The 128,255-nt window shown below is 44.2% G+C and overlaps 3 protein-coding genes and 1 long non-coding RNA gene across 6 annotated transcripts; 2 read left to right on the forward strand and 2 right to left on the reverse strand.

The window, feature by feature from the left end:
• Positions 1-5,450: 5,450 nt before the first annotated feature.
• On the reverse strand, positions 5,451-10,326 carry LOC129327429 (uncharacterized). The gene is made up of 3 exons (XR_008596824.1): positions 10,212-10,326; positions 6,047-6,163; positions 5,451-5,742 (listed from the first exon to the last, which is right to left on the reverse strand). It is a non-coding gene; the product is annotated as an uncharacterized LOC129327429 (long non-coding RNA).
• A 28,498-nt stretch (positions 10,327-38,824) lies between these two features.
• LOC129324746 (gallinacin-13-like) lies at positions 38,825-40,162 on the forward strand. The gene is made up of 2 exons (XM_054972169.1): positions 38,825-38,946; positions 39,903-40,162. Exons 1-2 carry the CDS (start codon positions 38,889-38,891, stop codon positions 40,025-40,027), a joined length of 183 nt encoding a protein of 60 aa, XP_054828144.1. The 5' UTR covers positions 38,825-38,888; the 3' UTR covers positions 40,028-40,162.
• Positions 40,163-60,377: 20,215 nt separating this feature from the next.
• On the forward strand, positions 60,378-98,426 carry CTSB (cathepsin B). 3 transcript variants are annotated; one of them, XM_054987804.1, is made up of 10 exons: positions 60,378-60,430; positions 85,443-85,596; positions 86,988-87,073; positions 88,443-88,557; positions 90,457-90,575; positions 90,963-91,048; positions 92,269-92,415; positions 93,087-93,203; positions 93,924-94,052; positions 96,862-98,426. In XM_054987804.1, the coding sequence occupies exons 2-10, from the start codon at positions 85,471-85,473 to the stop codon at positions 96,957-96,959; spliced, it is 1,023 nt and encodes a 340-aa protein (XP_054843779.1). In that variant the 5' UTR covers positions 60,378-60,430; positions 85,443-85,470; the 3' UTR covers positions 96,960-98,426. The 3 variants fall into 3 exon arrangements, with proteins under 3 accessions (XP_054843779.1, XP_054843766.1, XP_054843771.1); XM_054987791.1 differs by lacking the exon at positions 60,378-60,430 and adding an exon at positions 75,989-76,121; XM_054987796.1 differs by lacking the exon at positions 60,378-60,430 and adding an exon at positions 80,976-80,997.
• Positions 98,427-101,684: 3,258 nt separating this feature from the next.
• On the reverse strand, positions 101,685-121,245 carry LOC129329927 (squalene synthase-like). Its single transcript, XM_054979682.1, has 8 exons — positions 121,073-121,245; positions 115,643-115,740; positions 111,889-112,072; positions 109,235-109,363; positions 107,069-107,260; positions 105,438-105,614; positions 104,270-104,422; positions 101,685-103,527 (listed from the first exon to the last, which is right to left on the reverse strand). The coding sequence occupies exons 1-8, from the start codon at positions 121,172-121,174 to the stop codon at positions 103,411-103,413; spliced, it is 1,152 nt and encodes a 383-aa protein (XP_054835657.1). The 5' UTR covers positions 121,175-121,245; the 3' UTR covers positions 101,685-103,410.
• Between the last annotated feature and the right edge of the window lie 7,010 nt (positions 121,246-128,255).

The following is a 128,255-nucleotide window of genomic DNA, read 5'->3' on the forward strand; positions in this document are numbered from 1 at the left end:
AACCTAGCCTCAATGAATTCATGATGTGCAGCACAAGACAAAGGACACCTTTCCCAAGAAAAGTCCTCTAGAGGAAATATAAAATTATCTAAAGATGTCATGTGGCTTCATAGAATTCCATCTTTCATTATCTTTTATATCATTTCAATTTATCATTTCTTATCATTTCAATAAAGGCAGTTAGCTTTCAGAAGATCAAAATCTTCTGGAGTTTTTTAATTCATATGTCTAGGGCTTTTTTCCTAGGAAAAGAGGTGGTGGAACTCAGTGGGTTGCCAGCATAGGGGGCAACTCTTGGCGGGAGGTGGTGTTCCTGGTACCACATGTGTGCGCGCAAAGTGCACACACACTCCCAGGACCAATGACATCACTTTGGGTCAGCTGGAACAAGGGGAGAGTTTTTAAAAGTTTAAAACACCCTCCGCGAAAATGGTCACATGGCTGGTGGCCCCGCCCCCTGATCTCCAGACAGAAGGGAGTTTAGATTGCCCTCCTCACCGATGGAATGGCGCGGAGGGCGATCTAAACTCTCCTCTGTCTGGAGATCAGGGGGCAGGGCCACCAGCCATATGACCATTTTCAAGAGGTTCTGGAACTCCATTCCACCGTGTTCCAGCTGAAAAAAAGCCCTGTGTACATCTCATCTAAAGCTTTGTCAGGGATTTGATTTACAATGAAGCTGTTGAATGGGTACCAAACTAGATGGGACTCTTGGGTCTGAGTTTCCCTAACTCTGAATCCCTTCAATCAGATTGAAGGTGCTGGTGGAGCCAAAGTCACAAGTACCACAGAGGCCAAATTCAGATTAGGTCTGTGTCTTCTCTTCTTGCTCTGCTTTCCAGGCCTGAAAGAAGCCAAATGTGTTATTCGCCTCACTGGGGGCTGTATGTGCAACCCATCATTGGATGGGCAGCTCCTCAGTGGGGCAAATAATACTCCCAGGAGTTGTTTCTAGTTGAGAAGGGAATGCTGAAGCCCCCGTTCCTCCATGCTGTGGTCCCAGTCCAAATCAGGCCCCAGTAAATTAGCTCCCAGTAGTTGATGTCTGACTGTTGAGTATTAGAACTGGGGTGGGGAAAACCAGACCCACCTCAGGAGAAAACTCACATCTAGTTTGGCCACACTAGATGGGTAGATTAGGCAGGTTCAACAGGGACCAGTTTCTTGAAAAAGTATCAGTCTTGTTTGGGAGTCCAGGGTTAAGAAAGAGTACCTGTGATCTGTAAATGGTGATTATGGAATATCCTTTTCATGTACTGGGAATTAGGGATTCAATAGATCTAATGAACTTCCTGCTGCCTAACTGACTTGAAGATTTCTTCCAAAGTTGTTAATGAGAACTGCTGGGTCGATTGTACTTGAGGATTCTAAACATCCATTCCTAGGGGGCAGGTTTGGAAATGATTGGTGCAATGCCAGCACTGGGCCGTCACAGTGAATTCTCCATCCTTCCAAAAGGAGTGGAGGGAATTGTACTGGACTGAAAAAAGACAGTAATTAGGGAGAGAACAATGCTTCAGTTAAGAATGGTTTCACCGACGCTGCTGCTGGTGTAAGAGATTGTTGTGACACACTTATTTGGGTAGTTGTGACATATCTATACCATCAGTTGCTTTCTTGCAAGCTCCACTACATTCTTAACTGACAGTCAAATTGGGTTGCCAAACTCTAAGAAGTGTCTGAAGCAATCCTGGAATTACAACTGATCTCTAAACTACAGAGATCTGTTCCTCTGGAGAAAATGGTTGCTTCGGAGGGTGGATTCTACGGCATTATACTCTGCTGAGGTCCCTTCTCTCCCAAAGCCCTGCTTTTCCCAGGCTCCACCCCCAAATATAAAAATTTCCTAACCCAGAGTTGGCAACCCTACATTAAAAAACAAAATATGAAATTATTAGTCCCTTAACAGTCAGTTTCTTCTTCTATAGAGGAGGGTTGTAGATTGATTCCATGCTTGGAATATTTTTAAGTTTTATTCTAGTTCCAGAGTACCTGAATATGGAGTAGTTCCCAACAGACATGGGCATGTACCAGAAAAAAACCGAACCATGTGGTTTGTGGGGTTTCCACGAACCATGAACCATGAATTGGCACGGAACTGGCCCAGTTATGAACCAGTTTATGGTTCATGGGGTTTAAATGCCCCTTTCCAGCATTTAAAGGGCCCTTTCCTGTCACTTGCAAGGGGCAGGACACTTTAAACTATCAGCTGGCAGACGGGGGAATCCCCCCGCCTGCTGCCTGCCAACTGATAGTTTAAAGGGACCTGCCGCTTGCAACGCAGGGCCTTATAAACATCCCAAACCTGACAGGGCAGTGGAGGAGGCCAAAAAGGGCCCTCTCACCCCTCAAATGGCAGCCACGGCTACCATTTGAGGGGCAGAAGGGCCCTTTTCCACCTCCTCCGCTGCTGCGCGGGCCTGCAGACTAACTAACTGACCACTCAGAAAGGCTGTGCTGATGATTATAAGACCTGAGCAGACAAAACTGATCAGAGACAGAAACTGTAGTAAGGAGGGACACTGGGCAAGAGTGAGTGGAAAAGCTGGTTGGATCCACCAGCCCCAGGGAGTCCTTATGACTCACTAGGCAAGCAGCTATAAAGGTGACCTCCTTTCTTAGTTTCATAGTGTTTGGTCTGAAAAAAGCTATACTTCATTTACCTAAGAAGACTGTGATATTTTCCTAAGAGACAGTATCTTACATTACTGTTCTTGATTTTTTAAATTGCACATAGATTGCTCTTCTCTTAAATAATGATGACGATGATGATGATGATGATAACAACTGTGCTTATATACCGCTCTTCTAGACAGATTAGTGACTCACCCAGAGTGGTGAACAAGTTAGTGTTATTATTATCCCCACAATATAGCTGGGGAGCTGGGGCTGAGAGGAGTGGCTTACCCAAGGCCACCTACTGAGCTCATGGCAGTAGTGGGATTCGAGCCAGTAGAGCACTGATTTGCAGCCAAACCACTTATCCACTGTGCTACAGCAGCTCAGAGGAGTTCTATGAAGAGGTAGCTAAGAAACCATATAAATAAAATAAACAAAAGTTCAGCTCATCTTTCAAAAGACTATCAATGTTCTGGCAAGAGGAGGGAAGTGAAGAGAAACATTACAAATAGCTGGGTTACAGCCAGAGCTGCCGTCTACTTGAACAGTAACATAGCTAGAGTGGTGTAATCAGGGCAGGCGCACCCATTGAGGCAGGTCCGGCCCCCGCCTTGAGCGCTGGGGTGCCGGAGGGGGCGCCGGAGGCAGGGGGTGCGCCGTGGAGCTGGCGTGCCTGGCCTGCAGCTGCTGCAGCCTGCCAGCCCTCCTGTCCTGCGCTGCTGCCACCAACACACGCCCCTGGCCGGGCGCAGCAGCCATTGGCCAGGTGTGGCAGGTATTCGGGGCGGCATGCAGAACCTCCCCAGCCACCTGCCACGCCCAACTGGGAGCGCGGGCAGCCTCCACGCACCATCCCAGCCGCCTACCAGCCAATGGGGCCAGCTTGCTGCATGATGATGTCATATGCAGTGATGTCATCACACAGTCCAGAGGCGCACACGCATGCACAGAGCAGCCTCGGGCGCCAGAAACCCTGGTGCCGCCCCTGGCTGTAATGTGTAGAATATTGATATCCAAGCTCAAATCCCCATTCTGGTGACCTTGGACCAATCACTCTCTCTCGGCCTAGCCTACCTTACAGGGTTGTTATTATAAGAAAATAGGGAAGAAAAGATTGGTGTTGTAAGCTCCACTGGGGAGAAAGGCAGGATGTAATACCTAAAGAAATTATCTCTGATCTGCAAATATCGATATAGAAATAATATCCCCTCTCCCAATTTGGGGGGATATTAAACCAACCAGAAAGTGTTGCATCCCCTTTCCCAATCTGTAGTGATGAAATACATAATTAGAAACATTCTCTCATATTTCTCAGTGTTAAAGAACAAGGGATAGAGACTGCAGTGCAAGATGTTTTAGTTGTTCTTCATATTCAAAGTTGTTTTAATCCATTCCTCATTCTGGACCCAGAAATATTACACATCTAAAATTACTGCTACCTGCTAAACCCTGAGAAAGTCAGCTTTGCCTGCAGTGGGATACAAACCCTTCCCATCTCGTTTTCCATCCCACTCTTTCCCCCTCACTGGATTGCTTCCTGTAAGCTTACCGTTGCTAATTCCATTTTCCCAGGCAATTTTTCCAGGCTAATTCCAGGCAAGTGGCTCCCTTCCCATTACCTTTCAAAATTCTTTTCTACACAACAGCTTGAACATTAGCAACACCAAGTATTTCTATAGTCTGACAGTCTTTACTGGAACAACAGCCCTTCCTTCTCTGTGTAGCTCTGGCTTCCTGCATTGCTGCTGGAACTCCATCTGGCAGCACTTGGAGTTATAAAAATTAATTTCTGCTACCCACCTGGTTATGGTGTTAGCTGACTGCATGTGACACTGTTGAACGTTTCAGTCAGCATGCTTATGTGTGGTAAAACAGGAAAGTGGTGTTGCCATGAGTCTGGATTCCATGGAGTTTGGATTCTACTTCAACAGAAGTAGAGGGTGATTTTTACCAATTCCCCCTCCCACTGCAGCCCTCCAATTTGCCCCTTATGCTGTCCCTAGAGGTCCACTATCCCCCAAGAACAGTATTTTAGGAAATATTCAGGGATGCAGCAGGCAGGAAAAGGTGAAGAAGTCCCATTCCACTGATAGAATTAGCAGAGGTTTGCCGCAGAAGCCAACACATGGTTTCCCTTGCATTGTTGCACGTTAACGTGCCTTCCATATACAGAGAATTGGAGTGTATCATTTGGAACGACATGTCTTTCATCTTGATTCTGTACCAGAAGGAACCACCTTGGCTGGTTTTACAAGAAGGCCATCTCTCTTCAGCAGTTTCTCAAAACATCTCCATTCTCTTTCTTCTCCTATGGACAAAATATGTCCTCCTTTTTCAGCATAATTCAAAATGGGAATGAGAATGAAGGCGTGTGATGCATCATAGCTAGCCTGGAAAAGCACAAGTTGTACACTGGAACCTTCCAGCATCCTCCTTTCACCTGCCACTCAAGTGCTTGAGTTACATGTCAACCATCTGGAGTATTCAGTGATTTCCTGATATATCCACACTCACGTACCCATGTTTGAGTAACAATGAAGACTGGCTTTTACTATTATAGTTTTGTTGACTAGTGGTGTAACATGTCTGTTTTATGTTGCTGTATTACATCCCTATTAGTTATTTTTAACACCACCTAAGTTTTCTTCTGGATCAGAGTTTCTCACTTCTCTATGCCTCTGATATCCCCAGTTGATCTCAAAACATGATCCCCTACCCACCCACAATGAGTTCTCAGGGTCATATGAAATAGAATTTTATCTAAGTAGAATATCATAAAACTTTGAATCATACTTTGCACCAAACAATAAGATTTTGAGTCTATACTTTAATCCACATTAAACAAAGCTGATCAGGTAGTTATACCAATTTATCACCCTTCCCTAACATAACTGCTGCCATGCTTCTCTTCCTCAAGGATCTGTCTTTGTTATCAGGAAATCAGGATTAAGGAGGGGACGTGCACATTGCACATGTAGCTCTGGGCTACTCTTCAGTCTCTCTTAACGCTGCAGCATCTCTCTTTAAATCCACATCTGACTGGAAGGTCTTCACCATAGGGGCAGCCTCCATTTACTGCGACCAGGCATTCACCGCCCAATGCTTTGCAAGTTGTAGGTATCACTACACAAAAGAAAAACATAATTCATCTTCATTTGGGGGAAAAACTTAAATTAATAAACTGGACCTCATCTGTACCACCTTGAAGATCAATTAGATTTCCAAGGTGGCAGGATAGGAGTCCAGTGGCACCCTAGAGACCAACAAGATTTTCAGAGCGTGAGCTTTCCAGAGTCAGCACTTGCTTTTTCAGACGCCAGTCTGTTTCAACCGGAATTACCAGAGATTGAATCTGAAACTTCCTGCGGACAAAGCAAATGCTCTGCCACTGAGCCACAGCCCCTCCCTCTTCATCAGCATCACTTACGCCAGCAGCATCTCCCATTGTTTTCACAGTAGCCACGAAGTGGAGGACCAAAGGGACATCTTTCATTTGCTGGAACCCGGCAGTAGCCTCCAAGTGATTCACAGGATTTCTGTTTTTCTGCACAAAAGAAACAGATCGTACTTCTGGTATTTGGGACGGAGTTTGTTCTGAAAAAGATGAGCTTTGCAGCCACCCTTGGGGGAGGGGGTCAAAGCGCAGTTACCGGGACAGTCCAGCATCATTGCCCTCTAACCCTGGAGGACGGCTTAGATCTTTACCTATAGCTATGTGAGGAGGCACAGAAGAGAGAAAGCCCTATCTCCCTCAATGGCCCCATTTTATCCTACAATGCCAACTCCCCCATAGCCAGCTGATAAGTGACACCACCACCACCTTCCCTTTTTAGCTACTGTTTGCTTTTTGCTGCCTACTTCCCTCCACACCAATGACCATAATGGCAATCAAGCAGTAATGCCCAGAGCAGGTGGCAGACCATGACTCTCTTTGTCCATGATGACCTGCATGCAGAGGTATCGGCAGCGGTGTAGCCTGCCTCTAGAGAGCCCGGGGCAAGGGAAGCCCTTGTACGCATGCAAAAAGCACGTGCTCCCAGGCCTGCACGACGACATCACTTCCAGTGGCCGCCCCCGTCTGCTGCAGCTGCCCACACCCTTTGGGAGGCTGCTTTCACTGCTTGCGGCTGCCGGGGCTGCTGGCTTGCTAGGTGCTTTCTGGGCACTGAGAGCCGGCTGTCCCATCAGCTGCAAGCGGCAAAAGCAGTCTCCCAAAGGGTGTGGTGGCACAGGTGGCTGCGGCAGAGCGGAGACTGCACCATGCCCTTGGGAAGGCTGTCAGCACTGCGCTGGTGGGGCGGCTGGCTCACTGGGCGCCGAGCTGGCCTTCCTGCAGCGTGCTGAGATTGCTGCAGTGATGCAGGTGGCTGCTGCGGAGGGGGGCAGCTGCATCCTGTGCAGCCCACTGCAGGAAGGCCAGCTCGACACCCAGCGATCTGGCTGCCCCATCAGCACGCAAGCAGCGCAGACAGCCTCCCCAAGTGCATGGCACAGTCTCTTGACACCCCCCTCCAATTTTGTGCCTGGGGTGACCGCCCCTCTTGCCCCCACCTTGCTACGCCACTGGGTATCAGGTCATATAAGCTTGGGGGAGGTTTCATCCACAAATTCGTTTTTTATCTTAACCTCAAAATATTTTGCAGACCATGGGGTTTCCCTACATCATCACTGAGACTGAATTTACTGAGCAGATTTGGCTATCTTTGCCAGTGCCAGCCCTTTGCTATCAGATATATCATGACATGGCAGGGAAATGCATGTTTGTCTCTGTTACATATGCTGTTTTTTTTTAAAGGTCTTTTTATTTCTCTCTGTCATTTTTCTCCTTTTTTCCTGAATGGGCTTTCTATTTTATCTGAAATATCATCTCTTTATTAAAAATAAATAAATAAAAACCTGCTATTTTACAATGCTGATCAAAAATCTGTTAAGACTATGGTATCTAAATAAAGACAGGGCTCATTCTTCCAAATTACCAATGGAGGTTCTAGTATTTATTTTATTTTATTTATTTTATTTCATTAAATTTATAACCTGCTTTCCCCGCATGCAGGCTCAGAGTGGGTAACAACAGTCAAAAACACATTAAAATCCATTAAATAAATTAATTACATTAAAAACATACATTACACTAGAATCATAAAAATCAGTACAAGAGGCAGCAACTTTCAACAGCAACGCATATGCTGAAACCTGATTTAATACATCCCATTGTATGGGTGATGGCAGGCCTGTTTGGTAGGTTGGCAGACAACTGGGAGGAGGGGGCTGCATACTCCACTGAACAGGAGACCAGCTGAAAAGGAGCCTACCCAGCCCCAGCCTCAGCCATATGACTGGCAGAACATGTCTGTCTTACAGGCCTGATGGAAAGATAGTGGGCCCTGGTTTCCACCAACAGAGAGTTCCACCAGGTGGGTGCCAGGACCAAAAAGGCCCTGGCCCTGGTTGAGGAAAGGCGAGCATCCTTGGGGCCAAGGACCACCAATAGCTGTTTATTACTCAAAATAAATATCCTCTGGGGAACAAATGGTGAGAGGCAATCCCACAGATATGGTGGCCCCAATCCGTTAAGGGCTTTATAGGTTAAAACCAACACCTTGAACCTGATCCAGAACTCTACAGGGAGCCAGTGCAGCTGGTGCAGCACAAGTGCCATATGCACCCTGTATGGTGTCCTCATAAGGATGTGCACAGCCACATTCTGGACCCATTGCAATGTCTGGACGAGACCCAAGGGAAGCCCTGCATAGAGCGAGTTGCAGTAATCTCATCTGGAGGTGATCGTTGCTTGGATCACTGTCATTAGGTCCTGGATTGAAAGGTAAGGAACAAGCTGCCTAACCAGTCACAGATGGAAAAAAGATCTGTCAACCACAGTGATCTGGGCCTCCATTGATAAGGCAGCATGCAAGACTCCTAACTGTCGAAACAGGAGCCAGTGGGATCCCATCAAGGGCTGGGAGCTGGATTCCTGACCCTGACAACCCATGACCCAAGTACAGGACCTCCATCTTCATAGGATTCAATTTCAGCCAACTCTGTTTCAACCATCCAATTACAGCCTTCAGGGTTCCAGCCAGGGCATTTGGGGCAGAGCCAGACTGGCCATCCATCAGCAGATACAACTGGGTGTCATCTGCATAATCATGATATTACTTCATTTATTTGTTTGTTTGTTTACTACATTTATAACCCAAGGAGGATTATGCCAAGTAAATTAATGCAATCAACAGGATAAGACATCTAATAAGGAATATAATAGGACTAGGGTTACAGAAAACTGAAACAAAACATAGAGCATGAGACATAATATGTTAAAGCAGAAAGCAGTACCAAACAAGTAGAAAACTATACAGTGAGAGCAGGATAATAAATAATATATTCAGTGGTATAGTATACAGTCCCCTTCCCTTTATTAAAGTGCCTTCCATTACAACAGAGCCCTATTACCTTTATAAAAATGCCCTTCTGAACAATTCTGTTTTACATAGTTTGCAGAGAAGCATAGGAGCCTTCCCGAGCAGCTCAGGCAGGCCATTCCAAAAGGTGGGGGCCACAACAGAGAAGGCACACGGACAGGCAGTTGTTCATCATGCCCATTTGCAAGGCAGCATCCTCAGAAGGCCCTACTTGGGCTGTTGTGGCAGAGCACAGGAGGAGAAGTTGTATTAGCTGAACTACATAGAGGACAATAAAGTTAGATCCCACTTTTCTCCCCATTGGGAAATTAGAGTTTTTCCCTCAAGGTCCCCATGTTCCTGAGCGGGGAATAGGGGCCAGAAGGTCCCATGCAAGGTTGCTGTGGATGGTCCATGAAGTCACTGATAGAGGTGGGAGAGGAGCATGTCTGAACAGGATTGCCAGTGCCTGTAGAAAAAATGTTCTATCCCTTTAACAGAGGCTTAATGGGATGTTATTTACCAGGTGAGGTTATTTACTTCTGGGCCTTGAAAAGCTGTAGCTGCCCATTTCCATGCAGTAAGACGTGTAAAACAGACAGGACATTTTTTTTTCAGGCCTTTTGTCACTCTAAGTGTGATCCCACCATGACTGATGGGAGAAATGTAGCTGCCATGCTTAAATATTTGGATATCCCTGTCCAGAGATATGAAAGGAAGGAGAGAGAAATAAGAGGTGGAAAACCATGAGACAGAATGTGCAGAGAGCAAAAGGGGTGTACATGGCCCGGCGAGGGTTCACAATATTGATTTGAGGTGAGAACCCAGATAGTTTGGTGCAAACTAATAGTCATTTTGGAAAGCACCGAACATCTACCCTCACCACAGGAAGAGCCACCAGTCAGCTGCTTCAAACCAACATTTATCACACAGGCAGTGTTATCATTTTTGCTTTAATTCCTACACACGTTGCTTAAATCCTAGACACAAACTCATCAGTAAAAACCATTGAAAACCCTTGAGTCTGTTTAGGAATCAGCATACTTTGAATGACAATCCAAATTTTACATGCAGATACAAAATGAGCCTGACGTGCAAGCAAAAAAATCTGAATCATTAACATCCTTCATTATTATTTTTTAAAAATGGATCTTTCAGTTAACAACTGACTCCTCTGAGCAACTCTCTTACCTGCCCCAGTGTGGGAAAGAAGGACCCCCAAAGCAAAGAGAAGGCAAACAAATCTCATGGCTGAAGGTTTCACAAAGATCTCTCAAGCAGCTTCAAGACAGAACAAGAATGACTCTCGATAAAACTAGGAAGCCTCTCTATTTATAGAGGCATGGAAATAACGAACTGTTGAAATATTATGGGTCTGTGCTTCAGAATAGCCCTTGTGCAAATTGTAGGCAGACATTTCAAGGAACCATCCTTTAAAAATGTTCACAGAACTTTAGTGCTGTTTATTTTTTTTAATATCTTGAAATCTAATAAATTTTAATCCTGGCATACATTAACTTTTTTTTTAAGTAATCAGCATGCTCAAATAACCATGAAATGCAGAAATTAGAGGGTGAAGTGTAATTATGTAACATTCGAATAAAATCAAGAAAAGTATAGAGAATATTCACAACAGCAGTAACTGGCAATCTCCCTCGTTTTGCTAAACTACTTAAGGCTTGTGATAACTGAGGAATCCCAAGGCCCTCTTAAGTCCTTGAGAAACGGTACTGTGAAGACAGCATCAAGATGTTAGCTGGTGAGGTGATAGCTGCAAAAAGCTGTTTGCATGTTTGGGTCAGCAGCAATGTACGTGAGGTTGAAACCTGCCTCTAGTTTCCATAGCATGTGGAAATTGCTCACAGAAAGCCATTCCAAAACATCCTTCCAGATTATGGAGAACTACAACAAACAATACTAGTCTGATTTTAAGTTGCTATCCAGCTCCAAAAGCCTTTCTCTGAAATGCTGCTGGAAACTCGGCATTTCCTTTGGAGAGATGTTCCTCAAATGTTAATAATAACAACATTCAGTTTATATACTGCCCTTCAGGACAACTTAATGCCCACTCAGAGCAGTTTACAAAGCATGTTATTATCCCTAGAAGAATCACCCTGTGAGGTGGGTGGGGCTGAGAGAGCTCCAAGAAGCTGTGATTGACTTAAAGTCACCCAGCTGGCTTCAAGTGGAGGAGTGGGGAATCAAACCCAGTTCTCCAGATTAGAGTCCCATGCACTTATCCACCACACCAAACTGGCTCTCGAGTTCAGTTCACTTCAATTAGTTGACTTAACCTTAGCTCTGTGAGTGAATATCTTAATGGACCCTGCCTCAGTGGCTTTATGATGTACTACATATCAGGGAATTCCTTGACCTGTATAAGTCCACTAGAAGAAACATGAAATTCAAGATATTTTTGCCATAAAGGTACCTAGCCTTAGCTCTCTTGCCTCTTTTTAAATAATATGTCTTATCTGATCACCAAAACTTTAATTTAAAATGAAGTGTTCGAATTGAATGATGGGATTAGACAGAAAGGTCTAATTTGACTCAACAGTGCCCATATTTCTTGGTAAAGCAGCATCCAGGTTTAGAAGTAAGGTGTCAGACCTGCAGAGTACCTATGCTCTATAAATAATAAAGTATCAGTTTGACGAGATGTTCAGCATGCAATAAAGTGGAACGAGGGTATATGTTAAGAACCATTAGGAACTAGGGACAGGTTAGGGATTCAAAACAGCTTCTCTACTGCCTGCTTCATAAATTCTTTCAGACCTGGTCACGAAGACCTCTGTACCTATTGTACTGGGGGCTTTTAAATCTAGGGTGCAGTGCAGCTCTGCAGTTAAAGTATCCACCTTGTGGCCACCGCAGCCCCCAAAGTGGAGAGCATTGTATTCAACCTGAAAAAAGACCAGAGCTGGGGAGAGGGTTGCCATTTCTTTGGGCAGAAAGGCAGCATACAAATGTTTTAAATGAAAATGAAATGATACAAAGAAAGGAAAAGCACTGGATACTTCAGTTAAGGATGGAGGACCCCCCCCCCCCATTGGTTGCTGAAAGGGGCTGTTGTGACACGTTCTGTTGAGTGGTTGTGTGACACACCCATACATCCATTGTCAGAGGCTGTCCTGCAGCTCCTCCATGTTTCTTAACACCCAGGAAACCAAACAGGAAATGATGGACACACATTATTCTGAGGTTTAGTTTTGTCCTTATACAGACATTTCCTTAGTAAATGGTTAAGTTGATCAAGTAAAGTCTATAGGTATCTCTTTGTCTCACGTGACTTGCTTAAGTTGGAGGCAGGAAGGATGGGTGTAGGATGACCCGCTATATGGGGAGACAGCAGGGCTCCTGGACATTTGGTAGTTGCAATGGGGTGGCCCGCGGTGGATTTGCTGTCCTCCCACACATGCCACGGAGTCGGAGGCTAGTCCTCTTGAGCCTGTGGACTGGGCCAAGCAGCAGCACCTGCAGCAGGAAGGGATTTCAGCCAGAATGACTTCTCCCGGTTCTGACGAAAAAGTGGCAACTGCTGATATTCCAGTTCTGCTATCAGTCTTCCACAGAAAATGTTTTCAGTAAATGCAGTAACATTTCATTTATCTACCAGAGTTGATGGGAATCGTAGTATTTATGGACAACTAAACTCAGTGGCCAAGGAAAACCACAATTCTGAACACGTGCCTGCAACACAATACAAATGCTACTAACTGGATTTGTAAATATATTCTATACTGCTACTTTTAAAATGGTCAACAAATTATCAATCTGATAGTACAGAATGCTCCATTCAAGAAAAAAAAGGGCATTGTCTGATTTGTGAATGCTTTATTTGTGACGTCTGTAGCGCTCCTAGTCTTGGGGCTTTTAACACGCTATGAAGTTCAGATTTCCCAAGGGGGGGGTCTATTTTGTTGGTTTTTAATTTTGATTTGCAAGCCATCTTGAGCCAAGCGGAAAGGCAGGATAGAAATATTTAAATTAATAAATAATTAAATAAGGGCTTCAAAGGTAGGAACCAGCCTCTTGTAATGAGCCTAGAACCTATGGGATGACAAATAGTCATCACAGAATTATGTTCCCATCTGCAAACATTTAACAAGACACAGGCAAGACTTAGATGCTCCAAGGCATTTTCAAGAACAGCCCAATATGTTCATGTGTTCATTGTGGCCCAGGAAGGATTATGATGTAACAAAATAAAATATTTCCTGCATAGTTGCAATATATTTGTACTGCCTGTTCTGGTTCTGCATGTACCTAGTTTGTTAACAACAGTCACATGGTAAAGGCTAAGCAGACAAGAAATGGTTGGCAAGTTGACCATGGCTAATTTCTTTTTCAAAGGGTAAGCTAGTTTTGAAACTTCCCAAACTTTTTAGCTCTATCGTTGACCGCCAGGCGTTTGATTTTGCCCTCACATGGCCAATTTCTTTCACTGAGTGTGAGGGGAGAGTGAGCATTATAGTGTATGCAAGGGCCAATTCACACAATACATATTCTTCCTGGTCACAGGGATGCCAGACCCCCAGCAGGGGTGGGGGATCCCCTGCCCCTACCCCCTACCCCCCCGCCCCCACTTACCTGGCCAGCGGGGGGGCACCTTCCATGCGCACTCCCCTGCGGTGCTGCATGCTCCTGCGTGCAGCAGCCACCAGGATCAGGCCTGTTTTGACATGGATTGGGACCACTGTGGAGCACGGGAGTACTCCTGCGCTCCGCAGCAGCTCAAAACGGGCCTGATCTGTGGGCGCATTTTGGGCTGCTGTGGAGGGCAGGAGCGTTCCTGCGTTCCGCAGCAGCCCCCAACCCAAGCCCCTGTGGAGCGTGGGCACGCTCCCAGGGCTGTGTGATGACGTCACTTCCTGGAAATGACGTCATCACGCTTGCAGGAGCACGAGCACACTCCCCCCCTGCTCAAAGGTAAGACCCAGGCCCCAAACCCCCTGCTGGGAGATTGAGGGGGCCTGGCAACCCTACCTGGTCATAATGAAGACTTTGTATCTGACATGGAATGGGAATTTAGATCCAATTCTGATCATGACCATAGCATGCAGTAGAACTAGCTTGATCCACCACCACCCTGTGTCATTTTAGTGCCCTGAAACAGCTTCGAAGAGCCACTTTTTGCTCTGGTGAGGAAACTTAGATGTACCCATCATTACATACAAGTATGTTTTGTTTTGTTTTGTGATGGTACTCTCTAGTACTAAGTATCGTTAAATGGGGGAAAGGGACTCACCCAAGTCCTGGTAGAAATCAGTGCAGCCTTATATATAAGCACCAGCATATCTTTTTACATAAAAGTACTTTAGACATAATTTACAAAAAAGTACTTTAAACATAATTTTCCTACCACAGCAAACAGATCTCCATTGGCCTGAGCCCTCTCCATTGAACAATATAAAAGAAAACATGAACCCCTTAACTGGGATCCAGACTAGCTTTTCTGGGATCCTCAAGAACAGGATGGGGTTATTTTGGATTGCCACATGTGGGGGGACAGAGGAACATCATGTTCCACAGGTGGAAATCCTTGAACCCACATATGGTCTATATGATCTGGAGCCCCTATGTCTCAGCAATGAAAAGGGATAAAAACTTACTTTTTATAAAAGCTGAGAATTCATAGAAAGTGATAAATCAAGACAAGTCATTAGAGTGTTACTTTGCATTCACACAATAACAATTACTGGTTAAAAAACAAAGCCCTCCAATGGCTTCATGAGCAGTTAAATCAGTCACAATTCATAGTGTGGTGCAGTGGTTAGAGTGTTGGAGTAGGATCTGAGAGGCCTGGGTTCAAATCTACACTCTGCCATTGAAAAAGGCTAAGCCCTCTGGCCTGACTCAGCCCTGAGCCCAAAGGAGGGAGGGAGGAAGAAGCAGCCTGTCTGTTGAGCTGGCTGTGCACATCTTTCTACATGCAGAGTGGACTGGATGCCTTTTGTAGGGGCAGTGCAAGTCTGGGGGCCACCTAACCTGAGATGCATAAGGGCCATGCAGGGTTAGGGCAGTTTGGATGCCACACTTACCCGCAAAACTGACCTGCCCAAGTGCAAGAGGAAGGCCATTGGCCCACCGTGGGGCCCAAGTGCAGGAGGAAGGCCATTGGCCCACTGAGGGTGGTGGGGGGGATGAATATCTCTGGGGAGGAAATTCCGGTTTTCACTCCACATGATCCTTGCATTTTTAAAAAGGCAATTCTGTCATTAGTGGAATGGGACAGTGGCTCTGAGCATGAAGATCCCAGGACCGATACTTGTAATCACCATTTATGCAGGATCAGGTAGTGGTAATGTTTCTAACGGATTTTTATATTGTTGTATCTTTTTGATAGTAAACCTCCTCAAGTAGGACTCTGAAGAGGCAGGACAGATGGACAGACAGACAGATATATCTATTGAGACCCAGGAAAGCTGCTATCAGTCAGAACTGACAACAATGACCTAGAGTCAAGGGTCCAACTCAGTATAAGGCAATTTAATGTGTCCTGCAAAAAAAATGACCATGAGTTTAGACAGATGGACATGGAGAGGAAAATCCTTATTTTACTGACAGGCTGACCAACATCATCACATACCTCATTGGACCAAGCTGAATATTTTTTTTTCAATAACCCTTTGATTGATTTCACTGGTGTTTGCATTCTAGTTTGTTGGTTGCCATAGTTATAGTTTGAAATTGGTGAAGGTATTTTTGTTCCATGACCCAAGATGCCTTTTTAAGTGGTAATTCCAGAGCGGTAGCTGTGTTAGTCTATTGTAGCTAAAGCCTGAGTCCTGTGAGAGTCACACCTCAGTGGCAGAGCAACGTATTGCATACAGAAGATCACTGGGGTATTATTATTATTAGCCAACTTTTCTCACCAGTGAGAATCCAAACTGGCTTACAACATCATTATCCCATCTTATCCTCATAACAACAATCCTGTGAGGAAGACTGAGCTGAGAGAAAGACAGGCCCAAGGTCACCCACTGATCTTCTGTGGCAGAAGGGATTCAAACCTGGGTCTCCTAGATCCTAGTCTAACATTAGCTCTTTGGCGAGCCAGTTTGGTGTAGTGGTTAAGAGCAGCAGGACTCTAATCTGGAGAGCCAGGTTTGATTCTCCACTCCTCCACTTGAAGCCAGCTAGGTAGCCTCGGGTCAGTCATAGCTCTCCCAGAGCTCTCTCAGCCCCACCCTCCTCACAGGATGATTGTCATGAGGAAAATAATAACACACTTTGTAAACTGCTCTTAGTGGGTGTTAAATTGTCCTGAAGGGTGGTATAGAAATTGAATGTTGTTGTTGTTGTTGTTGTTAATCCCTGTCATCTTCAGTAGAAGGACTCCAGGTAGCAAGGTGAGCAAAGACCTCCCAAGATCCTAGAGAGGTGCTATGGTCTGAGTAAGGCTTGATAGACTGACAGTACACCATTTCATTTGACATGAGCTTTCATAGATCTAATGAGTAGGGGTAAACATTATTTAAATAAATATATCAAATATTTCATTTCTCTATACAGGAGCATTCCTAGTTTTGAATGGCCAACCACTATTTGCTTGCATAGCCACCAAATATAGAAGAAAAAAATGATGTCGCATTCCAGATCAGTCACATGACTTCCTTTAGCCAATGGAGATGGAGAGGCTTGCATTCTGACACGTGGCAAGTGGATTTTCTCTGTTGGGAGAGCAACTCTCACTATCTGTGACCTGGTAAGAGAATATCAAGAGAGTGATTAACATTATTCGTCCCTTTTCTTCTCCTACCCTCCTAGCCACTGGAAACAATTATTAATCTCATACTCACTTTTATGTTTGTTCTAGTTCCTCAGAGATCACAGTTGACCATGATGTTCCATACCCTGTTGAGTGTTGCCATTTTTGGTGTCTTCCTGGTCTCTTTAGGTAAGAAGAAGAAGCCAAGTCAACTTATTACAGGAAATCCCTTTCTAGATCTCTCTATTGGCCATATCCACATCTTTCAGTTCAGCTACTCTAATGTGGCAAGATGAGGAAATAAATGTCAAGAAGTTTCTGCTGTCTTGCAAAATCCCGCAAGTCATCTGTGGGACTGCATATTATACACAAAACAGTAACATCTAAAACAGTATTCTTTCTGAGTTCTCCCTTACAAAATACAGGGTCAACTTAACTTTTGTTGGTTTTTTATTCACTATGATCTTTAAATTATCCATACAATAAACATTCAGTGCTCCTTAATCCAACATCTATTAATCCAATAGCTATACAACATTAACATATATTTCAGATTCCTTTGAAAATACTCCACCAGACATTCTCATCTTTAACAATCTCTAACAATACCATTCCAATGCCATACAAATGGCAGCCATTTTTTTTAACCTTGAGAATAATCTACCATTTCCTTCATTATTTCTCACATCTTTAACTTATCCATTAACATCAGAAACCATCACTTATGGAACCAAGCTTCTGTACAGAGAAGTTATTTTTATTCCTATGCTTTTTTAAAAAAATCATAGAAGATACAACTCATATAGAACATAAAAAGGAAGAAAAAAATAAAATAAATAAAATATTTATTTTTCTTCTTCTTTTTAAAAATATACCCTGAAAGTTCCAGCAATGGGTCCCATGGAACTTTATAAGTCAAAATGATCTTGTATTGTGACATCAGCATGTTCCAAGGAAAAACTCAACATGAAAATGCCATTTTCATCTGTATTCTTGTGACACCAGAAAAATGTGCAAATTTTGGCTTGAATTCTCCTTTAAATCTGATTTGAGCATTTGAAACCTGTTAATCGAAACCCTCCAGACCATCTAGCCAAACACTGCCTGTTTTGTCTGGTGGTAGCAGCTCTCCACTGCACTTCCAGGAAAGGGGGACGGGGCAGTGGCAACAGGGACAGGACATGTAGACACCATGTCACCCACTGCCGTGCTGCTGCAGTGGGGATCCTCATTCATACCACAGTGTGATAATGCCCCCAATTGCTCCTAAGTGCCCAGAGACTGCAAGGGTGAAGGAAAGGACAGTCAGGCCTTTGCCACTTACCAGAGTCCCATAAGCATGTCTGACTGGCGTTTAATATCTTCTTTTGAAACAATTAGATTAAAAAGCAGGGTTAAAAAAAATCTTTAGAAATAAATAACAATTAGTACTACATGTCTTTCAAGATCATTGCTGCCTCCTTTTTAGGCCATTCCTGATTCTCCTCTGTGGACCACCAGTTATAGGACTGCCAGGTCCTCTTACCCTCCCAGTGGGAGGGGGATACCAGGCACTTAACTTTTTGATGTCGTTGCGGCACGCAAAGTACACGTGCGCTCCTGGTGTGATGCACTTCTGGGAATGACATCATCATGCAGGCCCCAGGAGTGCTCCCGGGCTTTGCACCAGGCTGATTTGGGCTCCTAAACAGGCTGAACTGGCCGGCTCCAAGTCCAAGAAAATTCCTGGAGCCTGTATGATGACGTCACTCCTGGAAGTGTTGTTGTCATGCAGGGCCAGGAGAGCATCCCAGGAGGCCCATTCCCATGCTTTCCCCCCTGTCGGACAGGTTAGCGGTGGCAGGGGGAGGAGGCTGGGAGCAGGGGATCCCCCTCCTCCACCGGGGGAACAGCAATCCTAACCAGTGATAATAAATCCCAATATTTCTTTGTTAAGGAGACTGTGTGAACCTAGAGGCCAGGCGCTGTTGGCAAAGAGGAGGAAGATGTCAAGAGAAGCAGTGTTACTACAATGAACTTGAAATTGGAACATGTTACAACACAGCAATGAAATGCTGCCGACAGCTGGGTTAGACACCAAAACAGATATCCTCAGAACCTGGACAAGAAAATCCAAAGCAACGTGACTTCTCAATCTATCCCTTGACATTCAGATCTCCAGCCGTGGAGTAGAGTTGGGGATGACAACTGTCTTGGGTTGTCTACTAGTCTCTGTCATTACTCTACTCTGTTACATTTCTTCTCCCAATTTTTTATTTTTTAAAGAAAAAAAGTTGTACACACAGTCTTTTCAGTCTCTGGTGTCAAACTGCTAAAGAACCATTCTTTAGTTTCCAAAAAGCATGAGTTGAGAAGACAGACAAAGATTTCACTTATCAAGTCAGGCAACATTTTCAGAATACAATGCAGCCAAATGACATGAAGATTAAAAAAAGATCTGCTTTATGCCGAGTCAGACCATGGTTCCACATCAGGGGCAGACCAGAAGGAAAAAATGGTCCTGGAAAAGGGCAGTTCCCCCTGCCCCCCCAAAATGAGGGAGGGAAGGAAAGAGGGAGGGAGGGAGGACCTGCCTGCAGCCTGACCTGCCCAGCCAGCCCCACACTGTGTAAGGCTCACCCAGGTGCCGTCCTTCCTGCCAATGGGTTGGCCCAGCCAGGGGTGGGGTAGGCCACTAGCTCACCAGAAGAAGTTCCTAGGTTGTGACCATAACGGCCAATCCACCCCTGTTCCATGTAACTCAATCCTGTCTCTTCAAAATGGCAGTAACTCTGCAAAATCTTCAGCAGCGGCCCTTTCCTGCCCTGCTGCCTGAGATTTTAAATTGAAGTTACCAGAAACAGAAGCTAGAATATTCTGCATAAACATCATGTACTCTTGATACATGCATAGTATTGCACTACAGCGGCAGACTCCTAGGCACATTTACCCAAAAGTAATCACCACTGAACACTGTTATTCTACAGATGGTAAAATGCATGTCTTCCCAGAAGCACACCTATTGCTGTGGCAATTGCTGCATAGAGGTAATTCTGGGAGACTTTATTAGTAAGAGTAGTTCTGCACAGAGCCAATTTGAGAATCAGCCCCTTTGGGGCCAAAATTGGCCTCCAAGTTAAGTGCAGGAGCACTCCTGCGGTGGGCACAATGATGTTACTTCAAGAAGTGATGTCACATCTGCTGGGAACATGCAAGCGCAAGGAGGATCTTCAGAAAGTTACATTGTCGCGTCTGCCAGGAACATGTGTGCCGCGTTTGTGCCCGGGGTGCCTACCAATGGTGGGCAAACACCAGGCAGCTTGAAATGTCTTGCTGGTTGCCAGCGACCGGCAGTCAATTAGGCAAACCACTGGGAAATTGCCTGATACCAGCGGGCACCTCGAATGCCTATCTGAACAAGCTGACAAGAGCAACAGACTGAGATTCACTGCAGACAAATAAGACAGGACTGGTTACATATCCAAACTGATTGCCGCTGTGAGTGCCTCTGGATTTTATAAACTGAATCTGGTTTTATTATACTACCTATTATACGGTTTTATTATACTACCTTTTATACGGTTTTATTATACTACCTATTATACGTTGTGAAGTAATGTGCTCTGAGCCTGCTCTGCAAGGAGAGCGGAATATAAATAAAATAAATAAATTGGGTGATGTTGCCCTGGAAACACTGATTCCTGAAGCAGGAGGCTGCCAGCTAAACAATTGCCTCCATAACTTTTTTCTTTTTTGCGCCTATGACAACAGAAGATTCCATTGTCATGTCATACTTGGTGTTCCAATCAGAAGCTGGTCAGAAACACAGCTGAGCAAAGTTGTACAAGGAGAGAAAGGGTAAGCTTTGACCGATGGGTGTTATATGGGTTTCCACCCTATAGACTAGAACCATTGTGTTCAAAATTGAACCATTCTGTGTGTGGCCCTAAAATGTATTGCTTCCTTCTGGTCTATCTTCCCAGCCATATCCTGCTAAACCAAGAACTACAGATAATAGCCAAAGATGTTGGGGTGGCTCTGTTGTTGAAAAGGGTGTTTTAAATGTGTTAACTATGAAGTTAAAAGTATGGTTAATTTAATTATTTAAATAAAAGATATATAAAATAGCATAGTAAACATCTAGACAAAGCCAAGAGAAAAGCTAGCTTCTCAAAAAGTGCCACACTTCATAAGAGCCCAGCACTAAGAAAACATGGCTCTTTTTGAGACACCGGCTTGTCTCTTACTTTTGTCTTCTCATGGTGCCTTTTTTGATGGAAAACTTCTATTTGAATAGGCCATATATTTCAGGAAGATGGTGTTCATCACAGCCATTGGCAAAGGGGAAATTGTGAAACAATGTACAGTTTTATTTAAATGAATTCAATTTGGCCTTCGTCTGTATTTTCAAGTTGCTAGATTATGAGAGATGGAGAAAATTTTCAGGATAGTGCCATACGACTGACAAGAGATATGTCATGTACAAAAAAATTAATATAATATTAAAATACATGTACTGCTGTCTATTGTTCTTCATCTATCTATTGTTCCCCAAACTGAGGCCACGGGGAGCTTTTAAATAAAACTAATGCATAATTATAGTATATCTTCATTTATTATACATTCATAGAGTTTTTGAAAATAGAAATTGAACAGATGAGGTTGATTGGTTAGCTGAAAGAAAACAAAAGATCCAAGTGAAGTTACAAACATTTAAAACCCTCTTCTCTCTATGCTCTCTCCCATTAAAATCAACGGAAATAAAAACTGTATATTGATTGGATCAGAAAGAAAGAACCTATTATGTTCTAGTTATTAGTGATTTTGTCTTGTGCTATCCCATGTAATGTATTTTTTGTCTGATTAATATTCTTTATTCATTTACACAAAGACCTTTATCATCTTCCTCTCCTTTTTCTGATCTTCCCAGCTACTTTGAAGTTCCAGTCTGCTCAGGCCATGAGGATTCACTTCCTCTTGGTTGTGTTTTTCTTTGCCATGCTCCTAGCTAATCCAGGTAAGATCCTCAGCTACGCAGTCAAAGGAAATCATGTCTCAGCCACCAATGGTCAAACATCATCACAGCAAGAACCTTATCGCCATCTGACTAATCACTAGGACCAAAATGAAATTGTCTTTTCATCTGAAACTGAAGAAACTTCTCAAGTTTGAGATTCTTGTCTTTAGCTCCTGAAAAAATAAACACACCAAGTATATATCTCTGTACATCATGCAACAAGCACATTGGGTTCAAAAATCCAGGTTTTAATATTTAAATTCTAGTCAAGACTAGGTAGCAGCATTCATGGGGAAGGATTTAGCAGAGGAACAGTCCTTTAACAAAATTTTATATTTCACCTTGGCAAGACCAGCCTTTGGCTCCTGTATAAAGATGATTAGAGCCCCAGAGTTAGCTGATTCTCCACTAGGGTGGTTTTGGTTAGCCATCTCAAATTCCCATCAGTTCTTTCTCTTGATCACCTATGGTGAATAAGAAATAGGCATCTGGCTAGGAAGAGGGATTCAAGACTGACATAAAGATAGATTTCTCCCAGCACAATTTATGGAACTCACTGCCACAAGATATGGTGGCAGCCACTAACCAATTGTTTTTGTAAAAGGATTCGTCAAATTCACAGAGAAGAGGTCTTGAAGCAACGATAATAATTATTATGATAGTTAATAATAAAGTGGGTGGTTCGTGCCAGTCACAAAGGCTAGATTAAGCCAGGCCAGCTACAAGGAAGGGCGAGGTTTCTGCGCTCATGGAGACTGCCCAGATATGCAGAAAAACAGAGTGTTGGAAGTTAGGAGGGAAAAGATCAACCTGATAAAGACTGAGAATATTTTATTTATTTAGAGCATCTTTTATTCAGAGCATTAGAATGTTCTGGAAGACACAGAATGCTGGTGATAGTTGAGAGTCAGTAAAGGGGGTGGCACATAAATGGGGTGTGTATGAAATCGTCCTCCTTGAGTCTCTAAGAACGTTTACTGCCCAGGATAGGGAGAGTTAGGTCAGGCAGAAATTTCCCAGTTACCCCTTCCCCTCCACTACTTCTTGCACATCCAGCTTGTTAGTTATGAAAGGTAAGTGCCGCCTCTAGGTACAGCGGTATATACCTCTAAGAATCAAATGCTGAAGACAAACAAGAAGGGCAACATTTTCATACCATGTTTTTCCCAGAGCAATCAGGCTGGCTGTCACTATAGAAAGAACACTGGGCTTGGATGAGCCTTGGTCCAATCCAGCCAGATGCCCCTTCTCATCTCTGCTTCCCATTCCTCCCATTTTGTGCAGCAAGTGGCCAGCGTGTGCCCCGGTTTGTGAGCCACTGCCTCAGGAGAGGCGGGATCTGCCGTTACGATGACTGCAGTGAGGGCGAGGAACAGATTGGGACCTGCTACCACCATACTATGATCTGTTGCCGAGATGAGGTGAACAAGTGAGGGGAGACAAAAGGAGAAAACTGGAAAGCCCCCCCCCCCATGATAAAGGGATGGCTCCTCCGCTGCCTCGTCCATTATCCACCAGCCCTCGATGAAGTTGCATTTCCTTCCTAATAATAAATCTTACAGTTGTTTAACTCTTGCACTGGCTTTGCATTTGTTTTTCTTCAAACCCTCTTCCACTTTGTTCTGTGCTTGTACTGGCCTTCCCGTGGCATAAATTTATTGGGGATATTTGTTAGTTAATGCTGCAAAGTTGCACAGTCAGGAGAGTGTGGAATCATGTGCGGTGTGAAACACTCTTCAAGCCAGAATACTGCGACACAGAAAACTTCCTGATATTGAAGCTGATTCCCATTCACTTGCATTTTTGTAGCAGCAGAAGAAAAACAAACCTAATCCAAATAACACCAGTCCTTATGGCCAGCTAATCTGGCTGCACATGAGTTGGAGCACAGGCGTGCTTCTTGCAAGCTTACGCAGGAGACATCTGCAGAAACATCCTGTCTCTTGCAAGACCAGGAAGAAGGAACAAAGGCACAGAAAGAGGACGATGAGTCAGACAGAAGTTTCTAGCTCCAAGAGAAGCTTCACACACACGCAGAGTCAGGTTCTAGACAACAAAGGAAAAATGGTGCTTCTCCCCACCCCCCACCCCCTGTATTCAGGCATACAGGGTCGCCTCTATTCCAACAAAACTGAGGACATGATCCTCCTTGTGATCCTTCATGTACTGGAGTTGGCTCTATCAGAGTCCCATCAGTTTCAAAACCCCAACAGAACAGATCAATGAGACTCAAATCTGAAGAACTAGGTTTGATTCCCCACTCCTCTGCCTGAAGCCAGCTGGGTGACCTTGGGTCAGTCACAGCTCTCTCGGAGCTCTCTCAGCCTCACCAACCTCACAGGGTGATTGTTGTGGGGATAATAATAACATATTTTTAAAACTTCTCTGAGTACGTGTTAAGTTGTCCTGAAGAGTGGTATATAAATCAAATGTTATCAAATGTTAAGTGTAAAGGAGAAGAGTCATCTTGTTGCTAAAACAGTTATGGTGGAGCAGAGCTATTCATTAACAGTCATGCTTATTTATTATTTACTTTATTTACAATCCACCTTTCTTGCTAAGACTAGAGAACACATTATATTGCAAAATACAAAAACAATACAATAAAAACAGTATAAGATATACAGTAATAGGCCAATACAGTACAATAAGATCAAGCAGTACAAGACTCAATGCAGCAAGACTGTATTGCAAAATTAGACAAAAATGCAAATAAAAATAGTGACCAGAGTTTGGGACCCAGCCCCCAAACTTGCCAGAAGAAGGGGATGGGAGGCAGCTGGGGGACAGCTATCCAGACACACCAATGGACACCCAGGACCAGACCAGGCCAACAACAGAAGGAGAAAGAGAGACACCCCAGTCTTAGGAGGGTAAAGCAGCACCCAAGCCCCAGAGAGACAGGTGGGGCAGGTGGAAGCCAGCTAGCCCCACCCTCCAGGGGAAGGCCCAAGAGTCAGGCCAGGAGAGTGAGGACCACCAGGGAGGGAACAGCCCCAAGGGAGAAGGCTCAGAAAGCAAGGACAGCAAGCCAGCCAGCCACCTTACTGGCAGGGGAGGAAAAGCAGCAGCAAAGACAGCTCAGGACCAGACAAGCTAGAAGGGATTAGCCAGGACCAGGAAAAGCTGGGAGCAAAGCCATCCCAGGTGTGGCGACCTGAGGCACTCAGCAGGGAAAGCTTGGCAGCCAGCCAGGAAAGCACAGCTGTGGCTGATCAAGGCAGCCAGCAGAGAAAACTCAGGGGTAGCTGCCTGAGACATTGAAGGCTGTGGCTAGAGTGCAGTGGAGGGCATGGCTGGCAGGTGAAGCTGGGAATAGGGGAAAGGATATAAGGAGAATCCACCCACAGGGCATGGTGGGTTGCTGCGTAGGAGGATAGGGGGGAGGAGGGAGAGAGGAGTCTGGGGGCTGCAGAAGGTGAGGAGGAAGGGAAGGCAGCCAGGACTCTGTCAGGTGGAGCAGGCCTATGAGGGGAATGAGAGGGAGTGAGGGTGATGTACACTCCCCCCCTCCATCCACAGAGCGGGAACCTGCATATTCCCTGACGGCATCCCCATCTCAAGGTCAGGTGGGCCGGCACCTCACAGGGCAATGCCAAAGACAGAACCTGACAAATAGTACAAGACACAGCATACAGGTCAAGTGTGGTGGTTAAGTGGTCCTAGAATTGAGCAAGTCATTCTCTCGCAGCCTCACACACCTCATAGAGTTATTATTGCTTTCAATGTGTGTGGTGCTCTAGGGTGTATGAAACTGTATGGGGATATCCACCTGCTTAAGCATTCCTTGGATGGAGATGGGCATTCCTCCAGGAGCTAGTGTGAGCATTTCTGTTGCAAGACGAGCTCCCCCCTTCACCCTTACATTGCCCCTCCAGTGACACAGATATCAGACTCCAACTCCAGCATAGATTTTTGTTCCTCTCCCTTGCTTCAGGCCCAAATTAGATGTTAAATCAGGCACAAGTCAGGACCAAACAGGACATCAGAGAACAAAAGTTTCCAAGAACACTGGGGCCAATTGGCCCCGGAGCCACCATGGAGAAGGAATGAGGGCTTCAGCCTTCCCTTCCATGCTGTTTTCCTGAACTGAAACAGCCTTGAGAGTGCCTATGTGCAGATGCATAATGGGCTTGCAGATGTGTGTTTCAAGTGTCACCTATTCAGCATTAGGGAAGCAGCTGTCACGTAAACTTTGCTCATCCTATATTCCTGTGACTGCTGAGGAACTCCTGTATGTCTTTCTTGGGACTCTTGCATGTTGCAGAGGATTGTGGGAAGGATTCCAGGGCTTATTCAGTGAATGAAGGGAACTGGTTTAGCCTCTTAATATGACTCTTACTGGAAGGAGCTTTAGGGATGGGGCAATGTATGGACATGTCACACCACAGTAAGCAACTTGTGGCCTGGAAGCAGAGAACACTTAAATAGCCACCCTCTGGGCTGGGCCACGTGAGAACCGTGGCCTGTCCCAGCCCTGTTAGAGCCTTGTGTTCCATTCCTCACTGGGGCAGGGGCAAAAACATTCCCTGAGCCCATTGTGTGGGCTTTCATTTCAGAGAAGTTTCTCTAAGGGTCTCTACACAAGATGAATTACATGAGGATGCTCAGGTGAAGGGAGATGCAATGTTAGCCAGGAAGGACAGTTAAAAAGAGCCTTCGGCTCTGTCAGTTTCACCTCTCTAGAGCTGGCAAAGATTGCTCCTCAGAGAGTTTGTTTCTTTCCTCTTCACCTCTGCAAAGGGGAAGTAAAATTGACAGAGCCTTCCGGGAAGCAAAGATGAAATAAACAAACCCTCTGGGGAGCAATCTTTGCCTGGTCTAGTGAAACTGACAGAGTCGAAGGCTCTTTTTAACTACCCTTCCTAGCTAACATTGCATCTCCCTTCACTTGAGCATCCTCCTGTAATTTGTCTTGTGAAGAGAGACTCTAACATTTCCGGCCTTCTCCAGACAACTCTGACCTATGGGTCTGCACTGCAGTGAAGAGATTATTCTGGAAAAAAAAGGATGCAGGACGTGCATGCAACCTTTTAGCAACCCTCGTTCTGTGGCTTTTAATATGCAATGTGCCATATCCCCCAGTACAGTTGTAACATGACCTAAATGGACAACAATTCCTCCCCCACAGTTGGCTGCTGGAACAAAGTAATCTCTGGCCATTGCAAGTACCCACTTTCATCTATATGAATGAACCAGCCAATCATTTGATGCTACAAATTTTGCCAGGCCTCTTGTATTGTTCTGAAAAAGCCTCTCTGGGTCACGGTGACACAGGAATGAGAAACCACGATAGAGGAAGTATTATTAATCGATACTCATTCTCTCCCCCCCCCCACCTCCACACACACCAGCTTCTAGCAAGCAGCTCCAAATAAAGACAGAAGCTAATAACTTGGGGGAAAGGCTGGGTTTTCCTATCATTCTCTCATCCTCTTGCCCAGACCTGAAGCAATGAATACTTTTTTGCTGGTTCTTCTTGTCTACATGGCGCTGCCTGCTCCAGGTAAGATCTTCCAAAAATGTCCTAGACATACAGGAGTTCACAAATGAGGTTGATCCAGTTATTAGGTTCATACATATCTTTTTCATCTCATGCTGACTTGTGGCTTAATGGCTTGCAGAGTCCTGTGAGCTGACTGGATTGATTCAGTTGATGCCAGGCACTATGAAAATACCACCAGTGAAACTCAATTTGTAACGTTGCCAACTCCAACTTGGAAAATTAATGGAGATTTGAGTGCCTGGTGAGGGAGCTCGGCAAAGACGTAATGTCAAAGAGCAAGGGTCTCCAACATGGAGCCTGGGTGCACAATGGCATCTGTGACACCTTTCCTGGCACCTACTAAATGTTTTAGAAAGTGGGCTGAACCAGATGGGGCTTTTGCCCAGCAGGGCTTCTGATTGGCCACTAGAGATCTGGTTGGCTATGCAGATTTTTTTTTCTGCTTTGGCAGCAGCTGCCACCATAGCACAAGGATCTTTATTGCATGACTGAAGGTAAGATGTATGTATGCAAGAAAATGTTTTTAACAATATGTTCATTTTAAAGCATCCGGTTAAACAGAGGTCTGCTGAAATATTGAAGAGTTAACTATTAGTCCTATGTATGGCCTAACACTGACATTTTGTGGTTGGCTCCACATCTTCTGACAGCTGTTTTGTGGGTGTGCTCACTACCCAGTGTCAAAATTCCCAAAGTGCCCACAGGTTCAAAAAAGTTCAGGACCCCTGCCATAGGGTCTACTCTCCAAAGATGCCATTTTCTTCCAGGGAAACTGATCTCTGTATTCTGGAGATCTGCAGTAATTCCAAGAGAACTACTGGCCCCACTTGGAGGCAGCAAACCTATTGATTTGTGATCATTCTTTCCTCCTTGATACCCAGTCATCAAGAAATAAATGTCCAAGTGTGGACCAATCTTTGATTATCTGACATGATGTCTAGTGGCTGAATGTCCAAACTGACTTCATCAGGAAGTATGATGCTTGAGATCTTATTGAGTGATTTCAAAGTTCTATCTGTGTTTTTAGTTCCTTAGTGGTTCCCTCCCATAAATGTGCACAGGAATGTCTGAACCAGTCATAAGTAGACATGAGCATGAACAGAAAAAAAAAACCGAACACGCTGTTCGTTGTCCATGAACAACGAACAACGAACATGGACAAACATGAACTGTTCCTGGACATGTTCGTTGTTCGTGGGCGCTAGAACCACCCCCAACCCCAACCCCCCCACACACTTAGCCTCCCTCCCCTCAAACCCACTTACCTGGCCCTTTAAAGATCCCTTTAAACTATCAGCTGGCAGGCAGCAGGGTGGGAATTCCCCCCTGCCGACTGCCAGCTGATAGTTAAAAGGGCCCTGTCCAGGCAAAAACAGCAGTGTCTGCTGGCAGCTAGTTTGAGGGGTTATAAAAGTGACCTTCCCAATGTCCAATACCCACCAAATTTGCAGGGGACATAGTACTCACTGTCTCTGAAGACCCCCCAAGTTTCAGAGAGATTGCACCCCAGGAAAGGTATAATCCACAGTCTCCCCATTGGCTGTCATTTTCTCTTCACAGTGGCAAAAACAGGACTCTCTGCTGGAAGTACTTTGAAGGGTTAAAGCCAGAAGGAGTTCAGACAGAGTTCAGTCCCTCCCTGCCTCCAGTTGCCAAGGGGATTGATTGCAGCAGGTGCCAGACTGTCTGGCTTGCCAAGGGAGGCTTGCAAGGACCACCTGTTCATTTAGGATGGGGCTTCATGAACAGCTTGTTCGAGAACAGCAGATTGAGCTGTTCATTGGTTTTTTCTGTTCGTAATGCTGTTCGTGCCCATGTCTAGTCATAAGGCATGATCTTTTGTGCTGCTGCCACAGTGACAGCCACTGCTTAGCTGCTGTAGCACAGTAGTTAAGCAACTGGACTGTGATCCAGCACTCTGCTAGTTCAAATCCCACTACTGCCATGAGCTCAGGAGCTGGCCTTAGGTAAGAAGGAGCTGGGTGACCTTGGGTAAGTCACAGCTTCTAGGAGGATAATAACAACACTTTGTGAACCACTCTGAGTTGGTGTTAAGTTGCCCTGAAGGGTGGTATATAAATCAAATGTTGTCATCATTATCATTATCATTATCATAAGCCACTCCTCTCAGCCCCAACTCCCCAGCTGGGGATATTAGTAACTCTGTGTTTGTCACTGCTCTGAGTGGAGCACTAATCTGTCTAGAAAAACAGTTATTATTTAAAGGGGGAATAGACAGATTCATGGAGGATAGGGCTATCAACTTAATAACCCTTCTGAGCAGAAGGTTCAAGGTTTAGTCTCCAGTTAAAGGATCTAAGTAGTAGAATGGGAAGCCACCACTAGGCAGAGTAGCATGATAGACCAATGACCTCATTTGGTATAAAACATCTTTTACAGAATAACATGATTGAATTATCTAGAATCATCAGATCCAGGCATACAATGGTCAAGGTTGCTCCTGGATCCATGTATGGGCTTCAGAATTCCTGAAGCCTTGACTGCCACAACTGATTGACTCATAGACAGCATTTCTGATTTCATTATAAATTCACTCATTTAATTTTTTAATCTCACCTCCCACAGAATAGTTTTTGCTTCTTTCCCAATGCACCTGTAGTTGTGTGTTTGTGCATTTGCATGCAACATGCATGGCACAAATGTATACATGCAACAGTATCTCTCTCAGTACCAGCTGGGAGGCAAACAATTGGGGAGAGAAGTGTTGCCTTCACATAGCACGAGTTTTACAGAGGTGCTACTTTTACAGGTGCATGAAGAGGGCAATGAAGATGCTGTGTATGTTGCATATGCTTAGCTGTGGGAGGATGGTTCCCTGTCTCAGACAGATAAATGGGAGATCTAATTCTCAGTGGCAAGGTGTCCACAACAGGGAATCGTCTCTACATGAAAGCAACCCAGGTGGGCTTCCTACCTAGTTTGACTGGCAAGCACTTTCTTCCTTTCCACAGGAAATCTTCAAGAACAAAAGCCAAACTGTGATCCTCCATACCACAGCTGCAGACTTGGACAATGCCCTGAAGAGGAAACTTCAACTGGCCAATATTGTTTCTATCCTGTAATTTATTGCTGCAAAATTTCATTAGAGAAATCTGACAGCCTTGAGGATACACAGGGAGCTGCCCAATTCGGAGAAGCACCATTTTTCTAATCAAATGCAAACATTTCCAGACTTGCATCCCAAGACATTGTAACATGTTGAGAGGGAACACCAGATCGTTTTCTTTGACTGTTACTCATTTGGATCTCTCAGCCAGATTTTGAACCTGGCAGCCAATAAAGCTTTCAAAATTTCTCTTACCATTAAAACGTTATTCCTTGTTTCCATTTCTTCTTCTTTCACAAAATATTTGCCATTTACTTTATTAAATAATCAGTAAAAAGTCCAGTAGCACCTTTAAGACTAACCAAGTTTATTGAGGCATAAGCTTTTGAGAACCACAGCTCTCGTCAGATGCCTCAATAAAGTTGGTTAGTCTTAAAGGTGCTACTGGACTTTTGACGATTTTGCAACTACAGACTAACACGGCTAACTCCTCTGGTTAAATAGTCAGAACATTTTTCTCCTGTCCAGTTGACAACAGTTAATGGGGCTTTTAAAAAAATGAGTAGCTGAGGAGAAGAGGAGAAAGCAGCATCGGTAAGGTTGAGGGGAAGAGAGCAAGAAGTCAGTGGGGGGAGCAAAAAGGGGGGGGGAGGAATCAGATGGGTGGCAACGGTGGGAGGAGGAGGAACAAGCAGAGAGGAAGCAGAGACAGCAGGGAGATGAAACTGCCCTCCGTGTGTGCTCTTGCCAGCCCTGCTTGTACTCATGAAGTTCTGTGCCTTGGGAGCCCAAGCCCAAGAGATGCCAGTACTGTGGAAAGAGCTACCAGTACCACGTACCTGAGCATACCACCACCCCGGCCATTATTAATGCTGTAAATTGTCTTACATAAAAGTGTCCAGACTACATATTTTGCACGAGTAAAAAGATGACATTGAAAGCATTTCATGAGAGCTCCCCACCCCCAGCCTCCCCAGGTTCAGTTTTTCCATTAGAACCACTGGGAGGGGGGGTCGTTTTTTAAAAACACACACACATCTTTTCATGAAAGTTGTAATAATTCCGTCAGCACGCCATGTCTAAAGGTTTGAGAGTTTTATTTAACAAAAGCAGGGCCTTCCCTGGCCCCTGCTTGGTAGAGAACAAACAGCCCACAACATGAAGGGAAAATGAAACTAAACTACTACACAGGCTTTTCGGCCTAAAGGGATCAGGGGGGAAATACTAAACAGTTCAATAAGGGAACATCACCAAATTCACAACTTGCTATGATATAACAAATGTCATCTAACTTTCCCCAAGGCACACAGAGATCTATAGGGATAGGGTCTTAGATTGCAGGCATGAATCTCCCCACTGTATGCTCATTTTTACATATACTGGGCATCTGCACACGATTTCCATCAATAGGATTTTGAAATAAAACTCCCCAAACTATATGTTTCTAATGACTGGATCTTTTAAATAATGTTAGTTTCTTGTTCTCTATAGGCTCAGTGCAAATGTTACTGAACATTGGCTAAATGGAAATAAATAGCATACATGCTATTTAAGATTTGTCTGTGCGGATCCATTCTTATCCATTCTTTGCATAATATGAAGTTAACATGTGACACACATATTAGAATTGTTTTTGTTAAAGGCCCTGGCACACATACACACACACCAATCTGATGTGATCTGAGGCAAACATCAGGACAATGCAAAGTGATTTCATAACAATGCAAAGCGATTTCAGTTGTAAAAGCACACAAAAAACAGAAAAGTATGGTGCAATAGGAAACAGAAAAGTATTGCGTAGCAGGAAAACATTGTGATTGATGAGCACAGAGTGATTGATGAGCACAGAGCACAGAAGTCCCACATCATGGGACTTCTGCATAACACATAGGATTGGCCATGCTGCACCCCAGACACTCTGAAATCTTTCACTGAAACAGCCACGAGCTACTTTTGCCTGTCCTTCCCTGATCCTGTGGTCCAAATTGCACAATACCAATGGCAAGCAAAACTCTAATACTCCAAACACTGCGGGAGAGAGGAGACAGAAAACAGAAATATGGAGAGAACAGAGTAAAGGAGACACATCATGTAGGGTTACCAACTTCCGGCTGGGAACTGTAGGTGTCCCAGAATTACAATTAATCTCCATACTAGAGGAATCAATTTCCCCAGAGGAAATGGCAGCTAAGGATGCACAGACCCTGTGCCATCACAGCTCCCTTCCCTCCCCAAACTCTGACCTTAGCAAACATTCACCAGCAAAATCTCCAGGAATTTCCCAACCAAAGGTTGGCAACCCTATCTCCATACACTCCACCTTAGTGGGAGATGGCAGGACCATGTCCAAGTTGCAATGTGGCAACCCTAAGACTATGTTGCCTACTTTTATCTGTGCATTACAGCAAAAAGTTTGCTCAGCAAACAATCTCCCTTCTCCTTGTTCTGTACAGAACTTTGGGTCCCTTGACCTTCTTATTATGACCTAGTAGAACTCAGAACTCATAAGAGGTCTGGAGGAAACATTTAATCCTTCCTATGGGACTGACACTGCTACAACCTGGAGACGGTTAGTTTAACAATATCATCTGGGTATCAAATCAAGACTTGTTACGTGGTCATTAGGTTTGAATGAGCAAGGCATTTATTATACAGTTGTTGTGTTTTATTTTCTTTAGCAAAATAGTTATTCCCTGCCTTTCTTGCCATTCATAGTGGCTCAAAGTGGTCTTGCCCACATTAATATGGAAATTTGTCCATTAACAGGCTATTGTCTGTAAATAATCAGAGCTCGTCATACTTAATAAATGTTGCTTCCTTAAAAGTGCTGCAGTATATAACGCTGAAAGCCTCCTCTCTCTGGCAACTCGAGACAGTTCATTGACACTCCCATTTCTCTATTTGCTTTTCTGTGTAAAAATTCAGGATTTGCATTCAATTGACATAATAAAGTATTTAGTTTGCCTCAGGTGGGGAGGCAGAGGAAAGGCCCCTACTCTTTTCTAAAGAGGCTCTGATGTTCATGTTTCCTTCCCCTAAAGGGACACTTAATATTAATAATGTTAGGTAAACAGCACTATCACAGTTAAGAACCATTAGCAATCATAAAAATGCAGATAACTATTTTAATTTCTTGTCTTACCTTTCTAGATTACATCCCAGCCAATAACACTGTCCACCATGCAGTTTCTTTGTCTTCTCTTTGCTGGTCTCTTCTTGGCATTCCTGCCTAGTTCAGGTAAAATATCCACCAGGTTTTTTTTTTTAAAGATATAACACCCATTGATTGCATGGAATGCTTTCTTTATAATACCTGATCTTCATGCTTGTTATATAGAGGTGGATGGATTCCCACCTAATTAATTTAGAATGGGTGTGTTTCAATCCGATAGAAGAATCTGCCAGAGAAATAAAATTAATTTTAAATGAGATCCTGTATTATGAATTGAGGTGGCATCGAGGCCTAGTGATGCTTCTAATGATGTAATCTGTGATGCAGACTACTTGATGCCTGTGTCTGTACCATAATACTTCTGAGTTATTATACCAAAAAAAAAAGCATCTTGTTTCAAAGATACAAACCAGTGACCCCCAATATGGCACCAGCCAATACGTTTCTAGATGCCCACTTCCTCCTTTGCTAAAGCTTCTCCCCCTCCCCCCACCCCACACGCTAGAGGTTCATTAGAGGTCAGACTGTGTAAGAAGGCACACACGTTTCCTGGGGATTTGCATCCCAGCGTTTGTATCCGGGTTGGTTGCTGAGCCTGGAATTGAGCAAGAGTCCAGTATATCTGAAGAAGTGAGCTGTGACTCACAAAAGCTCATACCCTTCCAAAAATCTGGTTAGTCTTATAGGTGCTACTGGACTCTTGCTCTTTTCTACTGCTAAAGACTCCAGTCCTGAGTAAGTTTAGCAGTCGTGGAAGGTTCTTTCTTTCTTTCCATTTATAGTCCACTTTTCTCACTGAGACTCAAGGCAGATTACATAGTGTCAGATGAGTACAGTCAGTATCAAAGACATTTCAATAAACAATGCCATAGGTTATGTTACATCTATTTAAAATATTTGTAAGCTCACCTTTCTTCTAAGCATCTCAGGACCCAAGGTGGGTAATGCTAACATTAAATCCATTTGCTAGAACAAAAAATGAAAAAAAGATATTAAAACACTTTTAAAAATTTAAAAACACCTTATTCCTCCATCAGCAGAGTAGGGGAGCAACCTAAACCCAGTTACCTGGGCTTAGGTTGCCCCACCCCCAAGCCCTCTGGAATAACTCTCTTACAGCCTTGCTAGAAAGCTGGGAGAGTAGGAGCCTCTCTGATCTTTTCCAGGAAGCTGTTCCAGAATCCTGGGGCAATGGCCAAAAAGGCTCAAGCCTGGAATGTTGCCAAACATTCCTTAAACAGGAGGCCTTCCTGGGAAAAATGAAGATGGCACACAAGAATGGATACCAGATTCAGACATTATCCCCTGGCTGGGATTAACTCGTGTGCGTTCCTCCTTGTACGAGATGACTTTTGGGGCCAAATCACTGTTACAATGGCAACAACCACAGCATAGTATTTCTGTTTCCTTCCCACATAGGCAGAGGAGACTTTGTCACACTGGGCTGCTTATTTCGAGGTGGCACTTGTAAAAAAGATACCTGCAAGGATGGTGAAGTACAGATTGGGACCTGCTCCAAGACCAAAAGATTGTGCTGTAAGAAACCCCAACAGAAGACTGTTCTGCAGCCAAAGGAAACCTCTGCATGAATTGGCACCGGGTTCATGTAACCGAAAGACCAGTCAGTAAGAAACTCTACAGCAAATTTTGAAAAATAGAATGATCAAGATATGGCACCAGGATTGAACTCCCAAATCTGTTGTCAGTATGTGGAAATCATAATAAGAGTATCTTTGAACATGTGCAGGATGCCTCTTCTTTATCACAAAGGGCAGCTTTGCATGCTACTGGGAAGTACTAAAAAGGAAGACAAATACCTTCTCTGCATGGGAGACCGATAGTTCCCCTTCTTCACATGTGATTTTTGAGCAATTCTGTTTCCTGAATATTTTTTGGAGGGTAAGCTAAGAGCACAGTGGGATAACCCCATATTTACCTAATATATCTTCATCTCACCCTTCCTCCAAGGGGCTCGGGATGGCTCTTTGTGGGATTCTCCCCGCCTCCATTTTATCATCACAACAGTCTTGCGAGGTAGGTGAGCCTAAAGGAGAGTGACTAGCTCATGATCACCTAGTGACCATCATGGTGGATTGTGGCCCTGAACCAGGGCCTCGTCATAATCCAACCACTGCACTGGCTAGGAATGTCAGTGTGAATCAGCAAAAACATAAATACAGCTTGTGATTGCAAAATCAGAACCTTTTTCATGCAGAATTTGCAGTGGATTAAAAGATATTAGAATAAGGGGGAATAAACTATCTTGCAAGGTTGTCCAACGTCATTCACTTCTAGAGATTTAAAAGGGAAATTTGGGCAGAGGTCTATTGGAGAATATTGCCAGAATTGGAGCCAGATGTATTTGGGAGGGAGAGGTTGAATGTACTTTGGGGATTCCTTCCAACTGATTTTCTGTCCCAGACAATATTATGCAGATTTCCAACCAGTGGGCCATATGACAGAATTCAGCAAGTAAGTAACTCCAGCCCGAAACCTGTTTCAGTACATAGCAGGTATTGATAGCTGAGCTGCAGATATCTCACTATCAAAGTCTCTGTTTGCCTACCAAGAAGGGTCAGGTGGAAACAGAACAGGGGGGGGGGAGGGGGCGGTTCCCCTTGGCCAGGAAATGAGGAAAACCAGAGTAAACAATCATCATGTTTAAAGCTGCAAAGGGCTGGGTTCTGTTCCAAGTGTTTGTTTGTAAGAGTCCTCTGAGCAAATTCCCTACTCAGCAAAATAAGTAGCAGCCTTTGACTAAGTTGAAGCCAACAAGCAGGCATTTTTGACCTGAAAATCCCTTTACTTATATCATGCACTGTTCTGTGAGGGCATCACCACTGACCCCTCTTCACAAGCACCCTTTCCCCTGTGATGGGAGGGGAGAGTGCCCTCAAATTATAGCTGACTTATCGCAACCCCTGGTGGGGTTTTCAAGGCAAGAGACTAACAGAGGTGGTTTGCCATTGCCTGCCTCTGCGACCCAGGTCTTCGTTAGAGGTCTTCCATCCAAGTACTAACCAAGGCCAGCCCTGCTTAGCTTCTGAGATCTGAGCTATCCAGGTCAGGGCTCCCCTGTGATGAAGCTCACCTAATTCTCCTTCTAGCCATGATAGCTAAATATGATAGCTAAATAGACCCTCCATATTCACAAATAATGTACCTTTGCACATGTTAGGGTCTGATTAGACAATGCATCAAACCCCAATCAAACTCATATTTAACATGTGACCTGATGCTCACCTTTAAAATATTATGGGGGGCACAAATCAATAATAATAATAATAATAATAATAATAATAATAATAATAATAATAATAATAATAATAATATTTGATTTATATACTGCCCTTCAGGATGACTTGACACCCACTCAGAGCAGTTCACAAAGCATGTTATTATCCCCACAACAAAACACCCTGTGAGGTGGGTGGGGCTGAGAGAGCTAGAAGCTGTGACTAACCCAAGGTCACCCAGCTGGCTTCCAGTGGAGGAGCAGGGAATCAAACCCAGCTCTCCAGATTAGAGTCCTGTGCTCTTAACCACTACACCAAACTGGCTCTCAAGTGTGTGCAGAGGCAGGAGTGGCTTCATCATTCTCTCCCTTCCACCCCACACACTTTCACTAGCAGAAAAGGGCTGTGAGGGAGGGGTGTTGTCTTACTGCTGCAAACAGCCATCCCCCTCCCACCTGCCATGGCTTTTTCCTGCTTCTGGGCATGCTTGGGAGCCACATTGCACCTCCCTCGTGTTATCTGAAAGGTGAGCATCAGGTCTTATGTTTAATGTGTCATCTAATCAGACCCTTAGTTTGTAAAGCACCAAGAACATTATAGAATAAGGTACTGTGTGTTTACTTATTTCACCTATTTCTACCCAACTTTCTGAAGCTCATCAGTAAATATTAATCTCATAATAAAGCAGCTCTCAAATGGTCCTTAAATTCATAGAAATGATATTATGGGTGCTGACTGCCCTTCCTTTACTAAGAGGGTCGCCTGATAATGGTTAGAACTGATCAGAGGGTGTTGCATTAGTGGGAACTAATAATATGAGATCTTCCCCTGCCAGGAATCTGTCTCCAGCTTTCAAAATGTGATATCCATCCCAGTTTGGGGTGTGTGTGTCACCCTCCAGCTAGTGGGAGGTTACAAAGAAATAGTTCGGCCTCCAGACTGAAGCCTGGTTTCAAAGAGAACGAGAAATAAGAACAAGGTGATGGTGGCATGGGGTAGGGATAACATCTTTTGGACTCCTTTGTCATGGGCAGCTCACTACTTGGCAGTACTGGGAGGCGGGGGGGGGGGATGTACATGCCCCCACAGCAGTTTCTTGCTGGCAGGCCCCATGGTCTTTCTGAAGCCCTAATCCATCTCTATATCACAGTCATTACTTGGGTCATTCAGTGCTGCGTGTGCAGCCACCCAACAGGGCTAACAGCACTCCCCGGGGTGATTTCAGGTCAATAAATGGCATGGGGAGGCTGGAAGGCAGAAACCCTGCAGTTCCAACCAGACTTGGACCCCTGCAGTGCTTCAGGGGGAACTTGCAGTGCTGTTTGGCTGCAAGTCCCTATGATGGTCGCATGTTAAAAGTAACATCTAGTTTGGGCTTGAAATTATTGGCCATGGTCACATCTCAGCTCCCTTTCCAACTCTGGGCAATGAAACAGCAGCAGTGATACACAAATGGAGAAAGGATTAATTAAATCCAACACTGGCTAGACACATTTTGAGATGACAGATTCACATATATGTTTCCAGAAGTATCTTAATCAGGGCTTTTTTTCAGCTGGAATGCGGTAGAACAGAGTTCCAGAACCTCTTGAAATCTAAACTCCCCTCTGTCTGGAGATCAGGGGGCGGGGCCACCAGCCATGTGACCATTTTCGCCGAGGGCAACCCACTAAGTTCCACCACCTCTTTTCCCAGAAAAAAAGCCCTGATCTTAATCCTTCCCATAATACTCCTCCTGTCTGTGGCTGATTTTGCACTGCCCAAAGTAGCATCCATAGGCCTTATTCATATGCCTTGCAGGCTGGCCTTAATCTAGCGGTAATGCCACACTGCAAAACTAGAAAAGAGCAAGAGTCCAGTAGCACCATTAAAACATTTTTTGGTAGGGTATGTTACTTATAGGTGCTACTGGACTCTTGCTCTCTTCTACTGCTACAGGCAGACTAACACGGCTACCCATCTTGATCTAACGATATTGCAAAAGGTTATATTTACAGAAATTGGTGTTGGAAAGATTCCCACACTGGCCTCCTACCTGGTCCATTATCGGGAATGTTTCCCAACCTCCTGCATATAAGTACAGAGAGTCTTTGGTTCAGTCCACTCAGGCGCTTGATAGCCTTCACCCTGCAGGACTCCTCCATCCTGCTGAGAGCTCAGCTTGCTCACTTGAAATCATCATGAGGATCTGCTACCTTCTTGGTATCCTTCTCCTCTTCATCTGCTTATCTGTTCCAGGTGAGGACTCAACATACTGCAAAATACTTCTGATCTCCCAAATAGAAATAGCAGCAGAAAGTGTTGTTTTCCAAAGGCAGCATCCTCCATATTTTCTATATCAATGCAAACAGGAAGAAGAGGGGGCAGAGATTAAGAGCCAAAGTGTCATCCCTGCTCATGTTTTCCACTGTAATGTAGTTTGGCCAGTGGGTTAAAAAGTATCTTAAAACGGGGAAAGAATCAGGGACGCATCAACACATGCAGCAGAATGAAGTTATAGATTTGGGGTTGCCAGCAGGCCTGGAGAAAAATGTCCTGGCTTTTTAAAGTGGGGAAGTGGGCAGGTGAAGCATTTTATGGCATGGAAGCAAACTATACCACCTGGTAAATAACATTCTATTAAGCATCTGTGAATGGGACAGGATATCTTTTTCTTCATGCCTGTTGACAACCTTTGGATCCTGCAGTATTTTCCAACAGTTGCAAAGGACTTTCTGACCTTCCCTATCCTGATGCAGCCCAAAATGGGACCCCCCCCCCTGGAAAAGCATGAGGCCCAAAATGGGGGTCTGCACTAGAAGGTGGGAATCAGCAAAAATCTTCCCCTTCCATTAGAGCAGATCTACCGCTGTATCCAATCCAATGACTGGAGTGTAGGAGAGGTTCTTTTACATCCACAGCTCAGTATTCTACTTCTAGGAGGAACCAGGTTTATTCCCAGCATTTCCAGTTAAAGGATCTTAGGAAGCAGGTGATGGGAAAGGGCCTTCTTTGCCCTGGAAAGCTAGAGCCAATCAGGATAGACCATACTGAGTTAGGTGAGCCAATGGTCTGAATCAGCATAGGACAGCCTCCTGAGCTCCATCCCCGAAGTGGCACCACCCTCCCTACCAACTCAGGCACCACTTTCTTCTACTGCAACTGTATACTGAGTCTCATTTCCACTCTAATCTGAACTTGTTTTTTCTAAGTAGCAAACGGAAACCTTTATGACACCCTGGAATGCTACAATAAGCACGGACGCTGTAGAAGGCTTTGCTTCCACAATGAAAGGCCCATTGGCACCTGCACTGGTGGGCGGCAACATTGCTGCAAGTGAAGGAGAGCAGCCGGGGAGTTCAGAAGGCTCAGGAAGGGCCAGGGAAAGGTCTGAGAGTTACCCCCCTTTCAACCTGGACTCCAGCAAAATCAGGAGGTTTTTCTATCTTTACATAAACTATGAGTTGTCTTTTGAGTTTTCAGTTTGTATTCATTTCCTCTAGGGCTTTGCTGCCCATTGCTAACTCTTCTTTATGTTTACTGAAAATACACTTGATGTTTTCCTTAAACACCACCACCTTTGCCCCAATTTTCTGTCAAACCGCTCTTCAGAGTAATATGCTATTACACCAGTAGGTGGCAATATTCAGCCACTTTCCTTTAGCCAGTTCATTCAAGTTGAACAAGTGAAGGTGGTTGGAGGTTTCTATGCATTTATCTGCTATCCTCTTTAAATGTTTTAGTTTCAAAAGCTCCATATTGATACAGTGCAAAACAAACAGCTAGGCACACATCCAAAGCCTGCTAACAGAATAATAAAATTGGGGGTGCGGGTACAGAATTCACGGTGGTCCAAAACAAAATACTGTTTTCTGTCATTTTAGTTGGTCCTAACAAAAGATAGTATGCAGATTTTGATTTGGATTAGGAGGGTGTGATTTCGAGGCCTCCCGCTATAATGGAAGACCTCCTGCCAGCAGCTCGCTCTTACTGCCATCACTCAGGGAAGCGGTGGAGAAAAATTAAATGGTGTAGTGGTTATGAGCACGGGACTCTAACCTGGAGAGCCGGGTTTGATTCCCCACTCCTCCACTTGAAGCCCGCTGGGTGACCTTGGGTCAGTCACAGCTTCTAGGCGCTCTCTCAGCCCCACCCACCTCACACCGTATTTTGTTGTGGGGATAACAACAACATACTTTGTAAATCACTCTGAGTGGGCATTAAGTTGTCCTGAAGGGCAGTATATAAATCTAATATTATTATTATTTAAAAAATAGTGTGACATCTCTCCTGGGAAAAACCTGGAAGTTACATCAGTCCTCTCTAGGAATAGCTGGAAACTATGGTTTTACCAGACTTTCGCTGGTTGCCAGGCAACCCTGCATAGGCACCTGGCCGGCCACAATAAGAAACAGGATGCTGGACTAGATAATCCTTTGCTCCGAGCCATTACAGCAATTCTTGAGTCCTTCTCTATCAGTTTGTGTACCTTTAGTGTATAAACGGTGTAAAACATTTTACTTTGAAACGCTGATATATGCACTTGCATGGAGGGTTACCTGCCAATCCAGGGGGTTGCCTTGCTGGACATTTGGGGTGAAGTGGAGGGGCTTCAAGTCCAGTTGCCAGAATTTATTTGCGTAAAAGCCAGAAATTTTATCCAGTTCCCAAGGAAGTTTTGAGCAAAAACCACCTCTTCATTTCCACAGGCTTAAGTTGTATAGCCAACACATACACAATAGGGTGCCAGGGTGTTTATCTAAACTGCTGCATGTGAAACTAACCTTCACTCCTTCACCCCCCACCCAGGCACAGGAAGTTTGAAAAAAAAATGTTATGTTCTCAGGTGGCCAGAAAGCGGCTCTTGGGACTGCTTCTGATGCCATCTCTTCTCGCCTCCTCCTTCCCCAAGGCACTGAAATGTGTACTTACCCTGTACAGGGGCAGTAAGTTACTATTGTTCCTCTTTGCTGCCTAGCTGAGAAGAATTCCAGTGGTCATCACCATAGTTGGTTGCCATGACAACTGGCAAAAAGTCACTGGCAGTGCAGTCCTAAGCAAATTGACACCCAGAAGAGGCACAGAGTTGCACCCTTCTAAGACCATGGATGTTAATGGGCTTAGACTGAAGTCAATGGGCTAAGAAGGGTGCAGATCTGCTTAGGACTGTAATGTGGGTGAGCTTGGACCAGTCACTCAGGCTGGGAAATTCTTTTTTTTTTTTTTTTGAAAAATTTTTATTGGGTTAGAATCCATTATTTCCACATTTACATTCAATTTTCCCCAATTTTTTCATCTCTAACCCCCTCCCTTTCCCCCCCCCTTTTTGTTGACTTCCAACAGCTTTCCAACCCTTTGTCCCCTTTCCCTTACTTTTATTAGCTTCCTCTATCTAAAACAAATATATATTCTCCATTATTCTAAGCAGTACATCCTTAACTATTTTTAACATTATATGCCCAAACTGTAAGTCTTTGTTTCCATCTTAGATAAACAATTTATCCCAATTTTTCAATTTCAGATATTTCTATATATCATAAACCATATAGATCATACATTCGTTTATATCAAACAATTTGACTTATTCTCTCTATATATTACTCATTCTATCTTTTTATAATAGTTCTATATATCTCTCCTCACGTAGTCAATCAATTTGACCCATCTATATCTTCAGACATTCAGTTTGGTACAAAACTTATCAGAAAAAAAAGAAAATATTGTTAGTTAATCGCTCCTTATATTTAGTCCTTATAATTAATTATTTTCTCTATGTTCTGTTTGTTAACCTATATATATCTATATATATGTCAATCTATTAATCTGACTGCTTATTAATTCACATTTATCTCTTCTCCCCCCGGTAAAGTCTCCCCCCTCTACTTCAATACTTCAGTAGTTCTCAAACTGCCACAGTTTTCCTCCCACCTCCCATTTCTTCTCCAGGTATTGTTTCAGCTTCTCCCAGTCTGTGTTGAACTGCCCTGAGTCCAGATCTCTCAGTTTTCTTGTCATCTTGTCCATTTCAGCCATATACAGCAATTTGTAAGTCCAATCTTCAATAGTTGGCACTTCTTGTACTTTCCATTTTTGCGCATACAAAAGTCTAGCTGCTGCTGTCATATAAAATATCAACGTCCTGTGTTGGGCTGGAATTCCCTCCATTCCCAAGTTCAGTAGCAGGAGTTCTGGGTTCTTATTAATTTGAAATTGTAAAATTTCACTCATTTCTCTTATTATTTCCCCCCAGTACTGCCTGGCTACCTCACACGACCACCACATATGATAGAGGGAGCCCTCATGCTTCTTACATTTCCAGCATTTATTAGAAGTATTCAAATTCCCTAGCGCAATCTTCTTTGGTGTCATGTACCAACGATAGATCATTTTGTAAATGTTCTCTTTGATATTAATACATGTCGTTGTCTTCATTGTAGTTTTCCACAAGTATTCCCATGCCTCCATTGTTATTTCTTTATTAAAGTTTATAGCCCATTTCACCATTTGTGTTTTAACTATCTCATCCTCGGTATACCACTTCAACAGTACTTGGTATACCTTGGATATTCTTTTCTTATCTTCTTTAAGAAGGGTCTGCTCTAGTTCCGAATTCTCTATTCGTATACCTCCCTTTACAGAGTCCGAATTATATAAGTCTCTGATCTGTCTATACTGGAACCAATCGTAGTTAGGTGATAGTTCCTCTTGTGTCTTTATTCTAAGTTTGGATGCTTCAGTTTTAGTTATTTCTTTATACGTTAAACATTGTTGTTCATTATCAACAGCTCTCGGGTCTATCACCTCATATGGAACCACCCACAAAGGGGTTCCTTCTTGTAGATAAATTCTGTACTTCTTCCAGATTATGTATAGACTTCTCCGAACAAAGTGATGCAGGAACATCGAGTTGACCTTTACTTTGTCATGCCATAAATATGCGTGCCATCCAAATATTTTTTTATATCCCTCTAGGGCTAATAGTTTCTTGTTCTTTAATGTCATCCATTCTTTCAACCAAACTAGGCAGATTGCATCATGATAAAGTCTCAGATTGGGCAGTTGCATTCCGCCTCTTTCCTTTGCATCTTGTAAAACTTTCACTTTCACTCGAGGCTTCTTGCCTGCCCAAACAAAATCTGATATTTTCCTCTGCCATTTTTCAAATTGTTTGGAGTCTCTGATGATTGGTATTGTCTGTAGCAAAAACATTACTCTTGGTAACACATTCATCTTAACTGCTGCAATCCTGCCCAACCATGACAAATTCAATCTATTCCATTTAATCAAGTCTCTCTCTATCTGAGTCCATAGTTTTTCATAATTGTTTTTGAATAGATCTATGTTCTTTGCAGTTAATTCAACTCCCAAATATTTCACTTTACTTGTTACTTCACAATCCGTTGTTTCCATTAACAATTGTTGTTTCTGCTTAGTCATATTTTTGCATAATATCTTTGACTTCTTTTTGTTAATGAAGAAACCTGCCAAGTCTCCAAACTCCTTGATCTTATCTATCACTCTTGGCATGTTCTCCAATGGGTCCTCTACAATTAACATTATGTCATCCGCAAATGCTCTGACCTTGTATGAATAGTCCTTTATTTTTATTCCACGAATTTCATCATCTTGACGTATTTGTATCATCAGAATCTCCAATACTAAAATGAACAACAATGGAGATAACGGGCAACCTTGTCTTGTTCCTTTACTTATCGTCAATTTCTTGGTCAATTCATCATTCACCACGATTGCTGCAGTCTGGTCTCTATAAATTTCCTTAATTGCTCTGATGAATCTTTCTCCCAATTGTAGCTTTTCCATAGTGGCAAACATAAAGTCCCAGTTTAAATTGTCAAACGCTTTTTCAGCGTCTACAAAGAAGAAACCAACCTCTTTGTCACAACGCTTGTCATAATATTCAATAGCATTGATCACTGTCCTTAAGTTGTCTCTTATTTGTCTGTCTGGCAAAAAGCCTGCTTGTTCCTCCTCTATGACTTCCGAGAGCCACCCCTTCAATCTCTCCGCCAATATCTTCGCAAAAATTTTATAGTCATTGTTGAGTAGTGATATAGGTCTATAATTTTTCACATTAGTCAGGTCTTGGCCCTCTTTTGGGATCAATGATATATTCGCTTCACTCCAAGTTTCTGGAATCCTTTGATCCCTTAAAACCCCATTCATCACCTCTTTTAGGAATGGTGCCAGTTCATTAGCCATTGTCTTATAGAATTTAGCCGTAAGTCCATCTGGCCCTGGCGCCTTTCCTAGATTTGCAGATTGTATTGCCTTACTTATTTCCTCGAGGCTGGGAAATTCTTGAAGATCTGGCTGTGGAGCTTGGGGTTTGGGGAGGGGAGAGACCTCAGCAGAGTATAATGCCATCCACCCTCCAAACCAGCCATTTTCTCCAGAGAAACTGATTTCTGTCATCTGATCAGTAATTCTAGGAGATTTCCAGGCCCCACCTAGAGGTTGGCAACCCTATGCTGTTGTTCACTCACGAGGTGATCTTAGGTCATTCACTCCTCTCTTTGCATTACAAACCTTCTACAATGAGGGGATAATAATATTCACGTACATAACAGAGTTGTAGTAAATACTACAATGTTATATGTGGAGTACTTTGAACTCTGCTGAGTGCTTTTAAAGGGTGAGGGGAAAGATACAAGAATAAGATGTGAAGAATGAACTTTCCTGTTTTAACTTTTCCCACCCTTTCTTCCATTTTATCCTGTGAGGTAAGTTAGGCTGAAAGAGAAGGGCTGGCACCAAACCAACCAATCAGCTCCAGGGCAAAAGGTGGTTGTGAACTGTCCTGATTCCAAGTCTAACCACTACACCACAAAGACTTTCCCAACCATTTTGGCTGGCCCATGCTTCCCAGGAGATTCATAACACTGGGATGACGTCTGAAGGCGCTTTTTCAAAGCTAGCTCTTTAATTTACCAGCCAGCCAATTCTCTGCCAGTTGGCCTTGAAGTCAATCCACGGCTCATATTCATCCAAGAAGCCCTGACGTTTCCTCGACCACATGACACTTCACTCTTCTTTTCCCCTTTGCCAGCTCCTTCCCTCAGGGGATCTGGCAGGGCAACGGAGAGACACGAGCCATGGGGCCAGCTACTATTATGACACATTGTCCCTCAGGCAGAGATAAGCTGGAAAACAAGAAGCTTTTTCCACCTACTTGAAGTCTCTGGGCTGGTGATGTTCTGCAGAAGTAGACATTCTTGCCAAAGTAACCAAGTCTCCTCACATCTTCCTATTCCTCTGCTCTCATTTTTCCCCTCTGAGTTCATGCCTCTGAGTATAAGCTGATACCAGCTTTCATGGGGGGACCGTGGATGACATCATGCAGTTGTGGTGCCACGGACAAGAAGTTGCTGCCTGACATGGTGAGGTGGGGGCTAGACTCAGAGCTTGGCGCCAGGAACAAACACAAACTTTACTCTCACACGGTCCCTTCTCGGCCTTATCACTGAAGGCCTGACATCTTCAGATTGGCTGGGCAGTCTAGGGAGGGGGGAGCCGAAGAAACAGAGCGTGACACAAAAGCTTAAACAACACTGGGAATGTCTGAATGTGAGCCTGAGTAGGAACAGGCAAGAGATGGGGGGTGGGAGGACCCTTGGCTACAACTGAGGCAGATCTGAGGCCTGTTTCTGGCATTTAAGCAGAAATGGGAGTTATTTTCCAGGAAGATGAAGCCGTTTCTGCAAAGATCAAGATGGGTAGCTGTGTTAGTCTGTCTGTCTAGCAGCAGAAAAGAGCAAGAGTCCAGTAGCACCTATAAGACTAACAGTTTCTGCAAAGTAAAGGGAAGAAGTTTCACCAGAAAATGCAACTCTCTGATTTGAGGATGTGAATTTCTCAGCCATCTCCCATTACTCCTCCTCCTTCCATGTCCAAGCCCGGAACCGCACCATCTCCAGTTCCAAGGACACAAAATAATCGCAACACGTCCTATTCAAAAAGTTGCAAAAAAGAAGCTGTGTTAACCTGGAGCGAGCACACCCTTCTTAAGAGGCTCGTTTGAAACTAAGCATCCTAAGCTAGAACCTTGTTTCCTCAGCAGGAGAAAATATATAGATATATACACCATCTCATCAAAAAAACGTTTATATTTGTTAAGATTTTATGGCCTGGATCCTAAAGTGTTTGTGCATATACTCTTGCACAAGGGGAAGCCCACGTAAACATGTGCAACCTGTAAGCTCTTTTCCACTTGTTTGAACAGTGGCATATTGGGACAATAATCATGGCAAGATCCCTTCATACTTCTCAAGCACTGACATTTGTGTTTGCACTATCTGTACTATCTGTACCACTTGTGTGATGCTGCAGTGAGAACAGAACTATGTTCAAGACTTCCCATATTATGGACACAGTGCAATGAAAAACAAAAACAAAAAGCACATACAATTAGATTCACTAGCCAAGTCCTCCTGCAAACAGAATCTTCCTTTTGATGAATGACTTTGGGACTGCAGGGCCGATTCCAGATGGCCAGAAATTGCGGTTTTTCTGCGGAAATAATCGCTTACCGGCCACACGTTCAGTTTCGTCTCCATCCGCTTTGTCTCACAGCGTGCCGTGCCATCCCGCTTCCGGATGTTCGCACGGCCAACTGAGGTACCCGGGATTGGTTGTTTCCTCCCCGTCACAGTTGACGTCGGCGGCCTTCATTGGTTCGCATTTCAGGGGTTTTTTAATTGTTTTTTTACGTGTTTTGCGCAAATGCGCAAATGTGCAGGTATGCGAATATGAAGCGTCAACTTTTGTGCATTTGTGCATTTGTGCGCATTTGCACAGTTCGATGTGCGCAAACGTGCAACTGTGCAAATGGTGCCCGGTTTTAAAAAAAAAACTAAGGGAATATTGTTGCCGGCCAGCTGGCAAAGGAATGAGGGAAAGGGGAGGGCCTCTCCACGGCGACGAAGCGTCCAGAAGTGTGCAAACCCGCAATATGGCGTTCATACTGTCCGCTTCTGGAGCGCAACACAGCGCCATGAACCGGAGGTAAGCAGGGACGGGACATTACGGGTTTTTACGAGTGAGGTCGCTGGAAAAGCGAAAGCACTCGCTTTATTTGTGCCCGTCTGGAATCGGCCCAGGTTAAAGACTTCTGGGGAAATACTGGTAACATCAACTATTAGGAATCTGACCTGAGCCAGTAAGAAATCCTTGCTGTTCTTGGCTAAGACAATGGACACTGCGTACTGGAGCCATGCTAATTACCAAATTATAGGTCTGCCTGGAGGAGAGATGGAGAAGCAACGTTGTTGATGAAACTGTAAATGGAACAGAACAAGAAGAACAGAAGTCTTCACCAAAGTCAGTAGCCCAGGACATGGAGGATAGGACTAAGTACCAAAGTTAGTCCTGGTCTCAAGGTTGCATTTGTAATGATCACTGTCCCTGCCTTGGAATGATATGGATCTGACCATTAAAACCTGAAACACACAGTACTTTGATCAGAGCTGATGTGGCCACCTCCACTTGTGAGGCCTGGAGCCGTTGTCCCCTTTCCCCTCTCTTTGAAAAACGGTCTGAAAGCTACAAATGAAGGGGCTGTGGTGCCCTGGAGACTGAGGTTGCAATCCTGTGCACCCTTACCAGGGCCGATTCCAGATGACTAACCTTAAGTCACTTCATGCCGCCCTCTTCCGGATCGCGACGGGGAAAATGCAAAATATCGCGTTTCCTCGCGCGAGTTTTGCGCGACGACGCGTAAAACTCGCGCGAAGAAACGCGATATTTCGCATTTTCCCCGTCGCGATCCGGAAGAGGGCGGCATGAAGCGACTTAAGGTTAGTCATCTGGAATCGGCCCTGGAAGTAAACCATCTCATATTCATTGGGGCTTATTTCTGAATAAGCATGAATTAGGTCAGTATACAGTTCCTGCTTCTTCCTTCCATAATTCTCTTCTCTGCTCAGCCCTTGGCTATTTTCTTCCTCCCTTCAATTATGGATCCAGTCCCTGCATCTGGAAGCCTTAGCAAGTTTGGCATGAACCCTCACCAATGCAAAGGGCTGCCCTGTACAGCTGAAGACAGCTAACAGATTTTGCAAAGTGTTGACAGTAGAATCTCAGACATCCCATGAGGAGAGTGAAATGTCACAAGCAGAGCAGTGAAGACTGAGGTAGTCAAGCCAAGAGGCAATCTGGGAACTAGAGCTGTTGTGTGAAGAATGCACATCTGTTTTGCGACACTTTGGAAGTTGCCACATCGTCATCAAAACATTGAATTTATATACTGCCCTTCAGGACAGTGGAGAAGCGTAAGGGGGCAAGAGGGGCAGTTGCCCCAGGTGCAAAATTTGTGGGGGGCGCAAGAGACTGCGCTGCACACTTGGGGAGGCTGCCCGCGCTGCCCGCGCACTGAGGGGCGGCTGGCTTGATGGGCGCCAAACCAGCATTCCTGCAGCGGGCCATGCAGGATGTGGCCGCCTCCCTCCACAGCAGCCGCCTACACCACCAAGCAAGCTCAGCTCACTGCAGCGCATGGGCAGCATGGGCAGCCTTCCCAAGGGCACAGCGCAGTCTCTGCTCCACTGTTGCCACTCGCGCCGCCACGCCCTTTGGGAGGCCGCTTTCACCACTTGCAGCTGATGGGACAGCCAGCTCTCAGCACCTAGCAATCACCTAGCGAGCCAGTCGCCCTGTCAGCCACAAGCAGCGAAAGCAGTCTCCCAAAGGGCGTGAGCAGCTGCAGAGGATGGGGGTAGCCACATTCTGCATGATGATGTCACTGGAAGTGACTGGACAATGACGTCCTGGAAGTGACGTCATTGTGCGGGCCTGGGAAGGCTTCCATTCTCCCGGGCCCTCTAGAGGCACGCTACACCACTGCTTCGGGACAACTTAACACCCACTCAGAGCAGTTTACAAAGTGTCTTATTATTATCCTCACAACAATCACCCTGTGGGCAAAGTGCCAGGCTGGCTATCCACCACCTGACTGTAGGTCTAGGGAAGAGCACTGAGATTCCTCACAGGACCCTGGCCGGAGTCCAGCACAGCCGCCTGAGCTCCAGCACCTGCTAGCAGATGCAGCTGAGCCAGATCACCTCTCAGCCTATTTAGGCTGAGGCTTGAGAAGGCTGCATTGCTGGAGCAACCAATCCATGAGGTGTAAGCCCTGTGCGCTGAGCATGCAGAACCCAGGGGAGGCCACAGCACCCTGTGCTCCTGAGCCTAGTTGGCCAAGCCAGTGGCCCTACACTAGAGGAATCCAGACCAGGCCGTCTGCAGAGTGCAAGACTGAAAATGGCAGTCAGCATCTTCTCTTTCTTGTTCTTGATATAATTATTCAGCTCCCTTTCTTCTTACCTGCTTTTTGTTGTAACTAGAGTTTCCAGCTCCAGGTTGGGAAATTCCTGGAAATTTGGGGGAGGAAGCCTGGAGAAGGCTAGGTTTGGGGAGGGGAGAGACTTCAGCAGGGTACTATGTCATAGACTCCACCCTCCAAAGCAGCCATTTTCTCCAGGTGAACTGAGGTTTATGGCCGGGAGATCAGTTGTAATTCCGGGAGATCTCCAACCACCACCTGGAGGCTGGCAACCCTACTTGTAACCGTCCTTGGCCACCGTTGCTTCATGGCAAATAAAGTCAATCTATGTCACTCTGAGGATGTAGCGTATGATTGGCTTTCATGATTTTCTTCATTTTGCCATCTAGTGCATCCAATTTGGTTTGTGTCCAATCTACAATTCCAGTGCTGTATTGAATCACTAAGTGGCCCAGGTTTTTATAACTCAAATTACATTTCCAACATTTAATTTTGACATTAGTATTTTTGGACCTTTTTGATGTATTCAGCATATCTCCATTTTCGCTATTGTATGCTGAATACCATCAGCTTGCAATATATCCAGATATTTGTAGTTTTCTTCATAGCTTCTTTTTATTCCCAAGTTGTATCCCATCAGATTCCCTTGTATTATTGTTGTTGTTGTTGTTTGTAGTAGTAGTATGGTTTTCAGTCAAAATCTGTCTCCCAAAATGGTTCATAGGAATTAAATTTTAATACAAATGGCAATTAAGGCTCAACAACAACAACAACAAAATATTCCTCCCCATGGGGATTCTCAGCTGGATCTAAATCTAGGCAAGATGGAAAGGTGACTGGCTAATCCTCTGCTCCCACTAATGCTGCATATCTTCTTTCCTAGGTGCTCAATGTTTACTAGTCAATTACAAGGACTTGGAACTTTTTTTTTTTTGCTTTCTTACACAAAAGACCTCAAATCTCCATCTCCAGAGCTGCTGCAAAAGCTGCCAGAAGTTTTGTTACTATCCAGATCTGCATCCCCTTATCGGTGACTCTTGGATCTTGCTGGAAATGAGATCATTATGACAACATTTTTCCACCGGTTGACTAATGTCTCCTGTGGAGAAGAGGATGAAAACTAGTGGCATGGATGCACCCCCTGCAAACTTTCCTGCTCCCTTCCCACAAGAGGTATCCTCAGGCTTTGCAGAAGAGAGGCATCCCTTCCATCTTGATTGAAAGTGGCCTCAGTTGCCATTTAGTGGGCAGGGGCAGTGGAAGCATTACATGAGCACGCCCAGATTTGCCATGCTAGTATTTGCCATGTGAGATCTTCAGATATGTATGGGGGAATTTGGATAAGCTGGGTGGGGTTTTTTACTAAAATGTGACACAGAGGAACTATGGGTTAGCTGGAAGTCATGGCTACTGATCTGAAAGCCTCTTTCCCGTTCGAGTTGAGGCCTTATTTATTATTCAGCTTTATTTATACCCCACCTTTCTCACCACTGGGAACCCAAAGTGTAGCTTACATAACTCTCCCCTCTTCCATTGTATCCCCCAAACAACCTTGTCAGGTAAGTTAGGCTGAGAAAATGTGACTGACTGAAAGTTACCCAGCAAGCTTCCATGGCAGGGGATTCAAACCTGGTTCTCCCAGATACTAGTCTGATACTCTAACAACTATACCATGTTGGTTCTTGGGCATGCAACTCTCTTGCAAAGCCAAGGTCTGAACCCCTGCACCTATGTTATGGTGGCATTGGAGGAGAAAATGGAATGAGCACATGCATACTGCACTCAGGGGAGAAATCTGGATATTAGACAGCCCCCTCCACAGTTCTTGGAACACACAAGAACCACCAATGGCTTCCTCCGGTCCAGGGTACAAGCCCACAAGGGTCATAGTGGCCTTCTTACAAGAAGGGACTTTTTACGGAGCGAGGCTGTGCCTTAGAAACAGGTTACATGAACTTGTGTAATGATGGAACTGCCACTGGCCCACCTAGTTCACCACTGTCCACTCTGACCAGCAGTGACTCCACAGGGTCTCAGGTAGGGAACAATCCTACACTTGCTGCCTGAGATCCTTTTACTGGCTAAGCCGGGAACTGAAGCTTCTTCAAGCTTCAGGGACCTTCTGCAACCACTGCTGGAGCTCGCTGAACCATAGCCCCTAAAGTTCCCAAATTCAATCCCAGCTGGGATTGGCCAGTGCCTGAATCCTTACAAAGTCACTCACAAACAAGAATAAACAATATTGGAGTAGATGGGCCAGTGGTCTAACCCGATTTAAAGCAATTTCACATGATCGCGGAGAACTGTAGTCAACTCATATACGTTGCTCAGTGGTGCAAAACCCTGCATCTACCACTAGATGCCACTGTTCACATATCCAAGGATTGTAAAATGTGGGGCTGGATTGCACCTAGACTCATGAACTCCACAATGAAGCAGTGACTTTTTGAGCTGCTGACTTTTAAACTGGTCTCTCTAGTGATCTAATATCAGTTTGATCATCAGGCGATGTATTTAACTTCATAAACTCCATAAACACTGTCATAGGGTAAATGAATACAGTGTCAAGAAAACTTCTATAAACAATGTCATAGGGTAAATGAGTACAAGTTTACATAGTATTAGCAAGGGTCCAATATGGGGTTGAATAATTGCTGAAACAGAACATAATCAATTCTAGGACTTACATTAAACAAATGAAGCACAGGTAGTATATAGGAGTACATATTTAAAGCCACAGATAATATGTAAGGCAACATAATGGTGAAATCTATGGTTCCTAACTCATTAGCGAAACACCTGGGACCCCTTTCCTACAATACCACCCTCCTATCTGAGTAAAAAAGCCTTTTTGAATAATTCCGTTTTGCATTGTTTGGGGAAAGTCAGGAGCGTGGGGGTTCTCCTGATCTCCTCAGGCAGGCTGTTCCATAGGGTAGGGGCCACCACAGAGAAAGCCCGTGTACGGGCTGCTGTTGATTTCGCCCATGTACAGGCCGGCACCTGCAAGAGATCCTGTTCAGATGAGCAAAGCTGCCGTGGAGGGACATAGGAAGGGAGGTATGCTGGACCAAGGCCTCTGACAATCTTGTCATCCTCTGATTCCTTACCCACACCTCTGTAATGTAGGGATAATCATTCTTAGCGGAGTTCTTTGAATAATGATTACTGAGTTCTTTGAATAATTATTTTTGCAGGCTGCTAGATTTCATTTAACAAGAACTATCCTTTGCGGACAATGGGACCTCCAGACAGAAAGCATCTGATCTGTTGGGATAAACAAAAAGAATAGCTATCCCCATCCTGCCTTGCTTCTAAACTTCCAGGAGTAACTGGAAGAAAATGCTATTCTTAATAAACCTTTGGTGTGAGTCCCAGTTCAGCATGGTCTTGTGTTACTAAACACCCTCATGGTTGAAAGTAGCAAAAAACTAGATCTGTCACCTGCCTTTTTTAATTACCAGTCCAGAATTGATTTTTTTTCCCCAATATATAATCTGTATTTACTTTTTGTGGCCTTCTAGGCGTTTTTGTTTTTGTTTTGTAAAATGCTAATCCTGTACAAACGTAATTAATCAGATGATAAACTTCTCTGAAGGTTATCTTTCCCCTTCAGTTGAACAGACATAACAAAGGTGGTGTTTAGTCATAAAGATGGGCCAGGGTGATGGCTCATTGTCCATTCTGGATGGAGTAGTGTTCCCTCTTAAGGAGCAAGTTCATTGCTTGGGAAAGCCTTAGTGGAATCCATAATTCAAAGTGATATTTGCCAAATTTGGTTGAGGTGTCAGCTGGGCACTTTTTATCAAGACAAAGTATGGTAGTCATTATCCATGCTCTAGTTACATCAAGGCTTGATTACAATAATGTGTTCTACATAGGGTTGCCCTTGAAGACTTCTTGGAAGGTCCAACTAGTTGAAAACAAGTGCAGTCAGTGATGGGCACAAAATATATTTTCCCTAAAAAAATGCCTGATGTTAAGCTTGGGGACAAAGATACACAATGGACAGTGGAAATATCTGATTAATGGCAACCTTAGAAGAGAGGTCATCTTCTAAGTCTCCTGAACCTGTTTTTAAAAACTAACATTGCTACAATTTGTAGTTTAATTGCTGCTATATTTTATAGCTGCTACATTGTTTTGTTTTTATATGATAGTTCTTAATTTAATGTGCAAGTTGCTTTGAACATTAGGTAAGGTATTTTAAAGTAAATAACTTTTTTTAAATGGCTTTGGTTACTCATTTGCACTCCGGATAAATTTGTGAGGTAATGGACAGCAATAAATGAGCCCTCTCAAAACAGGAGGGTCAAAAGTCGAGATCCTGCAGACTGCCAGAATCTTAATAGATTTATCTGTACTGAGGAGGACAGTTACAAATTGGTCTCTTCTCAATGGACCCACTTGGGAGAGAGGTGGTAACCACAACATGCACTGTGCGCATCCTTCAATGTTTGACAAGGAAATCTTTCAAATATTCCCACTGCCAAAGCAACCACTGATATCATTTCTCTTTGAACATGTGGGAGTTTAAACATACCATATTTAGAGGGACTGTATTTGTTGAGCAAAAGAGGCTATTTCTAGTGGTTGACGTGTGGTTACTAAATGACAGTCAGAAGACAGAAGGATGACACCCTCTGTTATGTGATTAATGACAGAGTCGATAAATGCGGCCAGTATCTTGGCCAAAAGCTGGGTAGATCTATATAGGCCCTTCTTTTCAGGAGGCCTAATCTGACTTTGGCTGATGGGCTTCATACACAGTTCATTAGTATTGTCATAGAAGACTGATTGACCATTCTCTGAGGGAGCTTGCAGTGCTTCCAGCCCCTATCTCAGAAGTGTGGAGGATTCTAGAAAATGGCCTGTCTTCTGAGGCTGCAGTGCCAGCCATCAGTTATTTACCTGGCCCATTCAGTATTTTTTGCCTCAGGATTAATTTTAGACAGTGTGTTGAGTAAACTGTGTATGCTGAGCCAGGATGTTGACGTTTCTACTGCCCTCACCCCCCAGATGCCTCAAAAACTATATCAAGCCCATCTCTGGCAGCACCCAAAATGGCCATTCTCTCTCCACTAGTAGTTCCATATTCCATCACTCCATGTCTAAAAATAAAGATCCCAGAGCCCTATCCCTGTGTATCCCTGCTCTATTACACACATGACTGTACTCAGGGCTTTTTTTCTGGGAAAAGAGATGGCAGAACTCAGTGGGTTGCCCTCGGAGAAAATGGTCACATGGCCGGTGGCCCCGCCCCCAGATCTCCAGACAGAGGGGAGTTTAGATTGCCCTACACGCTGCCGAGCGGCGTAGACGGCAATCTAAACTCCCCTCTGTCTGGAGATCACACATGGCCATCGGCCATGTGACCATTTTCAAGAGGTTCCGGAACTCCGTTCCACCACATTCCTGCTGAAAAAAAGCCCTGACTGTACTACTTCAGCAGGGGACACACATCAGCCCTTTCCACATAGCCTTTGTAAACCATTTTGGCTGGTGGTTGCTAGTGGATTTTTGTGCCATTTCAGGCACAACCAGTTTGGCTGCTCCTTGCTAGTGGATTTTTTTTTTCCTTTTCAGACAAAATTGCTTGTGTCCCATTTGCAATGTGGGGTTGAACTGGAGCTTTTGAAAAATGGGTTTCCTTTTCTCAGGTTTTCATTGCTCTGCAGACAGAATCTGCATGGCCAGCGCTGGTACAGGGATTTCAGAAAAGAAAACAGGTATTGCAAGTTGCTTGAATTTCTGAACTTAGAAGTACTAGAAACCCTCTGGCCTGTAAAAGAATACCCTGTCCCATTAACAAAGGCTTAATGTGCGGAAATTGGCAGCTGAAGCTTTTCATTCCATGAAGGTAAATAATATCACCTGGAAAAATAACATCCCATTAAGCCTCAATAAAAGGGACAGGACAGTGATTTCTCCAAGTACTTGGCAACCCTACAGGAACCCCATAATTCCTAATCTCAGATTTGTAATCTGCAATACTGAGGCTCCTCAGTATTAAATTTAACCATATGCCCAAATTGTTTTGATCATGAGAGAAATCACCAGGTTTTCATGGAAATGAACAAGTTTTCAGGAAAAATATGCAATCAAATTTCCACCCGGTGAACATTTGATTTTTGTTGTTATAGTTGGCAGTCTCCTATTTTCTAGAGACTTATAACAGCCTGGAGTTCCAATGTCACAATATTTTCTGGCTACTTCAGCGTATTTAACTGTATGGCCAAAGGGGATCACACAAGTCAATGTTCATTCGATGACTATGATGCCTGGGGGTGGCCTGGAAGAGTGGGAAGAAGAGGATTTGCGGGGAGGCAGGATGGTGTATTCTGAATGGAAATTTATCAGCATGTTTCTGTCTAGGACACCAAGTTATCTGAGTTACTATTTCAGTAACTAAGAGTGGAGATTTCCCTGAACCCATGCCTGACGCTGAGAGGGAGGGGGAGGACTGGGAAGGCAGTTATGGGAGAAGTCTCTGCCGTCAGAAAACTGGGATTGCTGCCAGTGATCTGGAGGGTCACACAGATATCGCCAATTCTCTGGAGACAAATTTGACCTCTAGGTCACACCTCGGTCACCAAACTAAAGCAGGATCGGTGAAAAGTTGTACTTAAGTGGAGATAAGAATTGAAAACACGGTAGCTAAACTCCCACGGTCTCTTACAGCGTTCCTGGGGTGCTCAGGAGATTACACAAAGGGGGCCTGTGAGCCAGGTTGTGGGTATAACCATTACTTCAACACATGTGTGTTGCCATCTTAAGTGTACAGCAGATCTAGAGATATCATTACATTTGGGGGCAGGAAACAGCTGCTTAAAGATCTTTTAACCAATTTACTGTCTGACTTTGAATCAATTCTTTGTTATTATGTTAAGTATATTTATTCCACCTTTCCAAAATGCTCACATCATAGTTTAAATCAATACTGTAAGCAAAACAATCAGTTAAAATGCCTAAAGACAATCCTCATGTTTTTAAATTTGGACATAGCTCAGCAGAAGCTGGTCTTTTCTGAACTTCTTGAACAAAGAATTGCTCTTAAATGTGGAAAAACTTAACTCTTTTTTTAAAAAAACCTTACTATACTATTTAGAGAACAAAAAGTGCTATTTGGTATTAGTGAAGTATAGGAGCTAAGACACTGACACTGCCATCCTAAGTCCATTGAAGTCAGAATCATAGGGTTGGAAGGGATCTCCAGGGTCATCTAGTTCAACCCCTGCACAGTGCAGGAAATTGATAATTACCTCCCACACACACACACACCCAGTGACCCCTGCTCCACGCCCAGAAGAACGCAAAACTCCATCAGGATCCCTAGTCAAACTGGCCTGGGGAAAAGGCCAAATCCACATTACTCATTCTAAGTCGCATGTTCCCCGCATTCCCCACGCAATCCCGAGTGCCGGTCACATTACCTCATTAAACAGACGTATTTCATTCGCATTTCTCCCGAATATGTGGTCACAGGTTTTCAACGGGAGTTTCACGGCAGCCGTTAATGGGCCAATGAGCAATTTACGAGGTTTTTTTAAAAACCACCCCCCTTCCTGTCTCTCCGGCCGTTCCGAGAGCTCCTATTGGCTGATTCAACTTGCAAGTGCTCCGTAGTCTGCAAAAGACTGTTTTTGACTTCATAGCATTGGATTTATTGATTATGCTGTTTCTGAATCAAATCTGGTAGTTTGAAAAATCATTTTGGGGTGAATCCATCCTCAGAACGGACTCGCGAAACTTCCTTTTTAACTGTTTTTTATTTTGTTTTATTTTATATTACTGTAATATCGAAATTACGGAATATCGAAATAATGACACTCCAAGGAAGTGAAACTTCAGTAAAATTCAGGCACTGAACTGTCCTGCATAAGAAATGCCCATGAAAGCTTCCCACATGCTTCGAAATTTCCAAAAAAGAAACGGGAGCGAGCCATCAGTGCTGTCAGTGGGGGAAAGAGAGGCATCATTATCTTCAATGATGTTTCTTTATAAGGCAAGATCGAAATAACGGAAAAGTGCGCTCAAAATTTTTTTAAAAACGGGCGGGAAAAAAGGTCCCGCCCAAAAAAGCGGTTTTCGAGCGGCCGTGTGACCGGAGGGATGCGCGGGAAAGAGGGATTGGAAGCAGGAATGTGAACGAAGAGGAAAAAATCGTGGATTGGAGGCAAACGGAAGATATCCGATAAACATGCAGGTAATGGGTGAATGTGGATTTGACCAAATTGCTTCCTGACCCTAAAGTGGCAAATGGCATTACCCTGAGCATGTAAGAAGGGGCCATGAGAACTAAGCACCGATGTAACCCTTCCTGCCCAGGTTCACAGAATCAGCATTGCTGTCAAGATGGCCATCTAGCCTCTGCTTAAAAACCTCCAAAGGAGAACTCACTACCTCCCGTGGAAGCCGGTTCCACTGAGGGACCACTCTAACAGAGTTTAGACTGTTTAGGGTTGCACTGTAACAGATGAATCAGGAAGACCCTACTTTGAATTTCACCTCTGCCATGAACTCACCAGGTGATTAGAAGACTAGCCTACCTTGCAGCATGGTTTGTATGGATTTCAGAATAATGTATTAGAGGTACTGTGAACATTATAAAAATGTGAAATATTTGTTATTGTTATCAAATCTGGGTCTCTATATGCAGGTAGGTTTATCACTTTTTCATCGCAGCAGTAAGCATAGCATATGTAGCATGAACCATTACAGATCAACTACCCCTGACAAATGTTCATATCACATGACATCAGCTCAAGCACAATGGGGACAGTTCACACATTCAGTTGCACAGATCAGGTGCAGAGAAATCAAGCCACATTTATGCATATGTGAACCAGTACTCTAACACAGTGACTTCTACAACAACAGAAGCTCTCATTGTTATAGTTCTACTTCCAGTCCAGTATTTTTGAGAAAGAGATTTTCTAATTTCATCTAGCCAGTATTTTTAATTGTTCTACACAGAGGGGACTGGAGTGCACCCATGCTTTGCCACTGCATATGGCAAGAGCAACCTATTGGAGGATTCTGAGCGCACACACTTCAGTCAAAGGGCTGGATGTGTTAAAAGCAGATTACAAGCCCAGGTGCGCATGCACATTCAAGCATGATGTCCCCCCACTCCATTGTGCTGCCCTATCAGCTGCTTAGTTTGCCTGAACAGCTAGTTTCATCTTCTCCTCTTTTTTTGCTGAATAGTCATTGGCATGCTAATTTAAAAACAGAACTTCCTGTGCATTATGGGACTGCAGGACACTACAGAAGGGCTGTGCAGGTCAGGCATTGTGACCACTCCCACAATCGCTCTGGGCAGTTGGGTTTCTGAAACAGGAAAAAGCTTTTGAGCGGCCACAGTGCACATCTGCTAGCACTGCAGTAATATCATCAAAAACCTGGAGAATGCAGGAAAGGATGTAGCATAGCGGCTGACAAAGTGAGCAGTGACCAAGGGGGGGCCCAGTTCAAATCTTGCCACTTTTCATGACTTCATCAGACTGCCTAGGACAATCTATTCTCCCTTGGGTCCCTCCATCTGCAACATGGGGAGGTAATATCTATGCAGTCTCTGGTTGCAACCGTCTCTGATGCCACAAAGGGGAAGAGGACCTCTGGTACAGACCTTTGGCATACCTCCAGCAAGGTGCAATGGTTAGAGGTCAGCAGCACTAAAATCTAGGAGACTTGGGTTGCTGGATGACTTCGGGCCAGTCACTCTCAGTCTACGTGATGATAAAATGGAGAAGGAGGCTCCTTGGAGGAAGTGCAGGATAAAGAAGGCAGGAAGGAAGATTATAATTTAAATTGTTAAGCCCCGGGTTCAAATCCTGATTCATTCTCAACTAAACTCATTATTTGGCCATATGCAAGCCATTTCCTCTCAGCACCCATTCCCATTCACTCAGCACAATGCTACTGGGTTACTCTATGGGGCTATTGTGTTCAGCTGAAAATGGTTTAGAAGCCAATGCATGGGTCCAACTGCCTATGCAGAAGGAGAAGAGAGGGGGGAGACGGTTTACATGACCTTGACAAATCTCCTCGGTAAGCCATCTTTGCCTTGACCATTTCCTCTGACAGCAAGAAGACAGGATTTGGGGTGTCCCTCTTCAGTTGTATACAATTCCTTCCCAGCCCCTTACCTTATCTCCTTCCACTTTCCTGTTTTCCTCTCTAACCTGGCACCCTGTAAGCCTTGCACAGAGCTTCCATTGGCTACCTTTGACACATTTCCTTCTGGGATGAATGAGCTCCCTGATACAGCCACAGACAGGCAGTCTGAGGACAAATTTCCAGGGATTTCTCCACCCACATCCCATTGGCCACTGATGTGGCCCGGAAGGAAAAGGGTTATAGCCAAGGGTTAAGTCAATAAGAAAGCAAAACAGATGAGGTCAAAAGCTTCAGAGGACGGGAATATTCCAGCAGAGGAGCAAGGTCTGTATATAAATATATAATGAGATAAATAACAGGGACAAACGATAAAGTTTGGGGAAGGTTATGGGGGAAGTTTCAGCTGTCGATCTTTTGGCTTCCAAGGGTTCTTTTAGTTCGTAGCATGTCCTGGTGCGTGGGGGGGGGGGGGGTTATCCACACTTTTTTGCCTGCCAATACTTGGTGCTGGAAAAATGCAATGAGATAGAGAACTTGCAATAGAATGCATGGGTTTCCCAGATTCTGAAACTGTTCAGAACCGACGAGCCATATTAGATGTGAAAGTGGTAGACACATTTGGTTAAACCTCTGTCCCAATACATATAAAGATGGGAGCATCCACTTTGAAGAGCAAACGGAGTGGCAGTTACTCATTTGCATATTTTCTTTGCTTTAGGCATGAGTGAACACATTGGGGCTTTCTTCCAAGCAAATGAGTATATGATTGGGATGCTAGACAACAGACGGAACCAATTTAGGAAGATTTTGTATATACTGCATCCTGTTATACCATTGTATCTTCTCCATTGTATGAAGCCATTTTTAGATGTGTTCCAGAACGAATGTTTCAAATGTACTCTGTTCTGATGTACAGTATTGACTACCTTTATCTATGATCTATCTAGTACCTTTTCCTCCCATCTGTTCACCAAGGAACTCAAGGCAGTATACATGGCTCTGCCTTTTCCATTTTTATACTCACAACAAGCCTGTGAGGTAGGTTAGGCTGCTTGCAAGTGACTGACCCAATTTCATCCACTGAGCTTTACTGCAGTGGGGATTTGAACTGGGATCTTCTAGATCTTAGTCCGACATGCTAGCCACTACATTATACACCAGTGTTGATCCCAAGAGACTATATAACTTCAGATCTCCATGTATGTCAGTGCAGTGGTGCCCTTTCTAATTGATGAAATTAAGATATAAGCCAGCATAGGCTTGTGCAATAAGAACATACAGTTCATATTGTCTGCACAGGAGACTCTGAGCCCAGATACCAGCGTACACAGGCTCCAGTTGCATAATTCTGCATCTCTGTGCAAACATTATGATCAATGCCTGAATAATGAGCATGTGAAGAGGGTGAAACCAGCTGTTGCAATCACAACTCCTTATCCACGTTATTGTCTCTGTGACAGGTTGGTCCCATATCTCAACACGGCCAACCTGGCCACCTGGATCCACAATATGGTAACGCACTCTTACATTGGCCTCCCCTTAAAGTCAACTCAGAGATTCCAGCTGGTGCAGAATGCTGCAGCTCAGTTATTATCAGGAGCTAGGCAGAGCATGCATGTTACTCCCATTCTGCAGTCACTCCATTGGCTACCCATCAGTTACTGGGCTCTGTTCAAAGTTTTGTCTATCACATACAAAGCCCTTCATGGCCTAGGTCCCTGGCTGATTTATATTGTGTAATCTGCCTTGAGTCTCAGTGAAAAAGAGGGACTGTCAATAACATTAATAACAACAACACTGAAAAACTGCATGGATAAAGTAAACTATGACAAAGTAAACTACTACATGGTCAGTATATAAGGATACTGAGGATAAAGTCAACATCAGTAACAACTAGAAATGGCTAACACAAGGGATATTGAAAAAAGAAACAGAAGGACTTATATTAGTTGCACAAGAACAGGCATTAAGAACAAACTGTATGAAAGGGAAAATTGAAAAGCCCACAGATGATAGCAAGTGTAAATTATGTAACAAAACAGTTGACCATCTCATCAGTGGGTGCAGTAAGATCACACAAACTGATTATAAAAAATGCCTTAATAAAGTAGCTGCAATGCTGCACTGGAATTTATGTAAAAAGTATGACCTACCATCTACAAAATATTGATGGGAACATAAGCCCAAGAAATTTGTGGAAAATGAGAAAGTTAAAATCATGTGAGATTTCAAAATCCTAACAGATAAGAAGTTAGAACATAATACTCTAGATATTATTGTGTTAAGGTCAAACTGTCCCAGATGACAGTCGAATGGAAGAAAAAGAGACTGAAAAGATAACAAAATGTCAAGATCTAAGATTTGAAGTTCAGCATCTCTGGGTGAGACATACAATGGTTACTCCAGTAGTAATAGGATGGCTAGGTGTGATTCCAAAAGGACAAACTAAACATCTAGGTGAAACTGACATAGACAGGATAACAAGTGGACATCTGCAAACATCTGCACTACTTGGAATATGCCACATACTAAATCGATACCTCACTAATTCCTAGATTCTTGGATAAAATCCGAGTTGGTGAAGGACCAAAAACTTCCAGCCCAAATATCTGATGGACTGTTACCACTGAAAATCAATTGCAGTCATATTTTAACCTGGCCACTAGATGGCACTGCAAACAAGAAAAAATTGTGTTGCATTACTATGATACAAAATGGATGTCTGCCTGCATATATTTTGTAGGGCTATATTATGAATATGTCCAAGCGGTACACATGGTATACCAGATTTTTCATCAAGCAGAATGGAAGAAGTTTCTTCACAGGACTACAGGAAGTTACTTACAATATGAAGCAAGCAAAGTATAGTAGGTGAAGGCAAAAGGGACAATGTTAAAAGGCAGATGTGGAGAAACTGGGATCTGCATGAGGTGCTGGTGCTAGGGAGGAAGCTTTAACCTATTGCTCTGCTCCATAGCCGAAGGTGTCTCATGACGGAACAAAACATGTCTATTTTTAAAAGAAAATGAAATTTTAAGGTATATTGAAAGGGCAGTTGGAATGCTAGAATACCCAGTATATGAAGGGAATGGTTGGCAATTTTTAAGGCAGTAAGGGAGCTTCTTAGCAATGCTTTACAGAAAGGGAAATGATAGCGGTGGATCACTGCCAGTATTCCAAGTGTGAACCATAAGCAAATTTATGCCAGTGCACTAAAACAATTGCTCAGAGTGCTGCTATGTTAGGGAGATCTCCCAGCCTCCCTCTTTATTTGTCACCAACACCAACTGGCAAAAAGGCTGCATCATGCCACATATTTCTACCTGCAGGGCAAACAGCAGCATGAGGCGAGAAGCAGTCCCCATTCAGCACCTCCCCTGCCGCTGCCCAAGCTGCTTGAACCTTTTTTAAAAATGTGGCATTACCTAATCATAGATCTCTCATATATTGTCTGGCTTGCTCCCTAGTCTCCTGGTCACTAAACAAAATTTTGAAAATCTGGCATACAAACTGATAGAGCAGTGCTATGGTATTACGCCAGTAATGCTGTTGGTGGTAAAATTAAACAGAAGTCCAGCGGTATCTTAAAGACTATTTATTCCAGCATAAGCTTTCATGAATCAGAGTTCATTTTCTCAGATACATAGAACTGTACATCCACAGGAGATACATTTAGACTTGAATGTACAAAAAATAGAAAGGTGGGAGATGTTACAAAGAGAAGCCAGTTAGAAACAATGACAATTTGAGACATTCAGAGAGAGTGAGTGAGGACCACGCCCTAACATCCCCACTCCAACTGATGCTGGTCATGATTAATGCTTTTTATTATGTAATATATTAAGTGAGTGCTAACTGTACCATTGCCCTGGCCTGGATAGCCCTGGTGAGCCTAATCTCATCAGGAGAGATTCCGCACACGTTGGATAATGCACTTCCAATCCTCTTTATAGATCATTTGGAACAGATTTTTTTGTGTGCAGAACAAATAATCCACCTCAAACGATTGATAAAGTGCATTGAAAGTGCATTATCCAACGTGTGCGGAATTATTGTCTCCGAAGCTAAGCAAAGTCAGCCTTGGTTAGTAATTGGATGGGAGACCTCCAATAAAGACCAGGATTGCAGAGGGAGGCAATGGCAAACCACCTCTGTTAGTTCCTTGCCTTGAAAACCCCAGCAGGGGTCGCCATAAGTCAGCAATGACTTGACAGCACTCTCCACCACCAACTGTACTGTTAACTTCATTTGTAGCCTGCCTTTCTTACTGAGACTTAAAGCAGAAACATGGGGAAAAATCAACCAGATTATAAAAACTTCTGATAAACAATTCAGGTTTACAAAGCAACAAAAACTGTTGCATGACACAGTATAATGAAGAAAGGAGGTTACAGAGGCAGAGGTCATTGCAGCAAAGAAAGGGAGGGTATACATACAATAAACATTGCAATAAACTACAATATTATGTCCCTTGCAGAAATGTGGATATATGAAGCTGCGGAGTTGATCACTGGTCTAGACCACGATTGTCTATCCAGACTAGCTGTGGCCCTCCAGGATTTCAGGCATACAAAATCCTTTCCCGATGCCTCTTCCTGAGATCTTTTAAACAGAAGTGCAGGATTTGAATCTAGGACTTTCTGCATTCTAAACAGATGCTCTGCTTTTGAGTCAAAGCTCCTTTATTTATTCACTTTATTTATATCCCACTTTCCCCCCCAATGGGAACCCAAGGTAGGTTACACAGTCCTCTATTTTATCTCCACTAGTTAGGTTAGACTGAGATTGTGTGACTGGCCTAAGGTCACCCAGCAAGCTTCCGTGGCAGAGTGGAGATTTAAACCTGGGTCTCTTGGATCTTCGTCCAGCACTCTAACCACTGTACCACACTGGCTCTCATGTTTCAGACTAAGTCTACTGGATTTATTGGGGATATCCAGGTTCAGATCCCAGCCCCTCCCAAATCATGCCACTAACATGCTAACCGGCCCGTCACTGTCCCTTAGTTTAACCTTCCTCGCTGGTTTATTGTAAGAATAATGGGGGGAGAGTTAGAACTCTTGATACATTTGCCGTTCTAGAAGGTTAAGAGGCTTGATAGGGGAAAAAAGAGTTTTAAAAACACTTTATAACATCTAGCAGCAATTGCTATGCAGTTTTTATGCCTGGCTTCCTTTTTTCTGTCAAATATACGCTTTTCTTATGTCCCATGATTGCTGTCTCAGCAGTCAGACTGTACTAAGATCACCGGTACAGCTAAACACAGGCCTCGCGTCAGAGGAAGATTTTTTAGCTGTTGCCAGGCTGATGCACTTTTAAGGAACAAGCCCTTGAAACAGTAGAGGAGGAAGGCTTAGCAAAAGTCTTAACTTAAAGCATGTTACAGATTTATTGCTGCATTTATTAACATGGTACTAGAGAATAGATAGATATTCTCAGCAGCGCAGAGGGCAATCTAAACTCCTCTCTGTCTGGAGATCAGGGGGCGGGGCCACCAGCCATGTGACCATTTTCTCCGAGAGCAACCCACTGAGTTCCACCACCTCTTTTCCCAGAAAAAAAAGCCCTGATCACTGTGTAGGGTTGCCAGCCTCCAGGTAGTGGCTGGAGATCTCCCCGGAATTACAACTGGTCTCCAGCCCACAGAAATCAGTTCACCTGGAGGAAATGGCTACTTTGGGGGGTGGACTCTATGGAATTATGCCATGCCAAGTTCCTTTCCCTCCCCAAACCCGACTTTCTCCAGGTTTCTCCAGGTTTCACCCCCTAGATCTCCAGGAATTTCCCAACTTGGAGATGGCAACCCTATCACTGTGTATGGGTTGTGTTATCAGTTTGTTGCACATATTACTCTGTTGTGGTTCCACGGTTTTCTTCTGATGCAATACCATTTTTCTTCATTATATCCGCCCTCTGTATCATCCCTAATATGCTAGTCTGAGTATGTTACTAATGAGATGTCTCTGTATACTGATTGATTGACCTGCATGGCGCATATTAGAGATCACTTTGTACAGATGACTATCGCCAATAGATGCAGAGGAGTTAGCCATGTTAGTCTGTGGTAGTAAAATCAAAAAGAGTCCAGTAGCACCTTTAAGACTAACCAATTTTATTTTAGCATAAGCTTTCGAGAATCAAGTTCTCTTCGTCAGATGCCTGATACAGAGACTGGTCAAATACAGAAGAGCAGGAGAGAGAAGAGGCAATTAGGGGGAGGAAGGGGGAGGGAGCAATAGTGACTTTGTATATGATAGATGTTCACAGCTGACACAGATGTTATGCTCCATATGCACACACACACCCCTTCTTTAAATTATCTTTATACCACCATAAGCAGGAAAAAGAGTGCAGGACTCTTTCCCCTGGTTTGAGAGAAATACAACAAATGAAGAAATATCAAGAACTAACCTGGGGGATTTTTTTTAAGCATTTAAAAACGACAGGGGGGGCGGGGAACAAATCTACATCTTGTTTTTGATCTCTGGATTTCTAGAGTGAACAATATTTTAGGGCACTTACTGTGGTCATGAAGATGCAAACGAGATGTCAGACAAATTCCACTGAAGTCAAAGGACTTAGAAGGGTGTGACTCTGCTTAGACTTGCAGTGTGAAGCCCAGTGTGTACATTTACTGGGAACCAATTTCTCCAGTGGCTTGAAAAAAAGTTTAAGCCTGAGATAAATTTAGGCTGGAAGCTACCTATCAGACTTCAAGCCCTTTCTAATTGGCTTTAGTGCTGTGATGTCATAGAAGCCTTGAGGTTAGAGCTGCCACTTCAGAAATTAGCCCTCCTCCCCTCCACCACTGAAAGGTCACGGGGGGGGGGGGACAAGACAAGTAAGAGCAATCTTGTGGTGCCTTAAAGATATATTGTTGAATACATTTTTGTAGGCCTGATACCCATGTCATTGGATGCACAGTTTGTCCTTTACTGGCCAGTAACATATATTTTGCAGGTATAAAAAAATTGTAAACAATGAGGGTAAAATGCTATGAAATGCAAGAGGTGTCGTCTGACCTTTCTATCCAAAATTTTGAGGAATGGAAGACATATACAGTGGTCATTCACAACAGAAGGAATTGCTGATAACCAAGGTTGCCATCAGGCCTGGAGAAAAATGTCCTGTCCCTTTAATAGAGGCTTGATGTGTGGAAATGTGCTGCAATAGCTTTTCATGTCATTGAGATAAATGACGTCAGTTGATAAATAATGTTCCATTTAGGTTCTGTTAAAAAGACAGGATATTCCCCCCCACCCCCTGCCGGGAAGCTGGCAAGCGTAGATAACCTAATCTTGCTAGCTTTGCTAAACTAACTGAACATCTATATCAGGTTACCATATGTGGCTGGGTGCAAGCATATCCCAGACACATCTGTGTGAACACAGCCCACTTTCTAATTGGAAACTTACACTACACTAAAATAGCACAATGTAATTGAAATTACCCTTTTTCTCTGTAGTCTCTCATTCCTTGCCTAAAGTGCGGCGGACTTGGATTTTACACAACTGTTAAGAATCTGTAAGTCACAGTCCCAAGCAGAGTTACACCCTTCTAAATCTATTGAAGGAATTCCAAGGAAGGAACACTCCGAACATACGTAAGAGGAAAATCAGAAATAAAGTTTATTAAAGAGGAATCACACGTCACTCAAAGCAAGGGAAATTAGCTACCTGGATGCAAGATGGACTCTGAGCACTAAGAGCCAAAACACACGTTAAGAAATACCTAGGTTCAGCACGTGTTCTCTTACCTCAAGGTTTGCCGGGATCTGTAGGCGTCCTGGAAGCTTAAAGTAGGCGTCCTGGAAGCTTAAAGGATCTGTAGGCGTCCTGGAAGCTTAAAGGCGTCCTGGAAGCTTAAAGCTTAAAATACAGGCGCCTGTATTTCCCTTCCCCTTTTTGCTGCTCTGTAAATGCTAAACTTTAAGCTTCCAGGACGCCTACAGATCCCGGCAAACCTTGAGGTAAGAGAACACGTGCTGAACCTAGGTATTTCTTAACGTGTGTTTTGGCTCTAAGAGCCTTATCCACACAAATGGAAGGGAGTGAGGGGGAGATGTGGCAAATAGAGAGTAGGGAAGAGATCTACAGCTATCAATCCTGAGATTCAACACATAGTAGTAAGATCAGCCACCATGCCTGATCACAGCAATAGTCCATCTAGTCTAGCATCTTGTTTAAGACTGCCAACCTCCAAAGAGGACCTGAAGATCTCCCACAATTACACCTAATCTCCAGACAACAGAGATCAGTTCTCCTGGAGAAAATGGAAGCTTCGGAGGGTGGACTGTATGGCATTATACCCTGACGAGGCCCTTCCTCTCCCCAAACCCCACTGTCCCCAGGGCCCATCCCAAATCTTCTGGAATTTCCCAACCCAGTTAGCAACCCTGGTTCCTACAGTGCAGCTGACAGTCACCCCCTCCCCCAGCCCATTTTTCTTCTTGTGGTAACAAGCTGATAAGAAAAGATACTGATTGATGCTTAGGACTGGGCTTAGTCCCCAGCCAGCCCTGTCCACCCTACAGCATCTTTTCTGATGGATTCCACTGACAACTGCAATGACAAAGGCCACTGCAGGATCTGGGATTGATCCCCGTCTCCTGGACAGAGCTTCAGAGACACCATCACCGTCACTCCATGGCTTAAGTTCTGGTCCCAAGATTTACATTATATTAAATGATTGTAAATTCTGGTTTGTGAGCCTTCTGGGAACAGAAATACATTTGAAAAAAACTGCAATAAGTCCATGAGATAGAGAGAGAAACCAAATCACAGAACTGAAAGGGGTATTACAGACCATCTAGCCTGACCCCCTGCCCAAAGCAGGAACAGCCTAAAGTATTCATCCAATCAAGCTGGAAGCTCCCTTTGAAGTCCTTTCATTAAATAATGTTTCAACACACACTGATGCCAAATCTGTTTCCATCTGAGGACATACTTCATGCAGGTGATGAAGTGCATGTAGTTTACTAAAACATACAGCACAAATAGATCTGTTAATCACACAAGACTCGTTTTGTTTTAGCAGTAAGAAACTAGCAATGTAATCCTATGCATTGTGTCTGCATCCTTGATTACATTGGTCTTAGACTGAAGGAACTCTGCATAGGATCACACCATCAGGCTGCAATCCAAAACACTCTTAACAGGAAAGAAACCCCATGGAACCTGATCTAAAGAAACATGCACAGAATTGTACTGTGACATACCTATCCGCTGGGCCATGGAGTATATTATGCTACCATTCTAAAATGTCTTGTGGGGTTGACAAGGCTACTGTCAACATGCTTCTCACTTCGCTGCGCTTCACATCACACTTGGAAGTGGAAAACATTTCACATGTTGTTCTCAAAGAGCCTCGGGATTCTCAAGTTCCATTCTTCAGGCTCTTGTACTGCTAACAGATTTCTTGGAGAGATTGTATTGTAGAGAGATCACGGTAATTACACTATAGTGCATTTGTCCACATAGTTTAAGGTCCATGGCTTGATGCACCTTGAACTATATATGGGGCCAAACCAGATGTAACATTTTCTCATGAGTCAGGTCTCAGTTCCTCCATCTTGACTCTTACACAGATCACAACTGTGCCTTGGGATCCTGATTCATGTTGGGACTATGGTGCGGGGGGGGGGGGGAATTGGCTTCATCCCGCCCATATGCCATTTTCCAAACCCCAAACTGTAAAATTGGAAAGACCACCGCCCCTTTTCCCCACACATCACGGTCACAATTTGAACCAGGCCCCTGCGGTGCTTGCAAACTCAGCTGCCATATGACTCAGGGAGAAATGTCACAGTTTATCTGGATGGCCCTGGGTTGCCTGATCACAACAGATTTCAGAAGCTAAGCAGTATCAGCCCTGGTTAGTACTTGGATAGGAGAACACCAAGGATGACCAGGGTCACTGCACAGAGGCAAGCAATGGCAAATCACCTCTGTTAGTCTCTTGTCTTGCAACTTGATGGCACACATTTTCAGACCAGTTATCAACCTTAGATTTACCTCAGAGATCATTGCTCTCTTTTCTCCATCTCTCAGATTCACTTCTTCGTTTTATTTCCCCATTTAGGCAAAAGAGACAGCCAAGACTGAAAAAGAAAGGGGAAGTTAACAGGAACAGATATGAGGGAGTGAATAATATCTTACTTCGATTTTTATCTTGCCTTTCCACACCATTTGGATCCACAAAGCACCCCAAATCATAAAATTTAAAATAGAATTGCCACCTCCTCTTCTGAAACTGCAACACATATCCAAAGCCCTGACAAAGTAGAACAATTTTCATCATCTTTCTAAGACCCAAAACTTAACTAGCAAATCAGGTTTCAAAGGATCGGGCAGCCTGATTCCATTTGTCTTAAACCAGACTATCAATTTTCCTGAAATAAAAAAAAACCTGGCCTGCTCTTATGCTTATAGCATCAGGCTAATATCAAAAAATGAACACTCTAAATATATGAAAATATTTGTCCCCTGCATATTATGTTATGGTACCTGAGGAGGGCAGAGTTTGGAAAGGGTAGGGAGCTATGTAGGGATGTGATATCACACTAAGATTTCCATTTCTTCTAAACTCTTTGGTAATCCATATATTTCATCCTCCAAAGTCGGTATTTTCTCCAGGGGAACTAATCTCTGTAGTTTGAAGATCAGTTGTAATTCCAAGAGACCTCAGGACCCACCCTGAATTTGGGGTTCTTAGGCATAGCATCCAGTTGAAAACTTGGCCATTCTAGTTTTAAAAATGTAAATGTTTCAAAATCTTTAAATAAAGTGGGTGGGGGAATGACCCCCTGCCATCATATTCTTGAATACAGTGTCAATAGATTATGCTGTCATACAATCTTGTTAGTCTTTGTGTTAGGGTTGCCATTTTCCTGCCAGGGGCAGGTAATGCTTCACCCTGGTTTGTTTCCCATCACCACTCCTGCAGAAGAAGAAAAATAATGTTTAAAAAACCACCATCAACAACAGTATGGCATCACTTCTGAGGAAAACCCAGAAGTGACACCAGTCCACTCTAGAATTCCCCAGAAACCATATGGTTTTACCATAGAGTTTTCAGCAATTCCCAGAGAGTCATGATACCACTTCTAGGGAAAATCCAGAAGTGGTATCATCATGACAGCACCATCACTCCATGTGCCCCTTGGACTCTTGCTTGTTGCCAGACCATGCCTGGCAATCCTAATTTGAGATCAGGCATCTCCCAACCATGTGGAATCTGTGGGACCTTTTCTTTTTTTAAATTTTTTTTTTTATTTTTCAGTATACTACACAACACTACAATAATACTACACAAGACTATCACAAGGAAAGGGAAAGGATGAAGAGAAAGGGAAGGGGCGGGGGAAAGGGGACATAAAGGGAAGGATAAACTACATTCAACACTACACTTCAATGTTTTCCCTTCATACTGCCATAATAGAAAAAAAATAGCTCAATAAAATGATGATGGGGTGGTTAATCATACAGATTACACATTTCAAATTCTAATTAAACTTTCCTCCCCCTTCTGGGTCCCGGACGCAATTCTCTCTGTGCAACCGCAGCTGCGGTGCTCTCCTCCTCCCCCCCCCCCTCAGGCTTCTCCTTTTCTTCGTTCTTGGTACACTGGAATTCCGGGTTTTTATCCTCAAAATCCTTTAGTTGATCTTCTGATAGTATCTTATAGGCTTGATCTTTATGTCTAAACCATATTCCTTCCGGAAGTAACCATTTATACTTTATTCCATGGTCCCTCAGAAGAGCTGCGAACTTTTTGTACTTAAAATGTCTTTTCCGGACTAGAAATGGAACGTCCTTTAAAATCTTGACTTTAAGACCCATAAAGTCCAAATCCGCATTGTATGAGTTATATAGGATAGTGTCCCGAATCTTTTTAAATGAAAAGTCAATAATGATCTCGCGAGGCAGCTGTCGCTTTGTTGCATATTTTGAAGAAGCCCGACGGACCTCCAAAATGGCGCTTTTAACCTCTTCTTTAGTTGTCCTCGCGGGTGTCGCCAGTAGTTCCGAGACCAAATCCCACAGATCCTCATTTTCCTCCTCTTTCACATTTTGGAGACGCAAAATTGTCTGCGTTCGTTCCACCTGTAGCCCGATCAGCTGGTTCTCCACCAACTTCAGCTCTTTTTTCGTAGCCTTCACAAGTGACGCACTTTCCAGAGTAGACTTCTCTGCCCCCCCCCGCTACTTCCTTGATGGTTTTCACTTCGCTTTCAATTGAGCCCACCCTTTGATCAGTTTCGTTCAGCTTGTCAACAAAGGGTTTTATGGCTTCCACCACCGCCCTGCGCACCAACTCTTCGAGCGACTCTCCCTTCTGCAAGGTAGCCGAGATTGACTTACCGAGAGCGGGACTTTGCTTCTTTGCTGCCATTTTGGGGGGGGGGGGGCGCCAGCCGAATCCTGGAACTCACCGAAGGGGAAGAGCGAGTCTTCTTCAGATCAACCTCTCCTTCACAAACGCTTGTAGAACAGAAGGGATTCGCTTGTTTACAGGTTTCCGCCTGTTTCTTTTATTTGCCGTTTCTCGTTGCCCGGCGGCACTCAAGGCGCCGCGCACGTCTGCCGGCCTCCATAGGGACAAACGGGCAATTCCCCCCCCCCCCGCATTGATTTCGGGGGGTTCTTCCCGCAGCGTCCCGGACCCTGCCTCCCTGACTGGGAGTCCTGGGGGCTAATCCTTGCAGATCAGCCGCCCGGTCAGGGTGCCCGGTCGCTTCCTCCCGGACCTGCCGAGAGGAGCGTCCGGCATGGCTGAGAAAGCGAAACCGAATCGAATCTGTGGGACCTTTTCAAACGTTGAGAATAGGTAGTGAGAGCCATGGTAAAATGGCTACAATAGGGGCTGGCTCAATCACAAAATGTTAGGTGAAGACCCAGATTCCATCCAGCACAGCTTGTCTTCTTACCCACCACTTTGCTGAGCTCATCATTTCCTCATCTACATGCTAAATCAGTTCAGCTAAGTCATCAGGAAGTGCATTGTTGCACAACCAGTATAGCCTGTGGCAGGCAACAAACATGACTGAGATTGCAGTACTACAAATGCTGATTAACAGTGCAATCCTAAACAGAGTTACACGCTTCTAAATCCACTGATGTCAATGGGCTTAAAAAGATTAAGATGCTTAACAGTCCTTAAGATTGCACTGCAAAAGTGTTCATCAAACTCAATGGAACTTACTATCATGTAAACTTGCACGGGATTGGGCTGCCTGTAAAGCCCTTCATGGCCCTGCTCCCTCATATCTGCTGGACTGCCTCTCCCCCTATGCTCCACCAAAGCAGCTTCACTAATCCAAACAGGGCCTTCTGCAGTGGCCATCCTGCAAATGGGCAAAATCTACAGCTGTCTGTACAGACACAATCTCTGTGGTAGTGACCCCCACCTTACAGAATGGCCTGCCTGACACGATCAAGAAAGCTCCCGCTCTTCTGGCTTTCCACACACTGTGCAAAACCAAATTATTCAGGAGGGCTTTCTTACACAGAGGACAGGGCCGTGCTGTAAGGAAATGGTTCAGAGAGATGCACTGGTGACTGTAGGCTATATAATGTGTACTGTCACTATTAAGTATGCTCCTACTTCTCAGTTTCCTTTCTAAAGAGAACCTACGCTGGTTTTTCTGCAATATATTTGTGTGTTCACTCAAATGCACTGATCAGGGCTTGTAAGGGAATCTTTTCCAGAAAACTATTAAGGGGTTGAAGGATATCTGGGCATAAAGTTCCTGTCTTGCCATTTCAGCCCCCCAACATTTGAAGAAATGTGAAATTAACAACACCCTTCGCTTCTTCTGCTGTCTTAGTGGTCCCTGTTTGGCTTCTCCCAAGGCTGCTCCTGTGCCATGAAACAGCAGCTTGGTCTGCAGACATTAGTCCATGACAACGCTTGCTAGAGATGGGCCACCTACCAATTCCAGCAGACCAAGCTACAGTGAAGGCATAAGAGCCAGCCACTGTAATATGCAGAAATCCATTTCACGTTTTATATTAGTTCCAGGGTTCCAGAGTCTGGAGGTACCCTAGCCCAGGTTTTAGGATGGATCTGGGTAAACTGCCTAGGCAAACTGCTGTGAAGACCTGTGGTAGGCCTTGGGTCTTTTTCTGTTTGTGCTGAAGCAAATTCAAGACAACCCTCAGCATATTCCTGAATGATTGCAGCATCCTACCGCCTGATAATGTCACACTGGATCTCTAAATAGAAAGCTTTTCACTGCTGAGTCTAAACTGATGTGGTCAAGAAATGTTGTCATTTCTTACAACACCACCTTTCCCACATGAAAAAAATACCTCAGAAACATTCCAGATACCATAATTAAAGAAGCTGATAAAGGAGGATGGTTGTTGTGGATTTTCCAGGCTGTGTTGCCGTGGTCTTGGCATTGTAGTTCCTGACGTTTCGCCAGCAGCTGTGGCTGGCATCTTCAGAGGTGTAGCACCAAAAGACAGAGATCTCTGAACTACAATGCCAAGACCACGGCTACACAGCCCAGAAAATCCACAACAACCATCGTTCTCCGGCCGTGAAAGCCTTCGACAATATATCTGATAAAGGAGGATTAGTTAGTGTTGCCAGGTCCCTATACATGCCAGTGAGGTAGGGGGGAGACCTGGCACTTAATGCCTCTGGTGGTCCTCATTCAGATATAGAACAATAGATCCCCCCCCCCCCGCGAATAGGGACATAGGATTCTTTTCTCACTACAGATGTTAATTTTCTGCATTTTGTCCCTGCTCTAATCAAGCTAATTACATTTCCCATTGTACCTCCACATCTTATCTTATTTCTTTGCAATACCCCTCCCACCTTCTGACTGGGATATAGACTCAGGATTTGCTGTATCTGATGAAGGGAGTGTGACTCTCAAAAGCTTATACCCTGGAAACTGTTGGTTTTTAAGGCGCTACTGGACTCTGAACTTTGATCAACATGGCTGCCCAAGTGAAACTATCTACAGCCACATCCCCCACCCCACCCCCACACCCTCAGGCTAGTTGGCAATTCTAGCTTACATTTTATATCCGTTCCAGGGTTCCACAGTCTGCTAGACAGCCTCCCAAACTCTCTTGCTGGCTCATTCCCTTTCTACTAGTGATAGATCCTTCTGTCTCCAAATCCAGCACAGGATTTTCTGTGAGTCAAACTGGCCTTAAACCTGTGTTGCCAAACTGCACAAAATGCAAACGCACCTGCATTGTGCCTGGTCAGTCACACTTAACTCGCTTGAGAGCTAGCACATTGTACTGGCTAAGGTGTTGGACTAGGATCTGGGAGGAACAGGTTTAAATCCACACTCTGCCATGGAAGGTCGCTGAGTGACCTTGGGCCAGTCACACACACTCAGCTTAACTTATCTCAGTCACAGGGATGTTGTGAAGATAAACTGGAGGAATGTATGCTGCTCTGAGTTCTCATTGAGGAGAACGGTGGGATATAAACAGAGTAAATAAATTATACCAGCACAGCTTGGAAATAACCATTATCTCCTGCTAACATCTGCAGACTAATACTATTTAAGGTATAAGTACAGAGGTCACTTGGCAACCCACAGGGTACTCCATTAAAGTTTGGCTTTCTTTGGCTTTCTCACTGCTACGCCGTGCATCACTTGGGCACCACGGAGAACGCGTGCGGACAGGCAGCTGCGCACCTTCCAAGCACTGAGATCCCCGGGGCCGACATGCGAGTAAATCACCCCGCACCCTCCGTGCCTGCAAAAACCAGAAAGGAAATCAAATCACATGATATGATTCGAGGGGGGGGGAGAAGGGGGTGGGTAGGGGAGAGGAGTCATGTGACGAGAGTCAGGCGCTGCTGCGGCGGGTGGCGAGGAGCAGCCACGTGGGGTGAGTCAGCAGGAGGAGCTTCAGCGCCCGCCGCCCAGTTGGGGGAGCTTCTGCGGGCTGCACTAGATAAGGGGCAAGAAACGGCCCGTTGGCCCGGGGTGGAGCCGCACTAGCCACATTGGCTTCTTTTTTCCTTTAGCTCGCAGGTAAGGAAAGCTTATTTTCTGTGGAATGTAGCATTACTCCCGCTTGTAGCAAGGGTTAGAGGAAAGCCACGGAGAAAGAGGAAGGGGCTGGCGGTCTTCTTTTTGCTTTTTCGCCTGGGGCGGGGTGATCAGGTAGTTTCAAGGCTGCAATCCGGTACGCAGCTATTAAGGGGGAAAGAGCGGCAGCGGAATTCCCGATGAGTCATGCGGATCCCCAAGGGTCTCGCCAAAATTGCAGGCAGGCACCCGATTGCAGTCTCTGCAATCTAAAGTGGGTCTAGGGTGGAGAAGCTTTGATGGAGCGAAGCCCTGAGGAGGCAACTTGAAGGAAGGGTGTGTGTGAACTGGTAAGGTAGACTAACCCCCCCCCCCCCAATAATTCTGTTGTGCACATCTAGTGTATTTGTATGCGTTTTTCAAGGTACTTGTTAAAGTGGAAATTAAAAACAGGAAGTGGTTCGGTTTGCGGGGGGAGATCAAGCAGATTTGTAGAGGTTTGGGGAGTTTTAGAAACTTGGCCCCTCTCCAGGTGTTTTTGGAGTGGCCTTTATGCCGTATTCACAAAACCACACCTTTTTGCTGTTTATGGAAACATCCCATGATGATTAACTGTCCGTCTCCTTTATGATTCTTTGAAAGGCCAACTTTCAGTAGGCTGCTTACTTCATGCATCTGCATGTATTGGAAGGGTGGAGGAAATTCCCTTACTTCTGTTTGCTTTGTTTATTGGGTTGGGTTTTGTCTTCTAAAACTCTGTTATCTTCCTGCAGTTTTGGAGTAGCCCTGGAGGCTGTATTGAATTGAATTCTTGGTCCAGTTATGGAATACCATCTTATATATTTAATTTATACTCTGTCTTTCTCCCAAGTGGGTACTCAAAGTGGCATACATCATTCTTCATTCCTCTGTTCTGTTCTCACAGCAACCCTGTGAGGTAGGTTAGGTTGAGTGTGTGTGACTGGCCAAGGTCACCCAGCAGGCTTCCATGACAGAGTGGGTATTTGGGCCTCGGTCTCCTGGATCTTAGACTGACACTAACCACTACAGAGAATAGGAAGGATTTTTTGTGAGAGTACATATTTACATCGGCGTAGCATTAGTAAGGTGGGGAAGGGTGTCCTGTGTAAATGGGAGAGGTGGATTTTTTCCCAAGCATGAGGGATATATTATAATCTGAAGTTATGGGTTGCAGGCCAATAGCCTCCTCATAAACTACTTTAGTTAGAAAGGAGCCTCCTTGAACTCCATGCATTTGCTTGTTTGTAAGTATGCTTCAGCCCAAGTCTGATTCCCTGTTGGGGCAGTGCTGACATTTCTGTTGCCTCTCATCATCTTATTCTTGCTTTTGAACTGTTTTATTTTGTCTGTTAGCAGTTTATGAAATGTAATGGGTGGGTTCTAGTCCATATGACTCTTCCTGCTCTTTGTATGAACACAGGCCTGCTTGTCTCCTTGATACGCTGTGTGCATCTGTTGAATTTGTGGCAGGGTACGCATTAATACTTTTGCTAATCCTTAAGGTTCCACAAGGCTCTTGCTTTCTTGCAAAAACCTTGCATGGATCTGATGGAGGGATTTGTGAGACTTCCTTTTGCTGCGAAGGGGTTACAATGTGTGGTGGATTTGATGCTTTGCCAAGCAAACAAGCGTCTCCGCAATTTCCAGGAAGATAGAAGGGGGAGGAAGAAACACCCTGCACAAAAGATTGAGGAGGAGTCAGACTGGAGCTGCCCATAGTGAACAATAAACCAAAGGGCAGTGAACCCTGACTTTCTTTGTAAGTGCCTGTGGGTATTTACCTGTCTGGCATATGTATGCTGTCACTTAAGAGAGACTTGCAGCCAGCTCAGTTTCTGAATCATTGGCTTTCAATAATGGGGTTTCAATCTGACAGAGGTAGAAGGGTAAAGCAAGAGAGACAAAGGACAGCTCAGAAAACCTGTAAAGGGGCTGGGGCAACAGCACAACAGTACTCCAATGCTGGTTTAAATTGTAATCTGTGGAAAGTTCCCTGTCCCTTTTCACTCCATACTTTCCCAGACTCTTCTTTCGTAAGGCTCTATATGAGTGTGTTCCGCAGATTCCTTGCCTTTCTCCTCCTGCCTAAGCTTTGCCCGTTAGTCTTTCAGTAGTCTTATCTTTGAGCTTCTTCTGTTCCTAGAGTTGCCAACTGTTGAGGTTTTTAAAGGCTGCCATGGACATTTCAGGGCCAGCAGCAGAGGCTGTTTCCTGCTTGGCTGGATAAAGTGCAGTTATGCCAGACATTCTCCACCCATGATCCAACAAGTGCTAACACCACTGCACCTTGGCCATGAAGTCACAGGATGACCATGGGCAGAGCCTGTTCTCTCAGTCTAACATACCTCAAAGAGTTGTGAAGACAAAATGGAGGCTGAGAGGACCCTGTGTTCCTTGGAAGAAGGGTAGAGTTAAAATAGGGTGTGGCTCCTGGAAGATCTGTCCATCTATCTTCCAGACTCCTAGAGTTGTCAGACCTTTAGAATTTCAGAAACTCTCTCTACACAGCTTCCCTACTTCTGTGGTATGCACATCACCATCCTGTAATACTCAAAAGCAGCTTACTGTATGGAGAAATTCCTCTCAGTGCTGGAACTTGGTCCATGACAGAAATGATTTGAAACTGGTTCAGGCAATCAGCAGAGCAGGAAGGCTGTGATGGCTCAGACATTCACATCAGAGAATTTTTGGAGTTCTTCATCCCTGGAAGCTCTATATTTTTATCTTGACCTTCCTCCAAAGAACTCAGGGTGGCATCCAAGCTCCCTCCCCTACCCAACACCATTTTATCACGAATCCTGTGAGGTTGTTTCAGCTGAAAGTGATTGAATCTCAGCCAGTTAGCATGCATCATGGCGGAAAGCAGATGGCATCCTAGGCTGAGCAGTGTGAGATGGGGTTTGCCTCTTCTTACGTTGCTTCACATGTTCCCCTGCTAGGCTAAGGTTAACAGTTTGTTTGCTTCAGTATCGCTTAGTTCTGGGCTTGATGATGTTCCAAGGCTCAGGCCAGGGGTCCAGCTTGTTTACTGCACAACTTGAAAACCACCATCCTCTGCAGGTTGACTCCTCTGGGCATATCTTTGGGAGTTTTCTAGGGTTTTCTCCATGGGAAGACTTGGTAGCGGCAAACAGACTTCCTTGAAAGACAGCTTGTCCCTTGCTACCAGCCTCCTCCCTGGAAATGGTTGGATTTGTTCTACTTGGTTGGCATGACTACGGTGAGGCCCAGTAGTCCTGGCCAAGGTGTCAGGTTAGTTGGCTTTGTGTCTTGAATGTGTCCTAGAATCTCTTGCAACACACAACTTCCATCGCCGACCCCCACGGTGCGTTTCTCAGCTGATACACTGATGCAGAAAGAACTCTTTGAAGGTCAAAACCTGAAAACTATGGGAGTAACAAAGCGATAAGAGAATTGGAGTGGGGGATCCCACTTGTTCTGATAGCTTGTGCAATAAAACTGAAGAGAAGCCACTGCTATAGCAACTGCTATGAGGAGTGGCAGGGATGTTGGGCAGTAGCCACCTTTCCTGCTCAACTGCTGCTTTGAGGCCCTTTGTGTTTCTAGAAGAATTTATGCTGTTCTTGTGGGCAGGGGAGGGAAGAGGCTTTCATAACTACCTGATACAGGTAACCATCTGCTTTGTTCTTTATGATTTTTATATTAAAAGCCAAGCCAATGCAAACAAGAGTACAAAATCTCCTTGGCTTTGTCTCCCATGAAGTCCTGACTTGGCAGTTTGTGTTTGGATTAGGGGAGGGAGAAAAAGAGGCTTCTGCTTAGCTTCTCTCAGGTTCTATCTGAGATGCCTTATCTGTTTTTGTCCAGCTTATCTTGATGCTTTGTGATGGTGATTTGGGGTCTTGTTCTTATCCTGTGATTCAGGCATCAGTCTCTCCCACCCCCTGGTAACTTGAAAAACTTGTGCAACAAAGTTATGACCTTTGGTCATAGGTTTTGTTCTTGGGCAATGACAAACATTGTATATGCGTACTAAGGGTATACTCAGATGTGCACTTACACAGTGTCTATGAAAATCATAGGCTGCTTAAAAACAACCACCTGTATGTTAGTGCAAAATGAAATTTCCCTCCAAGTGCACAATTAATGCATGGGCTTGAGCAAAAATAAAAATGTCCGAAGGCGTGCTTAAGTTACAGCCTACCCTCTCCCTAATTCTTTTCCCGTTTGTATCCTTCCTGCAAGGAGCTGAGGGCAGCACACACAAATTTTCCTTGCAACAATTTTGCCTGGCTGCCAGTCTCAGTGTGTGATACGTAATACCCTGCAGCCTTGTCACACATGGCAGTGAATGAAGTGGTAGACAGGACAGCAGCACTTCAGACTGCAGGAGGTTTGGGAAGTTCCTTCACATTAAAAAAGAAACCCCAATAGAAAGCTAGCATAGCAGGGAGAGATGTTCTGCCACCTCTCATGACTTGCTGTGCTGGCTTTCTTTTTGCATGGAGTTGTTAACAGAGAAGCATTCTAAATATTTACTGCATTTTTTTTTACTCCACCGTTCTCCCCAGCAGGAACCCAAAGCAGCTTACATCACTCACCATTTTATCTTCACAACAACCCTATGAGGTAGGTTAGGCCAAGTGTGTGACTGGCCCAAGGTCACCCAGTGAGCTTCCATGGCAGAATGGAGATTTAAACCTGGGTTTCCCAGATGCTAATCTGACACTTCTTACCACAGCACCACACTGCCTCTCTACCTGGAGTCTGAAGTGGTTCAGTCTCTTCTACCACCTCATCCTCTTGCATATGTGAAGACGTCACTTCCATAAGGGCCATCGGTGCCTTTTTGCATATATCCAGGCTGTGCTACTTGCTCTTTGAATCCCTCAACAAGGTAAAGCTCTGCACATCTTTCGGAGAGAAAACGCTAGCTCATCAGAGGGCAGGCAGGAACAATTGGTATCCTACCCGCTGCATGTTACGTACAAGTCCCAGGCAGGCAGCAGCAGCACAAGCCTTATTGAACCCTCTGTTAGGGGTCCTACATAGCTGGTGAGCCACATTCAGTTCAGCTTTTAAGATCTGTGAGCCAGCGGGAGAACAGGAAGCAGTCTGGCATGCCTTCACATCGTTTAGAGCCCAGCCTCCCTGAGGTCTGCTTTCCCGAATGCCTTTAATTTCTGTCTTAAATTGCTGTTATCTGCTTCGGAAGCCACTTCTGGGGGAGGGTAAAAATACAATAAAAGGCAAATCTGTCTAGAAATTAAGAACACACATGATGCAGCCTTATACCAAGTCAGTTGTTGGTCTGCCCACATCAGCATTGTCTACTGCGACTGGCAGTGGCTCTCCAGGATGGAGATCTTTCAGATTACCAGCTACTTAATCCCTTTAACTGGAGATGCTGGGGATTGAACCTGGGATCTTCTGTGTGCCAAACAGAGGCTCTACCGGTGAACTATGGTCCCAAAGTCATTTTTTATTATTATACTTGCTGCTTTTTCAAAAACAAACCCATAACTTGAGGGGTGAGGGGGGGTAAAATTTCTAGCACTCAGGAGCCATGACCCAGAGGTAGATCCAGAGGAGTTAGCCGTGTTAGTCTGTAGTAGCAAAATCAAAAAGAGTCCAGTAGCACCTTTAAGACTAACCAACTTTACTGTAGCATAAGCTTTCGAGAATCACAGTTCTCTTTGTCAGATGCATTCTCGAAAGCTTATGCTACAATAAAATTGGTTAGTCTTAAAGGTGCTACTGGACTCTTTTTGATGACCCAGTTGTGCATTCTCAAATGGCCCTAAAATTGATGGGAAGGTAGCCAGGCAGTGGAGACTGGGGGTGGGGGGTACAGGTAAGTGAGCAATGGCAGAGCTCCAGTAGCCATGGAAGGAACAGGAGAAGGTGGGGCTCCACCCATTGCAATTGAAGCATCAGAACAAAGTTTTCCATTCATGACTCTAAACACATCTGTTGATTTGGAAGGCAGCTGCATTGGCTTCATCAGAACTCCTAGGCCTGCAAGTGCATTATTTAGGGTTTTGTCCCTACTGTTACTTGCATGACTAAAAATGTGGTTATAGTCCTGCAGATCAAAGTCTGCTTTCAAGAGGTGAGGCAGCTAGAAGCTGTGAGCGGTCAAGACTTCAGCCCAGGTGGAAAACAATCTCTTGCCCTTTGCACCAGAGAGGTGTTTTGCATGTAACCATTGGAACTAGATTCGCAGCCTCGAGACCTCTGGTATCTGTTCTTCTTATCATGACTCTGTCTTACGGCCTCTCAGATGTTTTGTAAAGTGCCACCGTTGGCTGTAACAGCAGAAAGATCTTCCTGAGAATATTCAGAAGTGAAACTAGCCTCCCGTGTGGTCTGGTAGTTCTCAGCCTCATGACGCTACGTTTCATTTATTTACTTGTCTTTTAGGTTATTTCATTATGCTGCAGCTGATCAGTCTGTATTCAAAACAGGAAAAAGTGAGAGTAGCTTTAACTGCAAGTATCTGTTTTGAAGTACTGATACATATTTTTGGAAGGATCATGGAGCAAAAGAGATGTTAAGTGAAAGACTAGTTGGCTCGAGTGCATCCTGTCCTCACTAAGCATTGAGTTGTCGAATGCTTGAGGGCTGCTTTGGGATCAGTCCAGACTCTGCATACATGACCTAAGCTCCTCTTATTAGAGAATCTATTACCTTGGGGCAGAATTTAGTACAGAGCGTAAATTAGGCAACTTGGAAATGTGTCCATTTGGCATAATTCTTGCTTTTCTAGTATGGCTGGTACTAAGGACTACGCCTTCCACTGTCATCATCTCTTAGGCTATTTGTGATTTCCATAGCATATTTCCCAGCAAATCTTTGCATCCATAAGAATTGGAAACTTGCCTTTAGTGAGGGGCTGGCATACGATTCACCAGTCTGATGTTCTGGTAGCTGGCATCTGTGGCCACGACCAGATTCTGCTCTTTGTCCCTGCAATATTACATCAGTAGTAGTACTCCATTTCTTAACAATCCAATAACCCAGTGGTCTTGGTGAGGGCAATGTTGCCTCATGCATGATCTCTCAAGAGGGATGTTTACTGCATCGCCTTGAAAACCTCAGTGTTCTACCTGTGAAGGATTATTAGTGGTGGTTGATTACATTTTTGGCAGACAGTTTTTGCTTAAATGTCTGTATTAACAGCATTGTTGAATTTAGGCACAAATTTCTCCATCCAAAGGAGTTTCGCAGTTTGACACATTCACATTGCTGCTTTCTGTAATTCATAAAAGATTAAATGACATAATCAGTGTACAGTGACCTGTGGACATGAGCCCCTGTGTTCAGATAAGCACAGGGTCTGGCAAAGTGTTGGAAAAACATCACAAATCAAAGACCACTCCTGATACAGTGCACCCACTCCTGGCTGAACTGTTATCTAGAAAGTAGGGATTATGGATTCCGTGATGCTGATGGCAGGACTCGGATATAGAATTTAATGAGTATTGGTCAAGAAGTGATTACATTTTTCATACATACCACTTAAAACACTTGTTTGCATTAGTTAAAAATGTCCACTGGATTTTGAGAAAATGGGCAAACTCAGTCTTATCTTCACACTGTGGTATCTTCAGATAAGAATGAATGGTAGCTTAAAAAGTTGGTTCTAAAGAAGACTACAAGAATTTACCAGTGCTAGGTATTCTAGGCCATCCATACCATGATGTTCTGACACTCCTGATGCTGTGTTAATATAAATTGAAATTCACCCTGGTTTAAAAATGACAGTTTGGTTAAATACCTTGCCCTAGTTAGAGCTAGAGGTGTTTTTGATGCACAGGAACCTTTTTTTATATGGAGGAACATTCCATCGTATCATTCCTTACCTGTTGTCTGAATCGGTACAGAACAAAGATAGGTTTAACATTCATGAGACCGAGTTGCTTTCTGGGGAAGACCATACCTCCACCATGGGAGGCTAGCCTGGCTGCTCAATTAGAAATCGTATACCAGTCCTTCACCATGATTGGGTAGCCTGTAATAGTGCAAAACTGTTCGTGTTGGGAAGGAATGTTTCTAGTTGATGTGGGGGCTGCCAGTTGGTATTTTCTGCTTCAGACGCAAAGGTTGCGTATTTCAGAGGTGAGTCTTGGAACAAAAGTATTCAAGGATTGATTGCAGGGGGGGGGGAGTGCTTCCAGAGCAACCTTGCTACTCTGAAAATATATGTCTGCACCCAGAGACTTTCTTTGTAAGAGGATTGTATTATTGCTTATGATCTACACTTGCTCACGTCAATTCGGTGAGCTGCTAAAAGTATTACTGCTCTTACCCGTTGACTTTTTGTGTGGTTACCTATTGAGTTGCATTGCCATTTTCCATATCATAGCAATCATCCACCATATTACCGCAGTATTTGTTTCCTGTTAGTTAAATTGAGACTCCAGATGCGTGAAATCAGCACTACGTTTGGTATCAATTCCTCCTGTAGGCAGTGGGTATCTCCTGACCTTTTCCGCTTGGTTGTCTCTGAGCACGCCAATAAGAACCAAGCTAACAGATCAAAGTTCTCATCTGCTTCTTTCCCTCCCAGCATAATGAGCAAAAATATCTTTTAGATTAATTCAAAACTGTATGGTGTAGGCAAATCACATACCGTTGTGTTTGCAGTTAGCACGAGTGGAGGCTACTGTGATGTTGCCACAGATCTTTGGGATGCTCCTGGAAAACTGAAAGTGTGTAAATCCCAAATTAGAATTCTGGGCCATCAGGAACAGTGCCGATTGGCAGTGGGCCTCATCCAAGTGCTGTTACTATAGATCCTCTTACCTTGAAGCGCTGGGGCCTGAATCTACATGCAAAAAGTGTGCTCTACCACTGATGTGGGCCCTGTGTTCAGGGTGGGAAAAGGCTGTGATAGTGTGCTCTTTGCCTCTCCCAGCCATTTAAAACCATACTGAGGAAACGCTGTTCTTTTTTCCAGTCTAGCAGATGACATTTCAAGGCAGACAGACCTTGAAACCAATTATTAAATTTATATTAATATCTGCATTGTGTTAAGAGATCCTAATTTTCTCCTGATCTGACTGCAAAATAGTGAATGTGGAGCTGTATGGTCTCTTAGCCTGGCTCCAGTGTAATGTTCTTCCCCCCCCCCCCCCCCGCCCCTTATATGCTTCCTTAATATACTGGTAATTCAAGCTTACAAATAGCCACTTGCCTGCTTGTTTCTGTGATGACCAAGAATTGCATCAGGCAGAGAAGATATGCAAGCTTCTCCTTCAGAATATACTTGATTGACAGAAATCAGGTAAATCAGGTTTAGGGGCTAGTTTATTACAGATGTGGAAATTGTCTTTTCAGGTAGCCTCTTAGAAGTCTGCTTGCCAACATGTTGCTGTTCGTGGCCTCTCTGTGGCTCCTGGCAGCCCTTGCAAACGCCCGCAGTGTCCCCTTCTTCCCTCCTCTCTCTCAGGACTTGGTGAACTATGTTAACAAACTCAACACTACCTGGCAGGTAAGTAGCATTTGGGTTGGGCATGGCCTATGTGTCAGAAGACGTAGCTAGTGTTGATTGCTCACTGGGATATCCCATTCTTGATGCCTTGTTTGGGTTTCTGCTGTCTCTGCCATGCAGAAATTCTGTCCTGAGTGGGTATGGGAAACCAAGGTATGACTTGTTCTCTCTGAATTAAAGCTTGGTATTCCAGCTTGGCTGAGACCCAGTTCTGTTCGCCACTACCTCTTCTGCCCTGGATTAAGAGGTGAACCCACTGCTGCCCCTTCTCTGCTGTGCTCCAAATGTCTGTCTACCTGAGTGGCTGTTACTGCTCTCTCTTGGAGGGCGTACACAGGGGCAATGTTCAGCCTTGAGGATCAGCTTCTGCTTGGATCTGGCCAGCTATTGCTAGAGGGATGCAAGTTGCCAGTTGGTAGCTGACAAATATAATTACAGTGGCTGATTCCGCACATGTTGGATAATGCTCTTTCAATGCACTTTAGCTATCATTTGGAAGTGGATTTTTTGTTTCACACTCAAAAAATTCAGTTCCAAATGACCTCTAAAGAGGATTGGAAGTGCATTATCCAACATGTGTGGAATCAGCCAATGTGTTGTTGCTCCTTTGCATCTGGGACTATTGTAATGCCCCACCATTTCTTTGCATGCCTTGAAGTTTTGACATGTTAAGCCCTAGTCCTTCTGGATCCAGACTGCTCAAGTCCGTTGTCAGCTGTGAGTCAAAATTTGAGAAGTGAATATATATATGTAACATCAATATTGTAAGCTGTAAGACTTGACCTTATACAAATACGGCACCTTCGTAAGATAAAAACAAAAGAAACTTAAAATTGGAAGTATCACGCCAACTTGGAACAATCCATGAGAAAACATACATCACATCTAAGGAGATGGTGCCTTTCACTTAGTCTGCAGGATAATCCTTTCCTACTCAAAGCTTCTTGACCTGCTTAGAACATTGTTCTGTCCTGCACAAAAATTTTACCCACAACCATTTTGGTTTGTGCCAAAAAAACCATATTATCATGAAAGTGTTACTGTGTTAGGAAACAAAATGGTAGGGAGGAGAAGAACTTGGAACAGACAGAGCCTCGACAATGCTACAGGGTTTTGCCTTGGCAGAGAACGGGCCCTCCATGACAGCAAAATGCTGTAGCATAGTTTTGTGTGCTGGACACCTATACTCCTGACTTACAGTTTCAGCTGTCTATAGACCACCTAGCCACTGATGACTAAAGAGTAGTCTGTAGGTGTGTTTACTGTGATGAAAAGGACCACCTGGTTCATTATTGTAGCTCATTGCTTTCAGCTGCTGGAGTCCTTGAGTACTGTCTGTATTCTTGCCTTGTAAACTGTGGACCATCTTAAATTTTCTTTCTTTTTTAAAGGCTGGGCATAACTTTCACAATGTAGACATGAGTTACGTGAAAAAGTTATGTGGTACATTCTTGCACGGCCCCAAACTTCCAGCAAGGTGAGGTTTACCTTTAATTCTCTGCTCTTAATCCTGTCATATGTGTGTGTATATAACTTGGGGGCTTTTTGGATTGTGGTATCTTTGTTTCTTGGAGAGCTTATTTACCTTTTTTTAAGGTACCAGAGAAGTGCACTCAAGCGTGTAAACTTTTGGGAATGAGAAAATGGGGAGAACAAAAAATGGGCTTTTTGTTTTCAGAAAGAGTATTCAGTATAGTGTAGTCCAGGTGGGTGGGGACTTGTGACAGACTGCTGGTAATACACATCAAAGGCATTATCTCTAAATGCACATATTCCATCCCTACAGCAAAATGCAGATGACAGCTGCCTCTCCTGGGGTAACAACCTACTAGCAAACTGCAGGAAGCTGACTGGGAGTGCTGTGAAATGGTGGCTTGCCAACAATATTGGGGTTGATATATTGTCGAAGGCTTTCACAGCCGGAGAACAATGGCTGTTGTGGATTTTCCGGGCTGTATTGCCGTGGGCTTGGCATTGTAGTTCCTGACGTTTCGCCAGCAGCTGTGACTGGGATCTTCAGAGGTGTAGCACCAAAAGACAGATCTCTCAGTGTCACTCTGAAGATGCCAGTCACAGCTGCTGGCGAAACGTCAGGAACTACAATGCCAAGACCATGGCTATACAGCCCGGAAAATCCATAACAACCAATATTGGGGTTTTCTGGAACAAGAACAAACTTCCTGGTCCAAGGGTTTTTTTTTTCACATGCACAGACTAGTTCTCAGAACATTAACTACAACAAAATATTTTGCTTCAGTAGTAGATTAAAATGGGACTTCTGAATCATTAGCATGCTGAAAAATGCTGGGATGTTGGAAGCAGAAACATCTGCATAAGAGTGTTCAGTTATTAACCCAGATACGAGCCATAGGATAAGCTGTAACTTTCAATAAATGGCACCCTAATTTTAATACTACACGACCTTCTTAATGTTCTTAACTTGTAACCCGATTTATAGCTAAAGCTCTCAGAGCAGCTTATAGGCAAGTATCATAAACCATAGCTGTGGCCATGGGATTCAGCTAATTCAGAAATCTAAAAATATTCAGTGCTTTAACAAGGATGAGTCTGCACTCTGCATCTTTCTGAAACAGATCGTGAACCTTGAGAGTTCTTCTGCATAGTTGATTCCATAAGTGGGATTGGGGGGAAAGCTTGTTTTCTTGGTGTATTGCGAAATTTCCTCTGGTCTTTAGGGATGTGCTGTAGTCAGGAGAATGTCACGGGACTTTGACCTAGCTGGTCAGCATTGTACTATTGAGTATGTTTGTTTGAAATTCTGGGCAAGATGGCTTAACCTGACATGCTTAGTTTGCATTTCTCTCCTTTCTCCCCCACACTTGCAGGTTAGAGTTTGTAGGTGACATGGATTTACCTGATAGCTTTGACTCCAGGCAGCAGTGGCCAAACTGTCCAACAATTAATGAGATCAGAGATCAAGGTTCTTGTGGCTCTTGCTGGGTAAGGCTAACCTTTGACTGCCAGGGTATGATGTCTCTTTGGGCATGGGTTCAAGTGGGAATAATTAATTTGGTGGGTGAAAGAAACCCTAAAGGCCTTTTCTGTTTTGGTGGGGGAAACCTCCACTTAATACACAGCCACTGTCTTCTATGTGGCAACATGATAGTTTATTGACTGTGAGGACTAGTACCCATGCCACCCTGCCCCTTTGCCAGCAAACTTAAACAGCAAAGAGGCCAGGAAATTGCTTAAACCTTGGCCTGAATGTGTTTAGGAAATCATGGGCAGTTAGCCATCTGTGAGGTAAATATGGAATCTGTGGAGACCCTCTTGCCTTGTCTCCAGCTTTGGTATTTAGCTTGTTTAAAAACTCATTTACTCTTATACCAAGAAGGAAGCTTGAAGTAAACAAAAACAAAACTATACTTGTTTCCCTCTGTAGGGGAAAGAGAGTTTATGGTGCTCAGGAATAAACTGTATACAAATTACTTGAGCATTTACTACATAGACTGAGGTCTATTCCCAAACTTCACTCTTCTTTGGAAGAATCGTAGAGCTGGAGGGGGCCTTACAGACCGTCTAGTCCAATCCCATGCCCAATGCAGGAACAGCCTAAAGCTTCCCCAACAAGTATTTGTCCACCTGCTCCTTGACTACCAGTGAAGGGAAATCTACCACATCCCTAAGCAGGTGAATCTACTGCTGCCAGTCAATGTGTGTTGGCTAGAAAGGGCACATGTTCTCGGTCAGCTTCCCTCTGAAGTAGCAGTGGGATAGGGCAAATCCTGACCTACCAGAGGAAAATGATCATTAACATGTGCCTTTTATTCCAACTCACCCCTCCTTCCCTGTCGGGGATTCCAAGAGCCCTGATTGACGGGTTTTAACTCCTTTCATCTACCAGTGGGGTGAAAAGGGGATTGCCCAGTACAGGGAGCTGAGAGAGGCCTCCCTAATTTATCTTCTCAACAATCCTGGGAGCTAGATGAGGCCATGTGTGGGAAGGGCCCAATGTCATCCAATGGACTTCATGGCTCAGCAGAGACTTAAAATCCTAGTCTTCTTTGGTGCTGGTCAGGCATTCTAACCATTACAGATGTGATTGATTGCTGCTTTCTAGAGAAGGAGCTGATCACTCTGGAAGTATTCCCAGATGTAATGCTGGCTTTCTTGGCTGTAAAAAAAAATGTGATCAATTTATGGAGTCTAGGAGTCTTTCTGTTAGGAAGAATAACGGTTGTTAAATGAAACGGGCACCTCCCATGTTCTGAGTATCAAACAGGAGAGATTGTTATTGTCTCTCTTGGTGGATTTTTATGCTGTTTTTTCTCCAAAGAGCTCAAAGCAGTCATCGTGATTCTCTTCTCTGTTTTTGCCTTCAGATTCTAGAAAGAGCAAGTAGTTAGCTATCCTGGGCTAATGTGTATCTGACATTAGGGCTTGTCCGTCCATCCACCAATTTCCTGTACAAACAGCAGTGCGAGAAATGTCAGGGGGTGGTATGGTGGAAATTCCGGGGGAGGGAGCATAAGTTCCCCTGACAACGTTGTCGTTTCCCCCCTCCCACCAGATGAGCTTTTAAAATGTTTTTTTGGGGGGATGGGCAGCTTAACCAAGATGGTTTCATGCCTTCACCCTCCTTTTCAGGGTTGATTTTGTCACTCAAAAAGCTCAGAGGGACAAGATGTGGGATCCTGTCCACAGATTTGGGGAGACTCATTCCAGGTTTCTACCCGGCTCAAGAAATTCTCTGTAGACTTTCAGGGCACCAGGGCATTTCCGTGCACAGACATGGAAAGCAAATAAAATACATGGAATATTAGGCTCTTGGTTTGTAGTAAGGACTCAGGAGATGGAAGTCAAAGTCTTACATTGACTCTTGGGGTTGTCGTTCTGTAGGCATTTGGTGCAGTGGAAGCCATTTCAGACCGAGTTTGTGTTCACACCAATGCCAAAGTGAATGTGGAGATCTCTGCTGAAGACTTACTGTCTTGTTGTGGTTTTGAATGTGGGATGGGGTAAGTGATCTCCATAACCTAATGCTCCACTGTGACTTATTTTTCTCTACTTCAAAAAGTTCCCAGTTGGGTTGAAACCATCAGAGTTCAAGTAAGCATGTTCAGTCAACCACTTTTTTGTTTAAAAAAGTGGCAAGGGTTGGTGAACTGAGAGTTATCTGTACATAAAAAAACCCCTCAAATACTTCATCCATTCACAATGAGGGAAGGAGGGGCATCATGAGTGGCTCTAAAGGTTCTCCCAGTCAAGGACCACGGTGGCTCTACAGCTATTCCAGGGGTGGGGGATGTTCCCAGTTTTCTACAGACATTTTATCTCTCTTATCCTATCTATATTTCCTATGAGAACCTAAGATAAGTTGTGCTTAATCACTACTTTCTTTGCAGGTGTAATGGAGGCTATCCTACGGGTGCATGGCAGTACTGGACTGAAAAGGGCTTGGTATCTGGTGGGCTTTATGACTCTCATATTGGTGAGTCACTTTACACCCTAGAAGGCTCAGTGGGGAGGTCCAACAATTTCCCGTAGATCATATTTTTTTATCCCCCACTTCACCCATTATGGTTATCCCATTTGTTAGTCATCTTGCACAAGTACAGTTGAGCTACCAATTGGTAAACTTTCACTGGCACTTTCTGTTGTAGCTCTGCACTCTTAAGCCTGCCCCCATCCTCTGGCCTTTCCAGCTTTACAGTAGCTGTATTTGCATGACTGTCTGTTCTGGTCCTTGTGGAACTAGTGTTGGGAGTGGGCAGTCCCTATAGTACAGCATCCTATGCCTCTGGTGTTGAAATGCAGGGGTACCGCTTGGTTACCTCTTCCAGCCTTTCTGACCTTGTAAGGGCCCTGTTTAGGCCAATCAATGAATTTCAAAATGCAGGTGTCATAGTGCTGTCAAAATACGGTTTTGTGACAGCTGCCAGTCCCCAGTCATGGCTCACCTGAGCTACAAGGGTGACACTGGAACAAACAGAAAAGAGGCCAGTTGGCAGCATGTAAACTGAATGCAAAATGGCATCACGAGGAAGAACAAAGACGTTGTCTGTCTCTTGGATAATTTTTTGCCAAGGCTGTCCCAACGCTTGATCCTTACTGCCTATACAGTAGACCATGATTTTCTAATCTGCACTGTGAACCAGACACAGCCTGCCAGATGTATGATTCCTTGAAATTTTGCATTCCCAGAAATTTTGAAGCGGGGTAGGGGTACATGTTTGTTTCATTTCAGTTCCTGAGACTGATAATCATGTGAAACTGCCTGAATCCGGCCATTGGTCCATTACAGTCACTATTGTCAACTCAAACTGGCAGCTGCTCTCCAGGTTCTCAGGAGCATCAACTCCTACACAATCTTTTTAACTGTAGATGCCAGGATTGAACCTGGGACCCTCTGCATTTCGAACAGATGCTTTCTCGCTGAGCCGTAACCTCTCCCCTTATACTTTCAGTGCAGTCTGCTTAGCTCAGATCAGGGTAAGATCTTGCCCTTGTAACTGTGCAGTGCACCCCTGCTGTAGACTATACTTTCTATTCTGCTGTTCCCTACTCAAAAAGTATTGAAAACCTTGTGTGTGTTTGCTTGGCTTATTCTGGTTACAAAACTTGGGTTTCGTTGGGTGCAGCATTAACTGCCCCATGAAAAGGTCCTTCCAGGTTACTACTTGACTTCCTCTTTTGGCTTCCATCTGACAGGCTGCAGGCCATATTCTATCCCACCCTGTGAGCACCACATCAATGGATCCCGACCTCCATGCACGGGTGAAGGTGGCGACACCCCCAAATGTGTGAAGCAGTGTGAAGCAGGCTACGCTCCATCATACCAGCATGACAAACACTTTGGTAATAAAGTCTATGAAAATATATACTTGAGTTGAAGATAGGCCTGCAAGCTGCAAAGCTGCTTGGGTGTAATGGTTAAAGAGTTGGACTAGAATCTGGGAGACCAGGATCAAATCCCTGCTGCACTATAATGCTCAGTCGCTCTGTCAGTCTGACTTACAGAGACCAATATATGCTGTTCTGAGCTCTTTAGAGGAAGGCAGGATAAAAATATACTAAATTAATCACGTAAGGACTTCCCATGCTACTTATGAAGACTGCAAACTCTAATAAAAATACAAAGATGCAGGAAACTTCTGCACCGCCAGTCTTCTCTGTTAAACTCCAGCTTTAAGTGGAGGTGATTAAAAATTAGCTGGGATTGCTATAACCGGGATTGCATTTTAGTGCATTGCCATTGAATGGTGTCTCCATGCTGTTGTTCACGTGGCCAACTAGGCAGTTTTTGCTGCATGTAATACAGCTTGTCTTAAAAAAAGAAAAACATGCTTCTAGTCCCTATGGATTAGGAGAAGCTTGAGAATGTATCTGAAGGAAACTTAGAGCCAGGAGCTACTGTGGGTTAGTGAGAAGCTAACCGTGGAAGGTCAGCAAATCTGGACTAAACAGTTTGAAATCTCCATATCAACTTCTAGGTCATTTCTTCTTCCCCCCACCCCTCCCTTTTCTAGGAGTTACCTCTTACAGTGTCCCTCGCAGTGAAAAGGAAATAATGGCAGAGATCTACAAGAATGGGCCAGTGGAGGGAGCTTTTTCAGTGTATGCTGACTTCCTCATGTACAAATCAGGTAAGATAACATGTTTAAATGCCTTCGAGTTAAAGTGGTACCTGCATTTAACTCCTTAGCTTGCAGGTATATTAGAAATATACCTCACATAAGGGATAAGGATGGTGTATAACTAAAGGGATGGGTGTGGAAGAGACCTAAATCAGCTCTGCTGTTTTAAGAATTTGACTGGATTAATCCAAGTTTTTAGCAGAAAAAGCATTAAACTTAGCTTAATTTGGTACTTTGAAAACTACTGTGTAAAGTGTTCTCATTACAGATTTCAAAGTCACCTGTACACTTGAATCTTCAAAGCAAAAACTATGAAGGTTCCATACGACCAAACTCTCAAATATTTCTGGATTTGGGTCAAACTTTGTGGAAACAAATTCCTACTTTGGTCTCTGCATGTCTCCTCCTTCGTGATGAATAGGATGCACTGAGGGCATCCGTTCAGTATACCAATAATACCAGATTGTCCGGAACCAGAGTCCATCGTGGGGGGTAGGAGGGAAATTCCCAGCTCTTATAGTAAAGGTTTCTTCAGTTGCAAAACATGCAGTGTTTTTAGAAAAATTCTTAAATCTCCTTTATGAGCATCAAGACTTAGGCATGAGACAGTAAGTTGTACCTTCTAGGTACCTCATCTAAAGCATACCTTTGGCTAGCTTGAGTAGCAACTGTAGTAAGTGCCATTAGATCCAACATTAAAGGAAGCTACAACTTTTTTTGCCCCTGCAGGCGTCTATCAGCATGTCTCTGGAGAAGAAGTTGGAGGTCACGCTATCCGAATCCTTGGCTGGGGGGTAGAAGATGGTACCCCTTACTGGTTGGCAGCTAATTCCTGGAACACAGACTGGGGTGATAATGGTAAGTGACCAAACAGTTCTGAGCCCCTTGGAGTTTTGAGTAGATTTCCTAGGTTAATATTGACTCATGTGGGACCATGCTGATGTCATAAGAATAGCACCACATTTCAGGGAGGCAGTGGTGAACCCAGTCCTATTGCTTACTCCAGATATATGCAAGAGCGCCAGTCACTTTGTCTTATCTGTGTAATAGCCAGAATCCAGCACTCTGGTTCCTCTTATTATGCCAAATGCATCTTACATATAGAGATCTCTGGTGGCTGCAAGTCAAAGTGTTGGCTCTGAACTTTTTAAAAACAGCATCCATACCTGTATTGTCGAAGGCTTTCACGGCCGGAGAACGATGGTTGTTGTGGGTTTTGCGGGCTGTATTGCCGTGGTCTTGGCATTGTAGTTCCTGACGTTTCGCCAGCAGCTGTGGCTGGCGTCTTCAGAGGTGTAGCACCAAAAGACAGAGATCTCTCAGTGTCACAGTGTGGAACTGTGACACTGAGAGATCTCTGTCTTTTGGTGCTACACCTCTGAAGATGCCAGCCACAGCTGCTGGCGAAACGTCAGGAACTACAATGCCAAGACCACGGCAATACAGCCCGCAAAACCCACAACAACCAGCATCCATACCCTTGAGCTGGTCCACATCCCAAGGTAAAGCATTTACCAGCAATGACAGATTTAGAAATCGGCTTTTGGCTGGCTTGCTGCTGTACCTGTCTAGCTGGGAGCAGGGGGAAACTGGTTCTGTAAGGAGTTATGTTGGAGGCCAGGCTTGGTGAAAAGTAAGGATTTAACTCCAGGATCATCATCATCCCTTATTGACCTACCAGCAAACCTGGACCATCTGAGGCCTTTCTGGGAGTGCCACCATCATCCACTGCATGTGTGGATGGTCTTGCTTGAGATGCTGCATTCTTTCTCAAGAGGTGCACCTGGTGTTGCCTTTGCTGGTGTGTAAGCACCAGATGAAAACATTTTAACAAAAATAAAAACTCAGCAAACTAAGAATGCCAAAACAATATAAGCAAAAATATTTAAATGTGTCTACTGACTAGAGCAATTGATGCCAGTTTGCTGTAGTGGTTAAGAGCAGCGGGACTCTAATCTTGAGAACTGGGTGTCATTTCCCCACTCCTCTCCTTGAGGCCAGCTGAGTCACCTTGGATCAGTCACAGCTCTTTCAGAGCTCTCTCAGCCCCACCCACCTCACAGGGTGATTGTTGTGGGCATAATAATAACATACTTTGTAAACTGCTTTGAGTGGGTGTTAAGTTGTCCTGAAGGGCAGTAAATAAATCGAATGTTTTTTTAAAAAAATTTTTATTGGAATTAGAAATATTTTGTCATTTATAACAATCAAATTACTTTAATATTCCAGTTCTAACCCCTTCCCTTCCCCCCCTTTTGTTGACTTCCAACAGTTTTCCAACCCTTTGTCTATTCTTCCCCTACTCATTTCAACTTATTTTGTCAATTAAACATATACTTTCACACTCTTCTAAGCTAGTCTATTATAACACAGTGCTAAGTCAATTTCCCTTCACTTATCAACTAACTAATACATTCCTGGCATGTTATTCAATAGTAATAATACTGGTAATATTCTCAATATCCTGTACTCTAACTTATTCATTCTAATGTCATCAGTATGGGACAAACAATTTATCCCTCCCTATACATAACTTGAGTACTCATAAGTGATGAATACATTTATAAGTCAACCAATTTAACTTATACTCTATATGTTACTCTTTACTTCCTCTTATATCTCTTATCTTTATAACATAAAGTCAATCAATTTGACTCATATTCTACACATTTCTAAATATAACTATAAACACAATATACATTCGACATAAGTCAATCAATTTGACCCATGTTCTGCACATTTCTAAATATCGCTATAACCAAAAATACCTTCAGCATAAGTCAATCAATTTAACCTATATTCTATATGCTACTTCTCATTCCCCCCTTCTTGTATTCATGAATTTTAATTCTGTTAATTCTCAATTACACCCCTATCTGCCAGCAACATAATTAATTAATTAATTTCTATTCTTATATATCACATAATAACTATTACTTAATACTGTATAGAATAATCAAATAGAATAATTGCTTAGTAATTCTTCTTTAACTCTCCTCCCCCCGGTATAGTCACTTCTCTCTTCTTTTGTTTTTCTTCAATAATTTTCAAACTGCCACAGTTCTCCTCCCACCTCCCATTTTTTCACCAAATATTGTTTCAGCTTCTCCCAATCTGTGTTAAACTGTCCTGGATCAAGGTCTCTTAGTTTTCTTGTCAGTTTATCCATCTCCGCCATGTACAGCAATTTGTGAATCCAGTCCTCGATAGTTGGCACTTCTTGTACTTTCCACTTTTGCGCATACAAAAGTCTAGCCGCTGCTGTCATGTAAAAAAGTAATGTCCTATGTTGTGCTGGAATATCTTCCATTCCCAAGTTCAGTAGCAGGAGTTCTGGGTTCCTATTAACTTGAAACTGTAAAATCTCACTTATTACTCTTATTATTTCCCCCCAGTACTGCCTGACTACCTCACAAGTCCACCACATATGGTACAAAGATCCTTCATGCTTTTTACATTTCCAGCATTTATTAGACATGTTCACATTCCCTAGCGCAATTTTCTTTGGTGTCAGGTACCAACGATAGATCATTTTATAGACATTCTCTTTAATGTTAGTGCATGTAAATAAATCGAATGTTGTTGTTATTATTGAAAAGCTCACAAATGTAGGGGTTAAAAATCATACAGTGCTATACAAGACTTCCTTTATTTTGTCTCTGTTTAGGCTACTTTAAAATCCTACGAGGACAGGACCACTGCGGAATCGAATCTGAGATTGTTGCCGGCATCCCAAGGACGGACCGCTACTGGAATAGCCTGTAGCGTTCTTCTGAACCCAGACTGTCTTTTTTTAATTCTACAAATCATTGGAGTTAATCATACCTGTGGAGTTGCCAGCTATGGCTGCAAAGCCTGAGTTCAGAGAAGACATTTTAGACTTCAGCTTCTTTTATTAAAGTTTTGTTTTTAAAAAATGTATAATACTGTGCTCTCTGGCAGTCACGCTCTTCAGCTGGAGTGGCAGGGTCACTTGTTTGTGTTGAATGTACAAGGTTATGGCTGCTTGATGGACAAAATGGCAGACAAGATATAGAGATAAACCTGACCTTACAAAATGGGGATTCTTTGTGGGAAATCTTTCTTTTTCTCTTGATGGAATTTGGGGCATAGACTACCTTCTCTGACAGAAAAGGCAGTAGCAAAAGAGCATGCATTCCACAGGAGAAGTTCTACTGTGTGGTGAAGTAGTGACCTCAAAGATCTTGTATGCTGCTCTTTGGGATATGGCTGAGGAAGAGAGGTGCCACCGTCTTGCATCCCAAGCCCACAGTAGAACTGCACCCTGGCTTTTGTATGTACCTGCTTGGAGAAGAGTTGATGGCAAGGCCTCCATAGCTCTGCTCCTTGCTATTAGATAGAAGTGTTGCTAAGCCCGCTCGAGTCTCTTACAGAAGCCATATGTTAGTCCTGTAAGATGCAGAGGGGACAGGAGTTAGCTCCTAATATGGAAAATAGGGGTTAAAACTTGAGTATCCTTGGAACAGTCTCTCAGCCTAGCCTGTTCAAAATCATGCTTGTAAGGACTACAAAAGGTCCCAGGATAGGGAAGGGGACTATATGCAAGTTGAAAAACTGTCGATTTTTTGATAGTGCACTGACAATGGATGCCACTAACCTACTCCTAGATTCACTCAACATACATATGCATGTGAACACTTCATGCTTTGCAACAGCACCTTGCTAAGCATCTTCATATAGCGCTACTGGGATGTAGTTCAGGACATATAGGCAGACAAATTAAATAAAATTCCTTTTTTGGACTGAGTTACTGCTTCAGGAGGGGGAGCATTAGGTGTGATGAACTAATCTAGCTCTTATTCACTAGTTATGCAGTTTGTATGAATATTGCTTTGTGGCTGCCCCAATTGAGCCAGTCATCATCTTTTCTTGGTGTTTTTTAAGCAAGAATCCTCTAAAGCTAGGGAGTCTATACAAGTGATCATATTGCTCTGGAGCGGGGTAACTTGCTCACCTGTGTCGTACCATTGAGGAGTAAAGAAGAGTCAACTACTTCACAGCTTGAACAGAGTAGTTACAGAACAAACAAAACTGTGTTGAGAGAGCTCTCAGTCTGCATAGGCAGAGGGGGTGGGGGGAAGAGTCCGGTTTTGATTTTCCTTGTGCGAGTGTTCTGTCTGCACAGTGGCTACTTCTTTCTTGCTGATTTAGCCCTTCCCATTATGTAGCAAAGTGCCATTTTGTATAACTATAAATTCTGCCTTAACAGTGCCTGGTTGTCTTTATGTGGCTTTAAGATTTCTTTTTAAAAACGCACTCTGGAAGCGTGGTGGGTGTTTTGATAGGTAGTCCACGCAGCACTTTCTGCTATAGCATGGGGAAGCTTGCCCTAGAGTTTGTATCTCCACAGTCTGGCCTAAATTCTCAGTGGGGTGGGTGCAGTTTTGAGAATGGTAATTCATGCCGTTCAGGAAAAAAAACATTTTTATTTTACTTCAGTTATACCTCATCTTTCTCCCCAATAGGGACCCAAGGTGGCTTACATAATTCTTTTCCATTTTATTCTCTAAACAACTCTGTGATATAGGTTAGGCTATGATTGAACCAAGGACACCCAGCAAGCTTCCATGGCGAAGTGGGAAATTGAAGCTGGGTTGCCCAGATGTTAGCCTGGCGGCACTCTAGCCGCTGGCTCTTGAAGTGGTTGACTAGAAGAGGGAGTGCAGACAGACTGCCTAGATAAGGAGCAAAGAATTCAAAGGTCATTTAGAATTGCTTGCTTACACAACTCAGTCTAAGTCTTGGATTTGCTGCAGCGGCATTCAGTTCTAAGAAGGCTGCATGGGTAACAAGTAGCATATGAGTACTGATGGGGTAGAGTTGGCGGAAGAAGAGGAATGTAATGGAGTGGGATAGGAGAGTACAACCTTGAAGCAGTTGCATGTTTGGAGTGGGGTATTAAAGCTAACAGTCTTACAATTTGTCTCCAGCCGTGCTGTTCAGTGTGTTCAGAACCTTTAATCCTCATGTGGCAGCATAGCACCCACTGAGTTGCCACCACGTGACACAAATTAACATTGCATTACGGGAAGGATAGGAGGCCCTGCCTCTACTAAAAAGAAATCTGTAGCAGCACGTGCGCTGAGGCAGAAAGCATGATACCCTTGCACATTCTGTGTATACTAGATAGATCAAATCCTTTCCTGGAAGTGGATCCAGAGAAACTTGTGACATAGCAAGCACAGCTCCAGCGAGATCTCTTTTACTCATTAAGACACCACTGTGATGAGTTTTCTCTGGTTTCTACAGCACATGCAGTGTAGTTCTGTTAAAAAGAGGGCCTTATCTCTTCCCGACCCAGAACATTACTTGCTGCAAATACACAAACCACATACCACCTACATTATAGAAATGAACTGAGGCTGGGGCTGGCGTGGGCCCTAAAATTGCTGTAGTCTTTGTTTCTCCTTTACTGTAATTTCACCCTAGTAGGAAAGATAATCCCAAACTGCAGCAGTATCAGGGAACAGACTCGGATCAGCTCTGAAGAGTTCCAATGTGACAGAACAGTCTGTAGACTGAAGCTACACCTGGGATGTGACTTCCTCCTTTTCACACAAGGCTAGAGTATTTAGTTTCTATTTATTGCAGGATGGTTTGAGAGAAATCTTGTTTTAAAAAATGTGACAGGCAGATCTTTTAACCATTTTAGCATCTTAAGGTCAAGGCTGGAAACAACCTACAGGAAAGTTATAGCCTGCACCAGGCTGATGTAATCACAGGGGCAAAATGAAAAACTCAGATTATCAGGATGTGACTTCTAATATCCTGTTACACAAGTTTAGGGCAATATTAGAATAGGAGAGAACCTGCAAGGATATGCATAGGCCTCTTTATTTCCCCCTGTATCCCTTTTCCCATGCAATTTTCTTCACACTCAAGCATTTTTCAGGTTAATAGATCTTTCTTGTCTGTTCATGACCCCAATTTCTGGAATAAAAGTATCCACAGATGGGACTATGTGGAGGACCCATAAGGACTAGCAGGGGGTATTTCATTTCACCCTCCCCCAGCCGATGCCATAGCTGCTCCCTGTTCTCCTTTCTACTCACCAGCCAACCTATCTTTTCCCCTTGAATCCCCCTCACTACACTACCTCCCTCCTTCCCACCAATTCCCAACCTAATTTTTATCTGGCCCTCATCTTTGACTATACTGATATTTACTTGTTATTGTTGTTTACTGATATTGTTGTTATCCGCCCTGAGCCTGCTTGCGGGGAGGGTGGAATATAAATATGATTAAATAAATAAATCATTTATATCCCACTTTTCTCCATAAGGGGGACCCAAAGCGGTTTACATCATTCTCTTCATCCACCTTATCCTCACCCATCTGTGAGGCACGTTAAGCTGAAAATTTATGACTGTCCCAAAATCACCCTGTGAGCTTCCACAACAGAGTGGTGATTCAAACTTGAGTCTCCAGATTCTATTCTGAAACTCTATCCATTATACCACACTGGCGTGGCTGTTGTTGAACAGGAGCAAGCAACGAGGCCTGGGTGAACCTTGCAAGTTAGGTGGTAGCAAGTTGTTTTGTGGTTTGGTGCCCAGCCTGGACCTCAAAGGCCAGAACAATTCTGGAAAAAGTCCTGCCACTCCCCCTGCCTAGTAACAGCCATTGAAGTAAAGTCAGGAAAACAGCACATGGAGAAAGATTAAGAAATATCATTGAATTCAGGTAATGGAGGAGAAGCACAGATTCGTTTTTACCCCAACACAAAACACAGCTATGTACATACCCTCTGCTATCACAATCCATCTCAAGTTTTCTGACCCAACTGCCTATAACACTATCTCTTATTTATTTACTTAATTTGTAGCCCGCCTTTCTTCCCAATGGGGATGGAAGGTGGCTTACAGAATGCTTCTCTCCGTTTTATCCCACAATAACCATGCGAAGTAGTTAAGAGTATGTCACTGACCCAAAACTACCCAGCAAGCTCCTATGGCAGAGTAGGGAACTGAACCTGGGTTGCCCAGATCCTAGACTGACACTAACCACTATACCACACTTTAGTGCCGTGACCAATCTCAGCCTGACAGTCAAAAGCCCCTTAACAGATGAAGAAACTTGTTTGGTTTAATCTTATTATAAATTGAGGGATAAAGGTGTTAACAGCAAAATACTCAGGTGGGTATTGGAAACCCATGTATGAACTTCAGGGTGGCTTCTGGCCAGGTTTGATTCCCCTTTAGGGCCCTTCTCCACCCCTTCAGTAAAGGCCTCCCTCAGAGCCTGCCACCAATGCTAGGTGAATAGTCCACACACACCCCGCCCCCATACACACACCAAGTCCAACAGTACATTACAATACAGATGTTTATTAGCAATTGAATTAAGGTTTGCTACCAGAAGGTTAGCTTTGATGCAAAGATACTAAAAATATTGCCACTAAATCCATTGTCTCCACCCCCCATCCCATCACATGCTCTTTGTAGTAACGACACGAGACAGGGTCTGGATGCAAAGTCTCTCCCTCCAAAGATGGAGGCGAGAGTTTTATTAGTTTGTATTCAGGAAGTCCCGGATGCCCAAATATGGTTATAGCAACAGTTACAAGTTACACATTCCATTCTCAGCCAACTAAGCAAATTATGCTGTGATCAGACTTTTGTCTTATCTAGGAAGTATAACGGAAAGAAAGGTACATCATGAGCCTCTGAGCATAGGAGAATGTTACTTAGAGTGTACGGGAATGTTGTGCTCTGTGAATGGTGAGAGACTTATTGTTACACATTTAAACTACTCCCTGAGTCTTCCCGTGTGGCATGCCAACTGACCAGGAGATCAGGAATGTAGAAATGTAAAGAGCAATTAATGGAGGCTGTGTGGCATGCCTACTCCGGCCTACACTCTTAATTAAGTCAAGTAAAAATACAAAGTATAAAAAGTATCTCCTCTGTTGGAATCAACACATCAACTGCTACCTACTAAGCAAGGGGGGGGGGCTGCTTTAGCATCATGACAACCTCATTTGTACAACATCCAATTAATTCAGTCATAAAGGCTCTTGCAGTAGAACAAATCCACTTAACAACATCCAATTAATTACAACAAAGAATTGCACTTATATAAAGGGAAAACTATATTAACTAGCAGAAAATCAGGAAAGAACAATATTGTCAACAGATCTTGGAACGTTTGATTGTTTTGGTCAGAGTTCTTGGCATACAGAACTTGGCATTCTGTGGTACAAGTGAAAAGGTGTAGTGCTAACAATGGAAATTTTTTGAAGTTTGTTAAACATTTATCCCTTTTTGATCCTATCATGAACGAACATTTGTGCAGAGTTAAAGATGAAGAAACAATGGTTCACTACTTAGGAAACGATACTCCAAATGAGCTTATACAGCTTCTAGCAGTTGCTATAAAGCAGAAAATTTTAGCATGTATAAACTCAGCCAAATACTACTCAGTTATTCTGGACTGCACACTTGATGTTAATCATATTGAACAAATGACAATGATTGTACTCTATGTCGATGTAATCAAACCAACAGATACTGAGATGTCTGAGCCTGCGTTTATGATAAAATAGCATTTCTTGGGATTTGTTCCACTACAGGAGCCTTTATGACTGAAACTCTTCTTGAGCAAATGGGATTACCACTGGAGAATCTGGGAGACATTTTTTTACTAAATAATACCAAATTTGCTGGGATCCTACACCTAATTGTCATCTCACAACCTCCAACTTTCATGAAGATTAGACTTTGAAGAAGATGCCCCACCCACCTCCAATCTCCATTATTCTGTATGTTGAAAACTAGGGGATATCCAGGGGGTGGCATTTTACAAAATAAATGTACAAAACTTTCTGGGGACATATACCTGACTGTCCTCTCAAGATTCTCCAAGTGTCATGAATATCGGACTTTGGGGGGCCATTTTATAGCCCCCCCCCAAAAAAGATGCCCCTATCCACCTCCAATCTCCATTATTGTCTATGAGGAAAAGTAAGGTAGCTAACCAAGGGAGCTATCTAGGTGGCTAGAGTGCAAAAAATGCCTCCCAGACCCCTAGATAGCCAGGAATAGTGTTTCCTATTGGAAACAATGCCCAGAGCTTACCGAATAATACTGAAGTAGCTCTGCATACCCAAAGCCGAAGCGGGAAACTGATTCCAAATGTTTTTCCCACTTCAGAATCACCAAAGCAGAAATACTGAATCTTTTTTCTGTGCACACCCCTAGTAATGGATCCGGTAGAGGGGGGCACTGCTGGGTACACTCATGGATTTGATAGAGGTGATAATCTGTTGAATTCTGCAGGAAGAAGGATCAGTGCTTGGGATCTTCTGGTTGATCTAAGAAGAAAAAAATCCATGGATGGTAAAAAGACCTGGCTTAGCCAAGAGACCAGTGGCCACATCAACAAATATGGCACTTTGATACTAGGATATGGTATTTCTTTAGAGATGGAATAAAAAGCTTAATAGGCACTTCACTAAAAGCTGAAGGCACTGCCATTTATTCACTGGCTGGCACTGCTGCCTGTTAAGAGGTTCAAGGGGGCGATCAAAATTGCAGTAACAAAAAGAGAACAGCTTCTGGCAATGCAAGTGTCAGTGGCTACCGATGGGACAGCTCACTGGGCCATTCCTCTGCCAGCAACAATTAAAAGTGAAGAACATCTCAGTCAACCAGCATTCTCGAAGGAAAGCAGCTCAGTATGCAGGTCAAGGGGCTTTGGAATTCATGGCCTCATCTCATACCCTCCCTCTCAGTCTTACAGGTACCTGTTAAGGCTAGTTTTTTCCCTGGAAGAGTACTTTGCAATTCTTGGAACACAGCGCACCCTGCTCGTTACTGGTTTTTCAGCAAGCAGTAGGTTTCCTTCTGATCCTGCTGTTTGCAATAATATTATTGCTTTGGAATTGTTTCTTGCTGCATTTACTGATTTCTTCCACTGTATTGTTTTGATTTTAGTAAGGTATTTTATTCTTTTCTGAGTTTAAATTGCTCTGTAAGCTGCCCTGAGCACTTCTGGCAGCAGAACCTCCAGGATGAAATCCTAAATAAAGACTGCACTCTTGCTGCCCAGCTTACCTCTTCCACATACTGGTACATGATGGCTTTGACAGCGTCTATGTTAGTGGCATCCATCATCAGGGTGACAGCTTGTCCCTTCCGGATCTTCACTGTGCCCCTGAAGACCTGCTTGTTGTTGTAGCAGGCAGCCAAAGTGGCGATGGCCATCACCTGCGGTGGAAGGAGGAAAGGCATCAACACAAGCGTGGGTTACAACAGTGGAGAGTCAAATCAGGGACATGAATATTCCAAGCAATAAGAGCAGAATCCACATCCGCATTCATTTACAAAAGCTTCAGCAAGTTGATTTATGTTGCTTATTGTGCACCATCACTCCACTTCAGTTGATTATGGAAATAAGCTGTCTGGGTATACATACACAAGCCCCGAACCTGACCCCAGCCAAGCAGCTACTGAGGGTTCACTAGCACACACATTTTTAAAAACGTTCTTTGCAACCTCAAGGATGTACGCCTCCTTGTTTCGATAAAATTAAAAAAGAATGCCAAAAAAAAGGATGGAAAACCTGGGCCCGGTTTCTATAGCTGTGCAGTTCAGCTCTGGAAACCATATCCAGCCCACACAGCCTAGCAAACTGGTACAGGGAAGAGAAATACAACAAGGACCAAACATTTATTAAAAAAACAACAGCAACCAGCAATTGCTCCTTAGATTGAAGCCCCATTCCTATGGTTTCAGAATGGATAAGGGCCACAGTCTACTGAAGCCAACTCTGGGTGCTCTTCCTTGGTCATGCTTGAACAGGGCCAAAGGACAGAACCCATTAATTGTTTTAAATATACTAACCTGTATTTATTATTATATCTCTTTCTTTGCCAAAAACTAGTTCTCAAAGAGGCTCTAGAGTATCAGAAGATAACAAGACAACATTTATGGCCATTCAATAGAAATGCTGCCCAAGAAGAAGATGCTCAGCTGGAGTTGGATTTCGGCACAGAGGCATTCCGGGCTGGCCCCTCTCGCCACACACCAATCCCATTCCATCAGTAACAGTTGGATGGTGGGAGGGGGTTCTTTCTCGGAACTGGATCCAGAGATGATGAAAGGCTCCCTGGCCATTTTCTACCCTCCTTCCCATGTTTCAGTAGTAGGAATTGGAATAATGTTTTACACTGGATGCTCTTAAGCCCAGCAAAACAACAGCCCACCAGACCATCCAACCTACCTGCAGAATAGCACAGAAATTGAATACACTTTGGTTTTTTAGCTGGGATAAGAAGATCAAGACATCAGGAACGTGATGGAGCGTGTTGGTGATGAGTTCGTTCATGCACTGGACGGCCTTGTCGATGTTCTCTGGCTTGGCCAGATCAGACAGCTTATTCACATACTTGCTCCAAACCTGGGAACACCAGAAGGTAAGCATTGTTTTGAGGGCTGTTACATAGTTCTATGCCAAACCTCACCCCTGCAACTTATTCACCATCTCTCTACAAAATGACAAAAATAACAATTGACAAAAAAGTTAAACAGGCTTTTGAAAATCTGCTGCCAATCCAGTTATGCTGTCTTGGACTGGAAAAAGAGTATTGTTGCTCATAATGTTTGGCAAGCAGAGCAAGGCCCAAAAGGTTTTAAAGAGGTACTACAGCAGGAATCAAGACGTCCACAAAGACTCCCTGTTACTGTGCAGAAAACAAAGGCGAGGCTGGTCAGGAAGGCTGATGTTCTAGAGGTACTGGATCCACTTTTCTGGGATAGAGCACAACTGTCTTCTGCAGAGCAGGCTGGATGCTCAGGGGTGCTCATGGACCCAGCCTTGCTGTTCAAAAAGCAGGCCAGACTGGTATAGTGGCTAGGAGCGCCATTTAGCACCTGTATCTGGTTTGCCAGTTCTCTCATTTAAGACGCAACTAATCTGGCCATGCTGATTCATGCCCTTGAAATCTTACGGCTGACTGCTGGGACACACTCTCGACTGGGTTGCCCTTGAAGACAACCCAGAAACTGCAGCTGGTCCATAAGGCAGCTGCCCAATTGTTGGTCACGATCTAGAGGATGGGAACACATCATGCCCATTTTGAGACAGCTACCCTGGCTGCTAATTCAACTCCAGATGCTGGATATGACCTTTCAAAGCCCTTCATGGTCGGGGACCCACATATCTGCAAGGCTGTCTCCTCCCATATGCCAGTCATTAGGCTGCCACCTGCTAGCTGGACCTCATTCGCTGTGGCCGGCTGGGTATCAACCAGTACCTGGGCCTTTTCCATCATGGCTCCCACAGTATGAAATGGGCTCCCTGAAGAGGTGAGAGAAGGCCTCTCGTCAGAGATCTTTTGGGGCACTGCAAGGCTTGCTTGGTGGCCAGGGTTTCCGAGGGGGTATGGACAGCAGGGATCTTTTAATGGGAGAGGGAGGGTTCTTTGATTTTAATCTGCAATGTTTTGATTATTATTAGTAAGCCGCCTTCAGCCAAAAGGAAAGGTTCTGTATATGTATTTGAATACATGAATAATAAATATAAATAAAGAAGTCAAAAATCTCTCTGCCTCTCTATTTTTAAGTTTCCTAGGCTATAAGGTAGGGTTTCTGTTTAATTGGGAGAATCTCAAAATTTGTTAATTTAAAAAAAAAAATTCCACTTCTCAAAAAAACGCAGCCTGAGGGCTGGGCATGCTCATTGCATTCAGAATACCCACAATGTAAATGCTCCAAAGACTTCTACAGTAACTTGAACTTGTTGAAATTTTTACCACCCCCCAAAATGTATTTTCTTTAATAGAACCAGCAGCATTTAACATCAACCGCTTCTCAAAATAACCAGCCTCTACTGCTCACCACTACTCCTTTTACCTCACTGGACCAAAATTCTCTGCCTTCAACTTGGTCCTCCAGGTAATCTCGAATCATGTTGGTTTTCTGCAGGAAGAAGGCCACGGAGATGGCGAACTCCATGTCGCGTCCAGCGATGGGCTCCTCCAGCTCAGATGCAGAGAAGAGCCGTGAGAGGCCAATCCCAATCGGGCGAGCAACATACTGGCAATACTATGGATGGTCCAAAAAGTTTCAATCTGAATCGTTTTAAAATCCCCTTTATCACAAAAAGCATTTGGGTGAGACTTGCCATCTCCCTCCCATAAATATTGTCATGAAGGCTAAAGAAACGATGTGTCCAGGCAGAGGTTCATATGCTAACCAGCCCTACAGTTGTGGGCATCAATGACTTCCACTGAAAAACAACGGGGTGGAAACTCTTGTATTTGATCTGCAGGGGCTATTTCATACATGACTTCACTCTGTTACATTTAAATTACATTTTTCTTAGGGTGATTATCTGATGTGAAGGTTGGTCCTCATAGGGAACAATGGAGATTGGCGGTGGACAGGAGCACTTTCTTTGGGGGGCAGGCCCTGCAAAGCACTGTTTCCATTTGGCGTTCCTTGGGATTACTAAGTAATCCTAGTGATATATGTATAGAGGGGTCTGAATTAACCCGTTTCAGCTCCTTGAGCTTCGGCTTTTTCTCCACGGTTTGAGTAGGTTTCTCGCTTTGGGTCAAATTGTCTTAGTAATCACAGCCATCATTTATAAAATCAAAAAGAGTCCAGTAGCACCTTTAAGACTAACCAACTTTATTGTAGCATAAGCTTTCGAGAATCACAGTTCTCTTCGTCAGATGCAGAGAAGAGAACTGTGATTCTCGAAAGCTTATGCTACAATAAAGTTGGTTAGTCTTAAAGGTGCTACTGGACTCTTTTTGATTTTGCTACTACATACTAACACGGCTAACTCCTCTGCATCATTTATAAATGCACCAGGACTGACTGATGATTTGTTCTAAAACTTTTCCAGGTGTAGACGTCAAGCAGACAGGTCAATCAAGCTTCATCCAGAAGAGATACTCCAAAAGCCCAACTACCATCAAAATATATCTGGAGAAGAAAAGCAGATCAGCCCGTCCAGCTCCAAACTTGAGAAAAGATCGTTCAGATATCTATCCATTAGCATTAAATTTCTGTGTGGACCACTGCCCTAGAAGGCTGCTAGTGGCCAGGAGCAGGGCCGGCGCGCCCATTGAGGCCAGGTAGGTGGTGGCCTCAGGCGCGGGGTGCCAGAGGGAGTGCTGGAGGAGGTGTGGGGGCGGGAGCATGCACCACAAAAGCAGCAGCCTCCTATGCCTCCCACCCGCTGATGCCGCCAGCATAAGTCACTGGCCGGGCGCAGCCACCACGGGCAGGCATCTGCGGCAGCGCAGGCAACCGAGTGGGAGAGCTCAGAGGCCGCCCGCCGCAGTTATTGGGCCGGCGGCAGCGCGCGCACTCCATGATGATGTCACGCTTGTGCGCGCACGGGGAGGGCACCCAGCCAGCCAGCCGCAAGTGCCACAAATCCCTGCGCCGCCCCTGGTCAGGAGCAAGCATAATCAAACTCTAGCACCTCTGCCAGAGCCTTGGGAGTGACTTGGCAATGGTAATCAATGTCAACACACAAAGTGTCCTTTCCAGTACTGATGCCAGTTTTCAGGAGGAGACAATGTGTGAGCTAATACCCATAATTTATTTGTGTGCGCATGCATGCATCACTGGCTTCAAACATCTCAGCCAAACTTATCTCTCAAAGGCAAGCAATGCTGGCAAGGAGTAGGCAGAGGTGAACTTTAGGCCATTGTAAAGATCTGGGGCTGGCAGATGCATCTTATGGGGCACAGGAGCCTCGGCAGATGCCAGGCCTGACCCTGGTACCTCCAACTGCAGCCCATGGAAAGTATATTGCACCTTTTTACTTTTACAGGGCAAAGTAAATATAGCCCGATTGTACTGATTATCATTGCCATATGAAAATAAAATTTTACTCGCTCCGTGTCAAATTTGTGTCATGTGCTGGCATAGCCAACTTCCTTTGATCATCACTGGCCCCTTTTATGTAAGTTGTGCACTACAGGACTTCAACACTCCAACGAGCCTGCAAATTTACTGGGGCAATCTCCAGCCTCTCTGGACTCACCCCAGTTCACTCACCGTATTCCAATTCTTCTTGGAATCCTCTTTCTTTTCCAGAAACTCAGCCATCCCAAGGCCCACGTTGCGGCACATGTCGACAATCACATCCTGATAGACCTTGGCCAAGTTCTGGAACTCCAAGGAGATCTAAACCAGAAATTGAAAACATAAGAGAAAGATGCAGTAAATAGGAAGGTAACCATTTAAGGGAACTGATCCCAGTGGCTCCCTCAACTACCCAAACCAAACTGATTAAAGCCAAGAAATCATGAAACGTTACAGGTAACATTCTTGCACCGCTGCAGTTTATAAATACATAGAAATGTAGAGTTTGGAAGGGACGCCCAGGGGCCATCTAGTACAACCTGCTGCACAGGAATATACATATACATACAGGAAGCCAAACATTTCCAAACACTTGTAACATAATCCTGCAGTAATTTCAGGAACAAAAAACATGCAAATCCACACATGCTGCTAGGCTATGGGGCAATGCCAAGCAGTCGCTCTTGCCCTGTTCCTGTGCTTTTCAGAAATGGAGGCTGTTGCTTTTGAAAAGGACACTCTATCCAAGTTTTTCCTTTCCAGGAGGACTAATCAGAATAGCAGAATAAGGTACATTGCCACCTTCGAAAGGACCCAGGGGGATGTAGCACTAAGAGTGTTCCCTCAACCAGGGCCGTATCTAGCCCTCCCGGCGCCCGGGGCAACGCTTGCTGGCCCTCGCACGTGCGCACAGCGCACGCACGCTCCTGACGCGGCGTGAAGATGCCATTTTGATGACATCATCACGCTGCGTGCCGGAGGCAGCACGGGGGTTGAGAAGCTACCCGCGCCATTCGCTTCAGAAGCGAATGGCGTGGTCGGCTTTGCAGCCCCCCACGCTGTCTTTCGCCTGCCCCATGGGACAGGGGGTGACCAGCTTTCCGCGCGCCCTGTGTCCTGCGGAGCAAGCCTAAGGCAGTGCGGGGGGCTGCGAGGCTGCCTGCGCCCCACGGGACAGGGGGCGGGCGGCTGCCCCCTCTCCTGCGGGGCAAGCGAGTGGCGTGGGCGGCCACGCTGCCCTTTGCCTGCCCTGCAGGACAGGGGGTGCACTGCAAGCCAGCCGCCCCCTGTCCCGCGGGGCAAGCAAAAGGCAGCGTGGCTGCCCATGCTGCCGCCTGCACGCTCTGGGAGCTGCTTCCGGCGCCCCCTCCCTGGCAGCGCCAGGGGCAGACTACCCCCCTGCCCCCCGTCTAGATTCGGCCCTGCCCTCAACATCACCATAAGCACACCCAAGTGCCAATAAAAAGGCTAGCCAGGCATTCTTGGTGGCTACCCCTTGCCTTAGAGCCTGAACGCATTCCAGAAGCATTGCCAATCGTCTTCCCTTTCTCAGAACCAGTGTGATGTGGTGGTTAGAACATCAAAAGAGGATCTGGAAGAGGAAGATTCGAAGGCCCACTCTGCTTGGAAGCTCACTGGGTAACCCTGGCCTAGTCACTCTCTCGCAGCCTAGTCTACCTCAAAGGATTTAATAAGCATAAATATGGCAGAAGGAGACGTGGCTTGCTTTAAGTCCACACTGGGGAGGAAAGCAGGCTACATAAATAAAGCAGAGTTTTGTCAGCCATCCACAGTGATAAAAGTCAGCCGCTAAGGAATATCTACAAGTAAGTGGTACCAACCCATCTTCTGCCTCCAGCCCTCTGAAAGAGACAGTACTGGTAACAAATTTATTTTTGTCCCTGACTGGCTATCTACTATCTGACTACATCCAGATGTTATCTAACGTTCCCAAAACCAAGAATGCTCTTGCTGCCTGGGTGGCAATCTGGTGGTGGTGGTAAGTACCATCAAAACATAGCTGACTTAAGGTGACTAACAGAGGTAGTTTGCCATTGCCTCCCTCTGCAACCCTGGTCTTGGTTACAGGTGGTGATGGAGAGTGCCCTCAAGTCATAGCTGATTTATAGCGACCTCTGGTGGGGTTGTCATGGCAAGAAACTAACAGAGATGGATTGCCATTGCCTCCCTCTGCAACCCTGGTCTTCGTTGGAGGTCTTCCATTCAATTACTAACAAAGGCTGACCCTGCTTAGCCTCCGAGATCTGATGAGATCGGGTTTACCTGGGTTGTCCAGGCCAGGGCAGGTGGCAATCGACCTCCTTTAAAAATTTAATTCATGAGTCATTTGTTTAGTAAAAGAAATCAGTGACAAACTATGCAGCATAGAAGTTTCTTGTAGGCATGCATCTCCAAAGAAGGACACAAGCAATCCTCAGGGACATAGATCACTGCCGCAGGCCACCCATACAATTTTAAAAAGGGAATTTATGTCAAAATTTATTTACTTTCATAATTAGCCAAAGTATCAAACATGCGGATAATTAAAATTTCTTTCTGTTCTTCCAATCAGGCTAATGCTTGAAAAATACTCAACCATTATTTAAACCATATCTGTCTACTCAAATGCCCAACCCAAATAACGGGGTTGAATGCAAAGTCAATCAATCAAGTTCCTATCTATGGTCAGCCAAGTGCAAACTCGAAACCAGTGGGAACACAATGGACAAGAAACCCACAGTATAAATACAGAACAACCTTAGATGACATTCTCTGAATATGTGTTAAGGATGTTCCACTGGTTTAAGAGCCAAAAAATGAGACACCTGGAGAGACCACTTGCTCACCGTTGGGAAGTCCTCCAGCACCTGTCTGTGCTGCTCCTTGCTCTCCATGAATTTCCAGTCTGGCTGATACAGGTAGGAGTGGAAGTTCTGTAACATGGGGATCTTGGTTTCCAGATTGATGGTCATGTCATCCTCGACCGTGTCCACAGCTCGGAGAACCAAGTAGAAGATGCACATGGCATCGCTGTGAGGAATGAAAAAGGAGGCCTTAATACTCGAACACCTATGTAAAGAGAAGACTATTTGGGCTGGGCCTTTTGAAGACTGCCACATTTTTGAACTAAACCATCTGAACAATCTGTTCATTAGCATACTGACTGTGCTACACTGGCGTTCACTCATGATGGTGTTAGTTTCAAAGGCCTAAATAGCACAGTCTGGGATACCTCAAGGAATTCCTTCTCCTGTGGCAGAGATGATGAAGGGAGGCCCTGCTTAGATGTCTTCACCTATAACTCTTTCACTTTCTTCCTCGGAGGAGCTCAGAACAGCATACACAGGCCCACCCTTCCCCCATTCTGCCTTCACAGCCCTGTGAGGTAAGCTGTACTGGCCCAAGGTCACCCACTGAGCTTCATAGCCAGGTAGGGACTTGAATACAGGTCTCTCTGGTCCTAATCCAATACTTTTACCATACTGGTTCTCGTAGGTCCAACTGTGAAGACCAGCAAGCATGAGCCTTCCGGGGGGGGAGGGGGGAGACACCGCTTTTGTTTTGGAATTCCCTCCCAAGGGAGTGGATTTGATCATCATCTTTGGTTTTCATCCCTTCCCCTCTTTTAGAGTTCTATGCAAAAAGGGTTTTAAAAATTGTTTTTAAATGTTGCTACGTATCCTGAAAGCTCTGATATGCCATACGGGAAAGCATAAATACACTACAGACAGGGTACCAGCTGATTAAGGGAGAAAAAAAACACAGGCCTCATCGCTTCCTATACCATTAATGCAGCTTTCTCTGCAGAAATCAGTACATGAAGCTCTTTGCAGCAGGAAGCAAACATCATGTCAGGCCCTCACTGTAACTTGCTATTCAAAATATTGTCGAAGGCTTTCACGGCCGGAGAACGATGGCTGTTGTGGATTTTCCGGGCTGTATAGACGTGGTCTTGGCATTGCAGTTCCTGACGTTTCGCCAGCAGCTGTGGCTGGCATCTTCAGAGGTATAGAACCAAAAGACAGAGATCTCTCAGTGTCACCACATAGAGATCTCTGTCTTTTGGTGCTACACCTCTGAAAATGCCAGCCACAGCTGCTGGCGAAACGTCAGGAACTACAATGCCAAGACCATGGCTAAATAGCCTGGAAAATCCACAACAACCATTGCTATTCAAAGTTCAGATATAGAGGACTGCTGAAAACGTTTGCAATTCTGGGAACACTGTGGCCTTTGGAATTCAGTTATAACAGCAGATCTCACACACACACCTTTTTCCCCTTCTGTTTTTCAGTCTGTATCTACCATCACATTTTTGAGAAAAGCGGGGTATAGGCCAAGTTTATAAAGAGAATGAACAATTACTGAACTAAATGGATATATGAGTTGATTCATTGTAAGATGCTTTATCAATGTGAAAGAACATATGCAAAGGTTCCACACAAAAACAGTTGTGTGGATCCCAGACTGAAAAGCCACGGTGTATAGTGTCAGACTGTGGCTTGCTAAAAGTTGCAACTCAGCCTGCCTCTTGCAATAAGACAAAAGTCCTTTGGTTTCAAAAGGCTTGACTGGAGATAAACAACCATTAGAGTACACATTCCAAGATACACGGATCTTAGCTGAACTTGAAAATTGTTACGAATGCCAGGCAAAAGCTGAGGTACAGAATAGCAGTTCCCTGCAGGCCCCATCCTCCCCCTCAGTTCTCAAAACAATTGGCCCGAGGGTGAGAAAGTGAAAGTTTCTCAAGGGTGTCGGAAAGGCAGACATATGTAGACATAATATTCCTCTTCTCTCTGTAAGCTTTCATGGGAAGGCTTGCCACCTGCAAAAGAAACACTTAATATATTGACAGGATTAAAATGGAGTCTCTTTGGCTTAAACACAATCAGAACCTGACATATAGTAGTGGTTAGAGTATCAGACACAAATTCAAGCATCAGACGGACAACACAGTGATATGGGAAAGTCAGCACAGATTGTTCCCAACAGGTCCTGGCAGACCAACCTCATCTCCTTCTATGACGGAGTCACAGGCTTACCAGATTGCGGACATGGTGTTAATGTAGCATCTCTGGATTTCAGTAAAGCTTTTGACAAGGTTCCTCATGCTGTTCTGATGGGTAAACTGGAGGACTGTGGACTGGACTCTAAGGTGGACTGGACTCTAGGATGGTTAGATGGATAGGGAACTGGCTGAATAACAGCACCCAAAGAATAGTTGTCAATGGCATCACATCTGATTGGAGGGTGGTGTCCAGTGGAGTGCTACAGGGCTTGGTTCTGGGCTCAGTGCTTTAAAATATTTTATAAATGATCTGGACAAGGATGTGAAGGGATTCCTCACTAAATTTGAAGGTGGCACCAAACTGGGAGCAGAAGATAGGGATCAAATTCAATGAGACTTGAACACACTGCATGGGTAGATCTGATAAGATACAATTTGGCATGGATAAATGCTGGATTGTGCACCTGGGTAACAAAACCGGAAAGCATGCATACTGGATGAGGGATACACTTTTGGGCAGCAGTGTGCATGAACATGATATCGGGAAACAAGTGGATGAGAAGCTATGTGCAGTGTAATGCAGGAGCAAAAAAGGCGAACACAATCTTTGGATGTATTAACAAAGGCATAACTTTCAAATCACAGGCTGTCATTGTCCTACTATATACCACATTAGTCAGGCCACACATGGAGTGTTGCGCGAATTTCTGGAGACCTCGTTTTTAAAAGAATGTGGACAAATAGAATGAGGTACAGAAGAGAGCAACCTGGATGATCTGGCGCCTGAAGATCGAGCCCTACAAGGAAAGAGTAAAGGACCTGGGAATGTTCAGTTTGGAGAAGAGGAGAACAAGCCCTATGAGGAAAGACTGAGGGGGAGGAGACTGAGAGGAGACAGGATCACTCTCTTTAAGTATTTAAAAGGCTGTCCCTTAAAAGAGGGAAGGAAGCTGTTCCTGTTGGCATGAGAGGACAGGACTCAGAACAAGGGTTTAAATGACAGGAGGGAAGGTACCGGGGCTGCACATTATGAAACACTTCTTTACGCTAAGAGTAATTCAGAAGTGGGATCGGCTGCCTAGGGATGTGGTGGCTTCCCCCCGCATCGGCAATCTTCAAAGAGTGACTTGAGGAATACTTGTTGGGGATGTGTTAGGCTGTTCCTGCATTGGGCAATGGGTTAGACTAGATGACCTGTAAGTCCCCTTACAACTCTATAGTTCTATTATTCTAAATCTCTCCTTAGCTGTAACAGTTCATGGAAGGACCACGGCCCAGTCACTTTCATTGTCTTGCCTACCTCATAAGGTTATTGCAGGAATAAAATTCAGGGGAGACAGAGCCATATACGCAGAGTATTGATAACGTGAGTAATAATAACGTATCTTCCAAAAATTATAATCCCCGGTATGGAGACGGGGAGTCACTGAGTCCCTAGAAGCTTGGGGAACCACAACTAACCGGAGCAACAGAAGTAACCGAAACCCGCCCCCTGGTTCATTGACTCTTTCCTCTCGGCACCAAACTTTTTTTTTTTTTAAAGCCGCTAACCCCTATGCCCCCCCCCCCCCCGCCGCGCCCCGACTCACCGCAACTCTCCGTCGAGCGCTCGGACGACGGCAGCGACACTGCGGCCGGTCTGGTTCAAATGCTTGTAGCAGGTGCGGAGGCTGGCGCTGAGCGACTCCTGCAGGAAGAGCACAGGCGGCGAGAGGGGCTGAAGCGTGGCAGGCGTTAGGGACGCCACTCGCTCCAAGCCCCGCAGCCAACAAACCAGCAGCCCCTCCCTGCGCCTCCCGGGAAAGGGGAAGAGGACGCCCCCAGCGGAGCCCTTTAACCCCCTGCGCTCCGAGCTCTTCGGGGAAGACCCACGCCCAGGATTCGAGGACAATTACACCTTAGAGGCAGCTACAGCTCACACCCTGGAAATCGAGCTGATTATTTTATTACTATTAAATAGTATTAGTATTAAATAGTAATAAAAATTGGCTACAGGGATGACCATGGTCTGTTGTTTTTTTAAAAATTAGGAACTTAGAACTATAATAAATGCTTTCTATACCCATTGCTTCAATTCTGCTTGCCGCTAGATGGCCATATGACAGCAATGCTGATTCTGTGAACCTGGGCAGACTGTAAGGGGGAGGGCAGAAGGGGTTGCATCAGTGCTTGGTTCTCGTCGTGGCCCTTCTTACATGCCCAGGGTAATGCCGATCGACATCTTGGGTTCAGGTAGTGATTTTCCACAGGCCATTTTGGCTAGGGATCCGGGAGGTGTTTTGCCATCTTCTGGGCATGGAGCAGGGGGCACTGGGGCAGTTGGGGGAGGTAGTTGTGAATTTTCTGCATTGTGCAGGGGGTTGGACTAGATGTCCCTACAGATCCCTTCCAACTCCATGATTCTATGATTCTATAAATTAGAGCCACCCATGGAGAGGATCAAGGTACAATCTTATGCATGCTTATTTGGGAACAAGTTTCACCAATGGTTGTTGTGGGTTTTCCGGGCTGTATTGCCGTGGTCTTGGCATTGTAGTTCCTGACGTTTCGCCAGCAGCTGTGGCTGGCATCTTCAGAGGAGTAGCACCAAAAGATAGAGATCTCTCAGTGTCACAGTGTGGAAAAGATGTCACAGTGTAGCAAAAGCACCACAAAGTCCATGGAGCTGTTCCTGGCCATGTCAGGTTCTAATTGTGTTTAAGCCAAAGAGACTCCATTTTAACTTTGTCAGTATGTTAAGTGTGCTTCTTGCAGGTGGGGAGACTGCTGCTGGGAGCCTGGAGGAGGGAGAGAGACTGTTATCGTCTGCATGCCTTCATCTTCCTGCCCTTCCTTGAGAAGCTTTCCTTTTCTCACCCTCAGGCCGTTTGTTTTGAGAACTAAGGGGGAGGTTGGGGCCTGAGGGAAACTGCATACTCGGTACCTATTCTTTTGCTTGGCATTCGTAACAACGCTACAGATCAGCTAAGATCAATGTATCTTGGAATGTGTACTCCATTTGTTGACAACCTTCAGTAAAGCCTTTTGAAATCAATGGACTTTTGTCTTATTGCAAGAGGTTGGCTAAGTTGCAACTTTTGGTAAGCCACAGCCTGACAGGTCTCATTTGTTAACAAACAAATGGAAACTTAAGTACCTAAGATCAGTCCAAAACAATTGGTTTGGATTTAGAAATTATAGAGGAGGAAGAATGAGGTAGAAGCCAACAGGAAAGAAAGGGCTAAAATACAAAAATGATGGGAGTGTAGCAAAAGCACCACAAAGTCCATGGAGCTGTTCCTGGCCATACAGCAATGAACTGACTTGATAATGACACTATATGTTCAAGTGTGACAAAAATGATTTTCTGCCGTTAATATACCACTGCAGCTCATGGTTTGGAGAAAGAGCATGTGCTTTCAAAGCAGGAGACTAACAGAGGTGGTTTGCCACAGCCTGCCTCTGCATAGCAACCCTGATCTTCCTTGGAGGTCTCCAACCAAGGCTGACCCTGCTTAACTTCTGAGATCTGATGAGATCAAGCTTGCCTGACCTATCTAGGTCAGGGCAGATGGGTCAATGGTCTGACTCAGACTTTGCTCCGTCTTCCAAGAACTCCAGGGGCAACTTTCATAGTTCTGTTCCTGTCATATCCTCATAACCAGGTTAAGGAGAGATTATACAGCTAGGCAAGGTCAGTGATTTGCACAGCTGAGTGGAGATTTGAACCCAACTCTTAGTCTGCAGCTCTTAAGCTCTGCTCCGTGGGGGCTTTCTGGTTCATGAGAATGCAAAAAGTGTCCCTTGGCGTTCTTTCATTTTTGTACCCCTGAACTAAGATCAATGATTGGACTTAAGAGCTCAAGGGGTTTTCATCCTTCCAGAGCTATGAAACTACCAATTGTGGACAGAGACTAGTTCCAGGATACCATTTACAAAGGGGAGATCACAACCACCCACCAGTTCTTTAAAAAACCATCCACTTTGGGCTGGACTCTCAGTTTCAGCAGCAAAAAACGAATAAATGCCTACATCACAGAATTGTTCGATATATTTGGTGCCAAACTTTATACTATACTGAAGTTTCCAAAATAATCTTTAGCTCAGGTTTCCTAGGGTCCTTTTCTACTACCAACCTCCAATCCCTTTGCTCCTTGTTTTTTTCCCCTTAAATGAAGAATGCAATCTTAAACACACTTACTAGGGAATAACTTCCTATTTCAATGGGAGTTACTCAGATAACAAAATCAAAAAGAGTCCAGTAGCACCTTTAAGACTAACCAATTTTACTGCACCATAAGCTTTCGAGAATCAAGTTCTCTTCGTCAGATGCATGATCTGACGAAGAGAACTTGATTCTCGAAAGCTTATGCTGCAATAAAATTGGTTAGTCTTAGAGGTGCTACTGGACTCTTTTTGATTTTGCTACTACAGACTAACACGGCTAACTCCTCTGGAACTCAGATAACAGGGTCATATTCTCCCAAGAACACTAAGTAGCCTTGACTAACCTCTCAGCTATGTGTACCTTGAATAAATTTGTCACAGGTACAAACCCTGTTTTCATAATCTTTGTTATTTGCTACTGTTGTTCAGATGTGTATTGGGTAACTAATTTTCATGAAGCAATCTTGAATTTATGCCTGGATATAGTTTAGTTTACATAAAATCATCCATCATCTAAAGGATAAGTGGCTGGAGGAGCACACTCATTCTGCTGCATATAGATGATGAAACCTCTCTCAGTACTGAACTCAAAGGAAACTGGTTCTGCCAACTGGCAGCTAAGACCAGTTAGGTAATGCCTGCAACATCACAAATCAATTTCTGCCCTTCCTTCTTTCCTGAGAAGTTTTTCGACTTTAAAAAATTGTCTAGATTTTTTAAAAATTCTCAGTCTATTTACCAACTCTTAAAGAGTTACATGCTAGGTTCTGTACATCATGAAAGATATTTAGGTGAAGAGAGAGAATGAGTGGCACATCTTGGGGTTCTTCTTTCCATATAAAGACACTCCGAAGCCTAGCTCTCAAAGACTTTTTAAAATGTGCTTCTATACAAAATGAAATTCCTTGCCCATAGAAAGCTAGCGCACACAGAATTACTTTCTGAATGTATGTATTTTATACAAAGCTTCTCATGTGAGTCTTGAGAAAGGCAAGCAGTTCATTTCTCTGAGCAGAAAGGAAGATGTCCCCCTGATGTGCCCTCTGACATTATATACCTACAGTCTGTTTGGAATTGAGTTTTGCATTCTTCAGAAACCAGAAAATCTTGCTGTATCCAGATGCAACAGTTGATGGAAGAAAGTAGACATTAAAACCCAGCGGCCCCGAGGATTCACAAGTTACCCACAATTTCTCTTTCAAACTGTTAGTACCTGAAAGGCACTCAGGTGCGACCTAAGAATGTGAAAAGCCTTGCTGGGTCAGAACAGTGGTCCGTCTAGTTTGGTATCCTGCACCACAGTGGCCACCAGTGGCCCTGAGGCCAACAATAGAGCACAGAGGCCTACGTCTTCCCCACATGTTTCCTCCTCACACTAACATTCAGGGGGTTGTTGCCTCTGAATATGAAGCCAGCAGGTATAAAGCTGTGACACTTTTGAGGCTGCTTTACAGTGTTAGCAGAAATGGGCACAAACTGAAAGTATAAAATAAGAAGTCCTCAAAGTGCCTCTCTTCTTTTTACCATCCCCTGGGTTGATTTTTCTACAGCAGTGGCCCAGCTGTCTGAAGCCACGTGCCATAGGAAGGGCCCCTCACTGGTCCCCTTCCACAAGCCTTGGATCATGGACATTGAGAGAGGAATGTTATTATGCTTTTGGGGCAGAGGGAAGATTAGTTGTGACTGCTGATGCCCTGTTTATGGTTTTAAGGTCTGGCTGTGAGCTTTGGAGAGTTTAAGCTCCCTTCATCAGATACACTGCGTGGAAAAAGGTCTTTATAATCTAGTGGAGGAAGGGGGATTGCAAATTAGAGTGTGAGGAAGCTAGCTGTAATACACGTTGATTGTTTTAGGTGGGTAGTCATGTTGATCCAAAGTAGAACACCAGGACTGTAATCCAGTGGCACCTTCGATACCAACAAAACTTTCAGGGTGTAGCTTTCCAGAGTTCCCTTCTTCAGAATTCCTTTAACTAAAGAAGGGAACTTTGGCTCTCCAAAATTTACACTCTAAAAACCTTGTTGCTCTCTAAGGGGTCACTAGTCTGAAATCCTGTAATAATACATGTTGTTCTTAGCTTGATACAGCAGGCGTGCGAACAGCAGGAAATAAGCATCTGCAGTGCTAGAAAAATCCAATGTCCGTTTCATCCCTGGGAGGTCCATTGTTCCGAATCTGCAAATGAACTCATTTTCTGACAAAAAAGAAGGGAGGCATTCGGTGCGTGAGAGAATGAATTGCCACAAGAATCCGGTATCAATGAGTAAATGAATTGAGTTCCTCTTAGAGCACGTTACTGAGGAAGCAGATGCGAAATCTGACTATAGCTGGCTTCAGATCAGCGTGCGGATGGGCTTCTGCTCACATCTTGTGCAGGGAGACAGCATGTCGATGGACTTTTGTTTACATCTAATGTCGTGAGATACTGTGAACATGCCACCAGTGTGAGTCTACCAGCAGAGGGATCGAATGGAAAAAGAAATTGACATAGGAAACAAGGACATTTCTTTATCGAGTTTGAATTATTGGTGAATCCGGATATCTTTGCACCTTATTGTAAGATTGTTGTCTGTAATCTGTATGATTCTGTTTAAATTATTGTATTGCAAGAAATAGGAAAAGTTGAGCACATTGCACTTTGAAATATACTGAGAAATTATATATTGGCATTTTGTTTCCTGTGGGTTTTCCCTCCCTCCCTTCTTTTTTTTCTTCTTTTTTGTCAGTGGTTGTAACAGGAACGGCCATTCTTGTTTGGCAATGAACTCATTTTCAGCAATATCTAGTTGATCTTTAAGGTGCTTTTAGGGGCAAGCACGACCCTCCCGTGGGAGCTCCCCTCCCCCTGGGCTTGAAGGAGAGGCACCACTCACCTCGTCCACCTTGGGCATCACTGCCTTGTAGCCTCCCATCTTGAACTTCGTAAGTTTGTAGAGCTCCTTCGGATGGCCCAACCACGTCTTCAAGAGCTCCATTAGCAGCCGGTCTCACCTGGCGATGGGCTGGCTATCCAATGCGTGCGCTCTCCTGGGCAGACACACCTGGCGCTTCCCCTTCCCCGTCTCTTTCCTCCACCGCCTTACATCGTGATTGCTTTCCGTGGGGACTCCACACCCTGGTATTCCCCCCCGCCTATCCCCGAGCTGCTCCACCCTATAGGCATCTCCCCTCCTTTCTTCCTTCTGTTTCTTTTTTTCGTCCTTCCATCGCGCACCTGGTTTGCCAGACTGTTAGGAAGCTGAGGAGCTACGCGGCGCTCGCGCCTGGAAGACGGCAGCCAATCAGGCCGCCTCAGGGCTGACGGTTCAGTCCCGTCTGATTGGCTCGTCATTGCAGCGAATAGACATAATAGGGAGTAAAGTGAAAATGGGGAGAAACTGCAGTATAGTATAAAGTTTGGCACCAAATATATCGAACAATTCTGTGATGTAGGCATTTATTCATTTTTTGCTGCTGAAACTGAGAGTCCAGCCCAAAGTGGATGGTTTTTTAAAGAACTGGTGGGTGGTTGTGATCTCCCCTTTGTAAATGGTATCCTGGAACTAGTCTCTGTCCAAAATTGGTAGTTTCATAGCTCTGGAAGGATGAAAACCCCTTGAGCTCTTAAGTCCAATCATTGATCTTAGTTCAGGGGTACAAAAATGAAATAATGCCAAGGGACACTTTTTGCATTCTCATGAACCAGAAAGCCCCCACAGAGTAGAGCTTAAGAGCTGCAGACTAAGAGTTGGGTTCAAATCTCCACTCAGCTGTGCAAATCACTGACCTTGCCTAGCTGTATAATCTCTCCTTAACCTGGTTATGAGGATATGACAGGAACAGAACTATGAAAGTTGCCCCTGGAGTTCTTGGAAGACGGAGCAAAGTCTGAGTCAGACCATTGACCCATCTGCCCTGACCTAGATAGGTCAGGCAAGCTTGATCTCATCAGATCTCAGAAGTTAAGCAGGGTCAGCCTTGGTTGGTAATCGGTTGGAGACCTCCAAGGAAGATCAGGGTTGCTATGCAGAGGCAGGTTGTGGCAAACCACCTCTGTTAGTCTCCTGCTTTGAAAGCACATTTGCTCTTTCTCCAAACCATGAGCTGCAGTGGTATATTAACGGCAGAAAATCATTTTTGTCACACTTGAACATATAGTGTCATTATCAAGTCAGTTCATTGCTGTATGGCCAGGAACAGCTCCATGGACTTTGTGGTGCTTTTGCTACACTCCCATCATTTTTGTATTTTAGCCCTTTCTTTCCTGTTGGCTTCTACCTCATTCTTCCTCCTCTATAATTTCTAAATCCAAACCAATTGTTTTGGACTGATCTTAGGTACTTAAGTTTCCATTTGTTTGTTAACAAATGAGACAAAGAATCTGTGTATATTTTCTGGGAGAGTTTCCCCTGACACCGTGGCCATCCCCCAAATGTGAAGAACTCCTAAAAAGTTCTTCACATTTGCTTTTTCTCCAAACCATGAGCTGCAGTGGTATATTAACTGCAGAAAATCATTTTGTCACACTTTTTGATGAAACTTTTCTCAGCACTGAACTCAAAGGAAAGTTTTGTCCAACTTTCACATCCATACATAGTAATGGGCGGTGGAACTGAGTTCTGGCACCTCTTGAAAATGGTCACATGGCTGATGGCCCCACCCCCTGATCTCCAGACAGAGAGGAGTTTAGATTGCCCTCCCCAGCAGTGTGGCGGGCAATCTAAACTCCCCTCTGTCTCGAGATCAGGGGGTGAGGCCACCGGCCATGTGACCATTTTCGCAGAGGGCAATTTAAACTTTTTTAAAAAACCATTCCAGCTGACCCAAAGTGATGTCATTGTGCAGTCCTGGAAGGGTTGGTGCACTTTGCGCACGCATGTGGTACCAGAGGCACTACCTCCCGCCAAGAGTTGCCCCCTGTGCTGGCAACCCACTGAGTTCCACCACCTCTTTTCCCAGAAAAAAAACCCTGGTAATGAGGATCTTGGTTCCCAGAGAGAGATCTTTGTCTTTAAGGATATTCTCTAGCTCCCTCACAGCTGCTCTTCCAAGTGTTAATCTTCTTCTGATTTCTTCATTGCAGTCTCTCTTTCAGTTGATGACTGAGCTAAGGAATAGAAAATCTTGAATAATTTCAATTTCCTCATTGTCAACTTTAAAATTGTGTAATTCCTCAGTAGTCATTGTTTTTATCTTTTTGATGTTCAGCTGTAATCCTGCTTTGGCACTTTCTCCTTTAACCTTCATCAGTAGTCATTTCAAGTCTTTACTATTTTTTGCCAGTAACGTTGTGTCATCTGCATATCTCAAACTGTTAATCTTCCTTCCACCAATTTTCACTCCACCTTCTTCTAGTCCAGCTTTCCTTATGATATACTTTGCATAGAGGTTGAACAGGTAGGGAGATAATATGCATCCTTGTCTGACACCTTTGCCGATTGGAAACCATGCTGTTTCCCAGTATTCTGTCCTGACAGTAGCCTCTTGTCCAGAGTACAGGTTGTACATCAAAACAATCAGATGTTGGATTCGGTTTCGTTTTTGCGGCCATGTCGAACGCTCCTCTCGGCAGGTCCGAGAAGAAGCGGCCAAGCAGCCTGACCGGGCGGCTGATCTGCAAAGGTTAGCCCCCAGGGCTCCCAGGCAGGGAGTCTGGGTCCGGGACGCGGCGGGAAGAGCCCTCTAGCAAATCGAGGCAGGGGGTAAATTGCCCGTTTGTCCCTATGGAGGCCAGCAGACGTGCGCGGCACCTCGCGTGCTGCCAGGCCACGGAAAACGGCAAAGAACAGGACTAGGCGGAAGCCTGTAAGTAAGCGAATCCCTTCTGTCACTACAAGCGTATGTGAAGGAGTGGTGGGATCTGAAGTTTAGAAGATTCGGATTTTTCCCCCCTCGCAGAGTCTCGGAAGATTGGCGGTCCCCCCCCCCTAAAATGGCAGCGAAAAAACAGAGTCCTGCTCTGGGCAAGTCAGTTTCGGCTGCCCTGCAGGGAAGAGGCGAGTCGCTCGAGGAATTGGTGAAAAGATCGGTTATCGAAGCCATAAAACCCTTTGTTGACAAGCTGAATGCTACAGATCAAAGGGTGGGCTTAATTGAGAGCGATGTGAAAGCCATCAAGGAAGTAGCGGGGGGGGGGGCAGAGAAGTCTGCTCGGGAAAATGCGTCACTTATGAGAGCAACGAACAAGGAGCTAAAGTTGGTGGAAAACCAGCTGATTGGGCTGCAAGTGGAGCGAGCACAGACCATTTTGCGTCTCCAGAATGTTAAAGAGGAGGAAAACGAGGATTTAAGGGATCTTGCCTCGGAACTTTTAGCGACACCCGCGAGGGCAACTAAAGAAGAAGTAAAAAGCGCCATTTTGGGAGCCCGTCGGGCATCTTCAAAATATGCAATGAAGCGGCAGCTGCCTCACGAAATTGTTATTGAGTTTTCATCTAGGAGGGTCAGGGACATCATCCTATATAACTCATATAATGCGGACTTGGACTTTCTGGGAAATAAAGTCAAGATATTGAAGGATGTTCCATTTTTAGTTCGGAAGAGAAGAATTAAGTATAAGAGGCTGGCAGCTCTTTTGAGGGAACGTGGCATAAAGTACAAATGGCTTTTTCCGGAAGGAATCGGGTTTAGTTATAAAGATCAAGCTTACAAGATTAATTCGGAAGATCAGCTAAGGGATTTTGTGGACAAAAATCAAGAATTTGGGCAAGACACCAAGCAAAAAGAAGAAGATTCGTAGCCTGAAGGGAGGGGGAAGGCAACGAGCGCTGCGGCTGTAGCTGCTCAGAGAGAACTGCGTCCGAGGCCCGGGGGGGGGGGGGAGATTTAATTTGAACTGTAATTTGTATTTTGTAAGATTAACCATTCCATCATTACTTTATTAAGCTTTTTTCAATTATGGCAGTATGAAGGGAAAGCATTGAAGTGTAGTGTTTAGTGTTTGTATGTTGCCTTCCCCTTTTTTCCACCCCCCCTTCCCCCTCTCCTTTCCCCCCCTTCTTTTCCTCCCCTTGTACTATTGTAGTTTTTTGTAGTTTACTGTTTTAGATGTTAAAAAAAAAAACAGTCAGATGTTGCAGCACCCCCATTTCTTTTAACATTCTCCATAGCTTTTCATGATCCACATGGTCAAAAGCTTTGATGTAATCTATAAAACCGAGGCTGATTTTCTTCTGAAATTCCCTGGTATGTTCCATTAGCCATCGTGGTTTGCAATGTGATCTCTAGTGCCTCTTCCTTTTCTGAATACAGCTTGAACATGGTGTTTTGTTCCATAAATGGTAAGTCTTTGCTGTAGAAGTTTGAGCATCACTTTGCTTGCATGGGAAATTAACACGATAGTTTAATAGTTGCTGCACTCTTTGGCATCCCTTTTTTTTGGAACTGGAATTTAGACTGAGCATTTCCAATCTGTGGGCCATTGTTTTGTTTTCCTTATTTGTTGACAGATTCTTGTTAAGATTTTGATGGACTCTGTTTCTGTAGCTTGAAATAGCTCTATTGGTATTCCATCTATTCCAGGTGCTTTGTTTCTCCCAATTGCTTTGAGTGCAGCTTTTACTTCACTTTCTAAGATTTCTGGTTCTTCATCAAAAGATTCTTTGTTGAAGGTATCTGTCATCCTTCCATCTCTTTTGTATAGTTCTTTGGTGTATTATTTCCATCTTTTCTTTATTTTGTTCTGATCAGATACTGTATTTCCGTGTTGAACTTTCAGCATCCCAAGCCGTAGCTTGAATTTCCCTTTGACTTCTTGGATCTTTTGGAACAGATCTCTTATTCTTCCTTTTTTGTTGTCGTCTTCTGCTTCTTTGCACTTGTTTATTATAATAGATTTCTTTGTCTATGCATACAAGTTGTTGAAAAGCTGCATTTAGAGTTTTGACTCTATTTTTGTCACCTTTTGCTTTTGCTTCTCGTCTATCTTTAGCAATTTTAAGAGTTTTCCCAGTCATCCATTTTGGCTTCTCCTTTCTTTTGGCTACAGGAATAGTCTTTGCACGTTCTTCCTTGATAATATCTCTGGTTTCAGCCCATAATTCTGGCTCACAATCAGTTAAATTTAGTATTACAAATCTGTTTTTTACCTGGTTTTTAAATTCTTCAGGAATATTATTTAGATTGTATTTTGGCACTATAATTCTTTTAATGTTTTTCTTCAGCTTTATTCTAATTTTTTATATTAGCAACTCATGATCTGTATCACAATCAGCCCTTGGTCTTCTTTCATCAGAGAGAATAGAGCTGCTCCATCTTCTGCTTCCACTTATGTAATTATTTGATTCCTATATTGGTCACCCAGTGATTTCCATGTATACAATCGTCGTTTGGGTTACCTGAAGCATGTGTTAGCAATAAAAAGGTTGCTGGCTTCACAAAATTCTATGAGTTGCTCTCCGGCTTTAGTTTGTGATCCTAGTCCAAATTTTCTGCTTTGTCTCCTACTTTTGCGTTCCAATCACCTATGATTATCAGCACATCTTGTTTATGTGTATGATCAATTTCTTCTTGGACACTTGTGTAAAAGTTTTTGATTTCTTCCTCCACCTGGCTGAACTGTAATAAAAAGCCCCTGATGAGGAAAAGAGCAATGGTTTTGAGTGGGTGCCTTTTTGAAGGCCTTTTCAGCACACCCCACCCAGGGAGGTTTGGCGCCGGGCAGAGCTATTCTTTTTCTGCTCCCTGGTGATAGAGCAGTTTGCCCTGGTCCTTCTTCATTCCTTTGTCTGTTCAGCCCATGAGTCTTTCACATGGGAAAGGGGGAGGGAGTTTGTAGCGCAGATTTAACATCATGGAATGCCCCTGAGTTTGACAACAAAAGGCATTTTATAACTAGTTATGGACTTTTCAACACCTTTGGGTTTATGCGCCCTTTGCAGCAATTGTAAATGAGTTTAAAATCTTGTTTGTTAATAATGGATGTGAGCTTCACTATAAAATGGAGGATTTCTACTTTATACCATTCAGAGTAAGTGGGATTGATAGGGGGGGGGAAGGGAGAGGAAAGGTTGCTAAAACAAAATACATGTGATTTAACAAAATTAGGATCAACAAAGTCCTCCCTCTGGTCATGATGCACTTAAGGGGTATTTTTGCCACCATTTGAAATCTTCCATATAGAATAACACTTTCAAAATTGTCAACTGATGCCTCTAAATGTGTGATCCAGCTGAGTGCACTTTTCAACTACCTTCATGAATGAGTTCTAATCTCCCGGAGTTTTCCATCAGGTGTTTCTGCCCTCGACATAAAAAGTCTGGAGATTTGGTCCACCAAAAGCGAACTGGACTCATGCCAAATGGGGAAAGGCTGTACTTGAATTCTTCTGGCTAGGAATATTGCCCTGAATAGCAGAAGGAAGCCAAGCCACCCATGCATGAAAAAGATTGTGAGACCATATCCTGGATGTGAGCACCAATAAGAGTGTCTGAAAACCTCCAACTGGCCTGACCCTGAGAGTGACGCAGAAATGTGAACTTTGTCTAGCCCTGGAGAGGGAGAATTGAAAGCCTTAGACTCTTTTAAGTTCTTTTCCAACTTACAAGAACATTGCCTGATGAAGGACTTATAAATGCTTCAGAAACAGAACCATTAAGGACTAAGTCAACCCATGAATGGTCTTAAGAAAATCCACGCCAGCATATATGAAGAGGAGTTCCAGCAAAGTTTCATACATCTCACAGCCTGGATGGCAGAAGAAACAGAGAAGGAATTGTGTATGCTGTTATATTTATTGCTTTTGACAATTAGGGTTTGATTTTGGCAATTTTGATGGTGGTGCATTGTGCACACCTGATATTTCTTTGAGGTGTAATTGACCAGAGGGATGGTACAATTGGTGAGTTTGGTCAATTTTCTTCATCTCTTCTGACAGTTATAGGTATGAGTGGATTGATGGAATGGCATGCCCTTACACCAGAGTACCCAGGGTTTTATTGGTTTCTAGCTTTCCAGTACTAAAGATGAGTAACATAATTAACTTAACAGCCCTTTTGAGCTGTCCAAAATAAACATGTCTTCCACCTAACAGTTTTATGAAGAGGCCCAAACAAAGTTTGGATAAAAATAGGCCCTCTT

Source organism: Eublepharis macularius, chromosome 1 (assembly GCF_028583425.1).
Source record: "Eublepharis macularius isolate TG4126 chromosome 1, MPM_Emac_v1.0, whole genome shotgun sequence".
NCBI lineage: Eukaryota > Metazoa > Chordata > Lepidosauria > Squamata > Eublepharidae > Eublepharis > Eublepharis macularius.

What these genes read in the sequence shown, in the direction of transcription:
- LOC129324746 (XM_054972169.1), top strand. Translation starts at nt 38,889, where the DNA reads ATGAGGATCTGCTACCTTCTTGGTATCCTTCTCCTCTTCATCTGCTTA. An exon ending in CATCTGCTTATCTGTTCCAG is followed by an intron (nt 38,947 to 39,902) that starts GTGAGGACTCAA and finishes TTTTCTAAGTAG; the next exon opens with CAAACGGAAACCTTTATGAC.
- CTSB (XM_054987804.1), top strand. Translation starts at nt 85,471, where the DNA reads ATGTTGCTGTTCGTGGCCTCTCTGTGGCTCCTGGCAGCCCTTGCAAAC. An exon ending in GTTCTTGTGGCTCTTGCTGG is followed by an intron (nt 88,558 to 90,456) that starts GTAAGGCTAACC and finishes GTCGTTCTGTAG; the next exon opens with GCATTTGGTGCAGTGGAAGC. An exon ending in CACAGACTGGGGTGATAATG is followed by an intron (nt 94,053 to 96,861) that starts GTAAGTGACCAA and finishes GTCTCTGTTTAG; the next exon opens with GCTACTTTAAAATCCTACGA.
- LOC129329927 (XM_054979682.1), bottom strand. Translation starts at nt 121,174, where the DNA reads ATGGAGCTCTTGAAGACGTGGTTGGGCCATCCGAAGGAGCTCTACAAA. An exon ending in TGATGCCCAAGGTGGACGAG is followed by an intron (nt 115,741 to 121,072) that starts GTGAGTGGTGCC and finishes CTCTTCCTGCAG; the next exon opens with GAGTCGCTCAGCGCCAGCCT. An exon ending in ATTTCTGTGCTATTCTGCAG is followed by an intron (nt 104,423 to 105,437) that starts GTAGGTTGGATG and finishes CTTCCACCGCAG; the next exon opens with GTGATGGCCATCGCCACTTT.